The sequence below is a fragment of the Jatropha curcas genome, chromosome 7 (genome assembly GCF_041381405.1).
Source record: "Jatropha curcas cultivar XTBG-Jc1 chromosome 7, XTBG_Jcur_1.0, whole genome shotgun sequence".
Lineage (NCBI taxonomy): Eukaryota > Viridiplantae > Streptophyta > Magnoliopsida > Malpighiales > Euphorbiaceae > Jatropha > Jatropha curcas.
In genome coordinates this window covers 17,056,200-17,200,378 of record NC_143157.1, presented here as the reverse complement: position 1 = coordinate 17,200,378, position 144,179 = coordinate 17,056,200, and the positions used below count along the sequence as shown (strand labels likewise).

The 144,179-nt window shown below is 36.1% G+C and overlaps 2 protein-coding genes, 4 long non-coding RNA genes and 2 other non-coding genes across 9 annotated transcripts; 3 read left to right on the top strand and 5 right to left on the bottom strand.

Annotated features, from left to right (window-relative positions):
* Nucleotides 1–18,764: 18,764 nt before the first annotated feature.
* Nucleotides 18,765–18,871, bottom strand: LOC149494814 (small nucleolar RNA R71). The gene has a single exon (XR_016321942.1). It is a non-coding gene; the product is annotated as a small nucleolar RNA R71 (small nucleolar RNA).
* Nucleotides 18,872–39,656: 20,785 nt separating this feature from the next.
* On the top strand, nt 39,657–40,336 carry LOC149494813 (uncharacterized). The gene is made up of 2 exons (XR_016321631.1): nt 39,657–39,933; nt 40,012–40,336. It is a non-coding gene; the product is annotated as an uncharacterized LOC149494813 (long non-coding RNA).
* Nucleotides 40,337–73,357: 33,021 nt separating this feature from the next.
* On the bottom strand, nt 73,358–75,653 carry LOC149494812 (uncharacterized). The gene is made up of 3 exons (XR_016321824.1): nt 75,144–75,653; nt 74,927–75,006; nt 73,358–73,596 (listed from the first exon to the last, which is right to left on the bottom strand). It is a non-coding gene; the product is annotated as an uncharacterized LOC149494812 (long non-coding RNA).
* Nucleotides 75,654–80,986: 5,333 nt separating this feature from the next.
* Nucleotides 80,987–83,265, bottom strand: LOC149494811 (uncharacterized). The gene is made up of 3 exons (XR_016321844.1): nt 82,773–83,265; nt 82,556–82,635; nt 80,987–81,225 (listed from the first exon to the last, which is right to left on the bottom strand). It is a non-coding gene; the product is annotated as an uncharacterized LOC149494811 (long non-coding RNA).
* A 673-nt stretch (nt 83,266–83,938) lies between these two features.
* LOC105629595 (jacalin-related lectin 4) lies at nt 83,939–105,736 on the top strand. The gene is made up of 7 exons (XM_089724318.1): nt 83,939–84,157; nt 85,934–86,368; nt 86,893–87,336; nt 87,819–88,265; nt 97,518–97,967; nt 103,991–104,422; nt 105,422–105,736. Exons 1-7 carry the CDS (start codon nt 83,954–83,956, stop codon nt 105,668–105,670), a joined length of 2,661 nt encoding a protein of 886 aa, XP_089580444.1. The 5' UTR covers nt 83,939–83,953; the 3' UTR covers nt 105,671–105,736.
* Nucleotides 105,737–109,752: 4,016 nt separating this feature from the next.
* Nucleotides 109,753–110,973, bottom strand: LOC149494810 (uncharacterized). Its single transcript, XR_016321655.1, has 2 exons — nt 110,816–110,973; nt 109,753–110,725 (listed from the first exon to the last, which is right to left on the bottom strand). It is a non-coding gene; the product is annotated as an uncharacterized LOC149494810 (long non-coding RNA).
* A 9,789-nt stretch (nt 110,974–120,762) lies between these two features.
* On the bottom strand, nt 120,763–120,868 carry LOC119371600 (small nucleolar RNA R71). The gene has a single exon (XR_005179231.2). It is a non-coding gene; the product is annotated as a small nucleolar RNA R71 (small nucleolar RNA).
* Nucleotides 120,869–137,951: 17,083 nt separating this feature from the next.
* Nucleotides 137,952–139,906, top strand: LOC119371596 (uncharacterized). 2 transcript variants are annotated; one of them, XM_089724358.1, is made up of 2 exons: nt 138,287–138,427; nt 138,625–139,906. In XM_089724358.1, exon 2 carries the CDS (start codon nt 138,670–138,672, stop codon nt 139,771–139,773), a length of 1,104 nt encoding a protein of 367 aa, XP_089580484.1. In that variant the 5' UTR covers nt 138,287–138,427; nt 138,625–138,669; the 3' UTR covers nt 139,774–139,906. The 2 variants fall into 2 exon arrangements, with proteins under 2 accessions (XP_089580483.1, XP_089580484.1); XM_089724357.1 differs by having other exon boundaries at nt 137,952–139,906.
* The last annotated feature ends 4,273 nt before the right edge of the window (nt 139,907–144,179 follow it).

Genomic DNA, 144,179 nt, shown 5'->3' with positions numbered 1-144,179 from the left:
GTCGGCTATTTTCTCTCAAGTCCCTAATTTTTGCCTTGGAATGAAAGAATTTCCAAGCGGAAAAAAATTTTTTTTTTTTTGTGTCCTTACTTTTTGCCTTGGAACAAATGGTCCCAAGCAGGATCTTATTTTGATTAATTACAATTTTTTTTGCAATCTCACGCTTATTTTCAAATAATGCGGGATATGTGAAAATTCAAAGGAATCTCAACCCCCCTTATAGCTCTCTTTTTTTTTTTTGGGTATCAATTCACTATAAATGATTGCATTATGTTATTCAAAACGAATTTGAGGTCCCGTCTCAAAATCAAGATCAAACGTCCGTACCAAAAATTGGCTCTTATTAATGTATGGCTGAAACAAAAAATATTAAATGACACATGAATGACACAACATATGTACGGTTTATATCATACAGGGGAACGGGAGTTGGGAAATGCATGCCTTCCAACCTTATTTCTCCCACACACGAATTCTGTTGGTATAAATTCCGACATCTGTTTCCTAGGAATTGGTCTAATCTCGACAACCAACAGGGGGTTTTGAGATTGACGATATAAACTCTCGGAAATGAATGTGGCATAACAACAGCAAATAGAATCGGGTACACCTTAGGGGAAGTAACTAAGGTTTTTTCAACTATATGCATTGGCTTTAGTCTTATTGGGCTTAACAAAGTCTGGGTTCCGCAAACAGGATTCGGGCTTTGTTGGGCCTACTCCTTTTGACGCACCTTTAAGGTACTAGGCTTGCGGTTGGTAGTAATGTTAATTCTCGGATGGATGCACCTAAATCGCATGGTTTAGGCTAGATCCACCGTCAAACTTAACACCAGTACCGAAGGGTAGCATGGGTAGAATGAGGTGAGAAGAGAGAAATGCGAATGAATGCAAAAATCCTAGAAAGAAAAGGAAAGCAATTAAACATATTCGGACGATTAAATAATTTTCCAATGGCTTTCTAACCAATTTTATTATTTTTTTTTTTTTAGAAAACATAGGTTTTTAGAGTTAATTCCTTATCACAACCATCTAATTAAAAAATAATCGGGGACTAGTGGTTGTATCCCCAGTGAAGTCGCCAATCTGTTTTCGCCGAAAATCCTCCCGAAGGACCCGAAAACATCCTTTTTGTGATTTTTGATGAAATGTGTTTATTTTTGATGCGGTGCCGATAAATCGGTCTTATAAACAATTTTGAGTCGCCACCCATTGTTTAGGCAATGGGACCATTTTTATAAAAATGACTTCTTTTTAAACCCAATTTTGTTTTAAGGCCAAATTATTTTAAAAGACTGGTCAGGCGCACCAATGCGATTCTGGGTAAGGGAATTGGGTACGCCGGCCCGTTGGAAGCCAACGCCCGGAAAACCGGCCTCTATTATTAACCTATGATTTCTAATTTATTTTAGTTAGAAAAGCCAAATTATTTATTTACTTAAACCCAACCCAAATAAATCGGACCGAGTTCCTATTTAGAAAATTGTTTAATCGTCCCAAACAAATCTAATTATCACATAGCAATTATTCAAATTAAAGCAATTAAATCAAAGCAATTAAACCAAATAAATAAAAGACCCGCTCTTGCCTTATGGTTCAAGGCGGGCGACAAACCGAATCAAAGATATTAAATGAAATAAATAAATGACCCGCTCTTGCCTTATGGTTAAAGGTGGGTAACAAACCGGATCCAAAAAATATATATACAGATCGAATGAAAAATTAAATCCATAAACCAATAAAAATTCATACAAATAATAAAATAATAAAATTCATACAAATAAATATTTTAAGCTCAATTAAATTATAGTTGGGCATTCTCAGATTTATTGAAGAAATTAAACTTTATTTTTGTACAAAATTTATATTTTTTTATTATTATTTCTAGAAAATTTGATGAATAGTACTGTTCATCGATGAACAAACAGTTACTGTTCATCGATCATTTCTGGGAAAAATAATGAATAGTACGTGTATAGTGCATGAATAGTGTGTGAACAGTATCAATTTCTGGAAAAATTAAGAACATTCACTGTTCATCGATGAACAAACAGTTACTGTTTATCGATCGATTCTGGGAAAATTAAAAAATAGATACTGTTCATTGAACAAACAGTTACTGTTCATCGATTATTTCTGGGAATATTGATGAACAGTTACTGTTCATCGATGAACATTTATGTGATTTTTGCCCAGAATCCATTTTTAAGTATTTTTTTTTACATTATTTCTTGTTCAAATGTAATTTAAGGACACATAAAATGGCCAAATATGAACAAAATATAATTTAAAGAAGCTTAAAATATTAAAATCACAAGAATATGTAAAAACACAAAAATATGTAAAGAAAAAATACAAAAATATTAAGAAAATTACCTGATCCTAGATTGAGGATTGTAAATGGATCAAGATCTCCAGAAGCTTTTTTCCAAGGATTGATATATTTTTTATCTTTTGATTTTTTTTCTTTTTATGATTTAAATCACCTAAAATTAATATCTAACACCAATTTCTCTTCAAATCAATTCATAAGAATTTTTTGGAGAGAAATTGAGCAACACAGTATATTGTTTAGGGTTTTTTGCCGTTTGTGGAGTTGTGAAAAATTGTGTGTCTTGTTGTGTAGACAAAGAGATGAATTTATAGAGCTAGGTTATACTGTAGCAAACAATTACTGTAGCATAAGGCTACTGTAGCACACGTTAGCTACTGTAGCACGCGTCTTTCTCTCTCTTTTTTTTTTTTTAATTTTATTTTATTTAAATCCTTGGATTAAAAGGCTTCCAAATAGCATTAATCCATTTATCCTCGTGTCCTCATCGGATCAGGCGGGGCATAAAAAACACGCGTCAACACTCAGAAATGGGCAAAATGTTGTTTAATCAATACCAAACTAACCAAATACTAAGAAAATGAGATTTTCACAAATAAGCAACTAAAAATGAAAAAGAAGGTTTAGATAATTACCTAACCCTCAGATTTGAGGATTGCATACGGTTTATATGATTAGGGAACAAGGCTTCACGATCCCAGAAGCATTTAGCACCAAGTTTTAGCAATAAAAATGTTTCTTTTCTTCCTTTTCTCTCTTTTTCTCTTTTTCTCTTTTTATGTCTTTTTGTCTTTTAAAGTTTTTAATCTATCTTTCTAATGGCTTAATCTTCCTCAAGGTTACTCACTTGAGTTCTTGGGGAAAACCCTAGCCATAATCAAATGTCTCTCTGCCTAAAAATATCAAAGTCCAGAGAAAATGAGATAAAAGTCCCGTTTAAACATGAAAATGTTGTATTTATATGGGTAGGGCAACAGAACAAAGCTGCGTCACGCAGGTAGTAGCTGCGTGACGAAGCCGCGAGCTGCGTGACGCAACTTACTTTTCGTACAGTTGCCGCGTAGCCATACAAACAGTGCAGACCATTACACGGGCGTGTCCCAGTCACTACAAAAAAAACGCCATTTTGCGACCGACAAATCGGTCGCAAAATGGCAAAAATCGGTCGCTATTTATACTTTGCGACCGATTTGCGACTGACAAACGTCGGTCGCAAAATCACTGGTCGCAAATGTCAATTGCGACCGATGAGAAAATCGGTCGCAAATTAGAGACCGATAATTCGGTCGCAAAATTGAAAAAGCGGTCGCAAATTTTGGTCGTGGTTTAATTGGAAATTCAGTCGCAACTTTGGTCGCAGAATATCGGTCGCAATTTTTTAAAATCGGTCGCAAATCGGTCTCAATTTATAAATTCAAAAATTTTTTTTTGGTATCAAATCGGTCGCAAATCGGTCGCAAAAATGAAAAAGGGAATAAAAAAAATTAAATATTATTTTGAAACCAAAATTTTTCTACACCTGTGAAAGTTGACATAAATGCATATATACACACACGCAATTCAAGAACAGTATAAAAATGTAATTTTTATTGTTCTGAACAAATTAAAAAATGAAAATACAAATGAAAAAATAAAAGGTCGGAAATCAAATCTATATATGCTGCTGCTCATCTGCAGGATCCGATGTCGGACCGCCGGGAGGAGTACCTGCTGGATGTGATGTAGCGCCAGGAGGGGTGAGCAAGGTATCGCCTGCAGCATCGGGATCAGGAGCCGATAGTGGCTGCTGCTGAGACGTCGAAACATGTCGGTCTGTAGCAGGCGCAGGATCAGAGGAAGAAGTACTAGCACGGTCCTCACCGGACAGCCGCAGCACATGCGCTCTAAGCTCTGCAATCTGTCTCTGCTGATCAGCAAGCTGAGCCCGTATATCATCATCATAGTGCAAGCCAGTGTGCTCCGGCTGCGGTGCTGCGCTGGCTGTAGAAGCGTGAGCTGCTGAGCCAGTGTAAAACTGTGATGCCTGAGACCCGATGCCGTATACCTTCCTCTTCTTCTCGCCCCCTACAGCCTCGAGATAAAGCGCTACCTCGTCAATTCTTGACTCAGCTTCGGATTCATCGGTCTGAGAAGTAACAATACGCTCCCGAGCTGTAGTATAGTTCTCCTGAAAATAAAAAATTAATTAATCAATGCAATTGCAAGCTTTATTATATTGAACTTTGTACATCTTCGCAATGATTAGAGGGTAAATGTAAATATTATTCATTGTTACTTACATTGACGCTCAGCGCACGTCTGTCGACAAAGGTATTACGATCGTGGTCCTTCGTGTGAGTGTATGTAAACACCTCCATCGGTGTGGGCTCACGACCTAATTCTTTAGCCTGTAATAAATTTTTATTCATGATATATTAATATATATAATGTACTTTCATTAAACATCAGTGTATTGTAAATGGACTAGGTCACTTACTAATAATCGAGCTGTCTCTATAGCAGATATAGATCCGCCTGTGTGTCGCGAAGGTCCTGCTCCATCACCGCCAGTCTCATTGCGCCTGTTTTGTGCAAATATCTCCCGCTTTCTCTTGAATGCAGGATCCTCCCAAGCCTTTTGCCAGCTCTCCCATATCTCCTGAGACACGCACTGCTGCTTCTTACCGCTTTTTCTCATCCTATACGTGAAGTCAGCGTATCGATCGGCGCATATCTTCTCCCAGGCTACTTTCAACATAGCTGTAATGGCCTCGTCCCATATGAAATGTTTCTGCAAAAAAATGAAATATAGCGTTTAAACACTAAGGATTTATCTTGAATTGTAAACATTGAATGATGATATAACTTAAACCAAAGAGTACCTGGAACTCCTCCCAATAAAAGTCTCTCGCCTCTTGTGGTACGGCATCCCATGTGTATCTTTCTTTATGCAGCTGTAGCTTGATTATCTTCAAAATTTGCCTCGCTGCTCGAGAAGATGGATATATGCTGAAAAAAAAAAAACAGAAGTGAAATATAATTACACGAAAGCATCACAGAGATGAACAAGTACAAAATATAATTACAAAATATGCCTACAGAAAATCTGAATAAGTACTTACTGTCCCGCTACCAAACTGAGGGTGATACGTGGATCTGATGAAGCTGCAAAATAAATGACAAATGTGGAGCAAGTACATGTTGATAATTACTATAACTAAACAACGCGTATTTATAAAAGCCCATAATTCTTTGGGCCCTTTAAACCATCGCCTTATTAAATTGGGCCCCAATGAGCCCACCTCTATCTTTTCTTGTTAACTAGCCGTTTAACTTTTTCTTTTTTTATTTAACTTATAATGTTAAAATTATTTTATAAAATATTTTAATTGAAATATAATGAAAGCATTTTCAAACAAGTTGTCGTTATCCATTAGAAACGGTGGAAATTATTAAAAAATAAATTAACAAAACACCACTTTTGTCAATGCAACTGTAACAACAATGACAAGTAAGTTTATTATTGAGAATGACAAATAAATTATATATATATTTGTTGTGTTCAACGTATTTTTATCTTATATTTGACGTAAGATGGTTAGACTTGCGAAATAATTTCTGAAAGTGACATAATTATTAAATAAGAGTTGGTGCCACATTATTTCATAATTTAACAATTATTAAAAATTAATAATAAAAATATTTATCATATTGATGTAAATATGCTAATAGAATCCCCCAAAAATCAATACTTTCCTCATCCAGGTAACTAATTACGTTTGGGAATCTTTTGTTGTTTGTTTATTACTATAATTTTATATTTCTATAATTAATTAATTTTATTTAAATATTTTAAAGAATTCTTTTTTAATGTTATTTGGAATCTTTGTACGTATGATTTTTTACCAACTCCATCCCTCTATTATTGATGGTTTATTCTAATTTCATAGATAAATTATTCATGTATAATTATTGATATAATTATATATATATTTTTAATAAATTTAAATGAATGCCGATTTAAATTTGTATTTTTTAATTTAAATAATTTACTTATATGTTTTCATTAAATAACAAAAGATGATATTATATGATCATTACTTAAATATGATCATTTTTCTGCCAAATAAATTGAAATATTTATTATTGTAATTAAATTATTTTAATTCAACTGACATAATTATTTATTTTTTTTCATTTTGAAATTCTCATATATTCAATTCAAATCCTTATTAATTTTTTTTATAATTACAGGACATATATAAAGATTTAATGATAATGCAATTAATCTTAATGAAATGAAATTATATTTTATTTTATTAGTTAATCTTATTATTATAAATCCATTATTTGATTAATGTTATTAATTATAATAAACAGTCACAGTAACAATAATAATAAATCGAAATAATAATATTAACAATAATAATAAATTGAAAAATAATAACAGTAACAACATTAACCATATTAACAATATTAATAATATTAACAATAATAACAGTAACAATAATAATAAATTGAAAAAAAACACAAAAATCGCAAAAAAAAAATTTCGAAAAAAATAATAACAGTAACAACATTAACAATATTAACAATATTAATAATATTAACAGTAATAACAGTAACAATAATAATAAATTGAAAAAAACACAAAAATCGCAAAAAAAAAAAAAATGGAAAAAAATAAAATGGTCACCGGCTTACCTCAAATGCTGTCCAAACGGTGGCGAACGCCGTAGAGGAGTGACTGGAGCGTCGGTGGCGGCGTCACAGTGGCTGGAGCGTTATCAGGAGGGCTGGAGGCGCGCTGCGGACGGAGGAGAAGAGAGGAGAGGAGAAGCAGAAGAGAGAAAGAAGAAAAAAGGAAAAGAAGAGGGCGCGTTTAAAGCCCTAATATTTGCGACCGACTAATCGGTCGCAAATGTCATTTAAATCGGTCGCAAATTTTAATTGTCCGACGTCGTTTTAATATGCGCCAAAATTGCGACCGATCTGAGACTGAAATATGCGGTCGCAAAAAATCGGTCGCAATTTTATCTCATTTCGGTCTCAGATTGTGTCCCTTTTTTTGAGGCGCCCATTTTTGCGACAGAAACAAAGTTGGTCGCAAAGCGGTCTCAAAATCGGTCGCAAATGCGCAGTAATTCAGTCGCAAACTGAAAGGCAATCTCGCGCGAGTTTTCCGCGCTAAAATCTGCGACTGTTTACCAATCAGTCGCAAATTGGTATCCATATTGCGACCGACTTTTGTCGGTCGCAAAAATCGGTCGCAATTTGAAGTTTTTTTTGTAGTGAGTGGTGTCAGCCTGGTTAGAGTTGCGTGACACAACTATGAGTGCCGTCACGTAGGTGATAGCTGCGTGATGCAACCCTAACGCAGGTCAGACCCTTTGGACCGGTTCGATTTGATTTTTGGTTAAAAACACTTATGGTTGATAGTGATTCTTTATTCCTTATCCTTATATCATCACCGGGTTAGGTGGGGGCATAAAATTACGCGTCAACAGTTTGCCCCCCCACTTTATCATTAATTGTATAAACGATTAATGTTAAAGTGGTCCATTGACGCGCCTTCAATCTGGCAACCATCCTCGAAGCTCGGTTTGATCGGCTTGGAAAGATGTTAAGTTGATTTGATCATCTGGCCACCTTCTCAGCTCGGCTTGATCGGCTTTCGTCGGCTCCAGTCAGATCAGTAATGACTTCCAAAATTTGGTTTGATGAAGATACCTTCGAAGCTCGGTTTGATCGGCTTGAAGGGTTTTAATTTGATCATCTGGCCACCTACTCAGCTCGGTTTGATCGGCTTTGTTGGCTCCAGTCGGATCAGTAGAGAGATCCTCGAGACTCAGTTTGATCGGCTCGAAAGACGTTGGTTTGAACGTTTGGCCACCTACTCAGCTCGGTTTGATCGGCTTTGTTGGCTCCAGTCGGATCAGTAGAGACATCCTCGAGACTTGGTTTGATCGGCTCGAAAGACGTTGGTTTGATCATCTGGCCACCTACTCAGCTCGGTTTGATCGGCTTTCACCGGCTCCAGTCGGATCAGTAATGACTTCCTCGAGACTCGGTTTGATCGGCTCGAAAGATGTTGGTTTGATCATCTGGCCACCTACTCAGCTTGGTTTGATCGGCTTTTGTCGGCTCTAGTCGGATCAGTAATGACTTCCAAAATTTGGTTTGATGAAGATACCTTCGAAGCTCGGTTTGATCGGCTTGAAGGGTTTTAATTTGATCATCTGGCCACCTACTCAGCTCGGTTTGATCGGCTTTGTTGGCTCCAGTTGGATCAGTAGAGACATCCTCGAGACTCAGTTTGATCGGCTCGAAAGACGTTGGTTTTGCCCTGGTCAACTTCGCAATTCACCATCATTGACTAGGGAAGAGAGTTCAAATAGCTTCGCAATACACCATCACTAATCAGTAGGACCTATCGGCTTCGAAAAACCATCACCGGTTGCCCTGAAAAATTGTTCACAAGAAAAAGAGCAATATCTGTGTACAAACAGACCTTGCCTTTTGTTAGAACAAAGGTTGGGACATCACATGCCCCCATGCATTAATCATGAAATAACAGATTTGCATCAGGGCAAAAAATTATACTTTCACCCCAGTCGAAATTCTGTCCTAGGACCAAAAATATTAGCTTTTTAGGTATACTTTTCAATGTTTGTTGTCAAAATCTGGTTTAATAATTTTGCAAAAATTTAGCAAAAAATTTAGGCCATAAAATTTTGAGTTTGAATTTTCATGTATACCCTTCCTGATGCAGTGGTTGGAAGAAAACTTACCTGAGGGTAATCTGGGCAATTTGATACTTCGTTTGCCCCCTGTGCGGTGAGTAGACAAAATTGCTGGAGTGTACGGGCCGCATACCGCCATCAAATTGCTTGAGCGGGCCATTATGGGCTTTAAGTGGGCCATGCGGACCCTGCGGGCTTGATAACAGATGGTGGGCCCATTGCTCCGGGCTTGGAGAAGTGGGCTTGGGCCCAGTTACTTATTATAAGTAACTTTCTTCTTAACCAATTCATTTTCACTTATCTCAAACCCTAAGCAATCTGAGAATTCTCTGAACTTTCAACCAAAAGCAATGTCTCAACTTTCTGAAATTCCTACTTCCACCTATACTCCGGAGATGGAGACCCTAGGGGCGGTCTCGGATATCCCGACTTTTGACGGCGAGCCGGTGCCGGTCAGCTGGAATCCGTTGACTTCGGGGACGCAGCCGCTACAGCTTCTCCCGTTGCCGGGTACCGAGTTCCCGGTGTGCTATGAGACTAGCCGCATGCGCGGCTTTCAGGTCGAGGTAAGTAAAATTTTTTCTTTTTCTTTAATTTTCTTACTTTCGATCCGTATTTTGGTGATTTTATTGAAGTTTTTAGTCTGTTCATGCGTCGGCAGTCGTGCCACGCAGGAAGGAGTTACGTGACGCAACTGTTCCTGCGTGAACAGTTGCGTCACACAGCTGTTCTAGGTGCTAGAGAACCCTAGCTTTCCTAAACTTAGGATTTCACCCTTTTGCATGCGTTAGAAGCTTGAATTGTTGGTAAATAATTGATGCCTTCCTTATGCAACATGATCTTGCCCTGAAAAATGCATAAAAATAGCACAAACACAATGAAATTGAGCATAATTTGAATTCTGCGTACCTTCGACAGTTGCGTCACGCAGCTGTTCTTTGGAAGAACAGTTCTGTGACGCGACTGTTCATCAACGAGGCTAGGCTTTGAACATTTGCGTGGCGCAGCTGTTGAGGTGCGTGGCGCAGCTGTAGAGATGTGTGGCGCATTTGTTTCTTAGGATGCCAAACTTTGAACAGTTGCGTCACGCAACTGTGGAGTTGCGTGGCGCAGGTACTGAGGTGCGCAACGCAGCTGTTCTTCAGGGTGCGCAACTTGGGCAAACTGCGTGACGCAGCTTTGTAGACGCGCGACGCGGCTATGTAGTTGCGTGACGCAGCTACGGTTTAACCCGAGACTTGGATTTTTAATTTTTTCCTACCATAGAATAAAAGCAAATAATAGTCAGTATAATATTTATTTAAATTGAAAATTATTTCTTACACAGGTTGATCTGGGCAAGGCCCGCTTCGGTGGATCGTCCACTGACGCGTCTGCATTTTGGGATCTGCTGGACCCGCCCATGCAAGCTCGGGTCATTGCTGCCGGCTTCGGCGACTATGCTGCGGGGCTTTGCCGCACACAGCCTCATTTTCCAGCCGCTATGTGGTACGCGCTAATGGAGCGGTGGAACGACTGCACGCATACGTTCGTGTTCGGCTTCGGTGAAATGACGCTCACGCCGGTTGATTATGCAGCTATCACCGGTCTCAGGTTCGTTGGTCCAGTCGCTCCACTGGACGCTCGGTACCAGACCGCTACACTTGGAGCCCAGCTGGTCCGCTCTCTACTCGGTGTGACCACTCAGACTAGGTACACCGCGCAGGGATGCGTGTCATATGAGGTGGTCTATCGGTTCTGGGCCGAGAGGATCAGGACGAGGCTGGCAGCATGGAGGGAGTTGCTAGTGGAGGCCCGGCCTGCTGCCTCTGCATATACTCGGGAGAAGAGGGACCAGGCTGCTCGATCTTTTCTATTCTACATTATATCGTCCCAGCTACTATGCACCTCCCAGAATAAGGGAGATCCGGTGGTGCTGGTATGCCTGAGGGACTTGAGCCAGGTCGAGTCCTTCGACTGGGCCACCTTGGCTTTGGCTCACGTCTATCACGGTCTGGATGTGTGGACCCGTGGTAGCGGTGAGTCGAACTAGCAGTTCATCCGGCCACTGGAGGTAAATTCTTATTCTCTTCACCTTTCTCTTTGTCATTTTATTTTCAACTGTTCAACTGTACACTGACATCACTGTAATCTTTACTACAGGTGTGGGCTTATGAGTACCGCATCTACCTAGGCGGTCCGAGCGGTGACACTCCTGCTGAGTCTAGGCGGATCCCTCTGTATCTGGCCCATTGTCACCACACCTATGCAAGTGGTGAGGATCCCGAGTACTGGAGGAGCTTCCTTAATGATAGGGAGCTGTCTGATGTAAGTACAAAAACCTTCTGAATAACTTAGCTTTCTTTCCCTTCTCTTTTACTGTGTAATTACTGATTCTTTTATTTTTGCAGTTGCTTCTGACTCCATGGGAGGGGGATGCCTGGCAGTCTTATTCGGGTCGTGAGGTAGCAGAGCTGCATACCCGATCGAGGCTCTTGATGCGGGGGTACTGGGCTGACCGGTATTACCTAGGGGAGAGAGTTTATGACACTTCGGTGGCCCCAGCGCAGCGGCGAGTGCCTCATGCTCCTCCTCGCCATATGTGCCTACTAGAGGGCATGACCCAGGAGGACCTGGAGGTGGAGTATAGGGGCTTTTCTGCCAATGATTTTCTGTCCGCTAGCGACTTTACCCTGTACTTCTCCACTCGGATGCAGGCTCGGCTTCCAGAGGTCTTAGAGTACACCCAGGTGATCTTCTTATCTTCAACCTTATTTATCATCATCATTCATTTTTTTTACTGTTTAACCAACTGATTAAATTTCTTCCTCTGTGACTTGTTGCAGGAGCGGAAGACGCATAAGACGGCGGCCCATTACAGAGCTGAGGCTGCAGCTGAGGCAGGGGCAGCGGTTGCTCCGGCTGGACCAGCGGGAGTAGTACTGCGCGAGGTCCCGTTCCCACCTAGCATGGAGGTGGTGCTGGATCCTGGTCTGGGCCTGGGATCGGGCATCATCATTCCTGCTGACCTCAGGCAGGCTCCTCTACTACCGCAGCTGGATCCTGAGCATACCACACATGTGAGTAATAAACTGAATTTATAAAGTTAAGAATATTTCACCTGAATGAGTCCTTATTGAACGTCTTCCTGTGCTTGCAGGTGCCTGCTCAGAGATATCTGGAGGTTTGTCAGAGATTCGGCTTCGCTCGGTCTTACATCGCCCAGCTCTACTCTGAGCGTCACGAGAGGGTATGTATGATCTTCATGTGCTTTGTCCTCTTCTTTATTATTTGCTTACCTTTTCTTACATATTCCTGCTTTTACAGGATCTGGAGATCGGGAGGCTGCAGAGGCACCAGTCTCGCCAGTCCAGTGCTGTGAGCTGGCTCCAGGTGGAGGTGGATCGGCTCCGGACGAGATTAGAGGTAGAGGGTATCCCCCTAGACTCCTCCGAGGAGGACGATGACGGCTCTTCTTCCGATGACGCACCACCGTCTCCACCCCCTCAGGCGGTTGCTGGTCCGAGCCGGAGGCGCCGGTAGCCCTGCTTCGATGTCTCATCCATTTTTTTTTTTTGAACTTTGTTGAACATTTAGTAGTTTGTAGGATTGATGCACAGCTTGATTAATTTTATAATATTATTTACACTTCTTCATTCATTTTTTACAGTATTTTGCTTTTGTTACATTGTCATACATGTTTATATTTTACAACTGTGAGATCTTATTCCTGCAAAAATAAAACACAAACACAAAATAACGGCGTCCCATTTATTTACAAAAGTTGTCCACCTCATTAGCAGTCAATGAACTGATTTATTGTAAATGAATAAATGAAATAAAATGAAGTAAATAAAGAATAAGATAATGAACTTAAAATGAAATACGACAAAAATCCATTCATAAACAGAAGTGGATCGTAGTACTTACCTGACAGGGCGGTTAATGTGGTCATAAAGACTCAACCTCCTTATTGCACAAATTGTCCTTCGTATTAATACGAGCTTAAATGTCCACCAACCGGAGCAGTCCATACATAAATGCCCTTTCACCCACCATTGACAGTAGATATCAGGTCAAATAATGATGGTGCTTCGCTCCCTAGACCCTTTACACTTCTATAAATGGAGGCTTCCCTTTACATCTTCTTCACTTCCAGCATTCAAAGCAAATCCTCTGCTTAGATAATCCCTTTTCCATGGCCTTTAGAAACCAAGTTTCATCCTTCGTCCAATCCATCCCTGACGATCTATGGCAAATTCCTCCTATGAACCAACTCGTATGGCTGAAATATTTCAAAGACTTAAAACCCGACCATGGCTTCTTGTCTTGGCTCGTCACACATTTCAATCCTAACACCATGGTTTTCCGGTTTGAAGACTCTGAAGTAACTCCGACCTATGAGGAAATGTGTGCCGTGATGGATCATCATCCTGAACAAGATGAAACTCCGGCTTTGCCTTCAGGCCCTAGGTATGATCTAGCTGAGATTGTGGCCCTGTGTCCAGTTTATCTCCCTGACGGCATAAACACGGATCAAGGTCTTCCCTTGGAGCCTTTTCTGAGTAGGGTTCTGTCCACGGATCTAGATCCCTCTTGGATTCGAGCTTGCTGTTTCTTGTTATTGAATGTGTATGCCATGAAGAACCGCCAACTTGGAATTGGAGATTTCTGGCTTCTGACCATTGTTCGTGACATGCAAATGTATCATCATACTGTCTTCATGATGATCATGGGAGAGATGATGTGTTGGGTCAGGGATATTGCCCTTCACATCACCAACTTCAATGTTCATCATCGCGGTTGTCCAATGTTATTGCAAGCTTGGGCTCTAAACAAGTTAAGCCTGATTCTTCCGGTTCCAGCTCGTTTAATTCCAACCTATGGCCCCGCCAACTTTCGGTCTCGAACTCGAGGATGTTTCGATTTTGGGGATAACCCTACAATTCGGTGGACTTGTCCTTGGTGGATGATCAGACTGGTCACCACCGGAAGCATGAACCTCAACTATGTGCTGTATGCCAGTCTAGACCATTCCATGGCTTACTTCCCAGATAGGATCAGCCGTCAGTACGGCATGATACAACATGTTCCCCGAATCCACAACTTTGAAAGTGGTCTGATAACTCCACATCTGTTGACCAATTTGGCTCACCGTTGGCAAAATCGAAACACTAGGTACTTAGATGAAGGAACGATGCAGGACATTGTGACACTTGCATATGTCAACTAGTTCTTTACCCCATGATGATCCTAGGTTCTGTGAAGATTGGCGCCTGATGATGGACCCTACTAGAATAAGATGTTGTTTGTTGCTTTCCCTGTCTTTTCTTATGTTCGGGCCATGAGCTCCTAATTATTGTATTGCTTTCTTTCAATTAATGACTCCGATGACTCTGTCTTTATTAATTCCTGCACATATGAACAACGAAAGACAATAAAGCTTTTCTTTCGAAATCATTTGTTGTGTTAGTTATTTGGGCCTCTCGCCCCCGGGTTAATAAATGAAAGCTTCATAAAGAATGAATTATTCTGTAAAGATAAAAGCTTACACTTGGAAACAACAAAGAATGGGGTGATTATTTTATTACCTGCACAGATCAAACAAAAACAACATATGTAACTCCTTTATGTATGCATGAACCTATATGAGTACTAAGGTTTTATTCATGGTTTTATATTGATCTTTCCAGGGAAATTGCTGAGAAAGTGATGTTCATCCTTCTGATCAATGTTTAAAAGAACTCATTGCTTAGGCAGGACCAACAGTCAGAACGTTTTCGTCATAGATGAGTCAAACTTGATCAGATAAGCGGAGAGGAAGGTGTTGCATTCTTTAACCATCTCCCCAAACAAAAACGAAGAAAAATTTTAAAATTCAAATCCTTTATTAATCCTACTTCTTTTCAACATTATACAGAAGTAAAGAAAACTTATTTTAATACAATGGTCATTTATTCTAACTACTCATTTTTCTATTCTCCTTCAAGTCAAGTTGATGGCGTTGAGCAACCAATCACACATCTGTCACGAACGCATGGCATAGGTCTCGCATTTAAACTAAGCACCATGCGTTGATCCCGAAAATTTTGCTTTTTTTTATTATTTTTTATTCATGCTCTAACTTTTGCCTAGGCCCCCCTTTCGGGTTTTCAACCTAGCGAGCTTATTTCTTGCCTAAGCCGCCCTTTCGGGTTTTTCAACTTAGCTCCTTTTTTTTTTTTTTTTTAATCGAAATCATCATTTCAGGCATAGAATCTTTTCATTTAATCCTAATTGACAATCCGGTTGATAGGCTTCCCTTCCATGGTAATTAATTCAGCGGCACCTTTAGCTAATAGCTTCTGAACTCTGAACGGTCCATGCCAGTTGGGTTTGAATTTCCCACCAGGATGATTTTGGGCTTCATGATCCAATAATCTAATCAATACCAAATCTCCATTCTTTAAAGCCCTTGGATGTACCCGTTTGTTGTAGAAACGAGCAATCCTTCTTTTTCTCATCTGATCCTGGAATCGAGCATTCAGTCTTCTTCCATCTAAGAGCGCTAGATCCTCGTATCTTTTCTTGACCCATTCTTCCTCGGTCAGACCAGCTTCTACCAAAACCCTGAGAGACTTCTTTTCGAGCTCTATTGGTAACACTGCCTCCATTCCACATACAAGTTCAAAGGGAGAGGCTCCATTTACTAATTTGAAGGTAGTGCGATGCCCCCAGAGCGCGAAAGGAAGTTTCTCGGCCCAACTTCTGTACCTTTCACACATCTTCGACAGGATTCTTTTAATCTCCTTATTCGCAGCCTCTACTGCACCATTAGCTTGAGGGCGATAAGGAGAAGAGTGGTGATGCTCAACCTTATATCTATAAAGCAACTGACCAACATCTGCTTGAAAATGAGAACCATTATCTGTAACTATGTGATGGGGAACACCATAGCGATAGAAAATGTTCTGTTTAATGAATCTAGCCACATGCTTTGCGGTTAAGGTTTTGTAAGATTGAGCCTCAATCCACCTAGAAAAGTAGTCCACTGCAACCAATATATACTGATGGCCGTTCGATGCTGCTGGCGTGATTTTTCCGATAATATCTATGCCCCATGCAGAAAAAGGCCAAGAGGGAGCTATCGGATGAAGTTCAACAGCAGGTAAGTGGCTTTTATTATCATGATATTGGCAGGCTTTGCAATGACACACATAATGAACACAATCACCTTCCATCTGCATCCAAAAATAACCTTGCCTCATGACTTTTCTAGCTAAGCTCATTCCACTTAAGTGAGTACCGCAAACTCCCTTATGGACGTTCTTCATTATGTCTTCTCCCTCTTTCTTACTCACGCATCTTAGCAGCATCCTGTCCCAAGCTCTTCTATAAAGTTCACTGATAAGTGTAAATTTTATAGTGTTTTTAATATAGTTTTTGTTAGAATTTTAGTAAGTTTTTATTACCTTAATTGATTTTTAATCACTTTTAGTATAATTGTGTTCAAAAGCTTCCTTGATATTTAATCCGCTTGATCTAAGAGAGAATTGTAGGAATTTGGCAAAGAAAAGAAACCTAGAATACAAGGCACTCAGCTTCTAGCACGCCCAGGCCGTGCTAGAAGGCACAACCGTGCTAGAAGCCAAAGAAACCAAAGAAGAGACAGAAGAGAGCACGGCCAGGGTGTGTCAAAAGGCACGGCCGTGCTACAATGAGGCCAGGGCGTGTCAAGCATAGCATGCCCATGGCAACTCTAGGCAGACTTCCAGAGCAAAGCACGCCCTGCCTGTGCTTTGTAGCACGCCCGTGCCTCAGTGTTTCACCAGCCCGTGCTACCTAGCACACCCCGTGCTTAACTAGCCAGACTTCCAGACTAAAGCACACCCAGCCCGTGCCATGAAGCACGCCCGTGCTGCGCAGGCGGAACCAACGTGAATTTAATACACAAATCAAGCTGTTCTCACATGGGCCGACTTCAGGGAGTTTCCTAAACACACTAAACAAGACCTGGACCTATTCTAGGAGAAAAAGGAGTCCTAATCAAGAAGAAATCAATAGCCTAAACAGTCATGATCTCCTATAAAGGATTTTGCACTAAATAAGGATTCTATTTCCTAAAAGGAGTCAGACTTGCCTTCAGGACCTCTATATAAAGAAAGGAACTTCTCATAGCAAGGGATCTCGTTTTTATGCAATTCTTCACATAATTCTCTCTCTCAAAAAGACTTCAAGCATCTAATAATTGTGCCAAGATTCAAGGAAGCCATCAACATAGTTGTGATACAGTTTTTATTCTAAACTCTCATCTTGTTTCTTTCTTTTACTATTGTCTTTAATTATGATGGATGATTCAAGAATGATTGAGTTTAATTTAATTACTATGTCTAGCTAAACTCTTATACTAGGGATTTGATGTAATTTAATTCGATTCCAGCTTATAATATTAGATTTATTTTTCTTTGTTCTTGTTATAACTTATTATTGTGCTTAAGGCCTCCAGGCAGAAAATTTCCCCTGGATTGATTTATTTCAATAATCACATTCGGGAGAAGGGTTATTGATATGAAAAAGGTAATAATTTACTTGAGAATAATAACTTGATGTGGAAACTATATGGTTTGACTCAAGGGGGGTTTTCATAAGTTAATAAATTATTAAGTTGTGAATTCACAAAACAACCATAAAACCTAATGATCTGATTTATGTTTAATTTCACTATTAAGATAGGTAATTAAATTGGATTAGAATAGCTAACAATAAATCGGGAGAGCATGTTAGTAACCTTAGGGTTGTTTCTCCTACTTGAACAATTAAACTTGATTAATGAACTAATAGAATAAGCTGGATAGAATTGAATGAAATCAAATTCCCTAGTATCTTAATCCTTTGATTTCTTTTCACCTGAATTTTGTGTTTGATCTCTTTTGTTTTTACTTTAAATTTTATTTACTTTACAGCGAATTCCTTTTATCATCGTCTAAATAATAATAGGTTAACATAATTTTGGTAATTAATAAATAATCCCTGTGGATACAATACTTTCTTACTCTATATTACTTGTTGCGATTTCGTACACTTGCGAAAAAACGATGTCAAGTTTTTGGCGTCGTTGCCGGGGAATGGCATATCAATATCAATACTAATTACCCTATTGTTAATTTAGACATCTTTTTATTTAATTTTCTTTTAAGTACTGTTCCAGGTTGTTTTATGCAAAGAAGATCAAGGAAGACTGAACCTCTAATCTTTGATCCGGAAATTGAACGAACTCTTCGAAGGCTCAACGCTGCAAGAAAAACACAAGAAATAAAACTCGAACAACAAGCAGACATGGCCAACGAAAGCGAAAACATAGTCGGGCCACCACTTCAACATCCGGTCCGTACCTTAAGGGATTATACAATACCTAATTTGAATGGGACAACCTCAAGTATTACTAGACCTAGGGTAGAAGCTACTAACTTTGAGATTAAACCCGCAATTATCCAAATGCTCTCTACCTCGATCCAATATGGGGGTTTGCCTAGTGAAAATCCTAATGCTCACATCACCAATTTTCTGGAAATTTGTGATACTTTCAAGCAAAATGGTGTTTCTGAAGATGCAATCAAATTAAGACTTTTCCCATTCACTCTTAGGGATAAAGCTAGATCATGGTTACAATCGTGTCCTGCTGGAAGTTTTACAACATGGGATGAATTAGCTCAAAAATTTCTAGCTAAATTTTTTCCATCCTCAAAAACCACCAAGTTGCGCAATGAGATAATGACATTTGCTCATCATGATCAAGAGAGCTTGTATGAAGCTTGGGAAAGATTCAAGGACTTGCTAAGAAAGTGCCCACATCACAGCTTGCCCAAGTGGTTACAGGTACAAACCTTCTATAATGCATTATCTCCTAACATCAAAATTACTTTAGATGCAGCTGCAGGTGGATCCTTTGAAAAGAAAGGAATTGATGAAGCATATGATTTGATAGAGGAGATGGCAAGCAACAGCCATTACCAAAATAATACCGAAAGAAGAAGAACCGCAGGAGTCTATGAAATAAACGCCATTACAGCACTTAATGCCAAGGTGGATAACATGGTAAGGAAATTGGACATGTTAACTACTAATCCTGAAAATTCTGTTATGCAAATATGTGATAGGTGCAATGGACAATATGGAATTGGGGAATGCATCATGGACTCTTTAAATCCACAAACTTTGGAGCAAGTGAACTATGTGATGAATCAAGGAAGAAAGAATTACCCTTATTCAAATTCATATGATAACAGGTTAAGGAATCATCCTAATCTATCTTATGGTAATCCTAACAATGCCTTGAATGCACCCCCAGGGTTTCACCCTCCAGAAAAGAAATCTCATGATGACCTCCTCACTGCTCTTTCCAAATCACACATGGAATTCATGAATGAAACCAGGGAGAACCATAAAATCCAGTAGGCTGCAATAAGAAATTTGGAGATTCAGTTAGGGCAATTTGCAAACATGATGGCATCTCGACCTCAAGGTACGTTACCTAGCAATACTAAAAAGAATCCAAAAGAACAAGTGCAGGCTATCACTTTGAGAAGTGGCAAACAATTAGATGAACCACCAAAGAAAGAAAAGGAAGTAAAAGAACAACCAAAGGTGCCTATCATTGACTTAGAGGAGAAAGAAAAGGTAAAACCATATGTTCCCCCTGTTCCCTTTCCACAAAGATTAAAGAAAGCACAAGATGACAAGAGCTTCCTCAAATTTCTGGATGTGTTTAAGAAGCTTCAAATTAATATTCCTTTTACTGAAGCTCTTGCTCAAATGCCTAGCTATGCTAAATTCCTAAAAGATATCCTGAGCAAGAAACGAAAAATTGATGATCAAGGAACGGTAATGTTAACCGAGGAGTGCAGTGCAATTATCCAAAACAAACTGCCTCCAAAGTTAAAAGATCCAGGAAGTTTTTCTATCCATTGGAAATCTTGACTTTGAAAAGGCTTTGGCAGATTTAGGTGCTAGTATTAATCTTATGTCTTATGAAGTTTTTAAGATGCTAGGTATGGGAGAGCTCAAACCAACAAGGATGTCTTTGCAATTAGCGGATCGATCAATTAAATATCCTAGAGGGATTGTAGAAGACGTGCTTGTAAAGGTAGGTATATTCATCTTTCCTGTTGATTTTGTTATCCTTGACATCGATGAAGACAGGGAAGGATCTCTAATCCTGGGACGACCTTTTCTTGCAACTGCAAGGGCATTAATAGATGTCTATGAAGGTAAGTTGACTCTAAGAGTTGGACAGGAAGAAATTGTGTTTGATGTACTTAAATCTTGTAAGCTTCCTATGGATCATGGAGACTGTTTTAGAATTGATGTTGTTGATGAATGTGTGAAGACCACTTTGCATGTTGAAAATAACATTAATGAATCAAGCATCTCGAATGAAAAAGAAAAGGAATCACCTAAGCATGAACTGAAACAACTTCCACCTCATTTAAAACATGCATTCTTAGGTGAGGACCATTCTTTTCCTGTTATTATTTCTTCTCACTTAACGCTTGATCAAGAGGAAAGGTTGTTGCAGGTTCTACGTAGGCACAAGAAAGCATTAGGGTGGTCTATTTCGGATTTACAAGGAATAAGTCCAAGTGTGTGCATGCATAAAATCTTGATGGAAGAAGACTACAAACCTTCAATCGAGCATCAAAGGTGATTGAACCCGAACATGAAGGAGGTAGTCAAGGCTGAAATCATCAAACTCTTAGATGCCGGTATCATTTATCCAATTTCAGACAGTAATTGGGTAAGTCCTGTCCAAGTCGTTCCAAAGAAGGGAGGTATGACTGTTATTTCTAATGAAAACAATGAATTAATCCCCACAAGAACAGTCACAGGTTGGCGTGTATGTATAGATTACAGAAAACTAAACAAAGCAACACGCAAAGATCACTTTCCCCTTCCCTTTATTGATCAAATGCTTAAAAGACTTGCAGGTTATCCTTTTTATTGTTTCTTAGATGGCTATTCAGGATACTTCCAAATACCTATAGCCCCTGAAGACCAAGAGAAAACTACTTTCACTTGTCCTTATGGAACTTTTGCCTATAGGAGAATGCCTTTTGGACTATGCAATGCCCCTGCAACCTTTCAAAGGTGCATGATGTCCATCTTTTCAGATATGGTGGAAAAATTTATTGAGATATTCATGGATGACTTTTCTGTGTTTGGTTCTTCTTTCGATGCATGCCTTCATAATTTATCTTTAGTAATGCAACGATGTGAAGATACTAACCTTGTGTTAAATTGGGAAAAATGTCACTTCATGGTTAGTGAAGGTATTGTCTTAGGGCATAAAATCTCTCAAAAAGGGATTGAAGTAGACAAGGCAAAAATTGAGGTAATTTAAAAACTACCTCCTCCTAACACAGTGAAAGGTATAAGAAGTTTTCTTGGGCATGCAGGATTTTACAGGAGATTCATAAAGGATTTCTCAAAAATCACTAAACCTCTTTGCAATCTATTAGTTAAAGATGTTCCTTTTGATTTTGACAAAGAATGTTTAGATGCTTTTAACAGATTGAAGAAGGAGTTAATCTCAGCTCCGATCATTACTACACCAGATTGGACTTTACCCTTTGAACTCATGTGTGATGCTAGTGATCATGCTGTAGGAGCCGTGCTCGGACAAAGAAAAGACTAAAAGTTGCATGTTATTTATTATGCAAGTCGCACATTGAATGATGCGCAATTAAACTATGCAACTACAGAAAAAGAATTGTTGGCTACTGTTTTTGCTTTTGACAAACTCAGGGCATATCTAATCGGGGCTAAAACAATAGTCTACACAGATCACTACGCCATCAAATACTTGCTGGAAAAGAAAGATGCAAAGCCGAGACTCATTCGTTGGGTACTTTTATTGCAAGAATTTGACCTAGAAATTCGCGACAAAAAGGGGACCGAGAACCTTGTTGCTGACCATCTTTCCAGGCTTGAATTGGGGGAAGAAGATACAAGTGAGCTACAAATCAATGAAAGCTTTCCTCATGAGCAACTTCTTCTAGTAGCAAATGCTCAAACCCCCTGGTACGCTGACATAGTTAACTATCTTGTTTGCAAAATTCCTCCTTCCAATTTTTCTTACCAACAAAGGAAAAAAAATTTTCATGATATCAAATTCTACTATTGGGAGGAGCCATTTTTGTTCAAGTATTGCAGTGATCAGCTTTTCAGAAGATGTATACCGGAAACTGAAATAGAAAGTGTCCTTAAATTCTGCCATTCAATGGAATGTGGAGGTCACTTTGGAGCAAGCAAAACAGCTGCGCGTGTACTAGAAAGTGGTTTGTATTGGCCTAATCTCTTTAAAGATGCTTATAACTATGTTCGTCTTTGTGATCATTGTCAAAGGTTAGGTAACATTTCGAAGAGACATGAGATGCCCCTAAACAGCATCCTTGAAGTCGAAATTTTCGACGTATGGGGTCTAGACTTCATGGGACCTTTTCCACCATCATATTCAAATCAATACATTTTAGTGGCGGTGGATTATGTGTCAAAATGGGCAGAAGCTGTTGCTTTTCCAAATAACGATGCCAAAAGTGTGATGAGCCTCATCAAGAAAAACATTTTTACAAGGCATGGCACTCCTAGAGCGATAATCACGGACGGAGGTAAGCATTTTTGCAATAAATATTTAGATTCCCTTCTTGCAAAATATGGTGTCACTCATCGTGTAGGTACTCCATATCATCCTCAAACAAGTGGACAAGTAGAGGTCACTAACAGAGAAATCAAAAAGATCCTCGAAACCACTATTGGACAATCAAGAAAGGATTGGTCCAAAAAGCTAGACGATTCTCTATGGGCCTACAGAACGGCATTCAAAACGCCTATCAGTATGTCTCCATATCGCATGGTGTATGGTAAGGCTTGTCATCTTCTTGTAGAGTTAGAACATAAGGCATTTTGGGCCATTCAATTTCTCAACTTTAATGCCAAAGAGGTGGGACAAAAACGCTTGTTACAGCTAAACATGATGGATGAATTGCGCCTCCATGCTTATGAAAGTGCTAAAATATACAAAGATCGCACTAAACAATGGAACGATAAGCGCATTATCATGAGGGATCTAAAAGTAGGCCAGCAGGTGTTGCTCTATAACTCTAGGCTCCAGTTATTCCCTAGTAAGTTGCGCTCTAGATGGTCTGGACCATTCACAATCAAGGAAATCTTTCCTCATGGCGCGATTGAAATAGTGGATGGTAAGTCGAATCGAAGTTTCAAGGTAAATGCTCAACGTTTGAGAAGCTATCATAATGAAAACTTTGAACCCATCAAGAGTACAATTGGTCTTGCTTAGCCTAAACGAAGATAAGTGCGTCGAACTTAACGACGTTAAACAAAAGTGCTTATGGGAGACAACCCATCTATTTTTCTTGCTTAATTTTCGTCCATTTATTTATTTTTATTCCTTATTTTATTTGTCAATTCCCCATATTTTCTCCATGAGTGTGCTTTTGTTTTAGTTAGAGTTTTTGTAGGGAAAAGTGGAAATCCAGAACAGAGCACGCCCTAGCCGTGCTGGGTGGCACGCCCGTGCCATGAGGAGAGAAGCCAGCACACCCAGGCGTGCCCCACAGCACGCCCGTGCCATTTTCCAGGGTGCATCCACTCAAAGGTCAGAGAAGAGCACGCCTAAGGCATGCTCAATAGCACGCCCGTGCTACTGAAAAGAGGAAAAGATCACTTGAGAGGCAGGGACAAGCACGCCCAAGGCGTGCCAGATTGCACGCCCGTGCTATCCACAGGCATCCTTCAAGTTGAGAGGCAGGGAAGAGCACGCCCTAGCCGTGCTCATTAGCACGCCCGTGCCAGGTACGCCTTCTCTTTTGTTTTGCAGGTCAGTGAAGAGCACGCCCAGGCCATGCTAATCAGCACGGCCGTGCCACGATCAGACCCACTTTCCATTCAGCACGCCCTAGCCATCACCTCTTTTCTCCCAAACTTTCTTTTTTTTTTCTTCTCCCTTTTCTCTCAAATCAAACACTCTCCACCCAAAATTTTCACATAATCAACTCCAACAATGCCTCCTAGATACAAACGCAGCAGACCCGCATCCTCCGTTGCTGCTCGAAAGCGTACAACTATGCGATCCTCCACGGCGCCTCAACCTCCTTCGCCTCCTGCACTTCCATTCGAGTTTGCCTCATCCGATCAACAAGAAAGGTACACAAAATTATCTCTTCGGCCTATTTTACCGAATAGATTTGTTGATGAGACTACTCTAGCACAAGTGGGTCTTAGGGATATTGTGTTAGAACCACTTAAAAGAATAGGGTGGGGGCAATTTCTTGATATGAAGGACCTAGTTTATGCACCTCTAACTCTAGAATTTCTGAGTTCCTATCACGCTTTTATTCCGTTTTTGCCTAATTCACCACCAAGCAGGGTTAACTTTAGGCTTCTTAGTCAAGACTTTGAACTAACTGTGAATGAAATTAGCCACATTTTTGGGTTTCCCACAGACAATAGCCAGATACGAGTATCTAGTGATTTTAATGCACACAATGCTTGGCAGAATTTGACAGGTGAAGTGAATTATAATCCTAGATATTCTAAAGCATCCAAATTAAAAAAAACCTTCCTTGCGATACATTCATAAACTCTTGTCTAATACCATTTTTGGAAGGAGTGAGAGCGACGGGGTGCTGAGTTTGAACGAATTGTATTTCCTATAGGCTATTGAAAATGGGGTCTCGTTGAATGTTGGTTATTGGCTCTGCCAAAAATTTGGGAGGGTGGCTGGAGCCGACAAAGGGGCTATAATGGTGGGGTGTTTTGTGACTCGGATTGCTAGATACTTGCAGGTTTGGAATCCGGCTAGGCCAATTTATGATAGTGTAGGTGGGGGGCATGGTACTAGACTGGATCTAGATGTTATGATCCACATGAAGTTGATTGAAAAAGTCGGGGATGCATACCGGGTAGTGGGCGCTCCAGAGGTTAATACTGATAATGCAGCAGCAGAGGCAACAGGTGGTGCTAACATGGAAGAGGATAATCCTCCTCCTTTTCCCTCTTCTTTTGGTGCAGGTACTTCCGGTGCTGGACCTTCGTTCCAAGGCACATCCAACATGTCGAATGATGAAGTCCTTGCAAGAATGATGTCTCGGATGGACCTCTTTGACACACGTCTTAATGGGATGGAAACGATGATCGCAGACCATTTCCAGTCCATCGAGATTATGAGCGGCAGACTTGATTCTCGGATGGACACCATGCAAGGCCAACTCCAGACCATCCTCCAGCTTCTGCAGCCACCCCCACCACCGGTGAATTGATGGATTTCTTCTTTTCTTTTCTTTTGTTTTATTCTGTTTATTTTTCCAGTACATTGTCTTGGTTGCTTTCATTTTAGTTTATTTGCTATTTGACTTTTTATGACTTTTTCGTAGTTTGTTTGTTCTTAATGTTTAGTTGCTCTTTTAGCTAAGACACATTCCACACCCATTCCATTGTATTGTTCAATACAATGTTGGTAAGGTTTCTTCTTCTCTCTTAACTGCTTTCCTTCTAGTAATGCAATAAGTTTGGGGAATTTGTGCACATTGGGGACAATGTGATTGATTGAATTGGGGGAAGGGAAATTTGGATAAAATTTTATTTTTGTTTAACATGTTGGAATGATTACAAGTAAGCTTGAAGGTCCTCATGTCTAGTAATGAGTGTTAAATATAGTTGATTCTCAATTCTAGCATATTTAAGTTTTGAATTTGCAATTTTTTGACTCAATCATATTCATTGATCTAAACTATTTGTTTCTAGACTTTTAAACACTGATTTTTATGAAAGATATGATATAAAGGTGTGTGTTTTATTCTAAAGTATTTTAAACCTTGGCATTCCTAGAACAAAAATTAGAACTCCCTTCGAGGCGAAAAATTTAAATGTTACATGTTGAAAGAAATGATCTAGGCAATTTTTGTTGACCCTTATATGTAGCCTAGACCACCTAAATAAAAATATATGACCTTTGAAAACCCACTTTGAAGCCTTAAACCGTACAATTTTCTTCTTCACCCTTAATAAACCAAGCCGTTGAAGCCAAATTCAAATCTCCTACCCTAAGTACAAAGGATTGTATGACTAAAAGATTCGACTTTTAATTAGAATATAACAATAAAAGAGGGAAAAATTCGTCAATCAATACTAGCAAATAAAGAAAAGAAGAAAGAATCAAGAAAGAGGCACATGAAAAGAAATCAAAAGAATGCAAGAAGAATGGAAAAAGCAAGGAAGAAAAAATGCCAAATTATTAAGAAAAGACCTTGCACAAGATGCCTCTAGCTAGTAAGAAAGATTCAAAACAGACACTCCCTAGAACTAGTAAAAGTTTAATTAAAATAGAATCTTGAATATTATACATTCTTTTGTACTCTTTGACTACCCTTTTATCCTTTCTTTTGACTAAGCAAAAATTTGCACCAAGAAAGCCCCATTACAACCCAAAATAAAGACCTTTTGATCTTTTAATCGTATGCATTTAAATCGTGGAGAAAGGATGACTAATTCTGCATATGGGAATGCCACTGTTATTGTCTTATTTTTGAAAGGTTGAAAATTCTTTAAATAATTCATGCCCTGTTCATCATAAATTGAATAAATATTAGTGTTGGCAAACTCTTTAAACTTATATTTTACTCAATGAATATGCTTTATTCAAAAATAAAAGTCGAACTTAAGTATGAATAGCATGGAGAACGATTGAGTTTATTCACTTGTTTTCTAATCATGATATCTTGAAAGATTATGGAAATCATCTCCAACCATGTTAAACTAGTGTCGTCAAATTATTTTTTCTTTTAGTTTTTGTTGCTTGAGGACAAGCAATGATTTAAGTTTGGGGAATTTTGATAAGTGTAAATTTTATAGTGTTTTTAATATAGTTTTTGTTAGAATTTTAGTAAGTTTTTATTACCTTAATTGATTTTTAATCACTTTTAGTATAATTGTGTTCAAAAGCTTCCTTGATATTTAATCCGCTTGATCTAAGAGAGAATTGTAGGAATTTGGCGAAGAAAAGAAACCTAGAATACAAGGCACTCAGCTTCTAGCACGCCCAGGCCGTGCTAGAAGGCACAACCGTGCTAGAAGCCAAAGAAACCAAAGAAGAGAAAGAAGAGAGCACGGCCAGGGTGTGTCAAAAGGCACGGCCGTGCTACAATGAGGCCAGGGCGTGTCAAGCATAGCACGCCCATGGCAGCTCTAGGCAGACTTCCAGAGCAAAGCACGCCCTGCCTGTGCTTTGTAGCACGCCCGTGCCTCAGTGTTTCACCAGCCCGTGCTACCTAGCACACCCCGTGCTTAACTAGCCAGACTTCCAGACTAAAGCACACCCAGCCCATGCCATGAAGCACGCCCGTGCTGCGCAGGCGGAACCAGCGTGAATTTAATACACAAATCAAGCTGTTCTCACATGGGCCGACTTCAGGGAGTTTCCTAAACACACTAAACAAGACCTGGACCTATTCTAGGAGAAAAAGGAGTCCTAATCAAGAAGAAATCAATAGCCTAAACAGTCATGATCTCCTATAAAGGATTTTGCACTAAATAAGGATTCTATTTCCTAAAAGGAGTCAGACTTGCCTTCAGGACCTCTATATAAAGAAAGGAACTTCTCATAGCAAGGGATCTCGTTTTTATGCAATTCTTCACATAATTCTCTCTCTCAAAAAGACTTCAAGCATCTAATAATTGTGCCAAGATTCAAGGAAGCCATCAATATAGTTGTGATACAGTTTTTATTCTAAACTCTCATCTTGTTTCTTTCTTTTACTATTGTCTTTAATTATGATGGATGATTCAAGAATGATTGAGTTTAATTTAATTACTATGTCTAGCTAAACTCTTATACTAGGGATTTGATGTAATTTAATTCGATTCCAGCTTATAATATTAGATTTATTTTTCTTTGTTCTTGCTATAACTTATTATTGTGCTTAAGGCCTCCAGGCAAAAAATTTCCCCTGGATTGATTTATTTCAATAATCACATTCGGGAGAAGGGTTATTGATATGAAAAAGGTAATAATTTACTTAAGAATAATAACTTGATGTGGAAACTATATGGTTTGACTCAAGGGGGGTTTTCATAAGTTAATAAATTATTAAGTTGTGAATTCACAAAACAACCATAAAACCTAATGATCTGATTTATGTTTAATTTCACTATTAAGATAGGTAATTAAATTGGATTAGAATAGCTAACAATAAATCGGGAGAGCTTGTTAGTAACCTTAGGGTTGTTTCTCCTACTTGAACAATTAAACTTGATTAATGAACTAATAGAATAAGCTGGATAGAATTGAATGAAATCAAATTCCCTAGTATCTTAATCCTTTGATTTCTTTTCACCTGAATTTTGTGTTTGATCTCTTTTGTTTTTACTTTAAATTTTATTTACTTTACAGCGAATTCCTTTTATCATCGTCTAAATAATAATAGGTTAACATAATTTTGGTAATTGATAAACAATCCCTGTGGATACGATACTTTCTTACTCTATATTACTTGTTGCGATTTCGTACACTTGCGAAAAAACGCTGTCATTCACCATCGGCCAGGACGTAATTCAAAGCCATTTTTCTGAGAACTGCACGGTCTTCTCTCATCGCATCATCGGAAAAAGTACCGTCTTTCATATACCTCAAAATATCCGTAAACCAAGGTTCTTCCTCTGATTCGACCTGGTTCACAAAATGTTCTTGATAGCACAGGATATTAGCTGCGGTAATGATAAATGGCTTTTTCGGGACTTTACTCAAATCTTGCCAAGCTAATGCTAAGTTTGCCAAGGCATCTGGGATTCTGTTATAGGTTCTTCCTATGTGAGTGAAGGTGATCTTATCGAAAAGTGCTGCCTTCTTCAACAAGTACTCAACACAGGGCTTCAATCTCTCTTCTTCCACTTTCCATCTCTCGTTGGCATGTTCGATAACCAATAACGAATCTCCTATTACCTCGACCTCCTTAGCACCAGATGCAAGAAAAGCTTCCATTCCCATGATGCAGGCTTCATATTCAGCCATATTGTTAGTGACCGTAAACAACAATCTCTTGCACATTGTGGTGACCTCGCCATTAGGTGCTTCAATTACGATACCAGCTCCGGCTCCATTTCTGTTGGCTGATCCATCAAAGTACAACTTCCAAGCCCCCGTTTCGACACACAGCAAATGCTCATTTGGAAACTCCAACTCCCATGGTTCGTCATCTATAATTGGGTTTTCAGCTAGGAACTCTGCCACCACCCGACCTTTGACCGTTTTCTTCGTTACAAACTCTGCGTCCACACTAGACATCTGAATTAACCACTTGGACAGCCGTCCTTCTAGAGTGGGCGTTTTCTACAGATACTTCATAGGATCAATTTTGGAAACGAAAGTGACCCTGAAGGAATCAAAGTAAGGCCTCAACTTTTTTATCGACCATACTACTGCCATACACGTTTTCTCCACCAGATTATACTTCTCCTCTATAGGCAGTAGTTTCTTGCTAATGTAATAAATGGCCTTTTCTACTCCAGCGGCGTCCGGCTGTACCAACATTGCTCCAACTCCTGTATCCTCTACAGACAAATACAGGATCAGAGGTTCTCCTGGTCTTAGCGACTTTAGCACTGGTGGATTCATCAAATACTTCTTTATGTGATCAAAGGCTTTTTGGCAGTCCTCATTCCATTTAATCGGCTGATTCTTCTTAAGTAGTTTGAAAATTGGAGCACAAGTGATGGATAACCTCAAAATAAACCTGCTGATGTACTGAATTTTACCCAAGAAGCTTCTTACTTGACGTTATGTTCTCGGCGGCTCCATGTCCTGAATGGCTTTTATTTTGTCGGGGTCAACCTCAATCCCGTTAGGTCCTACAACAAAACCTAACAACTTCCCTTTTGTTACTCCGAATACGCACTTTTTGGGATTGAGTCTTAGATTGTACTGCTTGACCCGTGCAAAGAACTTTTCAAGCATTTCTGCGTGCTCTTCCTGCGTTATTGTCATGATCACCATGTCATCTACATATACTTCCAACCCTTTATGGATCATATCATGAAATAATGTTGTAGCCATTCTCTGATATGTTGCCCCGGCGTTCTTCAGTCCAAATGGCATCACTCTATAGCAGAAGGTACCAAAGTCTGTGGTGAAAGCAGTCTTGTGCTTGTCCACTAAGGCCATCAGTATTTGGTTGTATCCAGAGAATCCGTCCATGATAGAATAACATCCCATTCCGGCAGCACTGTCGATCAAAACATCTATGTGCGGAAGTGGAAAGTCATCCTTAGGCGAAGCTTTGTTCAGGTCCCGGTAGTCAACACAAACCCTTATCTTCCCATCTTTCTTCAGCACAGGGACTATATTGGCCAACCATTCCGGGTAGTGTACTACTTCCAAGAATCATGCATTCAACTACTTCTAGACCTCAGCTTTGATCTTATCCTGCCATTCTGGTCTGACCCATCTCCTTTTCTGTTTCACCAGCTTAATATTTGGATCAGTAGGAATGAAGTGCTCTGCTATTGATCTGTCGATTCCTGGCATGTCAGCATAGCTCCAGGCAAATACCTCTGAATTTCTTCTAATGCATTCTTGAAGATCCTGTCTGAGTTCAGGTTTGAAGTCTGATCCGATTTCGATTAATTTAGGATCTTCAGTGGTGCTTAAGTTAAATGCAAAATGATGCAATGCATTTATGTCAAATATGTGCGTGGTATAATCAATGCCATGAACGTGACAATCAGGAAAACAAGAAAACAAATAGTCAAAGTTCACCTCCATTGATTGAAACAACAAAGGAAAACCATCCATACTGTTCTCAAAACAAACATCAGAAAAACAAAATACAGGATTAATTGCCTGCTCAATACATTCATCACAAGTGTTCTTTATTGCCTGAATTACTTCTTCTGCACTTGCATCTTCTTCTTCTTCCGGGGTAGCTTCTGCATTCTCCTCTTCAAGCTTCATCTTCAACACCTTCCTCTCTGCCTCTTCGGCGTCTTCAGCAGCTAATACCGACTGCAGGATCCGTGCCTTGGCTTTCTGGTCTTAAACCATCTTAGAGGCTTCATCCCCAATCCCTAAAAAGTTTTCAAACTTGGATATCTTCTTCGACCATTCAGTTTCGGCACTTGCTTGCGTCATACCCACTATGAACTATGTTCCTTTAACCAGCTGTTCCAAGGAAGGTTCGGGCGACTTGATCAATTTCTCCTCAAAGTCTGTCATGAATATCTCCAGGCCGGGGTAGGTCTCCCCCCTACTCTGAAATTCTCCTGCAGCTTGTGGGATAAAGAAGATATGATTCAGATTTGACTCTCTAACCGGAGACCGGATCTCATACTTCTCCTTCTTTCTATTCTCTGCATATCCTAGTCCGCGTCTATCTTGTTGTCCATATGCTGATGAGAGAGGTTCAAACCTTCCTTGTAGCTCCCTGCCTAGACCTTTGCCATACTGCCACTGCATCTTTTTCATCATCATCCTTGAAAAAGGGCTCATCCTGTTTACTACACTCTGACTCTCACTAGTGGGCGCATCAATCACTGCCACTTGGAAACCAGACAACGGCACTGCCACCTGTAAGCCTTCCACTGTTGCCACATTCAAGTCCTCTTGCGCGTTAACGGTTACCACCTCCGTACCCCATGGAATCTTTACTTTTCTGTGCAGGGTAGACGGAATTGCACCTAGAGGATGGAGCCACGGCCTCCCCAACAACAGAGCATAGTTGGCCAGAATATCAAGAACAACCACGTCCACCCAGCTCTCTACAGCCCCTGTGGAGATCTTCGCTCTGAAAGTTCCTTTTGCGTTACGCATCATATTGTCATAAGCTTTGACCACCATGTTTGATGGTTCAAGTTCTGACTCCTCAATTTTGAACTTGGATAGCATCTTCAACGGGCACACACACAGGGCTGACCCGTTATCCAGCATTACATTTCGGGTGTCACGCCCATTAACGGCAATCTGAATGTACAAGGGCTTGAAGTGGTTCCTTCCTTCTGGCGGGAGATCCGAATCAAAGAAAGTGATTTCGCCAATTCTGCGTTGCAGCACATTGATCATATCTACACTCTGGATCCGAGCAAGCACTCTGACAAAGGTCATGGCTTCTAATAAAGACTCCCTATGCTCTTTGGATGCTATCAGCAAATCCCATAATGAAATATCTGCTCTTGTCCTTTGCAATTGGCTCAATACTGAACTGGCAGTTACACTGCTGGGTGCTCGATTCTGGCTGCTCTCACCTACCTCAGCAGTCTTCTTCTGCACTTTCACTACTTCCTCTTCCTTCTTCTTTTCTTTTGGCTCTTCTCCGCCCTTTTCTGTTGTCTTCCTTTTCATTACATCAGCAGCAACTTCCTTTCCCTTAGCTTGCACACTGCTGTCGGGATTGTATACTCGCCCACTCCGGGTCAAGCTCTAGATGCCTACCGCATTCACCTCCTCTTCGCTGCTATAATACCATTGCTCTTCTTGATCCGCCAAACTCTTCTGGATTGCGAGCTGGATCTGCTCGTCTTTGTCCTCTGGTACCTCGCCCACTTTCACAGTAATGTTCTTCTTAATCTCTATTTTCACGGGCATCTTTCCTTCTTCATCGCTGCTACAATCGTCCCATATGTTTAGCATTGCGCACATTCATTCTTCCCACTCAGCCTCTGCCAATACAACTTCTTCTGGCAATCCACTTTCGATTGCATTAACTAATCCACCCGATTGAGACTTGCGAGGCAGATAATTGTACTGATACTGAGGGAGCGGATTGTTCTTTGTCCTGGGCTTGCTCCTCTCAAAAGGCTTGGTAATTTTTCCGCTGTCAATCAGATCTTGGATATCGTGCCTCAACTTGAAACACTCATCGGTCGAATGCCCCTTGCACTGGTGATAATCACAATTTCGATCCATATACCTTCCACGCACAGGTTTAGTCGGATCGACCGGCAGCTTTGAAAGTACTCCATTCTTGATACATGACCTCAACACTGTGCTCAAGGGCCTTCCCAGGTCAGTGAATTCTCTTCTCATTCTTTCATTGACTGCCCCCACTGTATTACTGCTTCCTGACTGATTCTGGTTACTGCTTCTGACATTTCTATCATTGTAAGAGGTCCGATAGTTGCCAAACCCTCTGTTCTTCTTCTTTTCCTCTTTATATAGCTCTCTATGTTCAAACCAGCTCTTTAAACTAGAGCGAAATCAGTGAGAGGTTGGGTCAACATTCTCTCTTTAAAGAAGGGTAACAAGCTTCTACTGAAAATTCTGATTAGCTCTTGGTCCTTCGGCCTCGTCTGGACCCTGTATAGCTTAGTTCTCCACCTCCTGTAATAGTCAGAAAAGCTTTCATCTTTCCCCTGTCTGAGACTCTCCAAATCGCGCAAGCCAAACTCGTCACTCTCATCAGTCTTAAAGTGCTTAAGAAAAGCGGTTTGCAATTTGACCCAATTCTTCTGAATCTCCTCATCTAGACCATCATACCATCTCCGATAGTCCTTGTGTAGTGTTTGTGGGAATGCTCGTAAAACATCCTCCTCATTGTATCGGTTCATTTGAGAAAACCGGAGGAATTCAGACAGATGAGAACGGGGGTCGTTATCACCCTCAAACACTGTATGATTGAATGTTTTGAACGAAGTGGAGCTGGTCAGGTGCAAGACATACTCGGTCACATGAAAGTTGGTGACCGGGTCCTTTTCCTTCACTACAGACATCTTCTCAACCTTGTCTTTCAACTCAGCAAGTTGCTTGATTACATCATTCTCGACTGGGACAGTGTTCCCCACAAAAGTCTGATTATCTGAAGCTGGTTCTGGGATTTGTCTCTCTTCAACCACAGGTTGACTGCTTGATGCGGGAGGAGTTTGATTTTGTGCCCTATCTTGGGCGAGAACAGCAGCCAATATCTGAGCAATGGTTCTTATCTAAGCTTGAGAAAATCCAGGCTCATTCTCCATATCATCAGCCATTTCTACTGGACCTGAATCAGAATCTGAATCTGACAAACTTGAATAATCCACAGAAGGGACTGGAGTCAGCTCGGGGATTGGGGATGTTCTGACTAGGCGTTGACCAGGGCGTCGGTTCCAAGTTCTCGAAGCAACTTCCCGGGAGGAATCAATTCTGACAAAAAATGTCTAAGTTAAAGTAGGTCCTGCATGTATGCATGAGAAAATGAAAGCACATAGGATGGAAAATGCATTTCTAATGTGCTAAAACCAGTATGGAAATAAGATCTCGATTTCAACGACTGGACCAAAAATTCAGTGTGAGTAATACAACAATAACTTATTTTGTATTTGGACATTTCGGGCATTATTTGTCATCGATCGTTCCTTTTGGATTTACGATCGACTATTTTCTCTCGAATCCCTAACTTTTGCCTCGGAATGAAAGAATTTTCGAGCGGGATTTTATTATCTTTGTATTATTTTTATTTCATTGTGTATTCTTGTATCCTTACTTTTTGCCTTGGAACATATGGCCCCAAGCAGGATTTCATTTTATTTCGTTACAAATTTTTGTAATCTCTCACTTATTTTCAAATAATGCGAGAAATGTAAAAATACAAAGGAATTGCAACCCCCTTATATCTCCCTTTTCTTTCGGGTATAAGTTCACTACAAGTGATTGCATTATATTATTCAAAATGAATTTGAGGTCCAGTCTCAAGACCAAGGTCAAATGTCCATACCAAAAATTAGCTCTTATCGATCCATGGCTGAAAAAGAAAAATGTTACATGATGCGTGAATGTCACAACATATGTACAGTTTATAATATACAGGGGAACGGGAGTTGGGAAATGCATGCCTTCCAACCTTATTTCTCCCACACATGGATTCCATTGGTATAAATTCCGACATCTGTTTCCTAGGAATTGGTCTAATCTCGACAACCAACAGGGGGTTTTGAGATTGACGATATCAACTCTCGAAAATGAATGTGGCACAACAACAGCAAATAGAACCGGGTATTTTCTTAAGGGAAGTGACTACGGTTTTTGACTATATGCATTGGCTTTAGTCTTATTAGGCTTACAAAGTCTGGGTTCCGCAAACAGGATTCGGGCTTTGTTGGGCCTACTCCTTTTGACGCACCTTTAAGGTACTAGGCTTGCGGTTGGTAGTAATGTTAATTCTCGGATGGATGCACCTAAAACGCGAGGTCTAGGCTAGATCCACCGTCAAAGTTAACACCAGTACCGAAGGGTGATACGGGTAGAATGTGGTGAGAAGAGAGAAATGCGGTATGAATGCAAAGAATCCTAAAAAAGAAAATAAAGCAATTTAAGCACATACGGACGATTAACAATTTTCCATCGGCTTTTCTAACCAATTTTATTAGAAAAAGTAGGTTTTTAGAGTCAATTCCTAATTGCAACCACTTAATTATTTATTACAAATAACATGGGATTAGTGGGTGCAAATCTCCAGTGAAGTCGCCAATCTGTTTTCGCCCCTCCCAAATTTTTATCATTAATGGTGGAGAGTTGAGATCCTTTAAAACCCCGGAAAAGGACCTCGGAAAACTATCTTTTTATTTGTTTAGAATTATTATTGGAAAATGGTATTAAAACCTTTTGGGAATGCGATGCCAATAAATCGGTCTTATAAATCATTTTTGAGTCGCCACCCATTATTTCGGCAATGGGACCGTTTCCAATTTTATTTTATAAAATGACTCCATTTAACCCAATTTTTTATTTAAGGACAATTATTTGAAAAAAACTAGTCAAGCACACCATATGCGATTCTAGGTAAGGGAATTGGATACGTCGGCCCGTTGGAAGCCGACGCCCGGAAAACCGGCCTCTTTTAACCTACAATTTCTAATTGATTTTATTTTAGAAAAGCCAAATTATTTAATTAAACCCAACCCGAATAAATCGAACCGAGTTCCTATGTGGAAAATTAATTAACCGTCCCAACTAGGTTCATTCATTGCATTCATCATAAATCATCATGACATTCATCATCCATTCATAGCAGAAATAATTAAAAGACACACTCTTGCCTTATGGTTAAAGGCGGAACACAAACCAGATTTAATAATATAATTTCAACAATATAAATAATAAAACCTAAAATCTCAATATCATAGTAAATTAATTTGCTTGATTTGATTAGAACACAATCTGCCCATTATTGATAATTTCTTGAATTAAGACTAAACATTTATTTAATGATAATAAGATTAAAATAAAAATAAGAAAAATAGTCTGGAACCCTAGAACAGTTGCGTCACGCAGCTGTTTTATAAAGAACAGTTGCATGACGGAATTCCTAGTTGCGTGACGCTACTGTTCGTGATCTTATTAAAATTTCCAGTTTCATTGACTATTTATTTAAGGCATAACATTAAATAAAAATATAACAACGAAATATAAACTATGTCCACGAACAGTTCCGTCACGCAGGTGGTCCAAGCAAAGTCAAGGTCTTTTGGACATGAACAGTTGCGTCACGCAGGTAGTAGCTGCGTGACGTAGCTGCTCTGGTCCGTAACTACCTTTCAAACTACTCTTTTTACGTGTTCTTTTTATTAACAGATGTTTAATATAACTCAGAAACACTCAGAAATGGGCAAAATGTTGTTTAATCAATACCAAACTAACCAAATACTAAGAAAATGAGATTTTCACAAATAAGCAACTAAAAATGAAAAAGAAGGTTTAGATAATTACCTAACCCTCAGATTTGAGGATTGCATACGGTTTATATGATTAGGGAACAAGGCTTCGCGATCCCAGAAGCGTTTAGCACCAAGTTTTAGCAATAAAAACGTTTCTTTTCTTCCTTTTCTCTCTTTTTCTCTTTTTGTCTTTTTGTCTTTTTAAGTTTTTAATCTATCTTTCTAATGGCTTAATCTTCCTCAAGGTTACTCACTTGAGTTCTTGGGGAAAACCCTAGCCGTAATCAAATGTCTCTCTGCCTAAAAATATCAAAGTCCAGAGAAAATGAGAGAAAAGTCTCGTTTAAACATGAAAATGTTGTATTTATATGGGTAGGGCAACAGAACAAAGCTGCGTCACGCAGGTAGTAGCTGCGTGATGGAGCCGCGAGCTGCGTGACGCAACTTACTTTTCGTACAGTTGCCGCGTAGACATACAAACAGTGCAGACCGTTACACGGGCATGTCCCAGTGGTGTCAGCCTGGTTAGAGTTGCGTGACGCAACTATGAGTGCCGTCACTCAGGTGATAGCTGCGTGACGCAACCCTAACGTAGGTCAGACCCTTTGGACCGGTTCGATTCGATTTTTGGTTAAAAACACTTTTGGTTGATAGTGATTCTTTATTCCTTATCCTTATATCATCACCGGGTTAGGTGGGGGCATAAAATTACGCGTCAACAGGTATTAATGGTAAAATATTGAAAATTTAGGTACTATTTGGTAATTTTTTAACATACCAGAAGATATATTTAGAGGTTACCTGAAAATTCCATTCACTTTACCTTCTCCATCTTACCCTTTGTCTTCTTCCTTCACTTTACCTTCTCCATCTTCTCCTAAATCTTCCTCCATTTTCTCCCTTAATATTCAACCTTTCAAGCATTAAATTCAACCTATAACTCTATCCAAGTAAGTTGGATTTCTTGAATTTCATAATTTAGTGAGACTTTGGATGATTAATAAGATGTTATTATGTATAGGAGAGGTGAGCTCAAAGTGAGGAGAAAAAGGAAGCTAAGAAGAAGGTTTAAAGCTTTTTGGTTAAAGGTTTGATATCTCTTTTAATTTAACAAATTTTCTTGCATGAGAATATGTGTAGTGTGATGATAGTGATAAGATATGGTGCTGAATGTTGAGTAATAGGTCTGAGAATGTTGATAAAGTAGGGGATGCATTGAATAACTGAATTGGATATTGATTTCATGCTGAAACAAGTTTGTTGGAAAACTGACCAGTAACTTCAACCTAAATTTGAATCTGTTTACCGATGGAATTAGGAAGTGATATAGAAGAGTTATTTATTCCTTTATGTTTTAGCTATCTATGAGCTTTGGAATCACCTAAATTGGACTTATAAATTGAAAGATATGCCCAAAATAGTATGAACTGTGTAGGCTGGAAATCAAAAATCTGGGCGGACTGGAAGGTTCTACTTTAGCTCAATATTTGACTACTTTACCAGCATATTTCAGAGAGGTGATAGAAGAAATATTTGAAGACCCATCTTTAGGACTGGAAGGTATAGAAGAGTCATCTTTACAACTGCTGTAGTTCATCTTTTGAAGACCCAGTCTTCAGGGTAACTACTCATTTTGATATTTTGGTTCTGTGGCATGTACAGGGCATATAGTTGGGTCTATTTCATTTTGGAAAATAGTGTAATGTCTTGTATATATTAAATAAATGTTTGTATATAAATGATGTATAAAGCAACAATATGACATAATATTTAGCATACAGAATGATATCAGCATAACAGGACATAAGTTCAACCAGATTGTAGCGTCTCGGCTTGGTTCATTTGGGTTCACGGGTGGACCGGGAAGGGATGTTACACAGTTAACTCACCTTCAACAAAAGCTTCATTCAACCCTTTGGATCCAAAGATAACTTTTATTTGTTTTTATCTTTGCCCTTGGCAAGGATAAATAATTACAATTAATACCCTCTAACCTACAAATACAAACTATCCAATTGTATTGCTAACTAGTCACTTGGGTCCCGCCAAAAAATTTTAAAAAACTTACCGGATCATGGTTCTCTTCGAATCATGTATCACCACTCAAAAGATAAAGACAAATGTGCATTATTATATATTAAATTTAACTAGATAAGAATAAGAGATCAGCCAACCTAAGTTGACCATTTAAAACAAAACTAATTGCTATTAAGTTTCTAAGATTGCACACACCAAGGTACAGTTTTATGGCAAATGCATTAATATGAGAATAGATTCAGATTCGAATCTCACATCTCTCAATACTCAAAAAGATTCTAAGGTTTTGCGTGGTTCATAATTTTTATATTTATTTTGAAAACAAAATTAAAGGAATTGTAAGAGCCTATTTATTATAGTTGTGTGTTTTTAATTTTTTATTTACTAGAAATTGAAAACAGATTCTGGTCTTTAGAATTGCTCTTTTTTTTTATGTTGTTAAAAGTTCTCCCAATTATCAAATATCCCTCCCATATTTAACCATTAAAGATTTTAATTAATAATAAAAATTCTAAAATTCTAAAGTCTAAGAATAAAATAATAAAAAAATTCGCACTTTAATCTTTAAATTTCAAAATTATAATAACCCTTAATTATCATGTCTACAATCAATTGAATATATGTACTCAAATAGTACAGAAAAATAACTAAATAATACTAAATTTCTTAGATAGCATGTAAAGTTTGGATCACCCATACACCAAAATAATGGATAACTATGACTAAACCCCGAGCGTCAGTCTCTGATAATAGAGTCTGAATACGGTAAGTTAAAAAAAATAAGGATAACTATTATTTCAAAAAACTTTGTCATGGACTCTTTTTGTCTTTTTTTTTTTTTTTTTTTTTTTTTCAATGAATGGTGAGCAACTCCCCTTATTTGTCGAATATGCCACTTGGATTGGTTTGGTGCGTGAATAGGCTCATACACCACATAAAATATTATCATAATTGAAGTTTTAGGGAAGCTTTTGCCTATAAAATGACTCTCTAGCTAGATTCAGTTGCTCATTCGCATAGATCAGTGCAATCCAAATAAGAGAGTATTTAGAAAGAAAAAAAAAAAATTCCAATATCGATCCATTCATGGCCCTTGCGAGTAGCACCTTCTTGCCGAAGGCCACTGTCCATTTGCCAAACTTCAAGTCATACCAGAGAAATAAAGCTTCTACCATGGACGTTGATCTTCCACTACTGAGTTATATTGCTTTTTATTTATATATATTTTTATATGATTTAAGATTCTGACAGTTTAGTTTGGGTTTTTTTGGATCAGAAAATGTGCTACGAATCGATCTGCGCCACAACCAAAACCTGAAAAGAAGCCTCCAAAGATCAATAGCGTTATGAGAGTTATGAGAAGCAATGAATATAGAGAGGAGAATGTTATGGCTTCTAATGGGTTGAACGCTGTTGAAGAAAATAGGCAAACTGAAGTACTACATGATTCTAATACTATCACTGTAAAGGCTAAAGCTACAAATTGAAGTTGGTGCTCTTATAAGAAGAGTTTGTTGTTTATCACCTTCATTTGCATCTGAGTTTGTATGCTTTACTTATCCATTGAGATGAAATGACAGTTTATATTTACTTGGCTGCAATTGACATCAAAATAACACTTGAAACAAAATCACAGCGCCTAACGTTGAAGAGTGAAGCTAAATGAGAGCTGGTATAATGTAATAAGAATCCAGACACTTCTGTTACAGTGTAACGTCTAATAAGCTAATTTAATTCACCGAAGGACTTACCTATGCCAGTGTATGGGCGGCCCTTATACCAAATTAATCCAAAACAGTTTTTTTTTTTTTATTTAAAAGAGGGTATTTTTAATGGTTCATTGGAAAAAGACAGTAACGATATTTTTAATTAGCTTCAGTAGACATGACGACGATTCCATTTTCCAAAACAGAATTAAAACTGAATTAGTCAAATGTCACTAAACCAATCAAATCGGTCAATGGTTATTAGTTTCAAATCGAAACCGTATATTTAAGGTTCGGTTCTGATTCTTCAATTTTTTGCAACCGAAACCGATAGTTCCAATTTGAAATCTTGAAAAACATGTTCTCAAAAAAATTTTCAATTTATTGTTTTGTTTTATTATATTTTTTAAATAATTTTTTAAGAATTATTATTAAATTGGTTTAGTTTTTTTCAATAGTAATATCTATTATTATTATTATTATTATTTATTAATGCTACAAATCTAAAAAACAGTTTAAAAATAAATTATTTAATTTCGATTTAAAATCGTAGCAAAGCCGAAGTTCATGGTTCTAAAACTATCTTAAAAACTGCCTAAAAGCAGTTCGGTTTTAATTTCACATTTTTTATAATTAGAAGTAGTGGCCTTGAAACTGAAACCAGCGGTTCTCCGTAATCATGCTTAGGCTTGGGGGTTTATGCAAGTCTAATCCTTTAATCTGTACATTTCCCATATTTATTATTCTATCATAATCTTCTTTTGTTTCTGACAACTGAATCCCAATTTGATAAATTTATTAAATAGTAATTATATTAGTATATATTAAAATAAATTTGTTACAATCAACCAAAATCAGAACAAGTTAACACCAATAATATTAAAAAAAAAAAACTAATTTTATTTGTATTAACATGATAACATCTCCAATTTCTAGCAAATAGCAAACAGCCTTGCCTTTTCATATCCACAAAATTTAATATAAGAAGATCCAATAGGTTTAACCCTTATTTGCTTCCCTTTCTTTCCTTCCATCCATTCTGTTATAACCCATTCAAATTTTCTTTCCCCTCACATCACCTATCAATCTCCATGTCTCCCACTTTCCACTAGAAACAAACAATTTTTCTGTTGGTAAGCGAAGAAAGGCCAAAAATAATGGCACTCCTTCACTAATACTCTCAATAATTGAATTCCATCAACAATGTGTCAAAAATCCTCCTATTGGAATATGACCCAGCCCTAATTGACTCATTGTTCTTAAGTTTCCAATGTTTATAGTTAATTACTGTTTATCCAATTTTAATGTACTAGCGTTTCTTAATATAAAAAATTAGTAGTTGTTACATAGTCTAAATCACTTTTATAATATCAATCAGGTGGTGGTTTGATTGGTCTTTTCACTTATATGAGGAGTGGAGATATTGAGTTTGAATCCTCTCGACCACAGATGTTTTCACCAATTTGATGAGCTAAAACTGTTGATGATACAATAATTTTAGATTATTTAATTATAGTAGTGAATAAATAATTTTTAATTATGTATTCAAAACATGATCCTGACGTAGCAACTAATTAGTGTGTATATAGTTATGAAACACTTAATTAATGGATGATGACTTATTTCATAATTTGCCTATAATCTGCCCTTGTTCGTTTGTTTCTATGTACTCTCATTCACCTACTTACTCATTCCTTTCTATGCAGGACTCTTAATTTATGATAGGGCATCCAATCTTCTAATTGGGAAAAATATAATACAATCTATGTGATTTGCGAAATACTATTAATTCGTTCTTATCCTTTTTAAAATATTCCTATCTTTTACTTCTGTTATCTTTCTATTCTAATTTTGCATCTTTTATCTTAAGTTAACAAAAAAACACAAATGTCAAAAGAGAGATACTAAAATATTATACCAGAAAAATTACAGTATAGACCCTATGGTTTGAAAAATAGAACTACTTCTTCCCTGTGTTTTTAATAAAATAGGTATTTTCGTCATTCATAAGGTACTTAACGGAAAAAATGTAAAAATTGGACAGAAGTAAACTATAAAGATATTTTAGTCTATTTTCTAAAAGATAAGGATAGACTAATTGTATTTCACAAACCATAAGGATCGTACTGTGTTTTTTCCCCTTCCTATTTAGTTTTCTTGGCCATCTTTTAGGTATTCTTCAAGGTTTAGGATTCCTATTTAGTATTTTCCTATTAGGTCTAACGATTTAGTTAGACTTTCTTATTTTACATATTTTCCTACTTAGATGGTTTTATTATTTTTCTTATTTAAGTTAAAGACTCCGATTAAGGAGGTCATATGTCCTCCATAAATATGTGGTGCTCTAAATCTTTATGCATTCATGCAAGAATAATACTACTTGTTATTTTCAAAAGCATAATGGAAATAACCAAAATGATAAAGCCGAAGGAGATTACCATGATAGAGATAATAAAGATTCTATTTTTTTCAAATCACAAGTCAATAATCAAAATGATTTTAGTGATGATGAAGAGAACTTAGTTTATGCAGCACAACAAAATTAGCCAATACAGATTACCAAAACAATTATAGGAAGAATGATGAGTTCAAATTAAAGATGAATATGCCTACTTTTAGCAATGATATAGACATTAAGCCTCTGTTTGTTTCGGAAAAATAATTTACCTTCAGAAAAAATTTGATGACTTATTTTCCGTTGTTTGGTTACAATTTGGAAACTAGTTAAAAATATTAAAATTTTAACTCATAAGACCATAATAATAATAATAATAATAATAATAATAATAATAATATAAATTTTGCATTTTAGAAATTTTATTGTTAAATATGAGAATATTGCAAAAAAAATTATAAACTATAAAAGTCGTCAATAACTAGTGGTGGTATCGACAGTGGCGGGTCGTGGTGGCCAGTGGTGGTGAACGATGAGTGATGGTAGTGGCTACCAATGATTAATAAATTAACAAAATATGGACTTTATAAGGTTATAATAAGTTTGTCAAAATCCGCAAAATGTTTTACACTTTTAAAAATAGGAAGTCATTTTCCTTAAAAATGACTTAATTTTCTGTTCACCAAAAAAATATTTTTCGTTGACTTATTTTCCTGAACACCCTGAACAACGGAAAATTATAAAAAATATTTTTCTACAAGTTATTTTACAAAAACAAATGGAGCCTATGGAGTTCTTGGATTGGTTAATTGAAGTTGAGGGATTCTTTCAATATGCCAATATTCCCAAAATTAAAAAATTGAAGTTCTTGCTTATCGATTAATTAAGAGGTGGAACATTTGTATAATGAGATCATTTGAAAGAAACTACACGACAAGAAAATTGGGATATAGCTACGGAATTTTCTGTAGCTAAGTTTAATAGATCCGTAGCTAATTGCGTATTGCTACGGAGTAGTTTTGAAATATTTTCGTCCCTAAAACACCTGTAGCTAAAAATATAGCTACTAATTTATAGTACGTAGCTATTTATATAGCCACAAAATAGCTACCATAAATCTGTAACAATAAAGAGTCCAATCAGTGTCTAAAAATGTGTAGCTAATCTGTAGCTACATATTCGGTCTCTAAATGGTAGCAATGTCGTAGCTAATTGATAAGCGAAATATTTCAAAATGATTTCAGTATACAAAAGTATAAATGATCAATTGTATGATGTATAAATTGTTCTAATTGTTCTCTATTAGTATTGATTAAGAAATCCTTGTGCAAGGTAGAATGGAATTAGCAAATTAGAATTGGAATTTCATTCAAAATGATCAATGACTTAGATTAAGAGAACTAACATGATTTAACAAAGCAGACACACTTCATGCCTAATTACTAAATCAGAATATTAATGATGAAGGGATACTAATTACATTGATAAATCATGCATCGAAAAATTAAGTCAAACCTCTTTGACTTTTTAAATATTTGGGTAGTCAAGACACATTGTTAAACAATGTACTTGACATTCAAATATTAATTAATTAATTATATTTATATTTATATTTATCTTCAATATATTTGGAACCTAGTAAGGTCATACACATGAGAATGGATATCAGAAAGTGAAAACTAGAAATCGAATCATGAATGACTTGATTACAAATAAGTTTTGGGACATTAAGGGCAAAATTGTAATTTATATTTAATTACAACTTTATCTAAATTATTAAGTATTGACTTAATTGATTTATGTCTAATAAATTTTAGATTAAATAAACCTAATATTTTAATTATGATTAATTTATTTAAATAGTTAAATAAATAAACATAAATGATTAAATTGAAAATCATATTACTATATGTATTATGATTTATCTATTTAAATTGTTTAAATAAATAAATAGGCACATAAATATTTTAGTTATAATTTATCTATGTAGAAGGTTTAAATAAATAATTATAATTTATTTATTTATAACCTAAGATTTTCATATATAAGGTTTAAAAGACAGTCTAATAAACAGTCGTTGTTCATAGCTACAAAAATAAATATAGAGTGTAAGATAGCTAGCACTATTACACTCTCTAATCTCTCAAACCTCTAAAATATTTTCAGAGTTTTGATTATCCATTCATGTGGATACTACTAGAGGTCGAACACTTGGACGGCTTGTGGTTTACAACTGCGTAGATCGAAATTTCGAAGAATCTCCAAAAGAGATATCCTTCTAAACAATTTAAAAACTTGTCCCTTTTTAATGCATTTATCCCACTTTAACTGTTTAAACAGATTCCTGTTGAAATAATTTCTTTAATTGTAGTTATCTTATTCCGCTCGTATTTTTTATATTGAAACCAACATATCCATATCGAAAGTGTTACTGCAAAGCATCGTATGATAGCTACGATGCTCTTTCCAACTAGTCCAAGCCCGGCTCGAAAAGCACTAACGAGATAGTGCTTGCAAAATCTTTATCTCTCCTTGCTTTTCTCTATTGCATGTTAACTTTTGAAACTCAGATTTCTTCTTTTGCATGAAGTAATCAATTTTTTCTCTTTTTATTTTAATTTTAATTTTTGATAGGTCATATAAAAAAGGAGATTCAGATTAAAATTTTTTTAGATTTCAGTTTACCAATTTTGATATAATTAATAAAAAAAGGAAAATAAAATAAAAAACTATAAATCAAGAACAATTGTTTAAAAAATCAAGAAAATAGATTGCATTATTTGTTCAACTAGGAAAGAGTGTTCTTACTCCTGTAAATCTCGAATTTTTTGGGATTTAAGGTAGCAGCAATTTAAGGCGAGAGAGGATGTTATTCAAATAAAAGTTCATGTATTTTTAAGTGACGAAATGAAATATAAGGACAATCAAGAATAAAGTTATAGTTTATAGATGAAGAAAAGAAAAGTTTTTACAAAATTAATAAGAAAATAAGCAAAGTTTATTTATAGGGAAAGGAGAGAGTTTTTTTAAAATGACAAATAGTACCCTCACTAAAATCCAGAATGGCCATATCCAAGAAACCATTTCATAGCGTTCATCACCGAAAACCACAAATGGTTGTAGCCACCACTATAACCATTGCTACCAATAAAAGAGACAATCGCCTTTAAATCTCTCTGCCCAATACCATACATTTACCTTCTCCCTTACAATTGAGAAACATACCTTCTCCCTTATCATTCAGAAACCAATCAAGATTAACAAAATTAGGCTTCTAATTATCAAAGAAACCCAGATATCAAATAATATTCAATATGAAATTTCATCTGAAATCTAATAATCCAAACAAAAAAAAAAATCCACTTCTCGAACCTGATATTTACGAAAGGAGATGGATTTCAATCACATCCGTTTGATATTTTCTTCACCCTTGACCCCCATCTTCATCAATCACCGAACAAAAATCTTAAACCACAAGCAAATGGAAACTCGCATTCCAGCTTCAAAATCTACAAACTCACATGCGACCAAAATCCCATAATATTGAAACTCAAGTACAAAGCATTTTAGATCTGATTGGTTTATCGCTGTTTTCGTTTAATGGCGACCGAGCGGATGAAGTCTTCAATGTTAATCAAGACCCGTTGATGATTTTTTAGCCTGAATCTGAAACATCTAATACACAGTTTCAGCTGCAAAAAGAGTGTTCAAAGCAATGTTGTTGCCTAAATCTGCCCAACCTAAGCGTGTGTGTGTATGTATACCAAGTTATTTTTGTTGGGTATTTAACGAAATTGTTTGAAGTCATGTCTTGGGTTTTGTGGGTTTAATTCTTCTTGAATAAAAAAAATGGAGATAATGGCAATTGATTGATGGTGTGAGAGATTTTATTATAGTGGGGCTTAACAAAAATGGGTTTACAAGATGCACTTTCAAACCCAGATGGTAGTTGCAGAGTAAAGGTTTGAGAGACGAAGGAGAATGAGAGAGATAATTGGGTTTAACTTTTGTTCCAATATTTGTTTTATTAAAGGGTATTTAATCTTTTACGAGGCATTTAACATTAAAAATTGCTAAAATTAGACAGAATGATCACTTAATGTGACGGAACTAAATTCTGGAACTAAATAATTAATATAGAAAAACGTAAAACCTCAAGGACGATAAATTATTTTCCCTTAATAAAATGATTGAACTACCTCAATTCTATAAAAAAATAAAGGTAATTTACTTAATTAATTTTTAATAAATGCTCATTTAATTGAGATAAATTTAGTGCAAATATATAGATAAAGATAAAGTTGGAACAAAATAATTAGGGCTACTTTGATTTTCTAAAAGTGTTATCTAAATAGAATAAAAATAAAATAAAAAATTGTCAAATTTAATATATCGAAGGAGTAATAGCAAGAGAACACAACAGAAGCAGGTCCACCTAGTAAACATTTGTCGATGAGTTTCATTTATAGAAATATGAGCTTGTTGATAGACTTAATATAAAAATAGTAGAAACACTTTATTCGATGATTAAATCAATTGACTTAATTTTAACAATATGTCAAAAGATATGAATTTTTTAGATAATACTATATCAATAGTAGTTATCTATTGAATTTATTATAAGGTTATGACAATTATCTTAGATTTTCAATCTAGACATACTTTAACTAGAAATCAAACATGTATTTTTGAGGCTAATACTCAACTTACAAAAGTTTATACTCCTAAAAGATTATAAAAGTGGAAAAAATTATAATCATATCCCTATGTTTTGGGGGAAAAAACTACTTTACCCTTTTATTTTTAAAAATAGATTCTCATATCCTTATATTTTCAGTCTGAAATACTTTGTACCCCTTCCATCCATTTTTGCAATTTTAGATGTTAAATTACTATGAAAATGATGTTAAAAGCTACAATATGCAACTCTATTTTCAATCACCTCTACTCCTTCCTGTTCCTCTCTAATGATCCAACACTTTAGATAAGTTTTAAATGATTTTTTTTTCCTCTCGATCATATTACCTAAACTATTTCTATTTTATCAAGTCGTTTATCAAAACTTATAGTTGGAGTTTTATATTTGCATTGTTGCAACAACTGTTGTGGAAATTGGGCTTTTTCCACTAAAAGCAATTTGTGAATTACTGTACTTACTAACTACACTAAATAAATTCCCAGGTAAGTGGAGGAGTCACAAATGGTCTCACTTAAAACCCACTTGCCTAGACAGAATTTACCTAGAAGTAATTAATTAGACAATAACCACCAAAAATATTTTTGCCCAACAATAGCTATTAAATAAATAAAGACAAAAGCAATAAATAAAAGAGAATACCAAAATTTAACGAGGTTCGGCCAATTTTGCCTACGTCCTCGGACACTACCAAATTTATATTTCACTAAAGAAATATACAAATTGAGAGAGGAGAGAAACTTGTCTAACCCACTTAAGAATTGGAAGACAAGTTTTGGAATGATTTTAAACTTAAGGAGCTAGGCTCCTTTTATAGCCAAAAGGCTCCCTATTCTAATCCTAGTTTCCCGATGTGGGATTTTTGCCACATAACCAATAATCTCCACCTTGGCGAAATCCCACCAATGCAAGCTTCTGCTCTTTCTCTCACAAAGTTGTAGTGCCTTCAAATATGCTTGGCAGTGCCAAGCTTCAATTTTTAACAATATTGATCAAGTCCAAACAATGTTTGAACTTGACAGCTGTCACCACTTTTGTCAACATATCAGCAGGATTTTCAGCAGTATGAATCTTCTGGAGTTGAACCAGTCCCTCCTCCAGAATTTCTCTGACAAAATGAAATCGAACGTCGATATGCTTCGTCCTTGCATGATAAACTTGGTTCTTTGCCAAGTGAATAGCACTCTGGCTATCGCAATGTACAACAATGTTGTTTTGCCTAATTCCCAATTCATCAAGCAATCCTTGAAGCCAAATTGCTTCCTTCACAGCTTCTGTAACTGCCATATACTCTGCCTCTGTTGTAGACAAAGCTACTGTTGACTGTAAAGTAGACTTCCAACTAACTGGTGCTTTCGCAAGAGTAAACACATAACCAGTAGTTGATCGACGTTTATCCAAATCACCGGCATAATCAAAATCACAGTATCCGACTATGCGTTGACCACTATTCTTATCCTGCTCAAAAATCAATCCAACATCCACGGTGTTCTGAAGGTACCGCAGAATCCATTTCACAGCTTGCCAATGCTCCTTGCCAGGATCATGCATGTATCTGCTCACAACTCCAACTGCCTGTGAAATGTCTGGTCTAGTACACACCATAGCATACATCAAGCTACCTACAGCATTTGTATAGGGAACTTTTGACATATATTCCCATTCTGCATCGTCTTTTGGCGATTGAGCTGCACTGAGTTTGAAATGAGGAGCAAGAGGTGTACTAACAGGTTTGGTTTTGTCATCCATACCAAAACGCTTTAGTATCTTTCTCAGATATTGCTTCTGATTCAGACAAAGTCTCCCCAATTTTCTATCTCTGGTTATCTCCATGCCGAGAATCCTTTTTGCTTCGCCCAGATCTTTCATTTCAAATTCTTGATTCAACTGATTCTTCAAATTCTCAATTTCTTGTTTATTCTTTGAAGCTATCAGCATATCATCAACATACAAAAGAAGATAAATGAAAGAGCCATCTTGTAGCTTGCGCAAATACACACAATGATCGTATTTGCTTCTTGTGTACTTTTGCCTTTGCATAAACTTATCAAATCGCTTGTACCACTGCCTCGGAGATTGCTTCAATCCGTAAAGCGATTTCTCAAGTTTACATACCATATTTTCCTTTCCAACAACCTTGAATCCTTCTGGCTGAGTCATATAGATTTCCTCTTCCAGATCTCCATGTAAAAATGCAGTTTTTACATCCAATTGAACTAGTTCCAAATCAAACTGTGCTACCAAGGCTAACAAAATCCGAATGGAGGAATGTTTTACAACTGGAGAAAATACTTCATTATAATCAATTCCCTCCGTCTGAGCGTAGCCTTTAGCTACCAACCTTGCCTTATAATGAACACTGTCTCTGTCAGGAAATCCATCTTTCTTTGCATATACCCATTTGCATCCTATTGCATTCTTTCCCTTTGGTGGATCAACTAAGTTCCACGTCTGATTCTTATAAAGGGACTTCATTTCATCTTCCATAGCTTTTCTCCACTTTACTTCTTCTGAACTTTTGACAGCTTCATTGAAAGTGGATGGAATGCTATCATCTGCAATTGGAGATGCATAGGCCACCATATCATCAAAACGAGCAGGCTTTCTTATAACTCTCCTTGGCCTATCAAGTGCAATTGACTCAAGTTGCTGTGGAGGTTCTTGGAGTTGAACCTCATCTTCATCTGAATCTCCTTCTACCTCAGGAGTTTCTGCAGGTTCGGTACTTGCCACTGGGATTTTTCTATCAAACTCCACCTGTTTGGGAGTATCCTCCACCTGTTGTGGAGTACCATCTGATTGTTCTACTGTCACCTTTTTTAACATGGTAGATTCATCAAAAGTGACATCTCTACTAAAGATGATTTTCTTTGATTCTGTGCACCATAGTCGATAGCCTTTAACACCGGTGCTTATCCCCATGAAAATGGCTTTCTTAGCTCTTGGATCCAGCTTCGATTCCTTAACATGATAATATGCAGTGGAACCAAATACACGTAAGGAATCATAATCATTAGCAGGTTCTCCACACCATACCTCTATAGGTGTTTTGCCACCAATAGCAGTTGATGGTAATCGATTAATGAGATGGCACGCATATGACAAAGCCTCAGCCCAAAATTTCTTGTCTAACCCAGCATTAGACAACATACACCGAACTTTCTCCAGCAATGTTCGGTTCATACGTTTTGCCACCCCATTCTGCTGTGGTGTATTTCTAACTGTGAAGTGCCGAACAATACCTTCATCTGCGCAGATTTTATCAAAAGCATCATTTTTATACTCTCCTCCATTATCTGTTCGGAGACATTTGATGCGTCTGCCAGTCTGAGTTTCCACTAATTTTTTCCATTTAAGGAAAACTTTAAGCACTTCATCTTTTGACTTCAAGGTATACACCCAAACCCTTCGAGAGAAATCATCAACAAAGGTCACATAATAGTGTTTACCACTCAAAGAAGCTGTTGTAGAGGGTCCCCATACATCAGAGTGAACATAGTCCAAAATACCCTTGGTATTATGGATTTCGGTGCCAAATTTCACTCTTGTCTGCTTTCCTTTGGTGCAATGCTCACAGAAGTCCAACTTGCAGGTTTTGACATTTTTCAATAATCCCTGATCTGACAATCTTTTCAAGGATTTTTCACCTGCATGTCCCAAACGCCTATGCCACAATCTGGTTGTTTCCAATTCTTTGTCATCACTAGAAACAACTGTTGCTGTCGATCCAATAATTGTATTACCCTGATAGTAATACAAATTATTCCTTCTCCGAAATCCTTTCATCACCACAAGTGCACCAGAGATGACTTTCATCACTCCATCTTTTGCAATTACAGTGAGTCCTTTTGATTCTAGGGCTCCCACTGAAATGAGATTCTTTGTCAAACTCGGTACATATCGAACATCAGTCAGGATCCTGATTGACCCATCATGATTCTTCAAATGGATTGAACCAATCCCTTCTGTGAAGCAAGGAATATTATTTGCAGTATAGACAACTTCATTTTCAAGTTCTTTAAAGTCAAAAAACCAGTCCCGGTGGGGACTCATATGATGACTGCATGCAGAGTCTAGCAGCCATACCTCACCAGAACTTGTCAAATTTGCTGATGAATTGTCTATAGATGCCATGATAACTAATGAGAAGTCTGAGTCTTCATCATCACACTCAGCTATGTTTGAATTAATAACAGCTTTGCCTTTGGCTTTTAGCTTTGGACAATCTTTCTTCCAATGACCTTTCTCACGGTAAAAGGCACACTCATCTTTTTCAACTCTGGTTTTTGAACGGGTTCTACTTTTCTTTCCCCCTTTCTTTTGGCTTCGTGAACGACCTCCAACTACCAGAGCTTCTACTTCAGTTTCCTTTTCCTTCTTTTCTATCTTTCTCAGTTCATGGCTGTAAAGATCAGCACAAACTTCACTGAAAGTCACATCTTTATTCCTATAAATTAGAGTCGTTGTAAGATGTTCAAATTCATCAGGAAGAGATGCTAGCAACAACACTGCCAAATCTTCGTCTCCAAATATCACATCCAAATTAAACAAATCACCCACCAACTGATTAAATTTTGTGATGTGTTCATTCATAGTGGTACCAGGAACATAATCGAAGCGATACAATTTCTTCTTCATGAAGAGTTTATTCTGATTGTTTTTCTTCAAAAATTTCTCCTCCAATGCCTTCCACAATTTGTTTGCAGAAGTTTCTTTCGAGAAAGCATATTTTTGCTCTCTAGAAAGACACGACCGAATTGTACCACATGCCAGACGATTGATGGTCTTCCATTCACTCTCCTCCATCTCGTTTGGTTTCTCTTTTTCAATAGCAACATCTAGACCTTGTTGAAAGAGAGCGTCTAGAACTTCACTTTGCCACATGCCGAAATGACCGGTCCCATCGAAAATCTCCACTGTAAATCTTGCATTTGATACAGCATTTCTTATGAAGGTTGATGCTGTAGCAGGTGTGGTATTTTTCTTTCCATCTGCCATTTCTACTTTAAATATTTAATAGCTATAAAATCAATTTTCAAAATGCAGAACACAACCAAGGAACCTTTTTTATGTGGCAGATCAGACTATGCTGCAACCACAGTGAATACTTAGTAACCTTGGCTCTGATACCAATTGTTGTGGAAATTGGGCTTTTCCACTAAAAGCAATTTGTGAATTACTGTACTTACTAACTACACTAAATAAATTCCCAGGTAAGTGGAGGAGTCACAAATGGTCTCACTTAAAACCCACTTGCCTAGACATAATTTACCTAGAAGTAATTAATTAGACAATAACCACCAAAAATATTTTTGCCCAACAATAGCTATTAAATAAATAAAGACAAAAGCAATAAATAAAAGAGAATACCAAAATTTAACGAGGTTCGGCCAATTTTGCCTACGTCCTCGGACACTACCAAATTTATATTTCACTAAAGAAATATACAAATTGAGAGAGGAGAGAAACTTGTCTAACCCACTTAAGAATTGGAAGACAAGTTTTGGAATGATTTTAAACTTAAGGAGCTAGGCTCCTTTTATAGCCAAAAGGCTCCCTATTCTAATCCTAGTTTCCCAATGTGGGATTTTTGCCACATAACCAATAACAACTTCCAACGTGATTGATTATCAATTGCAAAAAAAAATAAAAATAAAAATGTGAAATGAGGCTCTTTGACTTGCTCAACTAAACCCCTTACTCGATTTTTTTTTATTTTTTCAAACCATTTCTCCAATAGAAAGGAAGAGTATAAGCTATCGTTGTTTGTTGCAACACCGATTTCAGCCATAGTTAAACAAAACTAGCCATTAAAAAATGATTCTTGACCTCTTCCTCCTTTTTCCTCCATCAGATTTTAGTTTATTTGAGGCATTATTTGATTTGTAATATATATATATATATATATCTATATAATACGTGAAGAAGAAGAGTTTAATAAAAGGTGTGATACTAGAGAGTTGTAGCATTCTGGAGAATTCTAGCGTTCTTGAAACTGTAGAATTGCCGGAAGAGAAAGAGAGGGAGAGAAGTAGGGTATTTTGGTGAAAAAAAAATTTCTCTCTCTTTAGACCTTTAGGTTTTTTGTTGCCTCGTACTTTAAAATTGTAAATACTGGACGGAAGGGCTATGTAGTGTAACGGACTGAAATTACAAGGGTATGACAGTCTATTTTTAAAATATAAGGGTCATAAGGTAATTTTTTTTTACAAAATATAGGGGTACAATTATAATTTTCCCTTTAACATAAGGAAATTCTAGTATCTTGAAGACATTAATCACCTATTCTTTGTCGAAAATATTTGTACTTCCTTAAGAAGTATTCATATCCAATTTATTATACAAGTATCTATTTTTGAAAATATTAGGCTATTTACATGACATATGCCAACTATTCAACTACCAAGCGCAAATACTCAACTATTAAATATAGATTTTAATATACCTATACTTAGACCTATATATCAAGAAGTAAAGCAACCAGTTAATTATTTATCCTCATTTCCTCCTAAATCTCTATCTCCTACAAGATTTGCTATAGAACATCTATCTCAGTTAAATGTATTAGTCAAAATGAATTCCAAAATGATAAAGAATTTCTTAGAAAAGAAATTACTATTGATTATAATTTAGATAAGTGTCAATAGTTTTTTGAATATCATTCAAAAGGAAAAACAATTATAAGAATTAAATGAGTCAAATTCCCTAGTAGCCTTTATTAATTAATTTTTCTCTATCATTTCTTTGTTTCATTTCTTTAAGTAAATTTTTATTTTTTTTTTACTTTTTCAATTAATTCTCTTATGTCGTTTAAATAATAGTAGATTAAAATAATTTTGATACTTGGTAAACAATTCTCATGAGAGCAATACTCTATTCGATCTTTATTACTTGTTACGATTTTATGCACTTGCAAAATTGCCCATTGAGTTTTTGGCATAGTTGCTGATCAACTAACCTATTATTAGTTTAGACTTTTTATTATTTTAATTTATTGTATTATGTTGATATTATTTGTATTTTTTTGTTTTATTGATTTTTATATTTGTTATTTTCTTATGAAATATTTTGAGATGTTTCATCAACAAGTATTCACAAATTTTTGTCAACAGCACTTGGAGCCATTTTTTGCCACTTGGGTAAGATTTAACAATATGATGGAAAGATTTTCTTATCATTGTCTTACAAATGAATATCTCAATTCCTTTTTCTACCTTGGATTAAATGAAGCAATAAAAACTTGGATAATGAGCAAATATTATAAGCAAAAATCAACATTTAAACATTCATCCACAAAAATAAAGCAATTACATAAAGCAATTAAATAAATCAAATTAAATTAGAAAGTATTATCTGTAGCCTCTTGATAAGGATTTTAGGATAATTTCACATCTCTCAAATAAAAATAAATATTCATTGTCTGAAAATTAATGGCAATAACAATAAATTATCCTAAAAATAATAAAAATTATTAGAAAGGAGAAGTGAGTATTTTGTTGATTTGGTTCACAATTTAGGGATAAATCCTAAACTTGCCTGCATATTCCTTAGATCCATAATTATATCGAGAATTAGAACCATGTAGTTCTATTTGTTGATTTTAGTCTTATTTATGATGTTTTCACAAGGCATACTTGTTTTGATTTAATTTACCATGTTTTCAGAAGCCAACTTTGTGAAGAATGGAGTAAAGAAAGAGAGATTTAGAGTTTATTCAAGAAATCATACTTTAGCCTTGGGAACCTTGGGTTGCTCAAACAACACGACAACATCTCAATTCCATATTGATTCGTGAGGCTGAGCTAAATTAATTCAAAACAAAATTTAAAAATTAATTAATTTAATTTAAAGAAAATTAATTAATCAAAAACCAAAATTAATTTTAAAAATTAATTAATTAATTATTGGGTGGCGAAGCCTAATTAATTTAAGGAAAATTAATTAGAAAAAGGGAAGGCCTAAAATTTTCTAAATGATTGCAAGATTAGCAAGAAGAGTGAGATTTCCTAGTATCAAAACAACTAGAGAAATTAGAGTATGTGAGAATGAGACTTAGAGGGCCTTTTTATAATAAAAATCATGGTCAAAATTGTCAAAACATAGAGTGAAAACACCAAATGAATCACAGTGTGACACGTGGCAGGGGGGTCCAAGGTATGGCCACCACCAAGAGGAAGTGTGGCGGCACAAGGTGTTTTTTTCTAGTGGTTATTAGTCACCTGTGACGGCCGCAAAACCCCTTGTGGTGGCTATCAAGGCAAGTTGCGACCAGGCCCCTTGAAACTCAAATTTTCTCTTTAATGCTAATTGACTTTTTTTTAGCCCTTGCGACCCGAATTCTAAGGCTCCATTTTTACTCTTTTTAAGAAAGCTTTTAACGTGCAATATATGTTAGAAAGCTTGAAAGCTCTAATTTCCAATGCCATTTGAATCACTCGAAAACATTATCTATAGCTCAAAATATGATCATAAGAGTGGACAAAAGTCATCTTTGACTTCTAAGGTTTCACTTTGATTCTCAACGAATTGAATACTAATTTGAACCGCACGTTTTGTGATTGCTTTTTAATAGTATAAGGATATAAAAAAAACAAGTGTTCAAAATACTATAACATCACAACTAGATAGATTAGAGACTCAAATACTAATGCCTTATACTCCTCCTATACAAAAGCCCTTGCCAATTACTAAATCAAAAGTTCCAACATTTAAACGTTATGAAATACTTTTAGAACAAATAGTTTAAATAAGACAAAATAGTTTAAATCATTTAAATATTTCTTCCTCTTCTAGCATTAAGGTATTAAGTAAAGATGAATAATTTCAGAAATAGAAACTGATATTAGTCAATTAGAAGAGCAGTTTAGTGAAAAATTTATTATTCCAAAAGATTCATAATGCACTACTACCAAAGACTAGGAGTTTTTATCCTAGGCCTACACCACCTGACATACAATATAAAGATAAATATTCAATTGCTCAAGCTAGATATGATGACGATTTAGTTATTGAATGGAATATAGATGGTTTATCTGAATATCAAATTATAAATATGTTACAAGAAATGGTTATGGCTTTGTTAGCCTATAAGTCAAAAGGTAATACATATGTAGCTATAATACATATATTAATTTTAGGATTTACTGGTCAATTAGAACGATGGTGAGATAAATATCTCTTATCTGATGAAAAACAAACAATATTAAATGATACCCAGTAGTGTTGAAAATATGATGACTTCAAAGAGTGATAATACTTTCGTTATATTCGATAAACTAAATTTTCATTAACCTTTTTTTAGGAGATGGATTTATCCTTATATATGAGTTATTGGTGCTAGTTTGGTTATGTAAATGATGGGAGAGAGATATACGGGCATTATATCTTAATATCAAGCTCATATCTTCCTTCCGTTATTTGAGTTGTTATATGGCCCTGAGATCTCGCTAAGACTGGTGTTTATCGGATGTCCCCCCTAAAGGTCAGGTGATATTTATGTAACTGATTGATAGGCTCGATAAGTTCCCATTCGTTCGGAATCGCCGATCCCACACGTGTTCGGTCTATAAGAAGTGGTGCATTACTTGCGTTCAAAGACAAAAGGGTTGCTCGTCGTGGCTTTCTTTGAGGCTTCTATTATGTACCTTTAGGCCTGAAATTGGGCCCATCTAGGTCATGAGTTCAAATATGGGCCCGTACTTGGAGGGCAGAAGTTGGTTTTATTGGATCTTCGCTTTCTAACTATCGCCTTGATAACGGTGACTTTTGAATTTTGAAAAGCGACTCTTCCTGTGCCTTAGCGCTTCAACTTTCAGCGATGGTTCGTGAGAATTTCTCTGCTGTATAAAGTCTTGTGCCCGCACTATATTGTTCTTAGGTAACTTCCATTACCTTTCTGCTTGAGTTCTTAGCTCATTATTTTTAGCTTTTCACATTTAAAAATTTTTAGAAATGAATTTTGACCATCGAAATAACGGTAAGGCCCCTGTTTATGAACCTTCTGATCTCTTGGGTCTTGGGGACTAGCAAATGGGCCTGGAGGAGGACAACCTCATTCTAGGAGTGGTGGAACACAAATCAAACTCAGAAGATGAGATGCAACTGATTCGGTGGAGGTTGCAGGATATGTCTTCTTTTGGCCATAGAGCTGGCTTAGGTTCAACCTCCCAAACTAGGTCCATGCCCCCTATTCCACAACTTCGGGACGAGATTGTGCTCGAAAATTACTAAAATTGAGGGAGAACAGGCATGCTCGCTCCAAGCAACATAATATGAGGGTTAGGGATTTAAGCTTTATATTAACCGAACGTGATCTAAAGGGTAAGTGCACACGTTTCTTCATTCCCTTGGAATATAAGATAAAGGTCCCTTTGGAAGGGATGAGAGCCAATGCTGGGCTAGACCAATAAAATTTAATTGTTTATATAGAGGACAGCTGAGCGGGTGTGAGATTTCCTCTTCAAAAAATTCTATCTTTCTTTTGTAATGAGTAGGGTGACTATTGGCCAACTTGCCCCTAATAGCATTCGGCTGATACTTGGCGCAGATATCGTGGCTCGCCAAGAAAATTTTGGGCTTAACGTACATCACCTGCACACTATGTTCAACTTTGTCTGAAGAGGGGCGGAGGATCATCGACATTTTTCAGCTTGAAAAGAATGTAACTTGTTCCCTTTGAAGAGCTCATCAATCAAAGGGAGAAGGAAAGAAAAATATTACCTTATTAATCAACCTGGGGTTTTGGGGTACCTTCTCAATAGAGTTGAGGGGGCTCCCTGCCTTAGGCACCCTCGAGACCTGACTGCCGTAAAGGTTAGGCAAGTTAAGGCCATGAAGCGGCACGCCGTAAGTCCTCCTCCTCTTCTCCCTCTGCTAGATACGAACATCCTTGTAGGGGCAAGACCTTGACCCTCAAGGAAGAGGAAAGCGCGGGAGACAGAGGGTGAGCTAGGTCTTCTGTGTTTTTTCTTATCCCTTTATTAACTCTTTTTATTTAACTTGTTTCCCTTTTGTAGAGATGACTCTAAGGCTTACAAAGGAGATGAAAGAATGTTTGGCAATGAATCGGGACCGTTTAATAGTCACTCGATCGGGGCAGAGTTTGGGAGGGGGTTTAGGGTCCTAACACCCTGTTTTACAGCGATTTGAGGTGGCAACTATAGTGTCGCCTGTGCATGCTTCGTTGACCAAGTTGTCTAAGCTTGACCCCCTAGCATACCAGACCCTGCTATTGTAGCTCCCCCCCTCCTCTATCCAAAAGACTATCGAGCCTAAGAAGAGGAGTAAGCGGTAGTGGGGTGGTGATGAGGAGCCCTTTTCCCTAATGTTGGAGAAGGGGCTAGAGTTACAGACCTCAGTGAGGAGGAAGTATGGGAAGGATGCCTCGACTAGCAATGGCAAGGTTGCTCGGGCCATCACGGCCTAGTGTGCTCTTCCTGCCAATCTAGTGCGATTGGTAGGATGGAGGAAGAGTCTTTCCATAATCAGATTGATAATGGGCTTCTTACGGTACTTCTTCTTATATTTCTTTTGCCTTACTTTGCTTTCTTCATTTGTTCTTCCTCTTTTCATGTTTGCTTCAGCTAGTGAGTGCTCACAACGATACGCAATGTCGCATGAGATAGTCACGAGAGCTAGTTGCAACCCTGAAGGAGGATCTAAAAATCGAGTAAGCTGAAGTGGAGAAATCGGAAAACAACATCCAGACTCAAGCTTTAGAGTGTAGTCAATTTATGGGGGAATTGGAAGATAAGATCCAATCCATTTCTAAGGATAGGGATGCTCATCTCGATTCCTCCCTCAAGCTTAGCGCTTGGGTGGAGCAATTGTCCGAGCGGGAGGAGGAGAACATCGTTGTTATATGCCAACTCTGAGCTGATACGGCTCGGGTGGAGGCTAATTCTAATGTGGCCACTTGCTTCGTGAATGATATGCTTTTGCATTAAGCAAATCTTATAATGGTCAAGCTTCGCTCGAGGCTTCTAGATGGGGATTGAGGTTTTGTGGGCGAGATTGACGCTTATAAGGATTTGGATATCGAGGAGGATCTAGTCGTGGATGCTGTGGATGCTAGGGTTGCACCCTTTGGACTTGAGAGGGGTCCAGGGTTATCAGATGCACCCGAGTCTATTGCTCCTACCAACTTAGGTGTCATTGCGGATGAGCTTGCACTCTCAACCAGTGTCGTTGAGGACCGCCCTACAGTAGAATAGTTTTTGCTTTGTTCTTTCTTCTACTTTATTCTTCTTTTTTATTTTTTATTTTTTATAAATTATAAATCTTTATATATATATGTATATATTTTCTATCTTTCTTGGTGTGGTTTTCTTCTGTGTTGGGATGAGTAGTCTATTTTTCTAGATCTTTTTATTTTGCCCATGCCAACCTGCTGCCGTGTGTGTTAAATATTCTTATAGTCTTGATTTTTTGTGTTCTCATGGGTTTTATTATGTTTATAATGGGGTTAAGGCTACGTATTGACTTATATGTTGTCTTTCTTCTTTTTCCCTTTTTATATATGCTATTCATAGAGCTTAGATATGTCAATGATATATGCTCAGCTGCTTTATATACTTAGGCATTTTTTGCGTATATATGCTTCTTCATAAAGCTTAAATATGTTATTGATAAGCGCTCGGCCTGTTTATACACTTAGACATTTTTTGCCTTTATATGCTCTTCATAGAGCTTAAATATCCTATTGATAGGCGCTCGGCCTATTATACTTAGGCATGTTTGTTTTTATATGCTCTTCATAGAGCTTAAATATGTTGTTGATAAGCACTTGGCCTTTTGCATTTCGTGAGCTCTATAAGGAGTGCTTGGACATTGTGGATCTTTAATTACTTTTTTTTTTCGTAAAAGCTAAGGGAAAATCTTAGCTTTGCAACGTCCTTTTATACTACTCCCAAGCCCTCTGGCTCTCCTATGTACACCCTGTTCCTATAGGCTTTGCAAGGCTAAGTGAAAAAAAACCTAGCTTTTATCAAAATGTCTCTACATGTATTTATAAGATACAATGCCTTAAGTTTTCTAAATTCCAAGTCCGAGGAAGTTCTGATCCGTTGATGGGTTTGATTGTAAAAGTGCTCGGCCCCCACTTCTGTGTGATCTCAAATGGGCCTTCACAATTTGGGCCTAGCTTGCCTACTTTTATTGACTCCATTTTTATTTCTTTCTTTTTCCATACTCGGTCTCCTACTTCAAATGCTCTTTCCATGACTCCCTAGTTGTGGTATTTTGCCATTTCATGCTGTCGGACTGCTGCTCTAACCGATACTTTGTTCCTCTTTTCTTTGGCCAAGTCTAAGTCAATTCTCAAAGACTTAGAGTTTTGATATTCGTAATAAGAATATGTACTCTTATTTTGGCATTCCGATTTTGACTGGTATGACAACTTCTTCTCTGTATAACAAAGAGAATGGCGTCTCACCTGTAGAGTTCCTAGTAGTGGTCCTATAAGATCGTAGTACACTGTTCAGCTCTTTGGCCCAATTGGTTCCTATTTCCTTTAGCCTCTTTTTGATACCCTGCAAAATAGTTCTATTCATGACTTCAGTCAAACCGTTAGTTTATGGGTGCATTATTAAGGTGAATTGTAAGCTAGTATTCCAATCGAAGTAGAATTCTTTAAAGGTCGAGTAGTCGAATTATTTATCGTCTGTTACCAACCTACTCGGTATTCCATATCGAAATAATACTTCATTCCTAAAGAATTTTATGATTTGAGCTGGGGTTATCATTGTTAGGGCCCCTATTCCCACACACTTCGAGAAATGATCTACGTCGACTACTATGAATTTTCTTTGCCCTATAGTGATTAGGAAAGGCCCTAGGATGTATATCCCCATCAGGCAAAAGGGCAAGAGCTCCCAATGAGTTGTATGTCTGCAGCTGATTTCCTCATTACTCTGCGATGCTTTTGGTATGTGATGCACCTTTGTACGTGGTGTCGCACATCTTTCTTCATGCTTGGCCAATAATAACTAACCAAAAAGAGTTCTTTAAAGTGGAATTTGCTCCTTCATATGCCCCACAGAAACCTTTGTGAAACTCCTGAGTGACATAGTTAGCTTCCTCTTGGCTTAGCATCTTGCCTAAGGGTGTGATTTGGATCTTCGATATAGTTTACCTCGTTCCAAAGAGTAGTTTGCTGCTTGCCTGCTAACTTTTAATGCTTCATTTCGTTTTGGTGGCAGCTCATCTATTTCTAGATGTTTTATTATAGGTGTCATTGAACTTGGTTCAGCCAACTAGGGGAAAGTATCTTCATCGTCAATGCGTGGGCATGTTTACTTCTCAATCAGAACACATTATGGCACTGCTTTGTTTTTTAGCGACGGCTTTGGTGACCATGTCAACTGCATGATTTTCTAATTGGAGAATCTGCCTGATTTCTAATCGGAGAGTTTGTTCTCACCACAATGCTATGTGCTTGAAAGTAGTCCCTTAAGAAATTGTTCTCCTGCTTCTTCTTTGACTAATACCGAGGCTATGGTAGTGTCTAACAAGTACAAATATAATGATTCACCTTCCTACAACTGACTAAAGAGCGGGGCAGAGCTTAGAAATCTCTTCAACTCTTCTAGGGCTCTCTGACATTCTTCGGACAATTGAAACTATTTCATATTTTTCAAGGTTTGGTAAAATGGCATCACATCTTCGCTGAGCACATTATGAATCTGCCCAAAGCTATTATTCTCCCATTTAGCTATTGTACTTCATTTATATTCCTTGGAGTGTCATGGCTTTGATTGCTATTATTTTCTCTAGATTAGCTTCAATTCCCCTCTAGGATATCATGAACCTTAGGAATTTTCCTGCAGTTACACCAAAAACATACTTGTCTGAGTTAAGTTTCATATTACATTTAGATAGTACCCGGAATTCTTTTTCTCAATCTCTGGCGTGTTCTTTTGCTCGTTTACTTTTTACTATCATGTTGTCTACGTACACCTTTATGGTTTTGCTAATCTGGTCCTTGAACATTGTGTTGACTAGTCGCTGGTATATGGCTCTTACATTTTTAAGGCTGAAGGACATCACTTCATAACAATATACTCCTCGGTCAGTAATGAAGGTAGTTTTTCCTTTGTCTAGCTGGTTCATTTTTATCTGGTGGTAGCCTACTGCAGCATCCATGAAGCTGTATCTTTCGTATCTCGCCGTTGAATTTACTAGCCGGTCTATGTTTGGAAGAGGATAAGGATCTTTTGGGCATGCTCTATTTAGATCTGTGAAGTCAATGCAGAGGCGCCACTTGCCGTTCGGCTTTAAGACAATGACTACATTTGCTAGCCACTCGGGGTAGTGGACTTCGTTGATGAAACCTGTATTGATGAGTTTGTCAATTCCTATTGCTATTACCTTTTGTTTGATAGACGCGTGATTTCTCCTCTTTTATTGGACAAGTTTAGTGCTTAGGTCGACATTGAGTTTATGATTTACTGTGTCTCGATCAATCCCCTTGATGTTTGATGTTGTCTAGGCAAAGTTCTGCTTGTTTCTTTTTAGCACATCTTCTATAGAGGAACGCACCTTGTCTGGGAGGTCAACCCCCACCTTCAAGGTCTTTGCCTTCCTTAATTATGACAACCGATAGCTCGCCTTCAAGCTCAGGATTCTACTTTGTTCGATCCCTTGGGATGTTGAATGGCTCTACCATTTGCGACTCGTCTAGGGTCATGGTCGGCTCTTCTAGCTTGGTATCTTGAGCCATCTAGAGGGGGAGGGTGAACTGCTGTCATAGCCCAGCCCATGGTCAATATTGTCCGCTTTGGGGCTCCAGCCCGTACGAGTACCCCCTCACGGTTTTGTTTTCAGGCAGGCTTTGCAACCCGCCCAAAAGGCCTCAACCATGTTCTGGAACCACCCCTCTTATGTACAGGACCACCCCCTCGTACTTAACCGATGTGGGATTTGCCTAAGGTGTGCTGGCCTTGCCATAGTAAGTTACCGGTCTGTGAATAGTACCATCGGCCCGGAAGTCGATATTATTTTGGTCCGAAAAAAATTATTATGTATGTTTAATATTTTCTTTAATATTTTTGGAGTATGTATACATGATTTTTATGGGTAGAAAGTAAGTAATAAATATTTTTGGAGAATTTAGAGAATTAGTGAATAGTGAATTATGTTGTTATATTAATTAAAGAAATTAGAGAAATTATTTTTATGGAGTAAATTTGAGATGGTGTTATATTAATTAAGGAAATTAGAGGAATTATTTTTAAGGAGCACACCTTAGGCAAATCCCACATCGGTTAAGTACGAGGGGGTGGTCCTGTACATAAGAGGGGTGGTTCCAGAACATGGTTGAGGCCTTTTGGGCGGGTTGCAAAGCCTGCCTGAAAACAAAACCGTGAGGGGGTACTCGTACGGGCTGGAGCCCCAAAGCGGACAATATTGACCATGGGCTGGGCTATGACAACTGCACTCTTTTGAGCGCTACTACATAAGCCTCCATAGCGATTTTCTAATTGCCCCTAGCTACTACAATGTCACTTGAGTTAGAGTAACATTTCATTGTAAGATACCTTATTAATGTGCAAGTGCTTAGGGAGTAGAGCAACAAATAGTTTAGGGTGGCATTATATAGGAATGGAATGTCTACCACCACGAAATCAACCTTTTTTACTCGTGTATGCTCACCATCTCTGAGCTATATAACTCTCTCCATGCTCCCTTCTACTGATACCTGCCTTCTTGCCAACTACACCAAGGGTGTTCACACTGGCTTTAGCTTGGTGACGTCAAACTTTAAGGCCTTGAATACCTCTAGGGTTATCAGATTCACCAAGCTACCATCATCTATGAGGATTCCTCTGACCTTATAGTTCTGTATTACACCTTCCACCACCAAGGCATTAAAATGTTGGAAGTGGACGTGTTCCGCGTCTTCTTTGGAGATAGTAATAGGTTTACATAAAGGCTTTGCTAGTGTTTCAGTTCGGATTGAGTAAATTTCTCAAGCATGCCTCTGTATTCCAAAGTACTATCTCCTACAGCATCACTAAAAATCATGTTAATTGTACTAATGGGTTTGCTTCTTACTAGCTATTTTCCTGCTCTTTTGGATGACTCGGCCACTTGCTCGGTAGGATTCTCTTGGCCTCCTTTCCCAATGAATTTCTTTAGGGCTCCTCATTGGATCAGGCACTCTATCTCCTTCTTTAACTATCCGCAATGTTCGGTGTCATAGCCAACATCTTTATAGAGTTTGTAGTATTTGCTTCTATCCCTTTATCCTGCGAACTCTTCTCTCAACTTCCTTGGGTAGTTGAAGTGAATTTCCTCCTAGTTATCCTTCAGCCATCGTAGGATGTCTATCCAACTCTTGGACAAGGGGCTGAAATTGATTTCTCTCGCTATTAGGGCGTTAGTGAGCGAGTAAGGCGACCGTATGGAGAAGCTCGGTCGGTACTTGTTGGGAGAAAATTCTCTACATTTATTCGATCTTCTTTTGGATTCGTTGTCTCCGTCCTATGCTTATTCGGCCTTCCAAGCTTCATCTAGCCGAGCAAAGATATTGGCTTGGGACATCAATTTTGCAAAAGAGTAAGGCCTATCAATGTTTAGCGAATTAAAGAGCTTATTATATTTATAGTTTTTAGCCATTACACTGATGGCAACTTTAGTGTTAAGATCCTCTGTTTGCATGATGAGCTTTTAGAATTTTATGATGTAATCTCGAAGAGATTCATCGTCTGCCCTCTTTAAGTCTATAAAATCCGATGATATCTTCTTGCTTGGTATGCACGTTATGAACCGGGCCTAGAATGAGGGTGCCAGCTGAGCAAAACTGTCTATGGATATAGTCTTGAGCATTTGGAACCATTCTTGTATTGGTCACTTCAGTATGTTATGGGGAATACCCAGCGCAATTATGCATCCACCGTCGTTTAGACGTGCATCACATTGCAAAAATTCAACAAATGACTTCGAGGGTCGGTAGTCCAGTCATATGTCTCAAAAGTAAACATCTTAAACTTATGTGGGAAGTGTACTGACATGACTTCTGGGGTTAATGGTGAATCATTCCTCAATCTGAAGTTAGTGTTATCTCTTGCCTCTCGGAAGTCTTTCAAGATTTGTAGAGTCTTCGCTTGGAATTCCTCCTCATCCTTATGGCATATATTCCTGAGCAAGGGAGTGGACTGAACATGGATTTGCGTTTTGTTCTGGGTGTTTGTGTGCTAGGATGAGTCTTCATCTCCTATCTCATCTCTTACAGTCTTATTTGCCTTATCACCATCATCTCCCATCTCATCTCCTACAGTCTTATTTGACATATCAGTCTTATTTCCATTGTTTCGTGGGGATACTAGGATGCTAAAATAGGGTGAGAAAGGCGAATGAACATTCCAAAGATATTGTCATTTTGTTCGATCCACGCTCACTGCACCAATTTGATAGTCTCGAAAATATGATGACTTTAAAGAGTGATAATACCTTTGTTATATTCAATAATCTAAATTGCCATAAAACCTTTTTTAGGAGATGAGTTTATCCTTATATATGAGTTATTGATGCTAGGTTGGTTATGTAAATGATGGGAGAGAGATATCAGGGCATTATCTCCTAATATCAAGCCCATATCTTCCTTCTGTTATTTGAGTTGTTATATGACCCTTAGACCTCGCTAAGGTTGGTGTGCATCACTACCATGCAAAACTACAAAGTTATTTATAGTTCAAATTAAATTGAATTAATTTAGTTTGGTTTTAAATTTTAAATTTTGACTTAATTTGCCAGATTAATCAATTTGGTTTTTAAGATTTTTAAAATATTGAATTCAAATGATTTTTTTCTCTTAAAAACCAAAACTAAACCCAATCTTTTTTAAGATTACATTAAATTGAATTAAACTAATTGGTACGACTAAATGTGGTCGATTTTACTGGTTAATGTCAATCCTAATATAGTGTGTAAAATGGATTTAACATTTATTACTATGTTCTTTTCAATCCTAATATAATTGGAGGAGGTTATTGATTTTCCAGTTGCACTCCAGAATAACATTCAATACCAATGTTTTATTATTTATAACTATACTTCTTAATTTTTATAGTTAATAAAAAGTATAAAATGCAAAAGATTTAGTTAAATCAAATTGATCGAGTTCAATAAGGATCCAATCACAAAACTAATTTGATATCCAGTCTAATTGTAAAAACATTCTTGAATACTTAATAGTTAACTAGTCATTCTCTGTTTGTTCTATAGATTCTATCTTTTCTAACAATATTCCTCAATCTATTCTCATCACATTTCTTTTGATTAAAATTCCATATATACACTATAGGAATTGGCAGCAAAAGTTATATAGCAAAAACTATATTTGCTCCTGAAAGCTCACATAATTAAGGCAACAAGAAGGAAATTTTCTGCTAGTAGGAATGGGGATTCAGTTGGTTCAGCTCAAATCGAACCAAATCAGTAAATCAAACTTTTATAGGAGGAAAACTGAATTAAACCAAAAACTGAATCATATCAAGTTCAATTTGATTTTTTGGTTTTGACTTAATGTTTACGTTTTTTTAGGTATTTCAATATTATATATTGAACCGAACCCAAAAAATTTTCTGGTAAGCAAAATTCAGCCAAATAATTTTACGATCTAATCAAACTGAATCGGTCAATTAGCTTCAACTTTCAATTGATCCAAATTATATACAGTCCTATATTTGCTCATAGGCAAAGGTATAACAACAACTAGAGTTGCTGCCAAAAGGATAATATACAGCAGTAGGACTATTGGGTTATATTAGAACCCGATTTGTTCATATAACCCACTTTTAACAATTCCATATAGAAGCAACACTTCAAAGTTGTTGATTTTCCTAGCGCTAAGAATATGGTAACAACAAAAATTTTTAAAATTTTAGGAATCAATATTAATTTCTCTGCAAAATGAATCAAATTTTCTACTTGTTTGAATAATAAGATTTAATTTTAAAAACATTGGAAAACTAAGATTAATTCCTTCAAATTGTTCAAACTTTGTAAGTTCATATCTTAGTGGTAAATTCATCTTCTCATCTTGAGCACATAGTCTTCCTGTCTATATATGTAGCAGCTTCTGGAGTAAAATCTGATTTTAGACCAATAGTTGGAATTTTATAATTTTTTCCTTTTATGAATTCTTCATCTTTTTAAATTATAAATACGCCTGTTCATGGTTAGCCTTAACTTGACCTATTTAAACAGATGAGACTTCACCTCACAAAATGCGCCAAAGAAATTAATAAACCTTCAACTGTACCTGAGGACTAAATTTATTGTACATTAAATGGTTTTACTTTGCCTAAGTTGCCACCTCTGTTGGGCATTAGCTCTGATACCAGTTTTTGGGTATCAGCTCTGATACCACTTGTTGGGCTCTCAAAAAGAATCAAGAGAAAATTGACGCAGCGGAAAAATAGAAATGGGACACACAGAAATTTACGTGGTTCACCCTCAACTGTTTAGGGCTACGTCCACGGGACAAACTCCGAATAATTCTTCCACTATTAAAAAAAAATAGTAGGTACACGGAGAGTAATACAAAAATAGTGGCACATTAAGTGTTTCCCAAAAACACTCCAAAATAATTTCCTCACTATTTTTCTCTCCCCTAGTTTTAGGAAACCCTTCCTAAAACTAGATAGCTCTCTCTCTACATTTTTTCCTTCATCTTTCTGTTGTGTGTTGTGTTGTGCATTGAGGCTTGGCAATCTCCTCTATTTATAGGAGAGGATACGAGAGAGGTAATGTGAGAGCCGTGTGTGAGTTACACACGGCTCTCCATTTATGTCATGGTTGGTTGCTAACCTTTGAATAACTTTCGCTGCCAACTTTGATTCCTTCTAAAAAAAACGTGTGTTTTATTTTTTCAAATGTATGTGGGTCCCACATGTCGGAGGGACCCCACAACAATTCTCCCCCTCCCGACGACATGGTGGGATTCTCCATTCTTGGCGCTTTGACACACAACTTAGACTTCTCCTTTTGCCTCAGTTGTTGACAGAGCAACACACTTTTGTAATCTTGACTACCACGACATGGCTCCCCTACTCCAACTGAGTGAGCAATATCTGGCCATGTACAAACCATGGCATTCATCAATCTTCTAATTGCTAAAGCATATGGAATCTTTTCCTTTTTTTCCTTCTCTCAATCTGTAGAAGGGCACTGTTTAGAGCTCAATTTAAAGTGATTAGTAAGGATAACTAACCGCTTTAGCGTTTTCCATTCTAAACCTTTGAAGTACTCTCTCAATGTACTTCTCATGTAACAACCATAATTTCTTGGCTCTTCGATTCCTTGTAATCTTCATGCCAAGAATCTGCTTTGCTGGTCCCAAGTCTTTCATAGCAAAAGACTTACTTAGCTGTTTCTTCAAGCTATTAATTCTGACCAACAGTCACCATATCAACCACATAGAGCAAAAACAATGTAGTCATCATTAGAGAATTTCTTTATAGAAACACAGTGATCTGAAATAGTCTTTCTGTAGCCTTGCTCTCCCATAACAGACTCAAACTTCTTGTACCACTATCTCAGTGCCTGCTTCAAGCCATACAGGCTCTTCTTCAGTTTGCAAACACAATCCTCTTTTCCTCTTTTTCTATGAAACCCTCTAGTTGCTCCATGTATATTTCTTCTTCCAAATCTCCATGTAGGAAGGCAGTCTTCACATCCATTTGCTCGATTTCCAAGTTAAAACTGGCGGCCATTCCGAGTACTATCCGAATGGATGTCATTTTCACAACTGGCGAAAAGATCTAATCAAAATCAATACCCTTTCTTTGATTGAATCCTTTCACAACCAGTCTAGCTTTGAATCATGGTTGGAAGCTGTGTTCTTCTTGCTTCATCCTGAACACCCACTTGTTCTTCAAAGCTTTCTTGCCTTTAGGCAACTTCACCAGCTCAAATGTTTCATCCTCATGCAAGGACTTCATTTCATCTTGCATGGCTTCATTCCAGTTCCTCTTGTGTTCATTTCCATAGCTTCTTCAAAGCTTTCAGGTTCTCCCCCGTCAGTCGTCAGTATATACTCATTGACTGGATATCTAGTAGATGGTTGTCAAACTCTACTAGATCTTCTTAATGTTTGAGAACCTTTCGGTGCTGGTGGTTGAACAACACCATAATATTCATCTAGTTCATTTTCATGAGGAATTTCTGGATTTTCTAACTCTGGCACTTGTTCTTGTTGAACATTTTCTTCATCTCCAATTTGTCTGCGTTCTATTGGAGGGACTCTCTGTATGTCTGTTGAGTTTTCATCAGATCTATCGGCACTCTGCTTCAGTATCTTCAATAGTCTGATCTTCAACAAATACAGCATCACGATTTCTTATAATCGTCTTCTGGATTGGGTCATAAAACCTATAGCCACATTGGTTTTGGCCATAGCCAATGAATACACACTGTCGAGTCTTAACATCAAGCTTAGACCGTTCATCCTTCGGGATATGCACGAAGGCTTTGCAACCAAACACCCGCAAATGATCATAGGAAACATCCTTTCCTAACCATACTCTCTCTGGAGTATCATACTCTAGAGGGAAACAGGGTGAACAGCGAACTACTGTGAGTAACGCTTCACCCCAAATTTTTTAGACAACTTTGCATGTGAGAGTAAAACATCTGACACTCTCCGTCAAAGTTTTGTTCATCCTCTCAGCCAAACTGTTCAGTTGCGGCGTCTTGGGAGGTGTCGTTTGATGTCGAATGCCATGCCCTTTGCAGAAAGCATCAAATGGCCCAGTGTATTCTCCACCATTATTTATCCTGATACACTTCAGCTTCTTGCCTGTTTGTCTCTCAACCAGGTTTAGAAGACTTCAATGTGTATACCCAGGTCTTCCTAGAATGGTCATCGATAAATATCACAAAATATCGATTTCCACCATATGACATTGTCAATGGTCCACACAAATCTGAATGAATCAGATTTAATACATTCTTCATTCTAGAAGGAGGGGTAATCTTGAAAGCTACTCTGTTTTGCTTTCCCGCCATACAATCAGGACACTTATCTAGGTGAACTTCATCCAATCCAGGTAGTACGTTATTTCTTGCCAAAATTTTCTCACTCATGTGACATAGTCGTTTATGCCACAAGTCAACTGTACTATCATTCTCCGCTACACTCAAAGTGTCTTGGGAGAGTTTCGCATGCATCACGTACAGCTTTCGGTCTTTAGCTAGCATAAATGAACCTTTTGTGAGCTTCCACTGACCATTTCTGAAGGTGCTACAGAAACCTTCATCATCAAATCTACAACCGAGATTTGGACGCATGCTCGAAAGCCCATTCCTCATCAGTCTTGTCTTCCGGTTTAGTTGAACTAAACACGGGCAAATGCATTCTGATTACCATAAGAAGATCTCACATTTCTCCATATATGGTAATTTCCGCCATTTAGACTGATAATTTTACTTGTCCATTTTGACTTGCGCAGAAAATCATCACCAACATAAACCGTATACGTGAACAGCAGTATACGTCAATAGTGACCATGAATAGTAACAATCTACTCGAATAGTATGAATAGCAACTGTATATGTAAATAGTACTATATGTGAATAGTATCTATATACGTGAATAGTATCTGTATGCGTGAATAGTACTATACGTGAATAGTGCTGGGCCTAACAGTGACGAGCTCAGCAACGCCAATAGTACTGCTCACATCAACTCTGAGTTACTATTTTACTATTCATCACTAAGTCGATTCTGCAACGTCTTTTCGAGCGGACAACACTAATGGACTCGTCGTAATTTTCTCTTCGTCGTGGTATATTTATTTTCAAAATATATCCACGGATCCGGTACCGCTATCTGACTGGCTGGACCTACCGAAACCTTCGGCTCTGATACCAGTTGTTAGGCATTAGCTCTGATACCAGTTTTTGGGCATCATCTCTGATACCACTTGTTGGGCATCAGCTCTGATACTAGTTGTTGGGCATCAGCTCTGATACCACTTGTTGGGCTCTCACAAAGAATCAAGAGAAAATTGACGCAGCGGAAAAATAGAAATGGGACACACAGAAATTTACGTGGTTTACCCTCAACTGTTTAGGGCTACGTCCACGGGACAAACTCCGAATAATTCTTCCACTATTAAAAAAAAAATAGTAGGTACACGGAGAGTAATACAAAAATAGTGGCACATTAAGTGTTTCCCAAAAACACTCCAAAATAATTTCCTCACTATTTTTCTCTCCCCTAGTTTTAGGAAACCCTTCCTAAAACTAGATAGCTCTCTCTCTACATTTTTTCCTTCGTCTTTCTACTGTGTGTTGTGTTGTGCATTGAGGCTTGGCAATCTCCTCTATTTATAGGAGAGGATACGAGAGAGGTAATGTGAGAGCCGTGTGTGAGTTACACACGACTCTCCATTTATGTCATGGTTGGTTGCCAACCTTTGAATAACTTTCGCTGCCAACTTTGATTCCTTCTAAAAAAACGTGTGTTTTATTTTTTCAAATGTATGTGGGTCCCACATGTCGGAGGGACCCCACAACAACCTCCCGTAGCTATAATTGCATCCTCTTCTGAGTTCTGTCACTACTTTATCTTTTCTTCGCCACCTCACTAGATACCTATCAAACACCATCCTAAGTTCATATCTCTGATATTTTGCAGTTAATCAATAATAAGCAAATCAAGACTAGGCTGTCCTGTTCGCTACTTGGCTTTCCTCTGCTTACTCCTTTGGAGCTCATCCTTGTTGGAACCTGTTGTGGCTAGGCCTAGTAAGAGCGGCTAATTTTTTTGTTTATTTGTTCAATTCCGAGCTTTTGTTTTGCTTGTTTGATCTGTTTATTTATTACTTTGGTAGTCTTATGAGCTTTAGTATTTTTATTTTTTGCTTATAATATGATGAATTACTTTTGATGTCTACCCATATATCTATGTAATAATATATGCTCTTAAAAACCTAAAAAAGAAAATTTTTTTCTTCCCTGGGCGGCCGCTAATTAGTTCTCATCCATGATTATCCTTTTTTTTTTTTTTCAATAATTCTCAAATTTGTCTTTTCATACAAACTGGAGTTGTTGTGGCACATTAAATTGTATTGTTTTTTTTTTCCAAATAATCTCATATTTGTGTTTTTCATACAAATCTGAGTTATTATTGCTCATTTTGCTCATATTATTTTTTTTTTCAAATAATCCTCATATTTGTGTTTTTTTTGGCATAAATCTGAGCTGTTATATATATATATATATATATATATATATATATATATATATATATATATATATATATATATATATATTATTGTTGCTCATGTGTTGGGATTTGATTGTCAAATGTAGTCATTTTTGAAGGTTTTTAAATTATTTTTATTATTACGGTGATTTTATTTATATTATTTTATATTTGGAAAGTTATATAAAATATATATAAATCTCCCACTAATATAAGGAAGAAATCTAAAGATGATGACATCAAACTTATAAAAAGATCATGTATTCATGTAACACCCACCGGCCAATCCCGGAGAACCAGACGGCGGATGCCACAATCGGTGCCGGAGCACCGTCTTTTATTAAAGCTAGATCACAAATTAGAAGTGGTTAAATTTTCATAAGGAGGCAAGTAATTAACATTTTGTTTTGTTTTTTTTTTTTTTCTTTTTTTTTTTGTTAACGAAAATAATATTTAAGGAAATTCCTACGAAAATTTCGCAAGAGTTTCCCCTAAAACTTAACTTGCCACACAAAGAAAATATACACACTTCCAATTTTCTCCAAACCCCAAAACTCCAATTCAACATAACATACCACAAGCACTTCTAAATATCCATCAACATGCGCATCATAGTCTAAACACATTCTTTTCAAGGAATATATAATCATCATACACCAAAAATATAATAAGATGTTATTTCCTTCAATAATCATAACTCTTAATACATTATAAACTTATTATATACAACCTCCATAATACAATCTTTACATACATGCCAAAAATCACCATTTACAAAATATCCTACCCAAAATGTGATCTCTACTCTGATGCTTGTCCTCTGGTCTTTAAGAACACCCTCCGCTCTTAACCTGCGCGTGATAAAAATCAACGCGCTGAGTGGAAGACTCAGTGGTGCTAAATAACCAACAATTAAATTAACAATAAAAGCCAAGGCAAAACTTAAATTACTCAACTATATAAATACCGAAATTGCATTCATTTAATTCAAATACTTTGAAAGAAATGAGAAGATTATAAATACAAATATGTCTTCATTCTTTTATAGCAACAACAAAATTTCATTTTTCGTTAAGGCTCATACTCATGCAGAATGAACATAAGCAGATTTGATCGTGGCCTATATTAGCGCCACCCCCATTACATACTCATGGCCTATGAAAGCACCACCGTGGCCTATGAAAGCACCACCCCCATCACACAGTCGTGGCCTATGAAAGCACCATCGTGGCCTATGAAAGCACCACCCCATCACACAATAAGCGCGTCCGCCTATTTATAAGGGCTGATAACCCTAGCATATGATCATAGCTTCACAATAAGAAAATCCATCTCATCATACCACGTTTCAATCATGCATAGTAGAGCCCAAATCAAAAACATTCTTTCACAAAAGCAATAATTATAACTCAAAACCTCTTCATTTAGTACTCAGCAGTTCAAAAGTTTTACTCAAAACACTATAAATGTATATATACTTAATATAGTAGAAAAGTACATAAATTAAGAACTTTTCAGCATTTCCATAAACTTGACCTCTGCTGGGTTTTTAACACATAAATTGAGTTATGGGTCTCCAAATTGCATGAAATCAGATTCATTAGAAAGATAAGACAAAATGCTACAAATGTTCAGAAGGGACCACAGCCCAGATCACAGAGTAAGATAGCAAACAAAAGCTCAGAACACAGACCAACAGATCAGACCTGATTCAGCAGAACCAAGTCCAATGTTTCTTGAATTCCTACTTCACCAAACACTCAAATGAAACCAATACAAAACGAGAGAATTCTCAAGACACAGGGAAACAACTTTTATGAAGAACTGAGAACCTAAGCTTATCATTATAGTGGTCAAAATGGGCACTCAATTCGGATATACAGGGAAGACACCATAACAGAACTAGTTTTGGTATTTCACTCATAAGTTGAGCTACAAGTATTGAAATTGGACATAAGAATATGTTTTGGAAAGCTGAGAAATAGAGCTACAACTTTCATGAAGAAGTAAGAAACAAATGGGAAGTATAAAGGGGTCAAAAATGAGTTCCAATCCCACGGCAGAACACATCTCACATTAAAATTCAGCAATTTCAACAAAACATACAAAGTTCCCAAAATATATTCAAAACCCTAACCATGTAAAAACAACTTAAACAAGTGAAATTATGATTGCACTAACCTTATTAACAAGCTTGAAAAAGCTTGGAAAGCCTTACTCCTTGGCTTTCTCTTTCCCCTTTGAGGATGGTTCTCCAACCTCTTCAAAGCATGAAAAATCAACATTACAAGCAAAACTTAACAAAAGAAATAGTTGGAGCATGATTTAATGCATCAATAACATGTCTAAACCATGAATTTTACTTAACAATTCACAAAACTCAAAAACCACAACTTACTTGCTTCAATGGTAACTTCACTTCTCTTTGGTTTTAATCACCAAACTCAACTTCTACTTCTTAATTCTTAAGAATTAAGTACTAATCTATGATTTAATTAGGTAGTTTGGTGGTAAATTTGGAGGTAAGAAAATGAAGAAATGAAAGAAAGAGGAAGAAGATGGAGATGGCGTGGATAAGGAGAAGAGAAGAAAGAAATAAGTGTTGTGGTGTTTACTTTAAGTGCCAAAGTCAAATTTGACTTCCTAAAATCATGCAAATGTGTGGCTAAGATCAAGTCCTAAGTAATCTCATCCAATGGCTCTAAATATTCCTCAAATAATTCTCTTCTACTTCTTATTTAACTCCACCAATTAATTAAATTAACTCCACTAAAATAATTCCTCATTTATTTCTTAATATACCACACTAGAAATATTATGCATTCAATACATAAACTCTCCAAAAATATTCATTAAATATTTTCTACCCACCTAAATCATGCAAACATGCTCCAAAAATAGTAAATAAAATATTAACTATGCATAGTAATTTTTCCGGACTAAAATAATACCAAGTTCCGGACCGATGGTACTATTCACAGACCGGTAAATCACTATTACCGACACTAAAAAAAATCAGTCTGTTACAGTTCTCCCCCCCTTAAAAGAAATTCGTCCTCGAATTTACCTGGTGTAAATAACTGAGGATGCTATTGTCTCATAATATCTTCACTTTCCCATGTAGCTTCCTCGGTCTTATGGTTTCTCCAAAGGACCTTTACCAAAGGAATTCTCTTATTCCTTAGTTCCTTGATTTCCCTCGCAAGTATCCTCACTGGTTCTTCCTCATAAGTCAAATCTGGCTCTATGGTAACAGAATCAACTGGTATCACATGTGATGGGTCGGACCGATACCTCCTCAACATAGACACGTGGAAAACATTATGTATCCTATCCAGGTCTGGTGGTAAAGCTAGTCTATAGGCTAATGGACCCACACGCTCAATGATCTCATATGGACCAATGAACCTAGGACTAAGCTTACCCTTTCTTCCAAATCTCAATATCTTTTTCCACGGAGATACCTTAAGGAAAACCTTATCTCCCACTGCATACTCTATATCTTTCCTCTTCAAATCCGCATAAGATTTCTGACGATCTGAAGCTGTTTTCAATCTATCTCTGATAATTCTGACCTTATCCTCTGTGTCTCGAATCAAATCTGGACCTATAATCTTACCCTCACTCAATTCCGACCAACACAGTGGAGTCCTACATCTCCTGCCATATAGTGCTTCGAAGGGAGCCATCTGAATGCTCGACTGATAACTGTTATTGTAGGCAAATTCAGTAAGTCGAATGTACTTCTCCCAACTGCCTTCAAACTCAATAGCACAAGCTCTTAACATATCCTCCAAAATCTGAATAACCCGCTCTGACTGACCATCAGTCTGAGGATGAAAAGCTGTGCTGAAATGCAGTTTAGTACCCAAAGCCTCATGTAGCTTCTTCCAAAATCTAGAAGTAAATCTCGGATCTCTATCTGAAATGATGGAAGAAGGAACCCCATGTAATCTCACTATCTCATCTATATAAAGCTCTGCATACTGCTCCATGGTGAAGTCAGTCCTAACAGGAAGAAAGTGTGCCGACTTAGTTAGCCTGTCAACTATTACCCATATAGCATCTTTCTTTTTAGGAGTTAAAGGCAATCCAGTCACAAAATCCATAGTAACTTTATCCCATTTCCACTCTGGAATAGAAGTAGGGTGTAACAAACCAGAAGGAAACTGATGCTCTGCTTTCACTTGCTGGCATGTCAAACACCTCGACACATAATCTGTGATATCCCTCTTCATCGCCGGCCACCAATACTGTGATTTCAAATCATGATACATCTTATTACTGCCAGGATGCATAGCATAGGGACTACTATGAGCTTCCTTTAAGATACTCTTTCTCAACTCTGAAATTTTAGGCACACAAATCCGATCCTCAAAGTACAAGCAGTCCTCTCTAATCTCAAATCCCTTCTTCTTACCCTCTCTGACTAGGCCTTTCCACAAGGCAATAGTCTCATCACCCTGCTGTGCATCTCTAATCTGCTGCAGTAGGCTAGGTTTCACCATAAGCTCTGCTACAAGAGCACCATCTTTAGTCACAGTTAAGTGTGCATTCATAGCACGAAGAGCAACTAATGCCTTTCTACTGAGTGCATCTGCCACTACATTAGCTCTACCCGGGTGGTAATCAATAGTGAACTCATAGTCCTTAAGTAGCTCTAACCATCTGCGCTGCCTCAGGTTAAGCTCTCTCTGTGTAAGCAAATACTTAAGGCTCTTATGATCCGTATACAAGTGGCATTTCTCACCATATAAGTAATGTCTCCAAATCTTCAAGGCAAACACAATAGCTGCTAACTCCAAATCATGGGTAGGGTAGTTCTTTTCATGTGGCTTCAGCTGCCGGGAAGCATAAGCAATCACCTTGCCCTCCTGCATAAGCACACAACCCAAACCATTATGCGAAGCATCACTATAAACATCATATGGTCTGCCTGGAGCTGGCTGTGTCAAAACTGGAGCCTCAGTAAGCATCGCCTTAAGCTTCTCAAAGCTACTCTGGCATCTATCAGTCCACTCAAAACGGACATCCTTACGGAGAAGTCTAGTCAAAGGGGCTGCAATAAGAGAAAACCCCTTGACAAACCTCCTGTAATATCCAGCCAAACCTAAGAAACTACGAATCTCTGTGACATTAGTAGGTGGCTTCCAATCAAGCACTACCTCAATCTTCTTCGGGTCCACCCGAATACCCTCTGCAGAAACAACATGCCCTAAGAAAGCAATCTCAGTCAACCAAAATTCACACTTACTGAGCTTGGCATACAACTGTCGGTCTCTCAAGGTCTGCAGAACTGTTCGTAGGTGATGATCATGATCCTCTCTAGTCGGAGAGTACACCAAAATATCATCAATAAAAACCACCACGAACTGATCCAAATAAGGATGGAAGATCCGGTTCATCAGGTCCATAAACACTGCTGGAGCATTAGTCAACCCAAATGGCATCACTAAAAACTCATAGTGACCGTAGCGTGTCCTGAAAGCAGTCTTAGGTACATCTAATCCCTTCACCCTTAGCTGATGATAACCTGATCTCAGATCTATCTTCGAGAATACACTAGCCCCTCTCAACTGATCAAACAAATCATCTATCCGAGGCAATGGATATCGATTCTTCACAGTAACTTTGTTAAGTTGTCTGTAGTCAATACACAACCTAAGTGAGCCATCCTTCTTCTTTACAAACAATACTGGAGCACCCCATGGAGATACACTAGGACGAATAAAACCCTTATCAAGCAACTCCTGAATCTGAATCTTTAACTCTTTCAATTCAGCAGGCGCCATCCGATACGGAGCAATGGATATCGGTGCAGTACCAGGCATAACCTCAATACCAAACTCAACCTCTCTCTCAGGAGGTAAACCAGGCAACTCCTCTGGAAACACATCCGAAAAATCACATACTGTGGGTATATCATGGACACTAGGAGCTTCTGACTCTGGAACAAGTACACAGGCTAAGTAGGCCTCACAACCATGCTGGATAAGTCTTCTCGCAGTAGAAGCAGAAATAACGTTAGAGAGGTAATCCGACCTCTCACCCACAACTACAATCTCCTCACCAGATGAAGTCTGGACTGTAATCCTCTTACATCTACAATCAACAATGACCCCATGTCTAGACAACCAATCCATACCCAATATCACATCGTACTCCCGAAAAGGCAACTCTATCAAATCACCCGAAAATACATACCCATGAATGACTACAGGGCAATCTCTATACACCCGATCAACTACTACACTCTGACCCAAAGGGCTAGTAACCTCAACGCTGTGCTCTAATGTCTCAGCATGCATACTACCCAGTCTACCCACATGTATGCATATGTATGAATGCGTGGAGCCCGGATCAATCAAAGCAAGTACAAAAGTGTCAAAGATAGAGAAGGTACCTGCAATGACGTCCGCCGCATCCCGCTGCTCCCTGGTCCTAATGGCATAAGCTCTCGCCTGTGCTCTAGCCTCTGGTCTCTCCACAGTCTCAGACACAGGTCTCTCACTCCTAGTACCATATCCCTCACTACGGCCTCTCCCTCTGCCTCTCTGAACATAGGAAGCTGGCCTCCCAACCTGGTGAGCTGGACGAGTCACAGTCATAGGACAATCCCTAATTATATGCTCAGTGGATCCACATCTATAGCAAGCTCTCATAGTATTTCCCCAACACACCCCAACATGCCTCCTGCCACACTGACTGCAAATCGGTAGACCTGGCCATGTAGCACCTCCACCACTAGCAACAGATGATACCGGAGGAGCTGATCTCGGAACTATACCCCGACCAACTGTCTGGCCCGGTCTGGCCCCCATCTGCGGTCCGCCTCTAAATCTCTTGCTACTAGACTGGACCCCTGAAGTCTGTCCAGACGTAGCACTCTGAAATCTCTTATACTGACTGCTCTGCTGGATCCTCTGACCTATGGCCTGTCTCTCATTTCGAATAAGCTCAAGCTCTGTAGCAGCCTTCACCAAACCAGCTAATGTAGTGTGGGGCTGGGATGTCAAGTGCATCCTATACTCATCTAGTAACCCCTTCCGAAACCGCTTACACCGATCTGCCTCAGTAGGGACCAACTTAGAAGCATACCTACTCAACCGCAGAAACTCCCGCTCATACTCGGAGACAGTCATCCGTCCCTGCCTAAGCTCAAGGAACTCTGCTATCCTCTGATCTGTGTATAACTCCCCTACATATTTCTCCCGAAAAGCAGAGAGAAAGAAATCCCAAGTAATATCCTCAGCTCTCGCTGTCTTCACCATAGACTCCCACCATAGGTAAGCCTCTTCCTTTAGCAAGGAAACAGCACAAATCAATCTATCTGCAGGAGTACACTGCATCTGGTCCAAAACCCTCTCTGTAGCTTGGAGCCAAAATTCTGCTGCAGAAGGATCATCATCTCTCCGACCCATAAAATCCTCAACACGATACTTCCTCAGTCTCTCTACCGGAGTATGAACTGGAACAGGGGCTGGTGCGACTGGAGCCTGGGGAACAGCTCCCGCAGCCTGCCTCAATGCAGCTACCAACTGCTGTACCAAATCACCCTGATTAGGCCCCGCAGGACCCGCAGTAGCCTGCCCTACAGCTGAGGCGCGCTCTGCATCAGAACCCAAAATCCCACCAGCATCACCACCGGCTGGCCTACCGCCCTCTAACATAGCACCCTCTGGAGGGACATAACTGTCCACCTCCTCATCCGACAGGCGCTGAGACATCACTAAATACCTACAAAGACCAGTGGGTTCGCATCAGAGAGAAATTCCCAAAACAGACTAATATGGCATGTACTTAACTTAAATCACTTATATCATGACTCCAAATCGGATAAACTCTCATACCAAATAATATATCCTAGAATCGTCTAAACCTATGCTCTGATACCACAAAATGTAACACCCACCGGCCAATCCCGGAGAACCAGACGGCGGATGCCACAATCGGTGCCGGAGCACCGTCTTTTATTAAAGCTAGATCACAAATTAGAAGTGGTTAAATTTTCATAAGGAGGCAAGTAATTAACGTTTTGTTTTGTTTTTTTTTTTCTTTTTTTTTTGTTAACGAAAATAATATTTAAGGAAATTCCTACGAAAATTTCGCAAGAGTTTCCCCTAAAACTTAACTTGCCACACAAAGAAAATATACACACTTCCAATTTTCTCCAAACCCCAAAACTCCAATTCAACATAACATACCACAAGCACTTCTAAATATCCATCAACATGCGCATCATAGTCTAAACACATTCTTTTCAAGGAATATATAATCATCATACACCAAAAATATAATAAGATGTTATTTCCTTCAATAATCATAACTCTTAATACATTATAAACTTATTATATACAACCTCCATAATACAATCTTTACATACATGCCAAAAATCACCATTTACAAAATATCCTACCCAAAATGTGATCTCTACTCTGATGCTTGTCCTCTGGTCTTTAAGAACACCCTCCGCTCTTAACCTGCACGTGATAAAAATCAACGCGCTGAGTGGAAGACTCAGTGGTGCTAAATAACCAACAATTAAATTAACAATAAAAGCCAAGGCAAAACTTAAATTACTCAACTATATAAATACCGAAATTGCATTCATTTAATTCAAATACTTTGAAAGAAATGAGAAGATTATAAATACAAATATGTCTTCATTCTTTTATAGCAACAACAAAATTTCATTTTTCGTTAAGGCTCATACTCATGCAGAATGAACATAAGCAGATTTGATCGTGGCCTATATTAGCGCCACCCCCATTACATACTCATGGCCTATGAAAGCACCACCGTGGCCTATGAAAGCACCACCCCCATCACACAGTCGTGGCCTATGAAAGCACCATCGTGGCCTATGAAAGCACCACCCCATCACACAATAAGCGCGTCCGCCTATTTATAAGGGCTGATAACCCTAGCATATGATCATAGCTTCACAATAAGAAAATCCATCTCATCATACCACGTTTCAATCATGCATAGTAGAGCCCAAATCAAAAACATTCTTTCACAAAAGCAATAATTATAACTCAAAACCTCTTCATTTAGTACTCAGCAGTTCAAAAGTTTTACTCAAAACACTATAAATGTATATATACTTAATATAGTAGAAAAGTACATAAATTAAGAACTTTTCAGCATTTCCATAAACTTGACCTCTGCTGGGTTTTTAACACATAAATTGAGTTATGGGTCTCCAAATTGCATGAAATCAGATTCATTAGAAAGATAAGACAAAATGCTACAAATGTTCAGAAGGGACCACAGCCCAGATCACAGAGAAAGATAGCAAACAAAAGCTCAGAACACAGACCAACAGATCAGACCTGATTCAGCAGAACCAAGTCCAATGTTTCTTGAATTCCTACTTCACCAAACACTCAAATGAAACCAATACAAAACGAGAGAATTCTCAAGACACAGGGCAACAACTTTTATGAAGAACTCAGAACCTAATCTTATCATTATAGTGGTCAAAATGGGCACTCAATTCGGATATACAGGGAAGACACCATAACAGAACCAGTTTTGGTATTTCACTCATAAGTTGAGCTACAAGTATTGAAATTGGACATAAGAATATGTTTTGGAAAGCTGAGAAATAGAGCTACAACTTTCATGAAGAAGTCAGAAACAAATGGGAAGTATAAAGGGGTCAAAAATGAGTTCCAATCCCACGGCAGAACACATCTCACATTAAAATTCAGCAATTTCAACAAAACATACAAAGTTCCCAAAATATATTCAAAACCCTAACCATGTAAAAACAACTTAAACAAGTGAAATTATGATTGCACTAACCTTATTAACAAGCTTGAAAAAGCTTGGAAAGCCTTACTCCTTGGCTTTCTCTTTCCCCTTTGAGGATGGTTCTCCAACCTCTTCAAAGCATGAAAAATCAACATTACAAGCAAAACTTAACAAAAGAAATAGTTGGAGCATGATTTAATGCATCAATAACATGTCTAAACCATGAATTTTACTTAACAATTCACAAAACTCAAAAACCACAACTTACTTGCTTCAATGGTAACTTCACTTCTCTTTGGTTTTAATCACCAAACTCAACTTCTACTTCTTAATTCTTAAGAATTAAGTACTAATCTATGATTTAATTAGGTAGTTTGGTGGTAAATTTGGAGGTAAGAAAATGAAGAAATGAAAGAAAGAGGAAGAAGATGGAGATGGCGTGGATAAGGAGAAGAGAAGAAAGAAATAAGTGTTGTGGTGTTTACTTTAAGTGCCAAAGTCAAATTTGACTTCCTAAAATCATGCAAATGTGTGGCTAAGATCAAGTCCTAAGTAATCTCATCCAATGGCTCTAAATATTCCTCAAATAATTCTCTTCTACTTCTTATTTAACTCCACCAATTAATTAAATTAACTCCACTAAAATAATTCCTCATTTATTTCTTAATATACCACACTAGAAATATTATGCATTCAATACATAAACTCTCCAAAAATATTCATTAAATATTTTCTACCCACCTAAATCATGCAAACATGCTCCAAAAATAGTAAATAAAATATTAACTATGCATAGTAATTTTTCCGGACTAAAATAATACCAAGTTCCGGACCGATGGTACTATTCACAGACCGGTAAATCACTATTACCGACACTAAAAAAAATCAGTCTGTTACAATTCAAATAGTATTATGAATAGTCTTATGATCTATTTTTACGGGATTAATTGATTGTTTATCATATATAGCACTCTATAGGCTTATTAGTAATAGTATTTGGGTCAGTATGACATGCCTATACAAGTATAAATTAGTGCAAATCCCAGTACTGCATGAGGAGACATTGCTATATACAAGTATAAAAAACAAAAATCATTTTTTTTTTTAATTTTGATTTTTTTGTTATATGAAAGCTGAAAAGGAAGGTAAGATTTATAGAGAAATTAGTCAAGAATAGTACAAGTCCCTTCAAGCAGTAAGGCATGCAACTCCTACAACGTCATCATATTTTTGTATAAGATTTGATTGTAGTAGTTGATTAAAAAAACTTATAAGCAACAATATATATTCATCTGAAAGAAATACCTAGATGATGTAGGCATCTAACTTTATCCTTGTGTTTAACTATATAAGTGCAGCTGCAGATTTATAGCTTTGTGGTAAATGCATCTCTCAAGTTGAGTATACAGTCTCCTCATATGTTCATCTCGTATATGTGGATTAAACTTGATGATGAAGGCTGTGATTGTTGGGCCATTCGGAGGTGAGTCTGAGAATTCATGGGACCATGGAGTCCACACCACTGTTAGACAAATGTTCTTACATTGTGGAATGGTTGTCGACTACATAGCAGTAGAGTATGATGAAAATGGAAGCTCCAAATGGTCTGATGGAAAAGTTTACATTGGTGGAAACCCTAATAAAGACTTTCAGGTTAGTTCATTTTTATTCAAGCCATGTTTTTCATTTAATTGCATTTACCTTTAAATTCTTTTGTTTTGGATGAAAAAGAAAGGGCATGACTCTTAGCAAACAAGACAAACAAACTTTGGTATAAACCATTTTTTTAAAATGTAGAATCCATTTGATATATGAATTTTCATGTTTGTTGTAATAAATTTGAAATTTGAAATTTGAAATCTAATTGAATTCCATGTCATTTATGTATGATATAAATTTAAGATTAATTCTACATGTGATAATTTTTTAAGGGTAGAGTTATTTCTAGGGCATGAAATGTTAATGTCAGAGCAAATTTTAGTATTTGACAAAACTACCTACAAAATTTAAAATTCAATCAAACTCCACAAAATTTTATAGAATTTATTCTATAAAATAATTCTAGATATAGATTTACTCCCTTCTTACTATAAGCGTATTTTAAGGTTCATTTTTTTTTTGTTCCACTATAATTGTTATTTTAGACTATCAAGGAAGTACTAATTAATTTGTTTTCAATTTTATACTTGTCCTTTTTGTATCTCCACTATGTATGCATTAATTAGTTAGAAATTGATAAAGGGTAATTTAGTTAATTATAAATATTTTTTTGCTAAAATATTGATACTTTTCAATACTCTTTAATTGGTGGGCAAAAACCTCAAATGATACATGCAATGAAATGAAGATAGTAATTTTTTACCTTTTTTAGCATTACTCATTGGCATTCAGACCTAGATTTATTCTAAGGTTATATATGTATTTATTATTACACTATATCTGCATATGCTTTGACATCTCTATCAATCATATTTTGACATCAAACCAAAATTAAAATAAAGGACTATTGCTATATTATTCTTTCAAATATCAAAATTTCAAATTATCCCTTGAACTTGGAAGCTCAATTTTAGAAATAAAGTTTAGTGTAAGTAAAAAATTGGGCTTTTTGTTCTTTGTTGCAAGTTTAGGGGGTAAATTGTATAAAAAGTGAAATTTTGGTCAAATTGAATATTGCTTCAAAGTTTAGGGGGTAAATTGTATAAGAAGTTGAATTTTGGTCAAAAATTGAATTTTGCTTCCAAGTTTAGGGAGGAAATTAATTTTTATTTCTTAATTTTATATCTTGGTTCAATCATGTCATCAATAATGGTTTACTAAATTTGTTAGGCTAAAGAGAGCTTTTCTTGATTATAATTTGATATGCTAAATTATAAAATCAATGAATCAAATTTCACCTTTGCACATTCCGATTAATAATTAACAATAAGATCACAATTTTATTTTTATTTTTGACATATGGTAAAACTAGGACTAAAATTTTACTAAAAACTAACAAAAGTAACAACTTAAGGTGAATTGTTAGGGCAACAAAAATATCGAGGAAGAGACTTTGAGAGTGAAATACTGCAGAAATAATTAGAGACTTTGTTTGCTGAAAATGGAAGCTTATTTTATTGAAGAGAAACTGTTGATTTTAATTAAGAACGGGTTTGGGAAAATTTTATTATATATTTGTTGTGTTTCAATGAGACCTTATACAACCTATTTATACACAGGTATCAAATTCTAAAATAGGAAAAGAATAAATAAGGAAAGAGCAATATATACTCCTAAATAGCCTAAATGGACTCAATACTCAATTTCTAGTCTTCAAGCTTCATTGGAAGCTTTGAATGAAAATCTTTTTCTCATTTTTTTTATTTCAATTTTGTGCATTTATTATTAAAATAATCCAAGTTAGTTAATTTGTGATGCAAAAAATTGCAGATCAAACTGGACTATCCGAATGAGTATTTGACATCAATCTCAGGTTACTACAATAAATATTCGGATCGTATTTATATCAGTTCAATGGTTGTAAAAAGCAATAGAAGAGTGTTTGGTCCATTTGGTACTAAAGAAGAAGGCGACTATTTTTTGGTTCCATCTAATATAGGCAAAATTGTTGGGTTCTTTGGGAGTTATGATCATTATCTTACTTCAGTTGGAGTATATGTGGAACCAACTGACCATTTTAAATCTTTTGGTCCATTTGGAGGCAATGGTGGAGCTTATTGGGATGAGGGGACATACACTACTATAAGGCGAATAACTGTGGTTTCTGAATCAGTAATCAACTCCATTCATATAGAATACGACAACAATGGGAGCTTGGTATCATCTACTAAGCATGGAGGAAGTGGAGGAGGCACCACCAATGTGGTTAGTCTGTCTTATTCTTTGATGCATCTAGAATATTGCATAGTTTTTTAAGGTATGATAATCATTGCCTTTTGTGCCTTTCTATCAAGTTAAATGTTTAAAGGGTATGATACATGTAATAGCGTTGTAAACAGGCCAAGTTGAACTCTGTTGAGCTTAAGCTTGATTTTGAGTTTGAAAAACTGAGATACAGCTCTACTCTTTTACAAATTTATAGTTTTTTTAAAAAGCAAACTTCTGCTTTTATGGGTTCAACTTGAGCTCAGGCTCGACTTATATATTTTACAAATTTGATAAGTAGACTCGAGCTCAGTTTGAACAGAGTATCAAATTTTTTTTTTTTTCCAAACTGAGCCTCGAGCAGCTTACGGTTGGCTTCGTTTATTACAGCCCAAACATGTAGAGTATATTGCATGTCTCCTTTTCATTAAGACTAAAACCTTTTCGTTGTGTTTTTCTAGAGATTATTTTCATAGCTCAAACTCGTTATCACGCCAATTCTTAATAATGATTCATTTTTGTAGGTTGATCTAGATTATCCAGATGAATATGTGACTTCAATTTCAGGATATCATGGTAGAAATCTTACTTCCGCTGTGGTTCAATCAATTACAATTAAAACTAATAGAAGAGTTTACGGACCTTTTGGTGTAGAAAAAGGAAAGGACTTTTCTTTCCCACAAACTGAGGGTAAGATCATTGGGTTTCATGGGAGGTGTGGTGATCATCTAAATTCAATTGGTGGACATTTGGAGCCTACCTCCAGTCTATATGCTGTAAAAACTATTGGTCCATTTGGTGAAGGGAAAGGATATTTATGGGATGATGAGGTTCATTCGGCAATAAAGCAAATAAGAATTACACATGGAGCTTTTGTGAGTTCCATTTGTACTGAATATTATAACGATGATGGTTTATCAGAGTGGTCTAAGAAGCATGGTCAAGACCTTGAACCCAAAATGAGCACGGTTAGTATTCTAAAATTATTTATATTAGTTTAATTCAATTCCTATGCTAACATGAAATATCAAGTGAAAAGAACAATTATTTCCTGTTGGATAGCTATTTTTGAATTTAATTTAAATTTTAAGTAATAATTTTGCAAACTATGCATTTAGGTAAAATTTTAAAGGGAAAGTATAGAACAATATGACGCTGTTTGATTCTTTTGTGTTTAAAGGGTTGTGATTTAAGTCATTCATATTTTGGGTAGCAAAATTCTTGCATAATAAGTATAAGCATAATCCAATAAAGGCATTGGTCGTAGTGAGAGTATGATAAGAATGGTTCTTCTTCTTATTCTTTTTTTTTTTCAATGTTTTCAATTTTAAATTTTACATAATTTTCTATACCCATAAAATCACTTTTCCATTCATGTATTCTATATTATTTTGTGAATCATATATTGGCAAAGTTCGCTAAATTTGCATTTATAATTCTTTTGTTGTAGATTAAGCTTGATTATCCAGATGAGTTTCCAACTTCAGTTACGGGTTACTATGACTCTATCAATGAAATGAATGACTACAGTTTCACATCACTCACATTCCAGAGCAATAGAAGAACTTATGGTCCATTTGGTCCAGAATTTGGTAAGCGTTTTTCTTTTCCATCATTTGATGGAAAGATTTTAGGATTCCATGGAAGAAGCAGCGGCTATCTCTATGCACTTGGGGCACACATTCACCCTATCTCTGACCCAACACCATCTAAATCTTTTGGGCCATTTGGAGGTAGAGATGGCGATCAATGGGATGATGGATTTTATACTACAATCAGGCAATTGGTAATTTCTAGTGGATCCATTGTCAACTCTATTTGCATTGAGTATGATAAGAATGGTCAATCTATATGGTCATCAAAGCATGGACAAAGTGTTGGAGACAAGACATACACGGTTAGTTTTATTTTCTAATTCATTGGATTACTTAAAATATTACATAATGCATTCCAAATTGGTTTGAGTTAATTAAGCAAATCATTTAGTTCCAAACTTGCACCCTCAAATTTTATTAACTAACATCCATGGATTGCACGAATGAATAAGGGTGAAGCATCTTATACCAATGGAAAAATGGTTAAGGCTCTATTACAATAGCTTTTAAGGGAGCTTTTAGTGTTTTGAATAGGGTCAAAACACCATTTTTGTTATTTATGGTGTTTGGTACTGTAAGATTGATGTTAGTGTTTAGAGGTTGAGTGAGTGGATTATGAAACATTACTTCCTTTAACATTTGATGAAATGCTTTGATGAATTGCTAGTAAAACAACTCAAAGCTACTAAAACAGCTGACAGCTACTAAATCAAATAATTTTGACGAACAGAGCTTAAGTCTTGTTCATTTTGGGTTCAAAAAAAGATTAACAATCCTAGTTTGATAAGAGAATATATATAGCTATTTTAATTGAGGGTGTTACACTTAAACGCATGTCAAGGATTTTGATATATTTATGGCAGATTGGAATATATTTGATAAGCATTACATAGAAGTAAATTTGATAGTGTTAATTGATTTTTTTTTCAATATGATGGGTAAATTATATCAGTAGTCATTTAATTTTGCGTTTAGTTTCATTAAGGTCACATAATTTCAATGTCATTTTTTTAGTCACTCAACGTTAATTTTTGTTTCAATGAGAGGTCACCTACTAAAAACTAATAATTGGAATAGTAATATGACACTAAAATTACATATTTCACAAAAGAAAGTTCATGATTAAGAAAACATAAAAAGAGAAGAAAACAATATGTTGCAAATATAACATTTTTTCTGAAGAATTCGCCATGATATATCTGATCCGTGCATAATATCATGAAAAGTGGATACAAATTTTTGACTGCTACTTAGTATCGGTAATAGGTCTAAAAAGGTATCTAAAAATATCAAATTTAGATATTTGTTGAAATTTTTTTAAAAATTGTTTCATGAAGATGGCATTATTTGTTAAATAAGTTAATAAATAAATTTTAAATTAATGTATTAGGAGAAAATATGATTTTTTAAAATGAAATATTTTAGTTTTAGTGCTATGTTAGTATTTTCGATGACGGGATTCGGGTGAGTCGCCTCCCATTGAAATAGAAATCAAGTTTTAGTAACTAAAAAATGACATTAATATTATGTGACGTTATAAAATTAAGTGTAAATTTAGATGACCATTAGTATAATTTACTCGGAGTATGACACAAGTTTAAATTTTGGAAAATAACAAATTGGTCATTGAGTTATAGTCAGATTAACACATGAGGGCCTCTATTTTCAAAAATTGACTTTGAAATCCCTAACTTATGATTTCATTAACATGTTGGTCCTTCCGTCCAAAATAGCCTCTTTTAATTGGCAATTGACAAAGAAATTGGTCTCTAAATTATAGTCCAACTAACAGTAAGGTCCCTAGTTGAGTTGAAGAACAGATTTGGGAAAATATTGTTTCTATCTTTCTTGTGTCTTCAATGCGATTCATACATCCTATTATACACAATCATCAAACTCTAAACAGGAAAAGCTAATCTAATTCTAAATAGTAAAAAAACAAATAAGGCAAGAATGATTTTCTCCTAAATAGTTATATACAAGTCAACACTCCCCCTCAAGTTGGTGCTTGGATATTGCTCATGCCCAACTTGCAAACCATTTTACGGAATTATTTGCTATTACGCTCTTTAGTAGGAGCATCTGGAATTTGATTATCCAAAGTCACATGGATAAGCTTCAAAACACCTTGATGACTTCTTCTTTTATGAAATGTCTTTCAATCTCTATGTGCTTTGTCCGATCATGTTGAACTGGATTTTGAGAAATACTAATTGCGGCCTTATTATCACAAAATAGAGTTGAATCTTCTCCTTCCAACATTCACAATTCTTTCATTATCTTCCTTAGCCATAACAATTTGCAAACTCTTTATGGCTCTATATCCCGCTTCTGCACTTGAATGTGCTACCACAATGTGCTTTTTACTTCTCCAAGTAACTAGGTTTCCTCCAACAAAGGTACAATATCCAGAAGTTGATCTCCTATCATTTGGATATCTAGCCAATTAGCGTCAGTAAAGGCTTCAGTTTTTAGGTGACCATGCTTAAAGAAGACCTCTTCCAGGTGCAGATTTTAGATATCTTATAATGCAAAAGACAACTTCAAGATGAGAATTACGAGGATCATGCATATATTGACTAACTAGACTTACAACCTATGTTATATTAAGTCTAGTATGTGAGAGATAAATCAATCTGCCAACCAATCTCTGATGTTGACCCAAGTAAACCGGTTCTCTCGTTCTAGCTTACAATTTGTGACTAACTTCAATGCGAGAATCAACCGTTTTACAACCCAACATGCCATTTTCTTTTAAGAGATCCAGGATATATTTCCTTTGAGAGAGAAAGACACTTTATCCAATCTAGCAACTTCTATACCCAGAAAGTATTTTAGACCTCCTAAGTCCTTAATGTCAAACTCCTGAGCCAACAACTTCTTTAAGTGAGCAATCTCCTCTTCATCATCTCCAGTCACAACCATATCATCAACATAGACAATTAGTAAAGTGATCTTACCATTATAGTGTCTAATAAATAAGGTATTATCAACATTACTTTGAGAATAGCTGAAGGAAATCACAGCTTACTAAATCTATCAAACCATGCTCTATGCAACTATTTCAACCTGTACAATGCTTTCTTCAATCTACAAATATTACTTTTGGTTTTCTCATTATTAAAGCCTACAGTAATATCCATGTATACTTATTCTTCTAGATCACCATGCAAAAAAGCATTTTTTTTTACATCAAATTGATGCAAGCTCCAATCCAAGTTGGCTGCTCAGGACAACAAGACTCTAATTGCATTCATCTTTGCAATTGGAGCAAATGTCTCCTGATAATCCACTCCATAGGTCTGACTAAATCCCTTAGCCACCAATCTGGCTTTGTACCTTTCAACTGTGCCATATGCCCTGTGTTTTACTATGAATACCCATTTGTATCCCACTGGTTTCTTCCCTAATGAAGGGGTAACAAGTTCCCAAGTTCCATTCTTTGCCAAAGCTTTCATCTCCTCCACCATTGCCGCTTTCCATTTTGGATCTTGATATGCTTCCTGCCAATTCTGTGGAATAGAAACAAAAGAAATAGACAACACAAAGCCTTTATAGGACGGTGATAAAGAGTCATAAGAAACAAATCAGGATATAGGGTGTTTGGTACAAGTTCTAACCCCTTTTCTGAGAGTAATGGGAAGATTAACATTATCAACTACAGGGTCAGAGTCAGAAATATTAACAGAAGGAATTGCATCAGAATTAGAGCTGGGAGTTATAAAGCACTCACCATATGGATTTTCAGGAGTTGAGTGCAGAGATGACGATTGACTAGGTATATCATGTGTGATGGCATTAACCATCTCTCTTTGAGTGTACCTTTTTAAATCTGGCAAATCAAGTCTACCATTTTTTAGGTTCTTGCTCATCATTAGTGTTCATATTCACAAATTGTTTAGGAACAAATACGAACATAGGAACTAAAGGAACCTCCTCATCTATCCTAATCTCCCCTGAAGAGAAGCTTGGGAGAAATAAGGCTAAAACTCTCTAAAGGTCACATCCATACTCCCAAAGTATTTTCGGGATGGGGGATGATAACACTTATACCCTTTTGAGTGGCAAAGTAACCTACAAACACACATTTCAAAGCTCTAAGTTCCAACTTGCCTCCATGCCTGTAATGAACGAAACAAATACGATCAAATACTTTTGGAGGAAAAATATATGAAGTGTTACCCTGTAAAGCGGCTACAGGACTTTTAAAATTGAGTGTCCTAAGAGGCATCCTATTAATAAGATAAACTGCAGAGAGCACTGCATCTCCCTAATAAGTCTTAGGTACATTCATGGTGAATAAAAGGGATCTAGCTACCTCAAGTAAATGTCTATTTTTCCTTTCAAACACCCCATATTGAGTACTAGTATTCAAACAACTAGTTTGATGTATGATTCTTTTAGATTCTAAATAATCCTGAAACATGCTATTCATATATTCAGTTCCATTATCAGTTTTCAAAAATTTTAACATTTGCATTAAACTGTATACTAATCATGTTATGAAAAGACCTAAAGCAAGAAAACACTTGATTCTTTCTTTTAGCAAGTTAACCCAAGTTAATATAGTACAACAATCAATAAAGGTAACAAACCATTTATAACCAAATAATGAAACAGTAGAAGTAGGACCCCATACATGAGAATGAATAGTCATGAAAGGAACTGAGCTTTTATTATTATGGGAAACATAAGAAATTGTATGTTTAGCAAGTTTAGCATCACAAACTAAAGACTCTAACTGACAATGCTCAAAAAGACTGGGATATAATCTCCTTAGGACTAGAAAAGAGGGATGCCCTAATCGCCTATGCCACATAATTATTTCTTGACTAGGATTACTATGATTTGCTAATAGGGATCGAGTAATACAAGGAGCGAAAGAACTCCAACCCTTTTCGAGAAGATATAAGCCATCATGCAATCAACCAAAACCAATCGTTTTCCCTATTCTCAGATCCTGCAAAATACAATGAGTAGGAAAAAAAATTCAACTTTTCAATTGAGGGCTTTTGTAATGGCACTAATAGATAAAAGGTTTACATGAAAACTGGGTATGTGAAGGACAAAAGTTAAATCAATGGTAGATGTGCACTTAATAGAACCTGTGCCAACAATAGGTGTAAAAGAACCATATGCAATGCTTACAGTTTCTTTACCAAAACAAGATGAATATATTACGAATTTATTAGAAGAGCTTGTCATATGTTTATTTGCTCCTGAATCTATAACTCATGAATCATCATCAACTGAATTAGCAAGAAGGGTCGTATCTGATTGCACAAAATTGGAAGAAGCAACAGAGGTCGATGAATAGTCTAACTTTGACAAAAGGCGCTTTAATGATTGTACCTTTTTAGTGGAGAAACTCCCAGCAGATGATGCTTCAGGTACTGCTACTACTTCAACTTGGTGTGCAAAAGGTCTAGATGAACCCATCCTTTTACCACCACGACCCCTATAGTCGGTCGGCTGTGCAATTTCCAATATTATTCCTTTGTATGTCTTGGCTTTCCACAATAATCACATACTAAATAGTCTTATTAGATGAGATTTGGATAGTTTGTAAAGGTTGAGAAGTAAGAAGTCCAGATTTTTCAAATGGAAGTAGTAGTTAGCATGAAACATCTCCAGCTTTCTTCCTATTGAACATAAGAATATGTCTGCTGCAGTGAAGGCATATGATCTTTCCTTAGGCTTTGAATCCATATTGGATCATATTCAGTATTCAAACCTGTAGGAAACTCATATATGTGTCCCTTTTCAACTTTCCTTTGATATCCTACCACATCAGCCTCACATTTGGGATGGTAATCCTCATAGTAATCAAGTTTCTGCCACAAACTAGTCATTCAGCATAATATTGATTAATGGTCATCCCACCTTACTTTGTTCCTAGAACTTTATTCCGAACTTCATACACTTGTGAATCATTCCCATGTTGAGAATAAGTTTGGGAAACAGTTGACCAGATTTTTGCTGCAGTGTCCAACATCCAATAGCCACTAGAGATCTAAGGTTGCATGGAATTAATAAGCCAAGATATTACTAAGGAATTTTCAGAATCCCACTTGTCATAGGTCGGACTAGTTATTTCAGGCTGTGCTTTATTTCTAGTGACATATCCCTGTAGTCCCCGAGCATTAATAAATAACAAACATGACCTTGACCAAGCAAGGTAGTTAGTACCATCAAGCCTAACTGGACTAATTTACAAAGAAGGATTGTCCAAAGAAGCAACCAACTTTGTTTCAATAGTTTCAATTTTTTCAACAAGTTTAGTCCCATCAACCATGACTGAATAATTGTTGAAAGAAAAACTAGTTGTTGGCAGAGAGATAGTAACACGAATAAATACCAAGACATAGATGCGCAGAGAAACAAGTCATGAATAAGGCTGGGGTGAAGTCGCCGGAGCAGGACGAGTCTGCCGGAGTAAGTCCAGTTGAGATAGGCTGCCGGAAAGTGACTCGCGCTGACGCGTGGTAGAGATGTTGAATCTATAATTGGCACATGAACCCACAAAGTAGTGCTAATTTCTCCCTTTTTAGAATGGGGATTGGCCATGAATAGATCTTACTTACGGGTAAGAGTAAGAACATCTATTAAAAGGGCAGCTGATCTGCGACTAAGAGAAAGAGGGAAAGAGTTTAGGACCTTACTAATTATCCGAGTAAAATTTGAGTTTCTTGGACGGTCATTGGACTTTGGGGAATGGGTCGCCAGTAGCTGGTCTTCCTTCCAGGGGTCGCGATGTACTTCTACTCCACCCTAAAAACCTCTGATAGGTTAATATCAATCCCTACCCTAAGAGCTCTGTTTACACAATTTTCGGTCCCGCTCTGACACCAAGTGGAGTTTAGGAATAGATTGGGAAAATATTGTTTCTGTATTTGTATTGTCAATGTGATTAATACATCCTATTTATACACAATCATCAAACTCTAATTAGGAAAAACTAATCTAATTTCAAATAGGAAAAAGCAAACGAGGCAAGAATGATTTTCTCCTAAATAGTCTATATACACGTCAACATCCCTATTTTTTAATGTCATTAATACTTTGGTCCTTCTCTTATGATTTCTGTAACAGTTTGGTGTCTCTGTTTTGGATGGAAAGATCAAATTGATGTTTTATTTGGGTTGTTTAAATGACAAATAGATTAAGGACCAATAAGTAAAAAGAAAAGAGAACTGTGATTTGACCAAGCTAAAGTGTATTTGTTTATTTATATATATATATATATATATATATATATATATCAAGGTGCTATGTATCGTAGTTGAAAGTTGTCCTTAATTATGATATTAACCATTTATTGAACATGAATAAATGGGGTAATGTCTTTGGTATGTGTTTTAATATGGATATGGATATATATATATATAAAGTAATAATGTTAAACATACTTTTGATATGAATGTTGGTGTATTGGATTATGGTTTAAATTAGTTTCTAAACTAAATGTTCAGTTTATTAGTTTACAATTTTAGTTCGAATTTATTCATTTAAGAGAGATGTAAATTGTTATTTAATTTTTAGTATGGGAAATAAATATTATGGCTTTATTAGTGAAAGCACCTAATGAGGAGGACTTTGAAGAAAAGTAAGCGAAAAGAGAAGCTAAAAAAAAGTCAGTAAAGCTAGAGCTAAAGCATTTGCAGACTTGTATCAAAAGCTAGGAACAAGAGGGGGAGAAAGATATGTACAAGCTCACAAGATTGAGAGAGAAAAGGGTAAAGGCTTGAGCCAAGTTAAGTGCATTAAAGATGATTCCCGTTGGGGGTTAACAGGAGATAAAGAGATGAAAGAGTGGTGAAGGTGCTATTTCGACTTGTAATTCAACAAAAGCCACGAGTACTTTACGGACCTTCATGTACTGACAGAAACCTTAGGTACCTCGTAGAATTAGGTGTAATAAGGTCAAGAAGGCTTTGAAACATACGAATGTTTGAAAAATATATGGTCTAGATAGTATTTCTACATCTAGAAGAGTCTTGGGAAAGTTAGAGTGGCTTGGTTAACAAAGTTATTCAAAGTCATGCTTAGAGCTAGAAAGATGTTGAATGAGTGGAGAAATAACACTTTGATACTGATATATAAGAAAAGGAGAGACATTAAAGCTTTATAACTACTGTGGTATTAAACTTACGAGTCATATAATGAACTTTGGGAAAGATTAATACAACATGGATTGAGGGACATTACTAATGTATCAAAGAAACAATTTTGATTTATGCCTGGTGGATCTCCAACATAGGATATTTTCCTACTAAGAAGAGTGATGGAAATGTATTGGGAAAAGAAGAAGGATCTGCACATGGTATTCATTAACCTAGAGAAAGCTTATGACAGAGTGTAGAGGGAAGTACTTTAGTGGGTATTAGAGAAGAAAGTTCATAATAAGTATATAAAACCATTAGAAATATGTATGAAAATGCAGTCACCAGTGTTAGAAAAGTTGGAGCAAAGGAGTTCACAATAATAGTTGGGCTTCATCAAGGATCTATTTTGAGCCCATACTTATTTACCCTCGTAATGGATGAGCTAACGAGTAATATACAAGAGGATGTTTCTTAGTACATGCTATTTGCAGATGATTTTGTCCTAATCGATGAAACTAGTGAGAGAGTGAACTAAAAGTGGGAACTATGGAGAACTCTTGAGGATAAGGGTTTTAGGCTAAGTAGAAGTAAGAGGGAATACATATACTGCAAGTTTGGTTTAAGAAAAGTAGAAAAGTGAGGTTAGATTAGATGGTATGCTAGTGCTCAAGTGCAACTAATTCAGATGGATGTATTGGCACATAAAGTTGGATGAGATTAAAATTGATCACATTAGACAAAAGGCTGCAAGTAGGTAGAATTTGGAGATAAAATAAGAGAATGACGCCTAAGATGGTATGGTCATGTATTATGCTGACCATCACATGCCCCAATTCTCAAATGTGATACTTTAGTAGTTGAGGGTACTAAAAAGAGAAGAGGTCGACCTAAAACTTGCTTGGAGGGAAATTGTCGCTAAAAATCTATGGTCTTTCGATATTAGTGAGGGTATAGCTACAAACAAAATATAATGGAGGCAAAAGATACATGTAGCAAACCCTAATTAATTGTTGCCTAATTCATGCTTTGTTCTATTTATTAATATATTAAATGATTCTAAAATTCCTGTTCAAAATCTTTTACAGAAAGTATTTAAAAATTTTTTTTCCGACCAATATTTTGCTTTGTATTATTTTTGACATGATCGGAGTGAATATTTAAAACAAAGGATTCATATAGTCTATCTCAACTAGTTTGGGCCTAAGGTATGGTGGTGGTTGTTGAATAAATTAAAGTTATACTACAAGTTCAAAAGGTAAATTTGCCTAAAAAGTCAAATCTAACTTTTCTAATCATTTTCATTAAGTTTAGGGCTAAATTGGCCTAGAAGGTCAAATATGACCTTTTTTATTCTGCTAAACAAATTTAAGGGCTAAATTGGCCTTTATTCCTATTTTATTTTGTAAGGTGATTTTTCATGCCCATCTTAATACTATTCCTCTTATGCAGATTAAGCTTGACATCCCAGATGAGTTTCTCATTTCAATATTAGGCTCTTATAGTAGTGCAAACTCTAGTTCTACCATAATTGAACCACTCACATTCCAAAGCAATAAAAAGATATATGGACCATTTGGTACTGGAAGTGGAAACAAGGAATTCTCATTATTGTCAATATCATATGGTAAAATAATTGGATTTCATGGAACATGCAGTGATTATCTACACTCCATTGGAGTGTATTTGAAGCCAATTCCTATGTCATATCAACTTGAAACTTGTAAACCATGTGGAGGACAAGATGGAAATGTATGGGATGATGGATTTCACACAACAATAAGGCAATTGATAGTAGGGGTTGGATCTATAGTTGATTCATTACAAGTTGAGTATGATAAGCATGGGCGCTCGATGTGGTGTGAAAGGCGTGGTTATAGCATTGGAGGCAATAAATACATGGTAAGTCCATTATGACTTCATTTGTTCTTTTCTTTTTAGGAAATAAATATGCTAATTTATTGCTGAAAATTTTATTTTTTTTATCTTAGGTCTATTACATTTGTTTTTGTTATTTTTCCACTATAGCAACTTGCATGTTGATTTACTATGAAATTAGCCAAAAAAAAAAAAATCCTCTTGTTTAAATACTTGCAAGAATCAAGATGATTATTAAACAATTTCAATTCTAGAAAAGAAATTTTATTAAAGTTTTACTAAATTTGTATAAAAGAGGTAAAGGTGATTAGGAAGATAGGAATGTGATAAGAAAGAGAAAAATGAAGTAATTAAATAGAGATAACTAGTAACAAGGGTGAAGTATAAAAAATGATCAACACTTGCTTACTTTCTATAAAACGACTAATGAAATGGTAATTTTTAATTCGAGTAAATTATACCAATCAGTCACCTAATTTTGCACTTAATTTCATTAAGGTCACACACTTTTAATTTGTCATTTTTAATTAGTCAACTTTAATTTAATTTTTATTTATTAGGAGTTCATGCACCGGAATCCTGTAGTTGGAATGGTAATATGATACTAAAAATTATATGTTTCAAAAAAAAAAATCATGATTACTAAGGAATGTAAGAAAAGAAAAAGAAATGTTACAAAATACATTTTTTCTTTTTTTAACTTTTTTTTTCTTTTCTTTTGTAACCTTTTAACGTAAATGACGTTTTTTTTTTTTTCTTAAAAGGCATATAAGAGTGTTTTTTTTCCTTTTTTTTTTTTGAAACTTATTTCATGAAAACAACATTATTTGTTAAGAAATTAATAAGTTGACACCAAATTAATGTATTATGACAAGATATGATTTTTTAAATGAAATATTTTTTTTAGTACCATATTAGTACTTTTGCTGACCAGATTCTGGTGAGTGATGTCCTGTTGAAATAAAAATCATAGTTTCAAAAAGAAAAAAAGACAAGTTAAAGTTATGTGATCTTACAAAATTAACTGTAAAGTTAAGTTACATTGACTACTAGTTTAATCTACCACAAAATTTTCTAAAGTGAAACTAAAGTGCAGCAAAGGAAGTAATGCTAGAAATAAGAATCACCAACAAATACAATGCAAATTTTTTATGTTGAAATATATAAAGAGTTTTAGTGTAATTGTTAATATTGTTTAAGGAATATATTTAGGAATTTCCATATGTAACTTGTAGGCAGTTTGCATTCATTTGCTCCAAGTCGATACATATTCTCCCATTACTTGCTCTCGACTCCTTAAAGATTCCTATTCTAAATTCTATTTCCTGTTGTATTAGGTAGTCCCCAACATACATACATATACACACACATATATATACATATATAATGTCCTCTTGATCAATCAAGAAAACACAATTTTCTTTCATCATATTTATTTTTAACTTGGTATCAGAGCCATGAATTTTTTTTCTCAGATTACAAGTCAAACTTCCATCAATCTTATTCATGCACCTTTGCCTTCTTCAACATCCTTTGTGTAGGCCAATCATTCCTTTTCTATAAAACTAAATACCAACAATTATATAGCATGGAAGATGTAGTTTATTCCATTGCTCGATTATCAACACGCATGGCTATATTGATGGTTCAATGATTCCCTCGACCAAAAACCATTCCTATACTATGGATGTTACTCAATACATTCCTAATCCTGCCTGTGAGACTTGGTTTAAGAAAGATGAGATGCTTGATGCTTGGTTATTAACTTCTCTAACTGAGGAAATCTTTTCTAATGTTATTGATCTCTTTTCCGCATCTGAAATTTGGCGAGCCTCAGCAAATGCTTTTGGATCTGTTTCTCAAAATCATAAACTTGAAATCCATATTTTTCTTCATGAATTAAAGAAAAATGATCTTACAGCCTATTAATATTTGCGGAGTGCTAAGGCACTCGCGGTTGACCTCTATCTCCTGCTGAATTTTATGCTTAATTTATTGAAATATTGAGAGTGAATTTCATAGTATTATCACCATCTTAAATTTGCAACTTGACCCAGTTTCCTTTCATGAGCTGGATGGTCCGTTGTTGCACATGAAATATAGATTAAAAGCTTGCTTGAACCTCTCATGGCCAATACAGTGACAGCAGCTCCTTGTGCGCCTCAATTCATGTCTTTGGCATGCTTAGGCAGACAACCCCTCATCGTCCTTCTTTTGGCTCAAGTCCTCATCACTAGATGCTCCTAATTTTAACTGTGTAGCCAATGTTAGATCTGTGGTTGGTGAAACCATATGACTATTACATGCCATTGACAGTATTCCCTTCGTCCTACCTACACGCTTAAAGCAAATTTACAGCTTCACTTTGTAATGCTTCTTATGCGACTATCCCTCTAATTTTACTCCATATCATTATGTGCCTGCTACTCCAAGGTTTCCATATACTGCTAACTTCCATGTGACACCAAATCTCTTAGCCATATGTGCACCACTCCAAAGCAAGGTAAGATCAACTCCATGTTGGCAATGGACAAAAGTTGCACATAGCTCATATTGGTAATGCCTCTATTACTTCTTTAAATGGTTCTTTGGCACTCAATAATATTCTTCATGTTCTCTCCATAACTTAAAGCCTTTTATCTGTTCAAAAGTTCACCTTTGATAATTCTGTGTATTTTGAATTTTCTCCTACTCGCTTTTTTTATGAATTAGGTTACCAAGGATTTTTTTATTAAGAGCCAAACTGATGGAGTTTATGTTGCCCCTTCATCTACCAAACAAGCTTTGGTGTCGCCAATTCCTATGATAGACAATTAACATGTTCGATTAGGCCATCCCAATGCCCGTGTTCTTTCTCATATTCTTAAAGAGTTCAATTTATTGTCTTCTTCTTCAAATTTACTTCCATGTTCTTCTTATTCTTTAGGAAAGTTAACTTGGGATTCCTCTTGTGTCCATTGAATATAAGAGCATTGTTCCTTTTGATATTATTCATTTAGATGTTTGGGGTCTTGTCCTATTTTATCTAATTTAGGTTTTCATTATATGATTTTGTTTATTGATTATTTCACTCGATTTACATAGGTTTCTTTCCAAAAAATAATAGTGAAGTGAATTCTATTTTCTTGAATTTTCTAGGAACCTTGTTAAAAGGCAATATAATCTTAAGGCTTCCATTCAGATTGGGGGAGATGAGTATCAAAAATTGAACAAGTATTTTCAATCTATTTGATTTGTAAATTGCATTGCATGCCTTTATACTCTTGGGAAAAATGGAGTTGTTGAATGAAAATTCGGCATTTTTATAAAAGTTTAACTTTACTTGCTCATGCTCAGTTACGTTTAGTGTTTTGGAGTTATGCCTTTGAAATTAGTGTCTTGTTAATAATTTGCTATATCATATCTCATATAAAGATCTCCATATTTTCTGTTGTTTGGAAAATTTCCATCCTTTTTAGAAATTAAACCTTTTGGGGGTGGTGTATCCTTTACTTCATCCTTATAATACTCATAAGTTTCACTTTCGTCCTACTCATGTTTACTTGGTCCTGTCCTTCTCACTCTACTTTCCGATCTTTAGATGTGCAAACTAACGGTGCTTATCTTGCATGGCATTTCAAGTTTCATGAAAAGGATTTTCCATGCCTAGTGTTGGTCAAGCCATCTTCTACCCTTTCGCCATCATCCACTACACTTGTCTGCATATTTAGCATACACTCCTTGCACATTTGCATGCTGAACACTTTAGGTATATCCTCTTCCCTTCCCACTATTATTAGACTAACTACTTCCTCATCCACCTCCGCCAATTTGCCTTCTCCTGTCAATCTTGTTGTTGACTTTACAAAGTACTCTAGACCTCCATTTTCTCATACAACCCCTAAATTACCTTCTTGCATATGTACACCATCTGCAATTTCACTTATCTATTTTTACCTAACGTGAGGCTCATGCTTTATCTCATCTAATTGACTACCTTCAGATTGAGCCAACTACCTCTAAACAAGCTTCTCCTATCTAGAGTGGAAAAGAGCAATGCAAGTTGAATATGATGCACTCGTTGCTAACTGGACATGCAGCTTGGTTCCAAGGTCAATTGACAAGAATGTACCTGATAACAAATAGGTCTTTTACATTAAAAGGAATGCCTGATGGTTCCAATTAGTGCTACAAAGCTCAATTAGTTGCAAAGAGTTTTGCTCAACAAGTTTGGTATTTATTATGATAAAACCTTCACTCTTGTAATGACGATGACCACAATTTACATTGTTCTTGCCTTGGCCACTAAGAATAATTGGCCATAGCACCAGTTTGACATTTCTAAATCTTTTATGTATGGTTCTCTAGACAACAAAATTTTTATGTATGGTTCTCTGGACAACAAAATTTTTCTAAAACAACTGGAAGGAATTCTCAATTCTAATCATCCAAATTATGTTTATATGTTAAATAAATCTTTATATGGTCTCAAACAAGCATCTAAGGCTTCGTTTCATCGCCTTTCTACCTTCTTTTATAGATTTTGGTTTACATTTTCGTTTATGTTGATGATATTCTTTGCAAGTTCAGATATTGCAAAATTTGGTTGGTTTCTCCTAAATCCTTAGTGTGCTTTCCCAGTTCATGACCTTGGGTCATCGCAATACTTTCCAAGGATTAAAATGCATCAAACTCATAAATGGTTTAATTCTTACTTAGCGCAGTCGATGCGTGTCGAATAATAGAAAAACAACGAGCTTCTGGTGATCTTGAAGAGATAGACCTAAAAGAAAATGCGTGTCGAACTTATCAAAGACAATTAATCTTTGTGGCGAGTTTTTTATACGTTTTATTTCAAGAGAGGCGGATTCTCTTTGATTTTTCAAAGAATTTGTTTTTGAACTTATCAAAGACAATTAATCTTTGTGGCGTTTATCTTTTCACCTTAATATCTTTGGTTCATACTTCTAGTTGAGTATTGGGTCAAGATTCGCAATTCTATCCAATAAGAAATCCCTAATATCTTTGGTTCATACTTCTAGTTGAGTATTGGGTCAAGATTCGCAATTCTATCCAATAAGAAATCCCTAATTCGGAGATTAGGGTTCCTAATTTGGGATTTAGGGTTTTTATATCAAAGACAATTGCTAATTATGTGGCTTCAATCTCCTTACTGAGCTTGGTTTTCTTTTATCTATGTCAGCCACTCGATGGTGTGATAATATGGGTGCTATTTACTTGTCTTCCAAGCCAGTTTTCCATGATGGGACCGCGTGTACCCTCATCCAACCCCGGATTAATATGATATTGTCCGCTTTGGGCCAAGCCCTCACGGATTTGTTTTTGGGCACCTCCCAAAAGGCCTCATACTAATGGGTTGGGTTTGAACCATTATATTTTGGTTTCTCTTCTCACATTTTCCGGTGAGGGACTTGGGAGGATATCCCAACACTCCATGCTTGCACCAAAAGCTTTGAGCTTGATTACCATTTTGTCTGTGGACAGGTTCAACTTCAATGTTCTCAAGTTTGGCATTTTTTCTGGTGATAATTAAATAGCTGAAATTTCTAAACTGCTTGAGCAGCAGTTGTTTGAAATTCATTGCGACGAGCTTTCAATTGGTCCTTCCCCATCTTCAGCTTGAAGGTGGGGCGTTAAGGAATATATTTTTGAATATATTTCTCCTGTTATGATTATTTTCCATATGTAATGTGAGATATATACTCTTCCATTACTTGCTCTCCACTCCTTAAATATTCCTATTCTAGAATACGATTTCCTATTGGATTAAGTCATCTCCTTTATATATCTCTCTTATGCCTGTCTTCTTGACCAATCAATGAAACACAACTATGTTTCATAATATTCAGTTCTAACAAATACATTGACAATTTGTTTGTAGTTTTTTAGACAATAAGCATGGAATTATATATGATGTGTGAATAAGCATACACATTAATTACACCTTCTGGCCCGAAAAGCTTATTAATTGATCATAGCCTGTAAAATAAGTTCTTAACCTTTATTGTCATGAGAGTTTTGTTATATATATGGTTTTGAACTTACAGGTCAAACTTGACTATCCTCGAGAATATCTGGTTTCAATCTCAGGACATTATGGTTCAAATGATGATTCTTCTTATATTTGCTCGCTTACATTCAAAAGCAATCGAAATACATATGGACCTTTTGGTAGTACAACAGGAATTCCTTTCTCAACACCATCTTCCTATGGCAAGATTATTGGACTCCATGGAACAGCTTACCACTGCCTCCATTCAATAGGGGTACATGTAAAACCAATATTGCCAATTATTCTTGGCCCGTATGGGGGCCATTATGGAGATCCATGGGAGGATAAATCTTACAGCACGCTGAGACAGATACAACTAACAGTTTGTGAATTTGGAATTGAGTCTATTCGTTTTCAGTATGACAGAAATGGGTCTTCCGCGTGGTCTAAAAAGCATGGATCAAAAGCTGAAGGCAAGTTGGAAAAGGTCAGTTCTTCTCCTTTTATTTAAGGTGTAAATATATCATTTTGTCCTTGAACTTTTTATTTTTTGTTTTTTGGTTTCTGAAACAAAATGTTTTTACAACAATTGCATTTTTGAGAACTTTTTGATTGATAGCAGCAAGCTCAAGTCACGGGATTTGAATATAATGGTGAATCACTTTTATGATTAGTGGGTGAGGGGGTATTGGCTCAACAGTTGTTGAAGTTAATGCATCCCTTTATGCATCTTGAACCTAAAGTCATTTTTCTTTTGCCCATTTTGCATACAAATCTTTGATTTTTGTCTGTTTCGGTAAGGGCTTGAAAATCAAACAAGCATTTTTGTCTTCGTATGTTTGTTGTAAACCGGGAGCAAATACTTGACAACGATGTTTATTTGTTCTTGTTCATTAATAAAACGATTTTCTGAGCAGCTTTGATACTCACTTTGTAATCAATGTGGAGGGTGACTCTTTAAAAGCTACTTGGTAGTCTCCAAATCACGCCTAATTATGTCCACTTCAATTTTATAACATGCGTTGCTTGTTGAATTCATTTCAAAATTTCATACCCGATTCTTGTGGTTATCTTTTAGGAAGATAACCATGTCAACACCTTACCAGTTAATGTCCCTTGTAACATTGAGCAAGAAGCTCATTGTTAGTGCCCGAAGGTTTCATTGCCCCTACATAAACATAACAAACATTAGATATTTGTTTCTTCTCATTCTCATTCTGTGGGGACAATTCTGAAGATTATTTCGAAAGCGAGGTTCTCACTGGCTTGTGGTTCTTCATGCCAAAATGTAATAGTAACTTGTCTATGGACTCCTTTTGATACATATGCAATTTCCCTGCACTTGGATCCCTAGAGATCTCCACACACACACACATATATATATGCCATGTATAATCGTCATTGTTTGTTGGAAATTCTGATAGTATTTTTGTTGCATTTTTTTCTCCTCACAGTTGAAAGTAAATCAAATTAAAAACTCTTGCAGGTCATATTGGATTACCCGAGTGAGTTTCTGATTTCAGTCTCAGGAACATATGGCGAAGAGCACAATTTAACAATGGTTCAGTCAATTACATTCCAAAGCAATAAAAAGTCTTATGGACCCTTTGGTTTAAACAAGGGAAATCATTTTTCACTTGCATCAGCTGGTGACCAAATAATTGGGTTTCATGGAAGGAGTGGTTACTGCCTTAATGCCATTGGAGCATATATAGAACCAATGTCCTATTTATAGTTGTTGCCTTAGGTCATTCAAACTATCTATATATGAATGGCAATGAGATATTGTGCATTCTTTTTCCTTTTTTCTTTTTCTTTTGTTTTTTTTTTTTTTTTCGCTAAGGCATATATACACTTACGTAACACCCATATTCTAAATTCTTAAAATAGTGTACTGCAAATTGATTAAGCATTTCATTAAGTTTTAAAATTAGGTGAATAAAAAGAAAAAATGATAAATTTTAAACTAATTGAAGTAATATTCCTATTTTCAAATAATTCTCACATTTGAGAAAATACCATATTTCTAAATACTTGTTATATATAGTAAATTATTTTTTTGTTATAAAATAATAGAAAAATGGGGAGAATAAAGGTAAGGAATAGAGATAGAAGTCATTCTTATTGATGAGAAGCTATGAATATATTCTCACACGAGTGATACCCTAATTAAGAAAATAAGGTTGTACACTAAATAAGAATATAGACTTTTAGCCTATTAGAGATATCCACTAATTTTATAATGTTTTTTCATTTTTAGCCTTTATATATGACCAACAGTGATTGAATGATTTTATTGAAATAATAAATTAAGGATCGAATAGTAAATTCATTTAATAATTTATTATAATTCATTGTAATTTAGGCAAATTAAACGGTTTTCTTAAGAGACATGAAATATCCATATGTTATAAGTATTTAGAACGGAATAAAAATCAATTTGGTCCTTGAACTTATTTAGCAGGATAAAAAAGGTCATAGTTGACCTTTTGGGCTAATTTAGCCCTTGAACATGTATAAAATAATTAAAAAGATCTGATTTCACTTTTTAGGCTAATTTAACCCTTTAACTTGTTTTGATTTTTATAAATTCATAATTAATTTAATTTAACAAGATTGACTTTATATCCTTTTTGGTCCTACACTAAGAACACTTAGATCAGACTTTTCAAAACTTATGAATATAAATTTAAAATTCATAAAAATATTATTTCTTATAATATAATAAATTTATAGACATGCATTATAATTTTAATTTATTAAACATTGAAAATGCATAGATTTCATAAGTAATAACCTAGTAATAGAGGTTAATTTTAAAATGTTTAAATTAATACATAATTATAAACTCAAAATCATCAATCAAGGGAATAAGAGATACAATATATTTCATATATCATTTTCTTGTATCTTATAATTAATTAATTTTTCAACAAATTAGTCAATTCGATTCCTAATACAGTTTTAATAAATGTTTATGTAATGATTTTCATATTGTAAGTATAATGAAAAATTAGAGGTTAAATTGACTCAAAATTTCAAATGTAATTTTTTTTAATCATTTTAAATAAGTTCAGGTGTTAAATTGATTTTAAAAGTGAAATAAGATCTTTTTAATCATTTTATACAAGTTCAGGAACTAAATTAGCTTAAAATGTCAAATCTGACTTTTTTTTATCATGCTAAACAAGTTAAGCGACTAAATTGGCATTTATTCCATTCAAAAACAAAGGAGTACTAAATTTTCTAGAACGAATAAATAATTAATTATTAAAAAATTAAAACTATTTATATGTTTTTTAGGGAAGTGCATTTAACTTTTATGTTCTGTTATCCAAAAGAGAGTGATTCTACCCAAAAAACATTGTTGCAGAGTTTTCTTTCTTTTTCTTTTTTTTTTTTTTTTTTAGATCATCATAAGACTAAAAAACAATAATTTACTTGGATTTTCTCCTAAATTAATTCTTACTAATTTAATTCAATGTGACTCACCCTATTTATATCGTACACATTATTACTTTCTCCATTTAATTGTGCCTCGACGCCTGTCTTGCAGTAGATCCTTCACTACCTCCCATTATAAGTAACATTAAATGACATATTTTATTTTATTTTGAAACCTAAAAACGGTGGCCATATTACGATTTTTGTAACCAGAGCCGTCGGTTTGGAACTAATGAGAACCGAAATCGGAATCAATGGGAATCAGAATCGTTCTGAGCCAGAACTAGAACCGATAGCCTATGGTCCAGTTCTGGTTCCATCATTTTTGGAACCGTGAATTGGCAGTTCCAAAAACCATCCGAAACCGACGGTTTTTCCAGCCGGTTAGAAACGACGATTGGGACCGAGGGTTCGAACCGGTGGTTCCATGCAGATTTTAAATTTTATGTCAAATGGCTAGAACCGGCAGTTCCAACCAATTCCAGCAACTTCTTTTTTTTTTTTTTTCCAAATAGTTTTACGGAATCCCCAAATTACCCCCTAATAACTATAAACGGCTAGTCTTAAGGATATTTGCAGAAAAATTATTTTTTGGATTTATTATATATCCCTTTCTATTTACAATCCCCTCAAACAAAATTATCTCTACTCTCCCTACTCTATATTATTTTCTACTCTTCAATCTCTCCAATTTTCATTTATAAATCATTGTCAAAAATATTTGCAAAGTAATTTTTTCAAAGTTTAATCTCCAATTATTTGTCCAAATTATTGTCAATTAATTTCTTCAAATTCCAATTCTAGATTGGTGGAGTCGTCATACAAATACATTTTCAACCCTTTCACTAATTGCAAAACAAAATTTAGCAGCTCTAATCTCCACTGTTGCGATTGAAAAATTTTTAGTCAATGAGGAAATATACTTGATGAAACACGATCTAGTATGATACTCGATTCATTAGAAGCACAATCATGCACAGATGATTGGAGCAAGGTTGAACTAAGAGTACAAGAGAATATCAAAGAAAATGAAGATTTATTTGAGAATATTAAAGAAAATGAAGATTTATATGATCTTTACGATGGGTCCTCAACAGAAACATCAACTGGTGATGAAAATAGCGACTAAGGTAAAATGGGTGAAATTGGTATAAGATAAGTAGAAATTACGTGGGCTTTGATTCCTCTAAATTCCAAGAGGATACGTATAAGTTCCAACTTTTTTAAACAAAAAAAAAATTAAGTAGAAGATTTTTTTTTTTTTTTTTTTTGAAAAAAAAAATTAAGTTCAAGCATTTTTTAATTTTTTTAAGGGTATTGTTTTTTTAGAAATTATTTCACAAATTTTTAAATTTTAAATTTAAAGAAAAAAATGTTCTCTAATTTTTTATTTTACAATTATGTGATTCGCCGAAAAATCGATCAAAAAACAGGCCGGAACCATCAGTGTTGAAACTGTTAAGGAACCGAAACCGGAATCGTTCGGTTCCAAACTGTAACCGGAACTATAAATTTCGGTTCTGTTCGGTTCTAAACTGTAATCAGAACTGTCAATTTCGGTTCTGTTTTGAAACCGGTGATTCCAGAACCTTAACCACCCCTACTTAAGTAGGAGCCATTAATTAAATATATATGAATATAATAAAACCTTTCCAAAGTGTTTTTTTTTTTTTTTTTTTTTTTTTCCTCAGAAGATGCATTGGTATCCAGGGTTCATGCATGCGGTAAGGTAAAAAAAATGTTTTAAAATCTATATGGTGTGACAGATCAAATATCAGTATTAATGATGATACATTCATTCATATGATTATTATTATTATTATTATTATTATTATTTAAAAATGGAGTCTTAAGGTGAGAGAAATAAATTTGAAGACAATATCTTTATTGTGACAAATAAAATAATAATGAAAAATTATTATTATTATTATTATTATTATTATTATTATTGTTATTGTATTTTATTATATTTTAACAATCAAAGAAGAATGAGCAACCATCATTGTTGATGGAGCATTTTTACTGCCGGGATATATGGTCAAGCATCTTTAGATGTGAATATAGTGACGACGAGGGGGACCGCCGAAAGGCACCAAGAAAAAAAGTTAGGAAAAATAATTATTTAGTCTCTAAAATTTACTATAGTTACCAAAATTATTTAAATAGTCTCTTACATTTAATATAATATTTAATTCATTCAGACGTTTGCCTCCCCACCTCCTTTAAAATTCAAGGGTTTTTGCCGTTAAAATCAAATAAAACTCTAGAGAGAGTTTTTTCGGAATGACAAAATACACCCTTATTGAACTGTGCACAAAAGTACTGGTTTTTGAGATAAAATTGATAGAAAAGAAAGAAAGGTAACGCATGATGCAAAATAAGCTACAGGAACTGTTTATTAATTGCAGGAATAAAACAATTATGATGCTGCACTTGAATTTGATCAACAGGTAAGCACAGTGTGATTCTGTAACATATATAATGCATCTTATAGCAATTTTATTTCTACATAAAAACATCAAATTCAAATAATTAAAAAGAATCGATTAAATCCATGTTGGAAACAGGTAACAAAATAAATAAATGAGATTTACCAAAAATCGTAGGCCGTGATGGATTGAACCAACCAAGAGCGATGAAGTCCCACATCAAAAATGGGATTTGGACACTCACTTGCAAGATTTGGACATGCCCATCAGCTTTCTCGTAAATTTGGCAAGAGTTGTGCATTGAACCAAGAACCCTATAGAACTGGGCCAGTGATAAGCATGTAAATATAAAGAATTAAATATATATCTGCAGAAATAAAAAAAGAACCCCAAGAACAAAAAAACAGCACCCAACGCAATTGCAAACCGAATCAATAAATTGAAACTGAAAGTGCAGCCTTCACAGATGGTTGTCGGCGTGCAGTGTCATCGGACCTATATAGTATCGAATCTCCAGTTGAACCAGAAGGTTTTGTGGAAAGCTTCATATTCTCAAGATTTCACCCAATCTGCCGCATAACAGGAACAAGAATCCGGGGGGAAAGGGTATTTAACCGCAATGGTACTGTAATGGATGGTCAACGCCGGTGAATTCGATGTTGCCGGTGTGTAGCCCAAGGAGCAACGGCGACTTTGTGCATGTATAGAAGGTGCGGAGGAGGAGGTGGGGGTGGGGGTGGAGATGGAGGCAGAGGCGGTGGAGTTGGAGATGGAGGCAGAGGCGGTGGAGGTGATGATGGAGTTGCAGTGCTTCATCTATTATCAAACTAATTTATGGGTTTTCATTCCAACCCATTTATCTCAAACACGAAGGTTCGCATCGTTGATTCCAACCCAACTAAGCAACGCTTTCCACACTAACCATCAAAAACATAGAATTTCCTGTTAAACTTCAGTAGATCTGTAGATGTACCATTGATTGAGAGGATTTTGAGTGAGAAGTTTACGTTTGGGAGAACAAAGCGATTTTTCCTTTTCTCGGTTGCAACGTCACAGTGGTCCACGTCAGCTAGAAGGATGTTTTAGTATTTTCTTCTGTTCTCAGCGGCAAAAACCCTTAAACTCAGACGGAGCTACCTTCTACGAGGCGGAGGGAAACGTTAAGGATGAGTTAAAATTTTATATTAAACTAGTAATACATCCGTATTATACAGGGTTAAAAAAAATAAAGTAAAAAATTGAAAGAATATATATATATAGATATATAGTTTATAGATTTTTGAATGGAATTTTTTTATTATGCTGTTAAAAAATATTATTAAGATATATCAATAGTAAATAAAAATATGGTCATGATTTTTAATTACTAAAGTAAAAATTAGTAGATAAACATATGTTTAATAGTATGGATTAAAAATGTTGAAATTTATAAAAATAAATAAAAAAAAGTAAAATGAAATATGGTAATATTCATTAATTTTATATATTTTAGAATTAATGTAAAAAATAATTAACTCGCTATAAAATCCATGGATAAATAATTTATTTTATTACTAAAAGTTGTATAAATCATCAATTCATCAAGTTATTAATTCTCTAAAACTATAATTAACCAATTATATTTAACATAATTTAATTGAATAAAAAATAATTTTTAATTTTTAATGTAAAATAATAACTGTCCATATAATTAAATTTATAAATTATGTTTCATTACTTTATATGTTATTAATTTTCTAACATTATATTAATCAATTATATTTAAGACGGTTTAATTCAATTAATAAATAATTATAAATTAATTTATTTTTAAATAAATATAAAAATAAACAATTAAGGCATTAAACAAGTCATTAAATTGAAATCCTACGTGGTAACACCAGGAAAAAATCTACCCACTTTATTTCAACCAAACACTATGACAAACTTAACATAGCTTTGTTAAACTTAACACAGGATATTGTCACATCTATCCTTGGTTTAATATGGATAGGTAGGAAACAATTAAACCATCAAAGTTGATTCTGAAAAATTACCTTATTGCAAATTGAACATGGTATAAAGTAACATAAATGCTCATTGTTCTTCTAAAATCTATTTCAATTTACTGACTTGCTAGCTATTTCAATACAATTATCAATTTCTTATGTATGCACACTAACTCTCGAAACTGGTAAAGTCTAATAAAACCATCTCATTATAATCTTTTAATCTCTTTGCAGACTATAATACACTTGGTTAGCAATTTTGAACTCTTGTTCGTATGTGAAAAGTTATTGTTCTCTTATTTATTTTGACAAGTTTCCTAGGGTTTTTTCTTTTGCTGGACTAATGGTGAATACAGTGAGGCTACAAGACTGGTGGAGGAGATGTATGTTAGGCTTTCCATGGAGGAGAGCGTAGGACGTGTGGAAGTTGCAAAAGAAGGGAAGAAGGGGAGTGAGGATGTGATCGATTCACCGTTTAGCTTGGAGGGTCAACTGCTATTTGAAAAGCCAATGAATTTCATAGCTTTTAAGAATACAATGGCATTGGTTTGGAGGCCTGTGAAGGGGATGTTGGTGAAAGACTTGAGGAATAATGCTTTTGTTTTTCAGTTTATGCACCCGATGGATTTGGAACATGTCATGCAGGGAGGTCCATGGAAATTTGCTCAAAACTTAGTGATTCGTAAACATGTTTCTGTAGGTGTTGATCCTAAACAAGTAGAACTCACTCAAGTTGAGTTTTGGGTCCAAATACACAATCTCCCTATTGGTTTTATGTCATAAAGGATTGGGAAGGAGTTTGGAAATTTCATTGGATCTTTCTTACAAGTATATGGAGAGAGTATATGCATATTCGAGTTGCACTGGATACTCATAAGCCTCTAAAAGGAAGAATGCAAATAAAGAAGACGGGGAGGGACTGGATTTGGATAACTTTTAAGTATTAAAGGTTATCAACTTTCTGCTTCTTTTGTGGTATGCTAGGCCACTCTGATCATTATTGTAAACCTTTATTTGATAACTCAGGCTTCCCTCGTGATCAGTTCGCCTATAGTGCATGGATGCGAGCTAATAGCAAAAAGGTATCGAACATTGGTGAGAAGTGGTTGTTGTCGGAAGCTGAACTTCTAAGTGGTCAGCAGAAAGGAGAGGAGGGTACACCATGGAGTCCGATCAGCCAGGGGGTATGGAGGCAAGCTCTCCCTAACAGTTTGAGAATCCCATGATTCAAGCAGATATCCTGCTGGAGTCAAAATCTAAAGATTTCGTGCAGGCTAAGAAAATTATTGTGCCTATTGCCAATATTGGTTTCAATATGGACTCTTTAACTGCGGCTGTCCAGAAGTGGCGTTGTGTGGAGTCTAATAATGTCGAACCATTAGGTTAAATTATGGAAGCTATTGATGGGTCAAAAAACTTACTAGAGACGGGTCTTGGGGTCCAAGCCTGCCACTATATCTTGAAAGTGTCGTGGGCTTGGGAACCCATGTACAGTTAATGAGTTAAAGGACTTAGAGTCCTTGAAGTGGCCCAGTGTTATTTTTCTAATGGAAGTCTTGGTGGGTTGGTCTAAGGTGGATCAGGTTCGTCAGGCTCTTGGGTATGATGGCCTTTTTATGGTAAGTCTAGTGGGTCACAGTGGCGCGTTAGCTTTAATTTGGATGGAGAAACCTAGGTGCTCTCTTATAAGCTATAGTCAGAACCATATCGATGTTTGGGTGGCTGTTGAAGGTTTGGAGCCTTTTCGTTTCACAGGCTTCTACGATTTTCTAAATTGCAATCATAGGAGACAATCATGGAATCTTCTTAAATCTTTGAAGCCAAAGTTATCCTTACCATAGGTTGTGGTAGGGGATTTCAATGATCTTCTCTATCATTCCGAGAAGATGGAAAGGGTTAACCATTCCTCTTGGTTAATTCATGGATTTAGGGAGGCAGTCAATAACTGTGAACTGTTGGATTTGGGTTTTGTGGGTAATCAGTTTATATGGGAAAGGGGTAGAGGCATAGAGGATTGGGTTTGTCAAAGGCTTGATAGAGCTCTGGTTTCGTGTTCTTGTAATAACCTCTTCCTGGATGCTTGTCTTTTTCACATGCAAGTTGTTTCAAGTGATCATTGTGCCATTTACTTGAATTTAGGGGTGTCTTTCATTCGTCATGTTAAAAGAGGTACGAAAATGCTGTGGGAACCAAACTTTCAGGAGGTTGTTAGAGAGGCTTGGGAGGTGGGTTCTGAGTTGGATATTAAGGACCGGATATATCGTTGTGGTTCTTACCTTGCTTAGTGGGGAGAAAAGCGAAAATTGTTGTTTAAACAAAAGTTGCGGGAAAGCAAAATACATATGGCTCGGTATAAGTTTAAGAATGATGCTGTTTCTATTAGTTATAAAGGGTGGCAAAAGATGCATATTCGGAGGTGTTAAGGCAACAACATGCATATTGGCAACAAAGAGCGAAGTAGTATCGGTTACAAGATGACGATCGAAATACATGCTATTTTCACACTATAGCCTCTGCTCATCGGAAGAAAAACACGTTTGTGCAGTTAAAAGATGAAACTAGTTAGTGAAAAACTTGGAATGATGGGCTTAAGGACTATATTGTGCATTATTACACTTATTTGTTTTCTTCAAATCAAGGGGATGATGAGACAGTTTTGGAGTGCATTAAGCAAAAGGTACAAGCCTCTCACAATGATATTCTTTCGTGCTCATTCACCATTGAGGATATCAGGCAAGCCATTAAAGGCATGCATTTGGACAAAGCACCAGGCCCAAATGGACTATCTCCTGGCTTCTATCAACAGTTCTGGTCAATGGTTGGTAATGAGGTGAGTGCAGCTTGTCTTAATTTTCTTAATAATAATGGTACTCCGCTAGGAAGGAATAAAACAAATATCAATTTAATTCCTAACAAAGGTAGTTCGGAGTTTGTTTTTGATTTAAGACCCATCTAACTGTGTAACGTAATAAATAAAATTATGAGCAAAGCTATAACTAACATAATGAAATTTTGTCTATCTGATGTTATCTCTAAGTGTCAAAGTGCTTTTCTCCCAGGTAGAGCTATTACGAACAATATTATATCGCTCACGAAATTATGCACTTTCTTAAGCGTAAGACTCAGGGTAAAGTTAGGGTGGTGGTGCTGAAAACAGATATGAGCAAGGCATATGACCGGGTGGAGTGGTGATTCTTATAATGGCTTATGCTTAAACTGGGTTTTTGCAGTGAGTGGGTTGATAAAGTAATGGGTTTGGTTACAACTGTCAGTTATGATATTTGGCATCATGGAAACAGATTTGGCCCTATTATTCCAAGCAGGGGATTGTGGCAAAGTGATCCTATCTCACCATATTAATTTATTATTTGTGCGGAGGCCCAATCAGCACTGTTGGAAAAATTTCTAGCAGCTGGTCAACTTCATGGATGTCAAGTGGTAAGATCTACTATTGTGATTTCTCATTTATTTTTTGCTGATGACGCCTTTTATTTCTTTAGGGCTCTTCTTCCAGAGGCATTTATCATAAAAAATTGTCTTGGTCTTTATCAACAAGCTTCAGGGCAAGTTGTGAATATTAACAAATCTGAAATTCACTTTAGTGCCAACACTAATGCTCAATCCAGGCAGAATATATGCTCCTTAATGGGAGTTGAACGTGCGAATTCTTGCTCTAAGTAGTTGGGCTTGTCTTCTATCATTGGAAGATGAAAGAAGGAGGTGTTTTCGTATGTGATTGATGAGGTTGTGAAGAGATTAGATGGGTGGATGCGTGATGGGTTTATTATTTGTGCTGAATAACCTATGAAAATGTGACTATTTTAGTCATATAATTTGGTATTTTTGATGGGTTTGTTGGTCTATGTGATTAAATAGATGCAGGTATTAGTTGACTCTATTTGTTTGCCTTTTTGGGATAAAATCACTAAGTCAGAGGATGAGGAGCTGCTGGATTCTTTTTGGAAGATTTATTCAAAGGTTTTGAAGAATAGAGAGGATCATGGGATTTTATTTTGTTGGATTTGATTTGATTGTAAATATATTTTTTCAGTTTCCTTTGAAATAGTCTTCTCTTCTCTTCTATAAAAGGGAGAGATGGGCTATTAGTTGGCAGATCAGAGTTTTGAGTTAATAATTCTTTTCTTTAGTTTGTAAGCTTGGAAATGGCCATACGTGGCTGAATTCTTTCAATTCCAGCTTAAGGTTTAATCAAGTGCTAGTTCTACCGAAGTGTTGTGAGAATTGTTCTTCTTTTTACTCATTTAACTCTTCAATATTTGTTTATCTCTTGCAATGAATGGGTTAGATGGATATTGTTGTTCTATTTAATTAAGTAAATGGCCAGTTATTTGATTAATTTAGAGTGACAGGTGCTAGTTAATACAATCAAATCCGTAATTGTTTGATTGAGTTAACAATTTGTAGCAATTAATATAGCTTGTTTAGAGCCAGATTTTCAAGTTATATTAAAGGGATAAACAATCTTCTTGAATAGACTACACATGTTGTTTATTAGATTGAATTGGGTCTTTCTTATTCTTAGTGCTACCAATATATTTTAATTTTAGGCGCGTGTCAAAATTAGTATTTGGTAAGGGATTAATCAAAGCGCGTTGTCTTGCTTATTCTGTTACTACGGAAAGACTAGGTTGTTTAAAGCATTTTTGGTAACCATAACCAATTTATTGATTATGTTAATGAGTCAATTTGAATTCAGTGATCAACGCGAAGAACTAGTACAAGATTGACCTTAGCTGGAAATATTTCTCCAATTGAATTTCCCATTTTTAAATTACTATTTTTGCTAGATTCAATAATTTTTCCAATCCTCCCATTCATAATTCATTTTTATTTTCTGGTTTTAAAAATAATATTTTTAATCTCTAGTCTCTGTGGATTTCGACCTTACTCACCATTTTCTTCAAGTTCTTTAAATTGGTAGTGAGATTATTAATTTTGGCGGATTCGACACCGACCAATGCGGAAAATGCTATCTCAGGCCAGCAAAGAGATTCTTCTTAAATCGGTTGTGGAGACAGTTCCTAACTACTTAATGAATGTACTTTTATTGTCGAGGGATACGATTGATTCCATTGAAAAGGTGATGAACCGTTTCTGGTGGCGAAATGGTAAAGAGGGAGGCTCCGGTTTGCACTAGTTTGCATGGCATAAATTAAGCCGTCACAAGGAGGATGGCGATTTGGGCTTTAAATCTCTAAGGGACTTTAACATTGCTCTCCTAATAAAACAAGCATGGCGCCTGTTAACTCAGCCACACTCTATAGTAGCGAGACTCTATAAGGCTAGGTATTATAAAGATGAGGCTTTATTGGAAGCTTGAAACGGTAATAGCTCAAGTTTTATTTGGAGTAGCATTCATGAGAGCCTGGGACTGCTTTGAAAGGCTGCATCAGATGTATTGGTAACGGTTTTCGATTCCAGTTTTTAATTTCCCATGGTTGCCAAATATATCTGCTCCCTATGTGCAATCACCGAACAACACAAGTATTGAAGACATGATGGTTTCAGACTTGTTTAGCTATGGGCGATGGATATGGGATGATGAAGCTCTATCAATGTTGTTCTCTCCTCATGAGTGTAATATTATTTGATAAATTCCATTGAGTGCTATGGATTTTGAAGATTCCTGGTTTTGGTGGTGGGGAATGAAAGGTAGCTATTCTGTTCGGAGTGGTTATCAGATTCTATATAGTGAGAAGAATTATCATTCTCCTGTTCATGAACGGCTCTGGAAGGCTGTGTGGAGCTGTGGTATAGCTGGAAAGATCAAAAATTTTGTTTGGAGGGTGGTGTCGGGATGTCTGCCTGTTCTGGTATCTTTGAAAGCTCAACATGTAGACGTGAACACTACATGCCCTTTGTGTGGGGTGGATGAGGAGACGATACTTCATGTTGTCTGGTTATGTCCAATAGCTCAAGCCATATGGAGCCAATCTAGCTTGGGGTGGTGAATGGGAGTTACTTCTGTACCTGGGTGGTTGGAGTCTGTAACACCCACCGACTAATCCCGGAGAACCAGACGGCGGATGCCACAATCGGTGCCGGAGCATCGTCTTATGTCACTTATTAAAGCTAGATCACAAATTAGAAGTGGTTAAAGTTTCATAAGGAGGCAAGTAATTAACATGTTTTAAAAATAAGAAAGAAAAAAAACAAAAATGATATTTAAGGAAATTTAAGGAAATTCCTACTAAAATTTCGCAAGAATTTCCCCTAAAAATTAACTTGCCACACAAAGAAAATATACACACTTCCAATTTTCTCCAAACCCCAAAACTCCAATTCAACACAACATGCCACAAGCACTTCGAAATATTCATCAATATATGTAGGTTCCATCACAATATTCTAAACACATTCTTTTCAAAGAAGATATAATCATCATACACCAAAAATATAATAAGATGTTATTTCCTTAAATAATAATAACTCTTAATAAATTATAAACTTATTATATACAACCTCCATAACACAATATTTTATATACATGCCAAAAATCACCATTTACAAAATATTCTACCCAAAATGTTATATCTACTCTGATGCTACTCCTCTGGTCTTGAAAAATGATAGGAGTTAATTTCATAGTGTTTTTAATATAGTTTTTATTAGAATTTCAGTAAGTTTTTGTTACTTTAATTTGATTTTAATTCACTTCTAGTATAATTGTATTCAAAGCTTCCTTGATTCTTAACCCGCTCGATCTAAGAGATAATTGTAGGAATTTGGCGCAGAAAAGAACTTTATAATGCAAGACACTTAGCTTCTAGCACGCCCAGGCCGTGCTAGAAGGCACAACCGTGCTAGAAGCTAAGGAAACAAAAGGAGAGACAGAAGAGAGAACAGCCAGGGTGGTGTCCAAAGGCACGGCCGTGCTATAATGGGACCAGGGCGTGTCAAGCCTAGCACGCCCATGGCAATTCTAGGCAGACTTCCAGAAGAAAGCACGCCCTGCCTGTGCTTGGTAGCACGCCCGTGCCTCAGGAAATCATTAGCCCGTGCTGTCTAGCACACCCCGTGCTTCACTAGCCAGACTTCCAGACTAAAGCACACCCAGCCCGTGCCATGAAGCACGCCCGTGTTGCGCAGGCGGAACCAGCGTGAACTGGATACGCAAATCAAGCTTTCTCTCACATGGACCGACCTCGGGGAGTTTCCTAAACACACTAAAAAAGACCTAGACCTATTTTTGGGGAAAAAGGAGTCCTAATCAAGAGGAAATCAAAAGCCTAAACAATCATGATCTCCTACAAAGGATTTTGCACTAAATAAGGATTCTATTTCCTAAAAGGATTCAGACTTACCTCCAGGAGCTCTATATAAAGAAGAAAACTCCTCAGTGCTAGATATATCTCGTTTTTTGTGCTACTCTCTACATAATTTACTCTCTCTCAAGACTTCAAGCATCCAAGAATTATGCCAAGAATCAAGGAAGCCATCCATATAGTTGTGATACAGTTTTTATTCTAAACTCTTCATCTTGTTTCTTTCTTTTCATTATTGTCTTTAAATATGATGAATGATTCAAGTATGACTAAGTTTTATTTAATTACTATGTCCAGCTAAACTTTTATACTAGGGATTTGATGTAACTTAATTCGATTCCAGTTTATAATATTAGATTTATTTTTCATTGTTCTTGTTATAACTTATTACTGTGCTTAAGGCTTCCAGGCAGAAAATTTCCCCTGGATTGAGTTATTTCAATAATCACTATCGGGAGAAGGGTTATTGACATGAAAAAGATAATAAGTTACTTGAGAATAATAACTTGACACGGAAGCTATATGGTTTGACTCAAGGGGGGTTTTCATAAGTTATTGATTATTAAGTTATGAACTCACAAAACAACCATAAAACCTAAGGATCTGATTTATGTTTGATTTCACTATTAAAAGATAGGTAATTAAACTGGATTAGAATAGCTAACAATACATCGGGAGAGCTTGTTAGTAACTCTAGGGTTGTTTCTCCTACTTGAACAATTAAAGTTGATTAATGAACTAATAGAATAAGCTGGATAGAATTAAGTGAAATTAAATTCCCTAGTAGTTTAATTCTCTGATTTCTTTTCACCTGAATTTTGTGCTTGATCTCTTCTGTTTTTACTTTAAAATTTATTTTCCTTATAGCGATTCTCCCTTATCATCGTCTAAATAATAATAGGTTAACATAATTTTGGTAATTGATATACAATCCCTGTGGATACGATACTCTCTTACTCTATATTACTTGTTGCGATTTCGTACACTTGCGAAAAACGCTGTCAAGTTTTTGGTGCCGTTGCCGGGGATTGGCATATCAATATCAATATGAATTACCCTATTGTTAGTTTAGACACTCTTTTGTTTTTATTTAAAGTTTCTTTTAAGAACTATTCCAGGTGTTTTATGCAAAGAAGATCAAGGAAGACTGAACCTCTAGTCTTTGATCCAGAAATTGAAAGAACCTTTCGTAGGCACAACGCTGCAAGAAAAGCAAGAGAAATAAAACTCGAACAACAAGCAGACATGGCCAACGAAAATGAAAACGAAAACAGAAACGAGAACATAGTTGGACCACCACTTCAACATCCGGTCCGTACCTTAAGGGATTATACAACACCTAATCTGAATGGGACAACCTCAAGTATTACAAGACCTAGGGTAGAAGCTAATAACTTTGAGATTAAACCCGCAATTATCCAAATGCTCTCTACCTCGATCCAATATGGGGGGTTGCCTAGTGAAGATCCTAATGCTCACATCACCAATTTTTTGGAAATTTGTGACACATTCAAACAAAATGGTGTTTCTGAAGATGCAATCAAGCTGAGGCTTTTCCCTTTTACTCTTAGGGATAAGGCAAGATCTTGGTTACAATCATGTCCCGCTGGAAGTTTCACCACATGGGATGAGTTAGCTCAAAAGTTTCTAGCTAAATTCTTTCCATCCTCAAAAACCACCAAGTTGCGCAATGAGATAATGACGTTTGCTCATCATGATCAAGAAAGCCTGTATGAAGCTTGGGAAAGATTCAAGGACTTGTTACGAAAGTGCCCTCATCACAGTTTGCCCAAGTGGCTACAGGTACAAACTTTTTATAATGCATTATCCCCTAACATCAAAATTACTCTAGATGCAGCTGCAGGTGGATCCTTTGAAAAGAAAGGAATTGATGAAGCATATGAGTTGATAGAGGAAATGGCAAGCAACAGCCACTACCAAAACAATACCGAAAGAAGAAGAACTGCAGGAGTCTATGAAATAGACGCCATTACAGCACTTAATGCCAAGGTAGATAACATGGTAAGGAAATTGGACATGTTAACTACTAATCCTGTGAATGCTATTATGCAAGTTTGTGATAGGTGCAATGGACAACATGGAATTGGGGAATGCATCATGGAGTCTTTAAATCCGCAAACTTTGGAGCAAGTGAACTATGTGATGAATCAAGGAAGAAAGAATTACCCTTATTCCAATTCATATGATAACAGGTTAAGGAATCATCCTAATCTATCCTATGGTAATCCTAACAATGCCTTGAATGCACCACCAGGTTTCCACCCTCCAGAAAAGAAATCTCATGATGACCTCCTCACTGCTCTTTCTAAATCACACATGGAGTTCATGAATGAAACCAGAGAAAACCATAAAATCCAGCAGGCTGCAATAAGAAATTTTGAGATTCAGTTAGGGCAATTTGCAAACATGATGGCAACTCGACCTCAAGGTACGTTACCTAGCAATACTGAAAAGAATCCAAAAGAACAAGAGCAGGCTATCACCTTGAGGAGTGGCAAACAATTAGATGAACCTTCAAGGAAAGAGAAGGAAGAAAAGGAGCAACCAAAGGTGCCCATCATTGACTTAGAAGAACAAGAAAAGGTAAAACCCTATGTTCCCCCTGTTCCCTTTCCACAAAGATTGAAGAAAGCACAAGACGACAAGAGCTTCCTCAAGTTCCTGGATGTATTTAAGAAGCTTCAAATCAATATTCCTTTTGCTGAAGCTCTTGCTCAAATGCCTAGCTATGCTAAGTTCCTAAAAGATATCCTGAGCAAGAAACGAAAAATCGATGATCAAGGAATGGTAATGTTAACTGAGGAGTGCAGTGCAATTATCCAAAACAAATTGCCTCCAAAGTTAAAAGATCCAGGAAGTTTTTCTATCCCTTGTAACATTGGTAATCTTGACTTTGAAAAGGCTTTGGCAGATTTAGGTGCTAGCATTAATCTTATGTCCTATGAAGTTTTTAAGATGCTAGGAATGGGAGAGCTTAAAGCAACAAGAATGTCTTTGCAATTAGCAGATCGTTCAATTAAATATCCTAGAGGGATTGTAGAAGACGTGCTTGTAAAGGTAGGTACATTCATCTTTCCTGTTGATTTTGTTATCCTTGACATTGATGAAGACAGGGAAGGATCTCTAATCCTTGGAAGACCTTTTCTTGCAACTGCAAGAGCATTAATTGATGTTTATGAGGGTAAGTTGACTTTAAGAGTTGGACAGGAAGAGATTGTATTTGATGTACTTAAATCTTGTAAACTTCCTATGGACTATGGAGACTGTTTTAGAATTGATGTTGTTGATGAATGTGTGGAAAGCACTTTGCATGTCGAAAACAACATGAATGAACCAAGCATCATGAATGAAAAAGAAAAGGAACCACCTAAGCATGAACTAAAACAACTTCCACCTCATTTAAAACATGCATTCCTAGGTGAGAACCATTCTTTTCCTGTTATTATTTCTTCTCACTTAACACTTGATCAAGAGGAAAGGTTGTTGCAGGTTCTACGAAGGCACAAGAAAGCGTTAGGATGGTCTATCTCGGATCTACAAGGAATAAGTCCAAGTGTGTGCATGCATAAGATCTTAATGGAAGAAGACTACAAGCCTTCAATCGAGCACCAAAGACGACTGAATCCAAACATGAAGGAGGTAGTCAAGGCTGAAATCATCAAACTCCTAGATGCCGGTATCATTTATCCGATTTCAGACAGTAATTGGGTAAGTCCTGTCCAAGTTGTTCCAAAGAAAGGAGGTATGACTGTTGTTTCTAATGAAAACAATGAATTAATTCCCACAAGAACAGTCACAGGTTGGCGTGTGTGCATAGATTACAGAAAACTAAATAAAGCTACACGCAAGGACCATTTTCCCCTACCCTTTATTGATCAAATGCTTGAAAGACTTGCAGGTTATCCTTTTTATTGTTTCTTAGATGGCTATTCAGGATACTTTCAAATACCCATAGCTCCTGAAGACCAAGAGAAAACTACTTTCACATGTCCTTATGGCACTTTTGCCTATAGAAGAATGCCGTTTGGGCTATGCAATGCCCCTGCAACCTTTCAAAGGTGCATGATGTCCATCTTTTCTGATATGGTAGAAAAATTTATTGAAATATTCATGGATGATTTTTCTGTGTTTGGTTCTTCTTTCGATGCATGCCTTCATAATCTATCTTTAGTAATGCAAAGATGTGAAGACACTAACCTTGTTTTAAATTGGGAAAAATGTCACTTCATGGTTAGTGAAGGTATTGTCCTAGGGCATAAGATCTCTCAAAAAGGGATTGAAGTTGACAAGGCGAAAATTGAGGTAATTGAAAAACTGCCTCCTCCTAACTCGATGAAGGGAATAAGAAGTTTTCTTGGGCATGCAGGGTTTTACCGGAGATTCATAAAGGACTTCTCAAAAATCACTAAACCTCTTTGCAATCTATTAGTTAAAGATGTTCCTTTTGATTTTGACAAAAAGTGTTTAGATGCTTTTAACAGGTTGAAGAAGGAGTTAATCTCAGCCCCGATCATCACTACACTAGATTGGACGTTACCCTTTGAACTCATGTGTGATGCTAGTGATCATGCTTTAGGAGCTGTTCTTGGACAAAGAAAAGACAAGAAGTTGCATGTTATTTATTATGCAAGTCGCACATTAAATGATGCGCAATTGAATTATGCAACTACTGAAAAAGTATTGCTAGCTATTGTTTTCGCTTTTGACAAATTCAGGGCATATCTAATTGGAGCCAAAACAATAGTCTACACAGATCACTCAGCCATCAAGTACTTGCTGGAAGAGAAAGATGCAAAACCGAGACTCATTCATTGGGTACTTCTATTGCAAGAATTTGACCTAGAAATTCGCGACAAAAAGGGAACCGAGAACCTCGTAGCTGACCATCTTTCCAGGCTTGAATTGGGGGAAGGAGATACAAGCGAGCTACAAATCAATGAAAGCTTTCCCCATGAGCAACTTCTTCTAGTAGCAAATGCTCAAACCCCCTGGTACGCTGACATAGTTAATTATCTTGTTTGCAAAATTCCTCCTCCCAATTTTTCTTACCAACAAAGAAAAAAATTTTTTCATGATATCAAATTCTACTATTGGGAGGAGCCATTTTTGTTCAAGTATTGCAGTGATCAGCTATTCAGGAGATGTATACCGGAAACTGAAATAGAAAGTGTCCTTAAATTCTGCCATTCAATGGAATGTGGAGGTCACTTTGGAGCAAACAAGACAGCTGCGCGTATACTAGAAAGTGGTTTGTATTGGCCTAATCTTTTTAAAGATGCTTATAATTATGTTCGTCTTTGTGATCTTTGTCAAAGGTTAGGTAACATTTCGAAGAGACATGAGATGCCCCTAAACAGCATCCTTGAAGTCGAAATCTTTGATGTATGGGGTCTGGACTTCATGGGACCTTTTCCACCATCATATTCAAATCAATACATTCTAGTGGCGGTGGATTATGTGTCAAAATGGGCAGAGGCTGTTGCTCTTCCAAATAACGATGCCAAAAGTGTGATGCACTTCATCAAGAAAAATATTTTTACAAGGCATGGCACTCCCAGGGCGATAATCACGGACGGAGGTACTCCATATCATCCTCAAACAAGTGGACAAGTAGAGGTCACCAACAGAGAAATCAAAAAGATCCTCGAAACCACTGTTGCACAATCAAGGAAGGATTGGTCCAAAAAGCTAGACGATGCTCTATGGGCCTACAGAACTGCATTCAAAACACCTATAGGTATGTCTCCATATCGCATGGTGTATGGTAAGGCTTGTCATCTTCCTATTGAGCTAGAACATAAGGCGTTTTGGGCCATTCAATTTCTTAACTTCAATGCAAAGGAAGTTGGTCAAAAGCGATTGCTACAGCTAAATATGATGGATGAAATGCGCCTCCATGCTTATGAAAGTGCCAAAATTTACAAAGATCGCACTAAACAATGGCACGATAAGCGCATTATCATGAGGGATCTAAAGGTAGGCCAGCAGGTGTTGCTCTATAATTCTAGGCTCCGGTTATTCCCTAGTAAGTTGCGCTCTAGATGGTCTGGATCATTCACAATCAAGGAAATTTTTCCTCATGGAGCAATTGAAATAGTGGATGGTAAGTCAAATCCAAGCTTTAAGGTAAATGCTCAACGTTTGAGAAATTATCACAGTGACAACTTTGAGCCCATCAAGAGCACAATTGGTCTTGTTTAGCCTAAACTAGGCTAAGTGCGTCGAACTTAACGACGTTAAACAAAAGTGCTTGTGGGAGACAACCCATATAATTTTTCTTGTTAAATTGTCGTTTTATTTAATTATTCTATTTTCTGTTTTATTATTTGCAAAATTCCCAAATTTTCTCCATAATTGTTCTTTTGTTTTAGTTAGAATTTTAATTGTCGGAAAAAGTGAAAATCCAGAAGCAAGCACACCCTAGCCGTGCTCCCTAGCACGACCGTGCCATGCAGTGAGGGTCTAGCACGCCCAGGCGTGCTCTGCAACACGCCCGTGCATTTTTTTTCAAAGTGGAGTCACTTGGGAGGCAGAAGCAGGCACGCCCCAGCCGTGCCCCAAAACACACCCGTGCCTTAGAAAAGGGAAAATTCACTTGAGAGTCAGGGACAAGCACGCCCAAGGCGTGCCAAATAGCATGCCCGTGCTGTCCCCAGGCACTTTTTCACTTGAGAAGCAGAGAAGAGCACGCCCAAGCCGTGCTCCTCAGCACGCCCGTGCCAGGTACGCTTTCTCTTTTGTATTGCAGGTCAGACAAAAGCATGCCCAGGCCGTGCTTCGACGCACGGCCATGCCATGATCAGACCCACGCATTAATTGGCGCCCCTATTTAAAGAGCACGCCTTCAACCGCTTCATTTCCTACCTCGCACGCCCTAGCCGTCAGCTCTTCTCTCTCAAATTTTCCCTCTTCTTCTCCCTTTTCTCTCAAATCAAACACTCTCCACCCAAAATTTTCATATAATCAACTCCAACAATGCCTCCTAGATACAAACGCAGCAGACCCGCATCCTCCGTTGCGGCTCGAAAAAGGCCAACTGCGCGATCCTCCATGGCTCCTCAACCACCTTCACCACCAGCGCTTCCATTCGAGTTTGCCTCCTCCGAGCAACAAGAAAGGTACACTAAACTATCTCTTCGGCCTATTTTACCAAATCGATTCATTGATGAGGCTGCTTTAGCACAAGTGGGTCTTATAGATATTGTGTTGGAACCACTTAAACGTATCGGATGGGGGCAATTTTTAGAAATGAATGATCTAGTCTATGCACCTTTAACTCTAGAATTTTTGAGTTCCTATTCCTCTTTTATTCTGTTTTTGCCTACATCTCCCCCAAGCAGAATTCGCGTTAGGCTAATGAGTAGAGACTTTGAATTATCTGTGAATGAAGTTAGCCATATTTTTGGATTCCCCACAGAAAATGCTCAAATACAAATACCTAGTGATTTTAGTGCATGTAATACTTGGAACGATTTTACTGGTGAAGTGAATTATAATCCTAGATATTCAAAAGCCTCTAAATTGAGAAATCCTGCCCTAAGATATGTGCATAAGTTCTTATCTAATACTATCTTTGGAAGGAGTGAAAGTGATGGCGTTCTGAGTTTAAATGAGTTATACTTCTTATGGGCCATTGAAAGAGGAGTTTTGCTGAATGTTGGGTATTGGCTTTGCCAAAGATTTGCACAGGTGGCTAGAGCCGAAAAAGGGGCTATCATGATGGGGTGTTTTGTGACCCGTATTGCTATGTTTTTACAAATATGGAACCCGGCTAGACCACTCTATGATAGTGTAGGAGGAGGGCGTGGTACCAGACTGGATTTGGATGTTATGATCCACATGAAATTGATTGAAAAAGTCGGGGATGCGTATCGGATAGTTGGTGCTCCAGAGGTTGATTCTGATGATGAAGGAGCCGAGGCCGCAGGCGGTGCTAACATGGAGGAGGATAACCCTCCCCCTTTTACCTCTTCTTTTGGTGCAAGTACATCCGGCGCTGGTCCATCATTCCAAGGTACGTCCACCATGTCAAATGATGAGGTCCTCGCCAGAATGATGTCTCGAATGGACCTTTTTGACACGCGCCTTAACGGGATGGAAACAATGATCGCAGACCGTTTCCAGTCCATCGAAATCATGAATGGCAGCCTTGATTCTAGGATGGACACCATGCAAGGCCAGCTCCAGACCATTCTCCAGCTTCTGCAGCCACCCCCACCACCGGAGAATTGATGGATTTCTCACTTTTCTTTTGTTTTTATGTTTCTTTTTAGTTCTGATACATTGACTTGGTTACTTCTCATTCTTCTTTTTAGTTTGTTTGTTGAATTCTTATAACTTTTAGTAGTTTCCTTTTCTTAATGTTTAGTTGCTCTTTTAGCTAAGACATTCCGCACCCGTTCTATTGTATTGTTCAATACAATGTTGGTAAAGTTTCTTCTACTCTCTTACTGCTTTTCTTCTAAGTAATGCAATAAGTTTGGGGAATTTATACACATTGGGGACAATGTGATTGATTGAATTGGGGGAAGGGAATTTTAGCTAAAAATTTTTGTTTTTGCTTAACATGGTTGGAATGATTACAAGCAAGCTTGAAGGTTCTCATGTCTAGTAATAAGTGTTAAATATAGTTGATTCTCAATTCTAGTATATTTAAGCTCTGAATTTGAAATTTTGACTTAAATATGTTCATTGATCTAAACTATTTGTTTTTAGACTTTTAAACATTGATTTTTATGAAAGTTATGATATATAGGTGTGTTTTACTCTAAAGTTATTTAAACCTTGGCATTCCTAGAACAAAAATTAGAATTCCCTTCAAGGCGAAAAATTTAAATGTTTACATTTTGAAAGAGATGATTTAGGCATTTTTGTTGAAACCTATGTTTAGCCTAGACCACCTAAGTTAAAAATATGACCCTCGAGCCAACTTTGAAGCCATAAACCGTAAAATTTTCTTCTTCACCCTCAATAAACCGAGCCCTTAAAGCCAAATTCAAATGTCCTACCCTAAGTACAAGGGATTGTATGATTGAAAGATTCGACTTTTAATTAGAATATAGCAACAAAGAGGGAGAATTTATCAGTTAATGCTAGCAAGCTTACCAAATAAAGAAAAGAAGGAAGAATCAAGAAAGAGGCACAATCAAAAGAATTCAAGTAGAATGGAAAAAGCAAGGAAGAAAAGTACCAAAATATTATGGAAAGACCTTGCCCAAGATGCCTCTAGCTAGTAGGAAAATTCAAAACAGATACTCCCTAGAACCAGTAAAATATTTTTCTAAATTAAAATAGAATCCTGAATATCATACACTCTTTTGTACTCTTTGTCTACCTTTTATCCCTTTCTTTGATTAAGCAAAGTTTACACCAAGAAAGCCCCATTACAACCCAAAATAAAGACCTTTTGATCTTTTAATCGGATGCATTTAAATCGTGGAGAAAGGATGACTAATTCTGCATATGGGAATGCCACTTTTGCACTATCAATTGTCTTATTTTTAAAAGGTTGAAAATTCTTTAGATAATTCATGTCCTATTTATCATAAATTGAATAAGTATCATTGTTGACAATCTCTTTAAACTTATATTTTACTCAATGAACGTGCTTTATTCAATAATAAAAGTCAAGCTTAAGTATGAATAGCATGGAGAACGATTGAGTTTATTCACTTGTTTACTAATCATGATATCTTGAAAGTTTATTGAGATCATCTCCAACCATGGTAAGCTAGTATCGTCAAATTATTTTCTCTTAGTTTTGTTGCTTGAGGACAAGCAATGGTTTAAGTTTGGGGAATTTTGATAGGAGTTAATTTCATAGTGTTTTTAATATAGTTTTTATTAGAATTTCAGTAAGTTTTTGTTACTTTAATTTGATTTTAATTCACTTCTAGTATAATTGTATTCAAAGCTTCCTTGATTCTTAACCCGCTCGATCTAAGAGATAATTGTAGGAATTTGGCGCAGAAAAGAACTTTACAATGCAAGACACTTAGCTTCTAGCACGCCCAGGCCGTGCTAGAAGGCACAACCGTGCTAGAAGCTAAGGAAACAAAAGGAGAGACAGAAGAGAGAACAGCCAGGGTGGTGTCCAAAGGCACGGCCGTGCTATAATGGGACCAGGGCGTGTCAAGCCTAGCACGCCCATGGCAATTCTAGGCAGACTTCCAAAAGAAAGCACGCCTTGCCTGTGCTTGGTAGCACGCCCGTGCCTCAGGAAATCATTAGCCCGTGCTGTCTAGCACACCCCGTGCTTCACTAGCCAGACTTCCAGACTAAAGCACACCCAGCCCGTGCCATGAAGCACGCCCGTGCTGCGCAGGCGGAACCAGCGTGAACTAGATACGTAAATCAAGCTTTCTCTCACATGGACCGACCTCGGGGAGTTTCCTAAACACACTAAACAAGACCTAGACCTATTTTTGGGGGAAAAGGAGTCCTAATCAAGAGGAAATCAAAAGCCTAAACAGTCATGATCTCCTACAAAGGATTTTGCACTAAATAAGGATTCTATTTCCTAAAAGGATTCAGACTTACCTCCAGGAGCTCTATATAAAGAAGAAAACTCCTCAGTGCTAGATATATCTCGTTTTTTGTGCTACTCTCTACATAATTTACTCTCTCTCAAGACTTCAAGCATCCAAGAATTGTGCCAAGAATCAAGGAAGCCATCCATATAGTTGTGATACAGTTTTTATTCTAAACTCTTCATCTTGTTTCTTTCTTTTCATTATTGTCTTTAAATATGATGAATGATTCAAGTATGACTAAGTTTTATTTAATTACTATGTCCAGCTAAACTTTTATACTAGGGATTTGATGTAACTTAATTCGATTCCAGTTTATAATATTAGATTTATTTTTCATTGTTCTTGTTATAACTTATTATTGTGCTTAAGGCTTCCAGGCAGAAAATTTCCCCTGGATTGAGTTATTTCAATAATCACTATCGGGAGAAGGGTTATTGACATGAAAAAGATAATAAGTTACTTGAGAATAATAACTTGACGCGGAAGCTATATGGTTTGACTCAAGGGGGGTTTTCATAAGTTATTGATTATTAAGTTATGAACTCACAAAACAACCATAAAACCTAAGGATCTGATTTATGTTTGATTTCACTATTAAAAGATAGGTAATTAAACTGGATTAGAATAGCTAACAATACATCGGGAGAGCTTGTTAGTAACTCTAGGGTTGTTTCTCCTACTTGAACAATTAAAGTTGATTAATGAACTAATAGAATAAGCTGGATAGAATTAAGTGAAATCAAATTCCCTAGTAGTTTAATTCTCTGATTTCTTTTCACCTGAATTTTGTGCTTGATCTCTTCTGTTTTTACTTTAAAATTTATTTTCCTTATAGCGATTCTCCCTTATCATCGTCTAAATAATAATAGGTTAACATAATTTTGGTAATTGATATACAATCCCTGTGGATACGATACTCTCTTACTCTATATTACTTGTTGCGATTTCGTACACTTGCGAAAAATGCTGTCAAGAAACATCCTCCGCTCCTAACCTGCGCGTGATAAAAATCAACGCGCTGAGTGGAAGACTCAGTGGTGCTAAATAACCAACAATTAAAATAACAAGAATAGCCAAGGCAAGTCTCGCAAATGCTTTAAATTACTCAATTATATAAGTACCGAAATCGCATTAATTTAATTAAAACACTTTGAAAGCAATAAGAAGATTATAAATACAAATATGTTCATTCTTTAATTAAGGCTCGTACTAATACAAAATGAACATAAGCAAATTTGATCGTGGCCTATGTTAGCGCCACCCCCATCACACAATCGTGGCCTATGAAAGCGCCACCCCCATCACACAAATAAGCGCGTCCGCCTAGTTATAAGGGCTGATAACCCTAGCATATGATCATAGCTTCACATAACAAAATCAATCTCATCATACCACATTTCAATCATGCATAGTAGAGCCCAAATCAAAATCATTCTTTCACAAAGGACTTTATTACTTATTCAAAATTCTTAAGCAAAACACTCCATTACTTACTACCCATCATTTCAAAATTTCTCAACTTACACCTTACAAAAATTACCACATTCTCTGTTTTTTTGTTATTATTACTTAAGAAATTCAAAGGAAATATTCAAAATATATATATATATATATATATACTTAATATAGTATAAAAGTACATAAATCAAGAAATTTTCGGCATTTTCATAAACTTGACCTTTGCTGGGTTTTCAGGGTATAACTGAAGTTGTAGGTCTCCAAAGTGAGTAAAATTTAATTCTTTAGAAAGCTAAAACGAAAATATACAAATGTCATGAAGAAACCACAGTCTAGATCAACCTCTAAGATACTGAAAATAAGCTCAAAACACAGACCAATAGCCCAGTCCTGATTCAACACATCCAACTCCATGTTTATTTAATCCCTACTTATCCGAGCACTCAATTTTGATAAATCCAAATCCAGTGATTGGTTAAGATATTTAGAAATACATTTCATGAAGGACTCAAGACCTAGTTTTATCATTTTAAGGGTCAAAGATGAGCAAAATTTCGGAAATACTGGTGGGCTGCCATGACAGAATCAGTGTTAGTAATAAAATCATAAATTGAGCTATAGGTATTCAAATTGGACAAAAGAGGATAATTTAGAAAGCTAAGAAGTAGAGCTACAACTTTTATGAAGAACATAAGACATTATTTTGCCATTTTAGTGGTCAAAATGGACAATCATTTCGGACATACAGATAAGACACCATAACAGAACCAGTTTTGGTATTTAAATCATAAGTTGAGCTACAAGCATTGGAATTAGACATAAGAATATGTTTTGGAAAGCTGAGAAATAGAGCTACAACTTTCATGAAGAAGTAGGAAATAGATGGGAAGTATAAAGGGGTTGAAAATGAGTTCCAATCCCACTTCAGAACATATCTAACATTAAAATTCATCAATTTAACCAAAACATATAAAGTTCCCAAAATACTTTCAAAAACCTAACCATGTAAAAACAACTTAAACAAGTGAAAGGGGAAAGAGAATATGATTGCACTAACCTTATTAACAAGCTTGAATAAGCTTGGAAAGCCTTACTCCTTGACTTTCTCTTTACCTTTTGAGGATGGTTCTCCAACCTCTTCAAAGTATGAGAAATCAACATTAAAAGCAAAAATTGACAAAAGAAATAGTTGGAGCATGATTTAATGCATCAATAACATGTCTAAACCATGAATTCTACTTATTAATTCACAAAACTCAAAAACCATAAGTTACTTGCTTCAATGGTAACTTCAATTCTCTTTGCTTTTAATCACCAATCTCAACTTCTACTACTTAATTCTTAAGAATTAAGTACTGTTCCATGGTTTAATTAGATAGCTTGGTGGTAATTTGGAGGTAAGAAAATGAAGAAAATGAAGGAAGAGGAAGAAGATGAAAATGGCGTTGGAGAAGGAGAAGAGAAGAAAGAGAAAGTGTTACTTAGGTGGTGATAACTTTAAGGTGACAAAATCAAATTTTACTTCCTCATTTAATGCCAAATGTGTGGCTAAGATCAAGTCCTAAGTAATCTCATCCAATGGCTCTAAATATTCCTCAAATAATTCTCTTCTACTTATGATTTCACTCCACCAATTAATTAAATTAACTCCACTACAAGAATTCCTCATTTATTTCTTAATATACCACACTAGAAATAATATTCATTTAATACATAAACTCTCCAATAATATTTATGAAATATTTTCTACCGCCTAAATCATGCAAACATACTCCAAAAATAGTAAATAAAAGATTAAATATGCATAGTAATTTTTTCGGACTAAAATAATACCAAGTCCCGGACCGATGGTACTATTCACAGACCGGTAAATCACTATTACCGACACTAAAAGAAACTCAGTCTGTTGCAGAGTCGATTCTCATTAATGTGTCTAAGGACAAATGGGGCCTAGCATTTACTTTAGCATGTGAGTTGTGGTGGAATCGAAATCAGATGGTATGGGCTCAAAAGCAGGTTCCATCCTCGATCATTATAAGAAGAGCTAGGCATATCACAGATAACTGGCAGATGGCGCAGAAAAGTCAGCATCGTGGAGGCTTTCAAGGGCAGTTGCCATTTCCTGTGAAGTGGTGTGCTCCAAAATTGGGCCTGTGTAAACTAAATTTCAATACTGCATGGGATGTTGTAATGCATAGAGCAGGTTTAGGTGGCTGTTGTTGGATGACAAGGGTCTATGGATGGGAGGTGGCAGCATGGTTATGGAAGGTGTCATGAACGCAAATATGGCTGAGTTGTTGAGTTCCGTGAGGCCCTAAGCTAGTTAAAGAATAAAGGTTTGTTGGGAAGTTTGGAAGTTGAGTGTGACTGTCTGGTGGTCATCCAAGCTTTTTAAGAATTCTTATATATATATTATTATTTATATAATATATATATAAATAATATATATATAAATAATTTTATTTAAAAATAATAATTAATATATTAATATAAAAATAATATATATAAGAATTCTACAAGAATATATTCCTATAACAAATTTCCTATAAGAAATAAAATTATCTCTATATATAGAAAAATATATAAATAATATAAATAAGAATATAAATAATAAGAAATTTAATTTCTTTTTACTTTACTTTCTGATTGTTCCTGTTTTGGTATTTTGCTTAATGAGTGTAGAACTCTTCTTAATGAGTTCAGTGCTGTAGCTTTGCTATTTGCTAAAAAAATCAGTGATCCTTGTGCCCATTTATTGTCAAGGGCTAATTTTTTGTCTAGTTTGGTGGAGTGGGGTCCTCTCCCTCAAGCAATTATTCAGTATGTTTTGTTTCTTGATGCTCATCATTCTTTTTCGAAAAAAAAAAAAAAGAAAATCTCTTTGCGGACTTAAATTAATACTACCTAATATCTTATATTACTTTATATTTTCAAAATAACATAATATAAATATAAGAGTAAAATATACTTGGATTCCTAAATTATATGATAGTTCATACTTTCCTCTCTCTATTTTGAAAAATTACTTTCAAGTCGTTAATATAGAACTTTTCATCTAAAAAGTAAACATATTCCATTCAAAAAATGTATTTAACTAACTTTACGGTGCTGATTTTTTAGAGGGAAGGAGCCAATAAAGAATTTAAACAAAACTTAGAAACATCATGATAAGTTCTCGAAAATAAATGGACAAAAAATATTAATTAGAATATAGTTAAGTACAAACTGTATTTTACCCTAGATTTTAAACACATAACTTAAGGCTTATTTTCATCCATCGTCCCTCAAATATACTCTTTATTTTTTAATTGTCTTTATACTTCAATTCATCACTTAAAAATACATGAACTTTTATTGAAATAACTCAGGAGTCTTTTTACCAGTTTTCCAGTCAACTGCAGGTGAAAAGCTGACATGAAATTACTTAGTCAGCAAATAATTATTTTCAAAATGCCACATCATATTTTTTTAATAATGTTATCTCCATTTTAATTTTATTTTTCTCTCCCATCTCTCCTCTACCCATCTCTTTCTCTCTCTTGCCAGAAAAAGTAAAACGCTGATCTCCAATCTGAGCTCATCTTCTCTCCTTGCTCTAGTTCATCTCTGTTCTTTTCAGATTTTTTAAAGCTATGAAACTAAAAATAGATTAGATAACATTAGCACAACTCCAAAACAAGTAGTAAATTATTTATAAAAAAAAGGAAAATAAAACCTTAGGAAAACCTACTTTAAAAAAGCTTTCTCCATACATAAAAAAAGTGATACCGAAGGGAGAAAAAATATTAGATAAAAATTACATAGGAAGAAGCTAAAGGTCACAAAAGAAATAACAAAGGCAAAATGGAAGCATAAACCACAATTATATGAAGTGGAAATCCACAGTATAATTTTTTTTATAATAATTATCTTTAATTTGAAAAACTAACCCAAAAAATTAAAAAAATTTGAAAATTACAAAAAAAAAAAAAAAAAAAAAATCAAAATCCTACCAAGATCTAAAGATTTCATTTGAGAGCTCTAAAGATTGTAAGTTGTACAAAAAAGATTAATAAATTATGAAAAAATTGCAGTGGAATTTGACATGAGAGCTTAATTTGATTTCAAATATATAGAGAGAACTACAAGATCTATGAAAACATAAAGATCAAGAAAGAGACTGATACAGAATTTTTATATTTTTTTTTAGAGAGAGAAATGGAGCGTAAATTTTCAGGATTGAATACTCTATAAGACACCATTAATGGAGGAGAAGATGTTTGGATCAGAAACAAGAGAGGATGAGAGAGAGAGAAGGGTTTGGTCGATGTTTGGTGGCTTGGCGTTGCTCCTTGACCATGAAATAACAAAAAATGAGGTTGTGGTGCTATGGGGAGGAGCTGTGATCATACAATGGAGAAGAGGAATGGAGTTAGCGGCAAAGAAGAGAGAGGAGAGAGGAAATTGAAAATTACAAGGTGGGAGAGAAAAAATTATTAAAAAATCTAATATGAAATTTTTTTTTTTGTTAAAAAACATGTACATGTTAGCAAGATTACTGGCTGTTTACCGCATAATTAGTGAATAGACTATTATATTATTTAAATAGTAATTTAGGTATTTTTAAGTAAGGAATTGAAGTATATGGATAATTAAGAAATATGGGATATAATTCAGAAATAATGAGTGAAAATAAGCCCATAACTCAGAGGGAATCTATCACTTCACTTTGTTCAACCTTTTTGGTTTATTGGTTTAACATGTTGGTCATGTCTGTGCATATATTTAATACACAAGTGGAACTTTTAAATTTGCAAAATGTATATTTTGGACCATATAATTTTTTTAAAAAATCTTATGACTCTTTATATTTTGCGAGGTACTATAAGGTACCTCTATTTATTTTTTTCGTATTTAATAAGTACTTATCCTAGGCAAATGAAGCGTGTGCAACTCAAATCCTCTTATCTGGAAAAATATAATGACATGTCAGAAACAGAGAGAAACACATCATACGCCACATCATACATTGCCATCTCCTCCTTCCTCCTCTTCCGTCTTGCTTTCAAAACCCATCAAATTGAGAGAAAGAAAAAACAAACCTACTTTTGCTTTCTAAAAGTATTTTAATTATGTTTAGAGCACAAAATCAGAGAAGAGCAGAACTTGATTTACTAGAAAAAGAAAGTTAAACCAGAAAATCAAGAAAATAAGAAAATGGGTTGTTGGTCGCAAGATCCCTGCATATTAATCCTAATGTCATTTACAGGTATATACAATAATTGAATTGCTAATGAAATGTTGGGACATAGAGAAATGATTTAACACAACATGATTTTCAGGGGATAAAAAAGAAAAGATCAATCATTCCATAGTGAAGGTAAAAAAAGAAAAAAAAAAAAAGGTTAAGTTCAATGTAAGAAAACAGTAACACTCAATTCAATCCTAAGTTTCTTACAGCATAAAAAAGAGATAGCATTCTGTTTTTCCGTTCTCTGCCTTAGCAAATCAAAATCACAATTTACCAATAATAAAAATCAAAATCCTACAAACTTAGCTTTGCCTATTTAAGAACAAAAATTTATAGTTCCAAAAACAAACCAAACAAGAAGACCTCAAACCAGTCACCATCACTGCATAAACAATCAAAATCACCTCCTTCTTTGATCTGCCGCATACTCTGACAAAGGCACAACCTCCGACAACAGTGTTGAAAGAGAAGTCGGAAGCGGCGAATTTCGACAAATCGTGCACGACCCGTTAAGCTTTAGCCAAGCAACATAAGTGAAAAAAATGTATGCACTCAGGCATCATTCGTAGCATCTCCAAATCTTTATACTCGCATAAACAGATCGAACAAGTAGTATTATTTCCATTTGAACTCCCATCCTTAGTGACTGAAATTTCATATACGAATTTATTACCGCTTGGTCAAGCCCAACGGCAAAGGTTTCTAGGTCACATTCTTGGTCATCCTCATCTTCAGCAACAAATATAATGCGAGAAAGAAGTATACCATTGGGAACAGAACATGAGGAGAAATGGGAAGAGGTGACAATATGGCAATTAAACAAGCTTTCACTCTCTTCATACTAGCGTGGATACTCACGCATTAATTCCAACGTGGCGAGGTACTTATTAAATATGAACAAAATAAATAGAGGTACTTTATAAAACCCCGTTAAAGTATAAGAGGCCACAAGATTTTTTTAAAAAAATACAAGATATATATTTTGACTCTTTTAAATTGTTGATTGTATGTACTCTCACTAATTAAATATTTGGTATATATATATATAAACGCACTAGTGACCTTTTCAATTGTTTGTTAAACTTTATTATTAACTTGTTGTAAATTCACTTCTGACTGTGATTTGAATTTAAAATTTATCATTCCAAAAACAACTCAATAATTTTGAGAGGTTGTGCATTAATTAATTTAATCCGCACTATATTTTAAAAATACTTAAATCAAAATAGCCCAATTCAATAGAAAATAAATCAAATATTATTTAATTTTGTCAAATATTCCTTTCGTCTCATTTTGCTTGCATGATTTGATAAAACACACATATTAAGAATTTAGTTAATAGAAATTATTTTGCCTTTTTTTACCCTTTAACTCATTAAAATGTTAATAAAAATTTTTCATTTAATAAAGAATCATAAAAATTATTATAAAAAATAATTATATATATATATATATATATTTAAAAACTTTATAAATATTTTAAGACATTTAAAATATAATAATAATTAAATAAAATAGAATTGATGGAGTATTATTTATTTGAATTTCTGGGTCTGCGAGTTACGCGTGGTATAAGATTTTTTGGATAATAATAATAATAATAAATGAAGTTATTACTAGACGGTCTGCGTGTCAGGATGGAGAAAAGGAATAAAAAAAGGAAAAAGGGGAAGGAAAGAAAATGGAGAGGAAATCTGGGAAGAACAAGGAAAAGGAGAGAGAGAGAGTTTTACAGAGGAGGATATGGAGCTTGAACATTTCAGCCATATTCATAATTTGATCTATAATGAAGAAGAAATAAATGACGAAAACAACAATGTTTGTTGTGGGTGCAAGCAGCTAATATCAGGTCCTAGTTACAATTGTTTCAAATGCAGCTTCTTCCTCCACAAAGGCTGTGCAGAGCTACCTAGAGAGATCAACCATCCCTTGCACAGGAAACACCCTCTCACTCTCTTAATGGTCCAGCCATATTCTTCAGGACGGGGCGTTTGTGATCTGTGCAGTAGATCTTTAAACAACATGGTCTACAATTGTTCTCTATGCCAATTCGATCTCGACATCGATTGTGCCTTGAAGCCATGTGTTTCTGGTACACCTACAGGTAATTACGAGCATCAATTCTTTCACTTGTTGAAGTCAATTAATTTCACTTGTGATGCTTGTGGGAACGAAGGGACTCGATCTCCTTATATCTGTATTATGTGTCAAATTATGGTTCATAAAGAATGCATTTCACGACCTAAAGCTATTAGAATAACAGAGCATAAACATGTAATAACCCACTTCTATTTCCTTCAGAATAGTGAATCCACAGATCAATCTTGTGGAATTTGTCAAATTGAAATGAACTTAGACCATGGTGGTTATTATTGTTCTCTCTGCGATTATGTTGTTCATGTCGATTGCGCAAGAAAACATTTAATTGGGGTTGAAGATGAAACTCACAAACTTGGTACTGATGCTCTTGGAGATTTATCTATAAAATCAACTAGTGATGATGATGCAGACGAACAACTAGTTGCAGAGAACAAACAGTTTAGTCATGAACATGGTTTGGCCATTATTGATCAGGTTAACAACAAGAAACGTTGTGTTGGGTGTATGTTACCATTGTCGTCTGCTTCAATAACCTATGGTTGTCTACAATGTGACATGTTTCTGCACAGGGAATGCTCTGAATTGTCTACTAAGATAAAACACCCACTTCACCGGCACTCGCTTACTCTTCTCTTAAAAGCATATAGCTTTGATGGGTTGTTCAAATGTAATGCTTGTGAGCAATATTGCCATGGATTTTGCTACCATTGTGAGAAATGTGATTTCTACCTTGATATTAGATGTTCTGCTATTATATCAACAACTCTTAAGCACCATGGCCATGACCACCTTCTTCGCCTAGTACTCAGCAAAAGAAGCTATAGCTGTCATTGCAGTGCTTGCTATGAAACCAAGTTCAGCTATTTTGAGTGTGAAGATTGCAACTTCTGTTTAGACTTTAAATGTGCTACTCTACCAATCTCAGTTAGACACAGATTTGATGAGAAGCATCCTCTTAAGCTTAAATATGATTTTGTTAGCGACAGGTCGTTTGACCATTACTGTGAGGTATGCGAGATGAGAATAGACCCTGGGACTTATGTATTCAACTATGCACCCTGGTTTTATGGGTGTGAAGAATGTGACATTTCTATTCACCCTGAATGTGTTCTTGGAAGGTACCCATATATCAAGTTTGACAGAAGTAGTGCTTATTCACTTAGTGGAATCCATTCACATGGTCTCACTTTAGTCCAGAAACCTTTTATCTTGGTCAAGAAGAGAAAGTTCTACCCGCCATGTGATGACTGCGCTGAGCCTTTTGACGAGGACTTGGCTCTGCAGTGCAGTCAGTGTAATTTCATCATCCACCGGAAAGGTCCTTGTTTTACCCAAAACGTGCAACAGTAACGGGAGAAACAGACTTTGTTATTTATGAAGTTACTGAAAGTCTTCTTATAACAATTCTTGGTCTTGTACCCAAGAGTAATATTTTTTTTGTTTATTTAATATCTGATAAATGAGATGTAGCTTATAAGCAACATATATTCCAATTATATTTCAAAAAAAAAGCAAGAAACAAACAAAGACAGCCACGTTACATTACATATTACGGCTGTGTCCAGAGATGGAACTGTAACATAAGACATTACAGTGACTTATTGAGGATGAAAGGGGAAAAAAAAAGAAAAAAGATCTGGTACCAAAACGGTGTCGGATACTCGTGATAATCACACGTCAGGTACTTCCTCCTTGACCACAAAATTGAAACCAAAGTAATTGCAACCGACATAAACACTGTCGTCTTAATGGAATCATCGGAGGGTCCTCACGAATTATATGTTGAGATTTGTCTATTAAGAGATAGATTTGTTTTTTGTATTTATAGAATGTATATCTTTAGAATATCTGATATACTTGATTTGTGTAATCCTCCTTCTTTTACGTTGTTTATCTCCTATAGTTTAGGAACTGATGTATTATATATTAGAGAGATCATTCCTTGTAACAGATAAGTTGATATTGAATGAAATTGTGAAATTCAACGTGGTATCAGAGCCTGAGGAATTGTCTCTGAAATTGTCGAATCTGTAACAATGACGGATGTCTCTAAATCAACACCTGCTCAGGTGGTTGTTCAATCTGAAGGTGTTTTTAATGCAGGTATAACACTGGATGAATCTAATTATGATGTATGGTCACAACTAATGGAAATGCACATCGCTGAACGAGAGAAACTCTCGTTTATTAGAGGGAAGAAGGATCCACCGTCAGAGGAAGATCTAGAATATGAAGCATGGTATGGTGCAAATCAAAAGGTCAAGAGATGGCTCTTGATGTCTATGAAACTAGAAATCATGAAGAGATATCTCAGGTTACCTACAGCTCTGATACCATGTTGAGAATCTAGGCCCTAGGAGCAATTAATCAAATCAAATTCAATTATTTATTTAATATTGGGCTTATGGTTTGAAGCTATCACCGCGAGCCTGGTTTAGAAGATTCACACAATCGATGACAGCTTTCGGTTATCGACAGAGTAACCAAGAGCACACTTTATTCTTTAAAAGGAACAATGGGAAAATTACAGCGCTCATTATTTATGTCGATGATATGATAGTTACAGGAGATGATCCGGAAGAAAGAAGAAGGTTGCAAGAACATTTATCAAGAGATTTCGAAATGAAGGATCTTGGTTGTTTAAAATACTTCCTAGGAATTGAGGTTTCAAGATCAAGAGCAAGAATATTCTTGAACCAACGAAAATATGCATTGGATTTGTTGAAGGAAACAGGAATGACAGGATGTAAACCAGCAAATACTCCAATAGAAGGAGGATTGAAGTTGTGTGTGGAAGAAGATCAAACTCCAACTGACAAAGGACAATTTCAGAGATTGGTAGGGAAATTGATGTATCTCTCACATACAAGGCCAAATTTGGCATATGCTTTGAGTACGATCAGTCAATTTATGCATAATCCGAGTAAACAACATATGGATGCAGTAACACATATCTTGAGGTACATAAAAGTTGCACCAGGAAAGGAAATTTTGTTCCGAAAGAACTCAATTGAACAAGAAATTAAAGTTTATACGGATGCTGATTGGGCAGGTGATATTAGTGATAGAAAATCCACATCTGGATATTTTATATTCGTAGAAGGGAATCTTGTCACATGGAGAAGTAAGAAACAGAATGTGGTAGCTAGATCGTCTGCAGAAGCTGAACTTAGAGGAGTTGTACTTGGACTTTGTGAAGGATTATGGATAAATCTTCTTCTTGGAGATTTAGGATTTGCATCTGCTCGTCCAATTAGCTTGTACTGTGATAATATAGCAGCATGTGATATTGCCCATAATCCCATACAACATGACAGGATGAAACACGTGGAGGTAGATAGATTTTTTATCAAGGAAAAGCTTGATAATAATGCCTTGAAGGTTCATAAGATTCAGTCTGAAAACCAATTAGCAGACATTCTTACTAAAGCAGTGACAAGTCAGATTTTCTTAAAATGTCGTGACAAGTTGGGAATGTGGGATATTCATTCATCAACTTGAGGGGAAGTTTTGAGATTTGTCTATTAAGAGATAGATTTGTTTTTTGTATTTATAGAATGTATATCTTTAGAATATCTGATATACTTGATTTGTGTAATCCTCCTTCTTTTACGTTGTTTATCTCCTATAGTTTAGGAACTGATGTATTATATATTAAAGAGATCATTCCTTGTAACAGATAAGTTGATATTGAATGAAATTGTGAAATTCAACGTTATACCTGTAATTTTCTTCAAGTTAGTGTTATATCATGTCTCAAAGAATCCACAGAAAGTTTGAAGTGGGGGTGTTATTTGCTATACCTGTCAATTACTAAAGTGAAGTAAACCAACAGTTGAATCTCTTTTAAATTTAAGAAGATTTTTGAATAAAACAGAAATCAGGTTCAAAAGGTCTATGAAGAGACATCTCTCATAAAATCAAATACACAAAAACAAACCTAGCTATCAAGCAAAATAGCAAACAAAGCAAAACCCTTCAATAAAATTAAGGAGAAACTCGCAAAAGGCTAGAGGGAATAGCAACCCACAAGAAAATTACCAAGCAAAAACCCGGAATTAATAGAAAATAAATAGAATAAATCAACAAAACTTAACCTATAAACTATTTTCTCACAAACACAATAAAAGAAAGGATAAATGATAAATTTAGTGTATCAACTTTTGATTTTCTGTCAATTTGGTATACGAACCTAAAATGTTTATAATTGGGTGGTATACTTAAAAAAAAAAAAAAAAAAAAGCTAATCAAATGTTAACGGATGATGTGGTAGCCCAAAATATTATTAAGCAATTAGCAGGCCCTATAAACATTCAGTCAGCACCCCATAAGCTGACATGTAATAATTGAGTTAGAAAAACCTAATACGATGTGACCTTTCTCAAAATAACATTTTATTTCTTTTTACCATGGCCATCGATAGATCAAGCAACAACAGGAGCATCGTTGAAGTGTTGGGACTGTGGTGCTCTCCTAAAGTATTTTCAGGAGGCTCAAAAGCATCCCGAGCTTTCTCACTCCAATTTCTTTGAGTCGACACAGGCCGTGCTCAATCTCTTTTGCATTATTTGTAAAAAACCTTGCCGATCCAAAATAGTACTGTTCAATCAATATTAATTTTAATTTTTCTTGTTTTTTGAATTAGGAAGTTTTGTTTTTTGGAAATTTTGAATCAAAATTTAGTAATTTTGTTGCTGGTTTATGGGACCTTGAAGGGAATTCAAGTGATTAATTGTGCATTTAGTCTTAAGATTTAAAGGGAAAAATAGTATATTGTTGGGTTTTGAGTAAAGGCCAACATTTTGACTCTGCAAGAAATTTAAATCTTCATTCAAGATTTTATTTCTTTTCATATAATTTATTTTTCTTTTTCTTTTTTTTGTTTTGTTTGTTCATAAAAGAAAGTGATTTGTTTGTTCAAGATTTTAGTTCTTTCTGTTTTTTTCGATCTTTTTCAGCACTCTTACTGTTTTCTATTCATGTATTTAGTCTATACCTCTTTTTATGACTCTTTTCATATAAGGTATGGTAGTCATTTCACTAGTTTTGCCACGTTAGATTAGATTTTTCTAATTCAAGTATGTCATGTCAATCCACATAGAATGTTGATTAGATATTTATGGGCCCATAAATTGCTTGATCATATTTCCGGCTATCATATCATCATTTTGATACTTAATTGACTTTTTTTAACATTTAGGATTATATCTTTGTATCGAAGTAGTAGAATGGTTTTAAAATTAAAAAATACTCTACTAACATCTTGTTCCATTTCTGAAAACTATTCTCATGTAGCTTGTACACAAAAAGTTATTTTCAAACTATTGGAAGAGAGATGTTCCAAAAATTTACTTACGATGACATTAGTCAACTACATGTATCTTATTTGGCGTTCCACAGTTAGATTTCGAGCACCAAATTTCTTACTTAGTTTTCAAAAAATAAGAAAAAAAAGGAAGGAAAAGGTTTGAATAATGATACTGTCACGACCCATTTCCGTGGGCCGGACCGGCACTAGGACCTGGATTGGCTTAAGGCCCCCGAAGCCCGTAGTAAGCCTAACTTATTTAAATCTCACATTCTATTCATAATTATGGATTCAGGCCCATTAACTTATTTCACATATGTATCCAAAATACAGTTCATATATTTAACATGGACTTTTATTATTTATTTACAACCCAACTGGAATACAATTGCGGAACTCTACCTTTACATTTACATCATTATTTCTATCATTAACAGTCTTCTATTAT

Coding starts and splice junctions, on each gene's coding strand:
- LOC105629595 (XM_089724318.1), top strand. CDS start 83,954: ATGATGAAGGCTGTGATTGTTGGGCCATTCGGAGGTGAGTCTGAGAAT. Junction 88,266..97,517: donor TTGGAGACAAGACATACACG/GTTAGTTTTATT, acceptor CCTCTTATGCAG/ATTAAGCTTGACATCCCAGA. Junction 104,423..105,421: donor CTGAAGGCAAGTTGGAAAAG/GTCAGTTCTTCT, acceptor AAACTCTTGCAG/GTCATATTGGATTACCCGAG.
- LOC119371596 (XM_089724357.1), top strand. CDS start 138,067: ATGGAGCTTGAACATTTCAGCCATATTCATAATTTGATCTATAATGAA.